Source organism: Balaenoptera borealis (genome assembly GCF_965194805.1).
Source record: "Balaenoptera borealis genome assembly, chromosome: 6".
NCBI lineage: Eukaryota > Metazoa > Chordata > Mammalia > Artiodactyla > Balaenopteridae > Balaenoptera > Balaenoptera borealis.
In genome coordinates, this window is record NC_138863.1 from 74,679,024 (window position 1) to 74,823,202 (window position 144,179).

Below are 144,179 nucleotides of genomic sequence, written 5' to 3' on the forward strand. Positions count from 1 at the left end.
CTAATCAGATTTCCCCACTCCTGATGAAGCAAATTCAGGTGTCTTTCTTCTAAATTCTCATATTTCTTACTTCAATATTTTCCATGTAGTTTTTCTGTCATTACTCTAGCCATGGGATTAAATGGAAAGGCGATTGTTGGTTTTAAACAATACCTGCTTAAACCCCAGATAAATAGGGTTTTCAATGAGAATCACATTCTTTTTAAGATATCTAAGTATATGTACTTTACTTCTGTTGCTATAATAAATATTTAGAAAAACTAATTTAAATTTTGGTATTCTTAATTTCTTCATAAAATCTGAAGATCTCAAAAGTTACACACAACATGAAGAATTACCAGAAATTCTCAGATTCAAGACTACTGATTAAGTACTTTCAGAGAACAGGAGTTTTATAGGGTGAGGGGAATATGTGGGTAAGATAATTGAATATAGTTATCTTAATCTTTATAACACACTGCTTCCAACCTCATTGCCTTTCATTCTTGCAGCTTCCCTGACACCAAAGCACTTACCATTTGTTCAGTCAAAATTTAATAAAAGGAGAAAACTGCTATGTTATTTTCCCAAATGTTTACTGTGTGCATTTCTCATTTGCCAGTGTTTTGATTGGCAGTTTTATATAACCTTGGATTTTAATTTTATATGAAATCTGATGGGAAGTATATTTTAGAAGTCATAATCAAAAATGACTGCAGCTCCCCTGTATGTGTTTTTCTAAGGAAGCTTAGTTTCCCCAAGTTGAATTTCATAGTCCTGAGACCCAATGAGAAGATACGTATTTATAGGCTGCAATCACTTTTGCTACTTGTGGAAATAAATAAATAATTGCAAACCCTTTTAAACTTTACTTTGGTGGAAGTAATTAGGTACTGTTTGTTACATTTTTATAAGTTTCCTAAAAGCTCCTGAGTGGCTTTCTCTTTGGTGTTTTTTTTTCCTTTTGGTGTCTATTGAATACCTTGTGACTAAACAGAGTTTAGAGCCATGGGGCAATGGTCATAAAATAAATGAACTATTTTTATTATTCACCTTTGATTACCATCCTCAAAACTTTTTGTTCTATGTTCTTTAGGTCCTGGCTACTTCAAGCATGGTCCATGGACCAGAGCATCCCCATCACGTGACAACTTGTAACAAATGCAGAATCTCAGGTTCCACCACAGACCTACTGAACAAGAATCTGCATTTTCAATCAAAACTACAATGAGGTACCACCTCACACTAATCAGAATGGCCATCATTAAAAAGTCTACAAATAACAAATGCTGGAGAGGGTGTGCAGAAAAAGGAACCCTCCTACACTGTTGGTAGGAATGTAAATGGGTGCGGCCACCATGGAAAACAGTATGGAGGTTCCTAAAATTAGAGCTGCCATATGATCCAGCAATCCCACTCCTGGGCATATATCTGGAGAAAGCAATACTTTGAAAAGATACATGAACCCCAATGTTCATTACAGCACTATTTACAATAGCCAGGACATAGAAGCAATGTAAATGTCCATCAACAGAGGAATGGATAAAGAAGATGTGGTACATACATACAATGGAATATTACTCAGCCATGAAAAAGAATGAAATAATGCCATTTGCAGCAACATGGATGGACCTAGAGATTACCACACTAAGTGACGTGAGTCAGAAAGAGAAAGACAAATGCCATATGATATCGCATATATGTAGAATCTAAAATATGACACAAATGAATTTATCTATGAATCAGAAAGAGACTCACAGACATAGAGAACAGACTTGTGGTTGCCAGTGAGGGGGTGGGAAGGTAGGAATGAATTGGGAGTTTGGGATTAACAAATACAAACTATTACCTATACGTATAACTGAATCACTTTGCTGTGCACCAAAAACTAACACAACATTGTAAAGCAACTATATTTCAATAAAATAAAATTTTAAAAAAAGAATCTGCATTTTAACAAAAAGCTCAGGTAATTAATATGCCTTTCAAATTCTGAGAAGCACTAATCTAGATAAATTTTGTTATATACATTAAGACCTTTCCCACACTTTTATCAGCTGATTTTAAATGCTTCTCATGCCCCCAACTAAGTTTCCCATGCCATGAAGTTCATGCTCTATTCTCCAATGTCAGAGAAAGGAGTTAGTATTACAGTAGTGAGGAAGAGTGTCCTGAATTTCCAGCTAATGTAAAGGCATCACTTTTGGCAGCATTGCTTCTTTAACTATTTGGATGACAAAATTTCCAAAATGCATCACACATTTCTTAATCTCTGAAAATAGGGTACACTGAACATAATTCACTCTTTCCTTAATAAATGTTGGTTATTATTATGAACATCAATAATAATTTTTGGAAACAAAAATCAGCTTAAAAACTAGTCAGTTATTCAGGCATTAATAAATCTTACTGGGCTTTCCACAGGATATGATGTTGTTTTAATTCATTTCTTTCTTCATTTAATTAATTTTTTCTCCTTCTTTCATAGCAATGTCGCTTTCTCATTATGTTTTGCCACTCCCAGTGACAGTCTTTCCTCTCACTCCCGTTACTACTTAAGCAATGGTGTAATTCTGCTACTCACAGCTCTCTGCCTTATTGAGGCAGATTTCTCTTTGTTGTTTTTGTGTTTATTTTTGCTTTTGTCTAGTATTTTCCCTTCTTTGTTTCTGATTTTCTTTTCCTGCTACATATTATTCCATCTGACAATTGCAGTCTTTTAAATTGCTATATTTAGTCCATTTACATTCACAGTACATAAGGATACGTCTGGTTTTATATTTACTGTCTATTTGCTTTCTATTGAACTTGTTTTATCCTACTATTTCTTTCTTCTCTTACTTTTTTGTATTAATAAAATTGCTTATTATACTATTTCTACTCTGTAACTTTAAATTTTTACTATTATTTTAGTGGTTACCCTAAATTATAACATATATTTTAGATTTATTGAAGCCTTATATAAATTAATAATGGAAAATTTTTAGTTTTAGTTTTACAAAAATTAATGATTTTAACACTTTCACAATAATGCTAAAATTTTAGAACACTTTAATTCCATTTAATTTTCTCAATTTTATTATTGTCACGTACTTTAACTCTACATATATTTAAAATTCTCAGACATACTATTATTGTTTCGCACATTATTATCTTTGTACATTGTTGTTTATACATTGTTTTTTCAATTGTTATTTCCAGTCAATATCCATTTATATTTACCCACATATTTACCCTTTTTGTTGGTCTCCATTTCTTGGTGCGATTTCATATTTTTGCTAGATATACACTTCTAGGTTGGCAGTTATTTTTGCTCAGCACTTTATGATGTCATTCCATTGCCTGTTGTTTTCATCATTTCTGTTGATGAGTCAGCTGCCCATTTTGTTGCAGGGAATATGTCTTTTCTTCTCTGGCTGCTCTTAATATTCTCTCTTTCTATTTGGTTTTCAACTATCTTACTCTATGTCTCTAGGTGAGTTTTCACTTGTATTTGACAGGCTTTAGGCTTATAGAATTTTCTGAATCTGCAGACTGATATACTTTGTCAGTTTGGGAAAATTCTTAGCATTATCTCTCCAACTATTGCTTCTGCCTCTCCTTTCTTTCTGTTATTTCTGAGACTCCAATAACACACATGTAAAATATTTTCATTTTTTCACATCGGTCAAAACATTGCAGAAGGAACATTTGCTCCTGGATGGGTTAAAGTAGTCTGCAACAGAACTGTGCAGCTACAAAGGACAATTAGGAAAACTTGATACAATTCAGAGATCCTTGGTTTAAGAGTATTGATGAGCTGCTGAGGTAATGAAATCCGAGAAACTAATATGAAAAAAATAGGACCTTAGAAAAATGAGATGACATCTGTAGCTACTTTTACCCAGTATTCTCAGATTCTTGATGTGGGCAAATGGCTGAGAATCCAGAGTTAAAAGTTTCCACTTATCACACATCTTACAGGTTGCTAAATCAAAGAAAAGTTAATTTTTTTAGGAGCATGGTCAGATTTCAAGTCTTTTTTTCTTATCTATTTTGGTACGTAATGTAGTACAAATAAACTTGGCTTTAAATTTAAATAAATCTGCATTTGAATCCTAGGTCCACTATTACGTGTATGACCTAGGGTACATTAAATATTCTCTCTGAAAATGTTTATACATATTTTAAAAAGGAATAATAATAGTACTAAACATTTTGGATTGTGGTGATGAATAGCAGTAGCTGAAATAAATGTGGTTGGTACAAAATAGATATTTGAAATGGCAACTGTTCTTAGAGAACACCTAAATTATCCTTTACATAATTGATGAAAAGGTGCTAGGTGCTTTAAAAATAATACAGTTCTTTGTGCTGAATCATAAACCTCTGACTGAAACCCTGTAGTAATGACTCAAATGTGAATTGAAAAGGGGGAGTACTGTAATCTGTTCTCTTCATGACCAAACTTGTCATCTCTCTGAGCTCTTATCCTGAGATGTGAGTGCAATCCTATAGGAATGCAGGTGCTCAAACACATCTTTGCACTCATTTCACTTTTCCTTTCCAACTCTTCTTGGTCTCATATTAACTCATGGAGACTCTAGGACAAAGAACTTTATTGGAAAGAGGGAAAAGTTGTTTTTGTAGGCTCACATACTACACAATAGGCATAATTTGTAATGTTTGAGATGAGTACGTGCTTTAATATTTGTTAAACACTTACTATGTGCCAGACACTAGTGCAATTATTTTACATGTATTAATATTTTTAATCTTTATAACAATGCTATGAGGTGGGTACTGTTGCTATCCTTATTTTGTAGATGAGAAAACCAAGGTAGATATTCTAAATAATTTTTGCAACATTTCACAGCTGTGAAGTGGTAGAGCCAGGAAAACAACACTGGTGGTCTAATTCTTAATCACTATGTAATAATGCCTCTTACAATTACTACTATATTCACTATAAACATTGCCTTAGAGTTTGGAATCCTGGCTGGTTAAAATCATCATTCATTACGGGCAGAAAAAGAAATGCGTGTAGTTCTTGTTATAACTAAACTTTGGAAATTCATTGTCTTGTTATGTATACTGAATTTAATTAAAATTCCTTGGGGGGAACACATCCTATTCTTTAAAAACTATACTGCAACTAGTCTCAATGCCACGTAAGTATATCTACCCCCAAATGTACATAAAAATATCCACTGGAAAATTTTCATCATAATTTGATATTTTTAAGTGCTTACAGAATATCAGCTCTGCATTTGGTAGTCCCCTAGTTCTATTATGAAATGTTTGCCTGGATCTATTCCTTCAGTAGTAAATACAGAAAATGGGTTATTATTATAAGAGAGCAGTTCCTTGAAATTATGCAATTCTAATTCACTCTCTTATTCATACTAAATCATAATATTGGTAGGGAATCTTCTTGCGTTTCTGCTATGTCTATCATTTATTTAATCGAAAAATCTCACAGACATATTGCAAAATGGTTTAATAGTGTAGTTATACTTTTAAAAATATGGCAAAATAAAAATTCTTTTTTTAAATATATATATTTATTTACTTATTTGGCTGCACTGGGTCTTAGTTGCAGCATGTGGGATCTAGTTCCCTGACCAGGGATCGAACCTGGGCCCCCTGCATTGGGAGTGCGGACTCTTAACCACTGGGCCACCAGGGAAGTCCCTTTTTTTTTTTCCCCCACCATTTTCACCTTAACCTCCAATGGAAGAGTCATCAGAGCACAGGTAAAACCAACTTGAAATCAAGACTAACTCATAGTTTGGAAGGTTTCCTAGAAATAAAGTTTCAGAACACAAATATCACTTATCTGATGGCCTTTCCAAAACCTAGCTCTTAGATGTGTTATATGTGAACAGTCAGGTTTTTTGAGAAGTGTACAAATGGAATCCATGAACCATTGATTGCTCTATATTTCTGCATTATATTTGTAGCATTCTATGTTAACTAAACGTGTTCTTTTCACAAACTCTCTCTTCTGTCACTTGCACATTTGGGTAGCAGCCATTACCATAAGCTGGCTTCAGGAAACTCAAATATGTGAAATGTAAAGAATAAGAAATCTGGCCACTTTTTCCGGGCTCAGGTTTTAAGCATGTGAACTTAATCCTGGTGTTCTCTGCATTCTCCTTCTGCCAGTCACAATTTCTAATTAGCTTTCCCAATGGAGGAAGAAGATGAATTATATTTTAATATCTAGAGACTAAAATTAGTTTATATTTTAGCAAGTTAGCACTTCTTAGCAGTTGATTTCTTGAAGCTGCAAAATCTGTGAGCTTGCAATTAATCATATGTTGGTCATTTTCTTTCAAAAATGTTCAGTTTGGCTGTCTGTATCATAATAGGGGAAAACATGTAATTTATGCAGTTTAGAAATTATAGCCCTGTGTTTAACTATGTCATAATATATTTTCTCACCCGCTCATTGTTCTTAACACTATAAAAGAATGTCATTTCACTGGAATTTATTTAAGCAAAACCTTTAAAATGAGATCCCTAGCAAAACAGTAACCTCTTGGAGTTGCGCTTTATTTTTCTTTAAATGGGTGCTTCTAGGATTTGTCTTGACCACTCTTGATCTTGTGGCAACTTTTAAAAATAAATTTTAAACAGAGGGGAGCATTTTTGGCTTTCTTTTTGCAATAAGAATACTTTATCTTTTTAAAATGGTCTTTAATATTCTCATGTGCATAACACATGTAAAAGTATTCTGTTAATATGCAAAGAATACACAAAACAACTCCCCAGTGGCAATGTGATAATTTAAAGACACTATAAATTCAAAGCAATAGATATCTTTTAATTCACTGAATTAAAAAAAAAAGACACTTATTTAAAAATCAAAAACAGTACATATTTTAAGCAGTTTCCCCAACTAACCTCTGCCAGAAAATTAACCCAAAAACTGTTTGACATCCTTGAATAGTATATCACATGCATACTGATCACTCACTGTACTCTGAAACAAATCAATTAGCCTGCCAATTGTGTTCATTAGAATTCATTCATATCTCTATAAAAAGTTAATTAAAAATAAGAGTGAGGAGGAAATCATGTCTAACATTCTTATTAAATCCAAATCACCAAAGTAATTTCAAATCTAAATCAACAATCATTACTAAAACCCTCCCTCCAAAAGGTACAGTCTACCTGAAAATCAGATAAAGCAGATGTGAACATATAACTCTTTGATAAAGGTATTTGTTATATTATTATCATTATTATTATATTTTCTTCTTGATGTGTCTCTTTTCGGCTAATTTATTAGCATAGGTGAATACTGAAACTAGCACTGTACCTCGTTTTTCAAAAAAACTCAGTTAACAGAGCATTTTAAAATGAATGACAGCACAAAATAACCAGTGGAACACGGCATTCTAAGCCAAATGAAATTATCTTGATATAAGGACCATAGCGTGTAGAAACCAGCTGCCAAAACAGAAACAATTCCACAAACAGTAGCTTTCTGGTTCCTAAAAGAGACTCTGTTCCTAACATGCTATCTAAATGCCTCTGGTAGAGCTGTTGAAAGCAAAAAGTGTTTGAATGTGAAATGTTCTGATTATAACATGAAGCTCTCTCCCAGACTCTCTATTTCTTCCATATTGGGTAAGGCATCAGCTCCTTTTGTTTCCAGAGGCCCAAAATGAGAGCCTACGTGAGGGTGGAAGAATCTTCCTGACAAGCCACAGAAAGCTGGAGACTAATTTCACATTCAGTTCTTGGCACTGAGGTCTGGGTGGAGGTGGGCAGGTCCACCCTGCCTTTCAGTCTCATTAATCATTTGGCTTTCCCTGGCTGCTCGCAGCATCTTCTGGAGGAACCCTTCTCTTTATTCATTCAGACAACCCTTTGGATTAAACAGAGCCAGCTAAATGTCAAAGCAAATCTGAGTCTTGATGCAGATAATCATTTCAATAATATTTCTCCATTTGTGCCCAAACACCAGGGGAATAAAGCTTTTCTGCTGTCAGGTACTGTAAGACTGCAGTTGGTATAAATGCTTGACACTGAGCCAGATGGCTTAGCCGTACCTCAAACATATGTTCAACAAGCAGGCTTGCACACATTGGAATTTTATTATTTTGAACTGGTGAGGCTTGCATATTTATTTACTTGACCCCCTTTGGTGTCACTTTGGTATTAAAACAATCAGTTATAAAGCTTCTCCAAGCAATAGGGTAGGGCTAGTTTATAAACTGCTTGTCAGTTTCATATCACCACCTACAGTGAAGTACTCCTCATCTTGTGGCCTCCTCTTGATAATTTAAAGAAAAAAGGTGGCAAGGTGCATGTGGGTGAGGCAGGAAGGAAACAGGAATTGAAGGAGAGAATGCTGGCCTACCTCAAAGATAAAGATGAATGTGCTCTTTTCTAACCAGCTCTTTATATGACCTGGGGACAAGTAATTTTCTCATGTATTACCATATATATTTCACTCAGAAAACCTTGTCTGGGCTTTAAGGAAATCGACCATCAAAAATATACAGCTACACATACCCTTCAAAATATCAGAGGTAAATCTATATACGTGTATACACACACAACTTTGCACCCACCATCATATACGTGTGTCACTGTATGTTTATATGTGTAATAAAAATGAAAACTCATGCTATTGGTTTTGCCAGGGAAGAGTCTGCAATGATTACAAATATTTATCATGCTGCTAATATATTCCTCAAAATAAAATGTAAATGGTTTGCTACTTAGTGGAAAATATATTTATAGAAAAGTTAATTTCATATCACTTAATAGGTTCAAATTCAGCTTTAAAAAAGGCCAGGGAAGAGAAATCAAAAAATAGGAATATTGCAAATGAAATATTCAGGTTTCTGTGTGTAGATTCTACACAGTGAAAATATTTTTACCAATAATAACATGGTGTCTTAGGGATTTTAGAGTTTATCAATTCCAGTGCTTTAACAGAAAGAAAATTCAGGCCCAGAGAAATGTATTGACTCACCCCAAATCAAACAGCAAGTAAGCATGCACCAGAACAACTCAAGGTGCGTGTCTCCACACACACTACCCCACCTATTTTCTGTGTTATGTACATTTGCCCTTCTACCAAAGTGAACTTTTGCTGAACAATTGGCTGTAAAACAAGTGTCCTACTGGGAGATATAAATCAACGTGAGATAAAATGTTCCTAGGACAATGGTTCTCAACACTATCAGACCCAATATATCCCTTTTTATAACAAATATATTGTAATGTCCCCAGTATTATTCTGAATTAAAATCTATAGATAATAAAACTTACTTATAGATAACTTTTAAACATAAACTCAATGCCTTAATTATAATGTAAAGAGTAAGTGAATGGAAAGTAGAAATTGATGGAATATGTATGTATGTGTGTGTGCCTATGTATGTGTTTTCTTGTGTTAAACACTTGGAAACAACTGTACTAGGTAATATAGTGAAGTAATTAGATGTTTGCTCCTTAAGAATTGTCAGAAACATATAGCTACAAAATGTAGGGTATTTCATCAGTGACTTAAATACCACGAAAGATTGTTGCTGATGATTGACAAGATTTTCCAAGATGGTGAGCCAAATCTTGGTAAAATTCCAAACCAAATTACAACCATTAAAAGTTCATTATTTTGATAACTCTTATCTATGTGGTTTTGAATTCTTAAAAAAGGTTACACATATTAAACTATGCAGATTGACTTTGTTTTAATATGTAAATTGAGACTCAGATCATTATCAACAGGGTTTTCAACTTCCTGAATGGCTATCTGGATGGACATTTAAAGATCATGCAGTATTCAGGACAGTTCTTAAGTGCAGGGACTGTCCTGTGAAGTACAAGATGTCTAATGTGGTACCTCCTGTCCAATAAATGACATTAGTTCTCCTTAACAACTGCAACAACCAACAACGTCCCCACAGCTCTCATAATGCCTCAGAGAAGAACCATCATCATAGAATATTGTAGGTGGGATATCTTCAGCATAGGAATCAAGGTAACTGATATCAAAACCTTGAAAAAGTTAGTCATATATGAAGAATACATCATTTTAAATAAATTCTTAATTTTAACCATTATACATGCCTGAATTTACATCCTTTATACATCTGCAGAAAGGAATTTCATTTTAAAGTGGCTTTAAATTGTGTCTTTGCAAACAGGTAACAGAACATAATTTCAAGATCAAATATCCTAAACAAACATTAATATAAAATATAGTTTAATTTAAAATGTAATTCATGTTAAATTTAATATTGGTTTAATTATATTTTATAATAACCCAATACTTAAAAACAACATCAAATTTTTTTGCAATAGCAACACTGTTTTTTATGTAGATGTGGGAATTGAGTAAACACTATTTACTCAATATAGAATTTACAAGAGATTTTTATGTCAGTCTAGGGAAATAGTACAACTACCTTTGGAAATAAAAGATAACACATCTTTGAGTATAACTTGTGTTAGCTATCCTTCACATTTACATCTTTATATTGGCCTATGATCACTGCAATCAGATTCAGTAATTATGCACTTTCTGAACCCTTAATTGACTAGGATGCTGAGAATTCCTCCAGTTTTTCTTAGAGGCTTTTAACTCTCTCAACCCACCTGTACGTCAGCAACATGTTACACAATTCTTAAGAGACTATCTCATTATATATGTTACTCTAATACTTAATGAACTGTTACTTGTATTATTTCTTTTCTTTTCTGAATTGTTTAACTTTCAGTTGCAGCATTCCTCCACAAAAGAACATAAAAACAGCATCTGCCTCTTGATTCTCTTCTCCGTTGTACTTTTACTGTGTGAAAGATCTCCACCATATCCAAGAGAGAAATAGAAACAACTGAAGAACAGGAGCCCATTTCCATGTCATGATGGGTCTATACTGAAATGTACAGTGTATCTTTCTCTTTCTAAAATTACTTCATGTCACTTAGCCATTCCAAGGATTCCAAAACACAATGGAAAACTACAAAATACAAGAGCATTCAGTTCAGCACTATGCTAAAGCTTCAGCAAGCCACTTTCCAACCAAATTAACAATAAAAATCACTGTGACTTGGACTAGGAACAAGGTTGTAGGGATAGCTTTCATCCCCTACAATAGCACAGAATAGATTACTCCTTTTCTGAGGGTATTCTGCCAGTAATGTGCCCAATGCTACCAACGGGGACTTGTTTCTCTCAGTCAAAATAGCTGGCTTAACACAAAAATAACCAATTTGTGGCGGGAGAAGGAAAGAGTAAAATTTAGTAATCCCTGGTGCTGGGGCAGCAATAGTTAAATAAGAGTGGCATTATTAAGCACATGTAATTTGTTCTTCATCTCATAGGTGGGTAGTAGATGATGATTTTGAAAGGTGAAAATGGAAAATGACAGAGATAAGCACCTACTCTATTGTTTCCAAAACACAATCCCCTCCTTCACACTCACAACCAAGTTGGCAGGATGACTACTCAAATACAAGGTGGTGAGAGGAGAGATCAGAAAGGTCATTGAATCTGACCATCCATGTAGACACAAACAGCTGTTAACAAGTGGATGCAGTCCTGGCTTTGGCATTAGAGTAATCAGTAGGGATAATATTTTATGCAACTAAACAACCAGAGAGAACACAGAAATGAGATCTCAGAGGGCATGGAACTGGGGAAGATCCTTTAGAGTAATGATTTCTTACTTATGTATGTGCTATTCTTTCAGAGACCTGATTAAAATACAGATTCTGGTTCAGCAAGTCTGTGGTACAGCTTAAATTTTACTTTTCCAACCAACTCCCAGGTGATGCCCATGTTGCTAATCTGTGGACCACACTATGGGTAGTGATGCTTCAGAGAGCCTTGGAAACATAACCTTTCTTTAGAATTGGGAGGCTGATGGCGAATTGTAACACGGAAATGTACCTGCAAAGAGAAACTCTAGAAGGGAATGCTGATAAAAACAAAGAAACAAAACCTAACAAGGTTAACATCACACATCAGAAACAGAATGCAACAGGTAAAAGAAAAGACATCCTCCTCCTGCCTAGACAGAAAAATAAAAACCACCCAGCATATTGATGCAGTGCATAAATGTGCAAATGCAGTGACAGAGAGCAAGATGGAAGAAGAAATGCCTTTGTCTTGTGCTTCATAAACCTGACCTAAAAATATTCAGAGGACTATAGATAATAGTATTAGAAAAGAAGGCAAGCCACTTGTAGATAATGTGTGAAACAAAGCAAACAAAAAATATAAATGAAAAAACTGCATTTATACTGCAGGTCCTAATGGCTAAAAGGTTTTATAAATCTCTAGAAAGAAATCATTACCAGTGAAAAGAGAATTACTCTGATGCTATCTATAATTGATTAGTTTTATAGATGCCTAAAATAATGTCCTAATAGTCCTGTTGCGTTTAACTAAATATTTGGTTTAACTTCACATGATAGCTTTCAAACTTCTAAGTTTAAGAGACTCTCCAATCAATGTGAGAAAGAGAATATGGAAACAAGAGGGAATCCCACTACCCAATTAAAAAAATTGCATTTGCCTCCTCACCAGTTATACCAAGGTTTTTGAGGGAAAAATTTTCAAACCAAGATATTGGTTACTACAACGTCTGCAATACTACAGAAGATACACCAATTCTGATCAAGATTTTTCTTATCATAAAAGGATATGATGCCAAAAAACACGTGTTAAGAAGATTGAAACCTTGAGCACAACTGGGCACTACAAAATTTTTATCATAGTTTTTACCCTATTAAGAATTGAAGTAATGAGTGTGGAAAGCCACTAAACTTTGAGTTCATCTGTTAAAGAATTAAGGGTAAGAAGTATCCATTAGTGCTTAATTTTATTCCTAAGTCCAGATCTTTTTAAACACTGTTCTGAAGAAAATATTTCTGAATGAAGTAAGAGCATAGACGATGATGTGTAAATAATTTTGATGATAAACCAACACTAATTTTGTATTACTTACTTGTTATTATCATTTTACTATAAAAGGATATCTCTTGGGATATGCTGTTGTCCCAACATGTGATAGGTCATTCTTTTCTTGAAAGAATGAATTAATATATTTTAACATATTTATTGGAGTATAATTGCTTTATAATGGTGTGTTAGTTTCTGCTGTATAACAAACTGAATTAGCTGTATGTATACCTATATCCCCATATACCCTCCCTCTTGCATCTCCCTCCCACCCTCCCTATCTCACTCCTCCAGGTGGACACAAAGCACGGAGCTGATCTCCCTGTGTTATGCGGCGGCTTCCCACTACTATCTATTTTACATTTGGTAGTGTACATATGTCCATGCCACTCTCTCACTTCGTCCCAGCTTATCCTCCCCCCTCCCCGTGTCCTCAAGTCCATTCTCGACATCTGCGTCTTTATTCTTCTCCTGCCCCTAGGTTCTTCAGGACCTTTTTTTTTTTTTTTTTTTTAGATTCCATATATATGTGTTAGCATATGGTATTTGTTTTTCTCTTTTTGACTTACTTCACTCTGTATGACAGACTCTAGGTCCATCCACCTCACTACAAATAACTCAATTTTGTTTCCTTTTATGACTGAGTAATATTTCATTGTACACATGTGCCACATCTTCTTTATCCATTCCTCTGTTGATGGACATTTAGGTTGCTTCCATGTCCTGGCTATTGTAAATAGTGCTGCAATGAACATTGTGGTACATGACTCTTTTTGAATTACGGTTTTCTCAGGGTACATGCCCAGTAGTGGCATGTAGTGCCACTAGTGGGATTGCTGGGTCATATGGTAGTTCTATTTTTAGTTTTTTAAGGAACCTCCATACTGTTCTCCATAGTGGTTCTATCAATTTATATTCCTACTAACAGTGCAAGACGGTTCCCTTTTCTCCACACCCTCTCCAGCATTTATTGTTTGTAGATTTTTTGATGATGGCCATTCTGACAGCTGTGAAGTGATACCTCATTGTAGTTTTGATTTGCATTTCTCTAATGATTAGTGACGTTGAGCATACTTTCATGGGTTTGATGGCAATCTGTATATCTTCTTTGGAGAAATGTCTATTTAGGTCTTCTGCCCATTTTTGGATTGGGTTGTTTGTTTTTTTGATATTGAGCTGCTTGTATATTTTGGAGATTAATCCTTTGTCAGTTGCTTCATTTGCAAATATTTTCTCCCATTCTGAGGGTAGTATTTTCATCTTGTTTATGGTTTCCTTTGCTGTGCAAAAGCATTTAAGTTTCATTAGGTCCCATTTGTTTATTTTTGTTTTTATTTCCATTTTTCTAGGAGGTGGGTCAAAAAGGATCTTGCTGTGATTTATGTCATACAGTGGTCACAGAGTGTTCTGCCTATGTTTTACTCTAAGAGTTTTATAGTGTGGCCTAACATTTAGGTCTTTAATCCATTTTGAGTTTATTTTTGTGTATGGTGTTAGTGACTGTTCTAATTTCATTCTTTTACATGTAGCAGTCCAGTTTTCCCAGCATCACTTATTGAAGAGGTTGTCTTTTCTCCATTGTATATTCTTGCCTCCTTTACCAAAGATAAGGTGACCATATGTGCGTGGGTTTATCTCTGGGTTTTCTATCCTGTTCCATTGATCTCTATTTCTGTTTTTGTGCCAGTACCATACTGTCTTGATCACTGTAACTTTGTAGTATACACTGAAGTCAGGCAGCCTGATTCCTCCTGTTCCGTTTTTCTTTCTCAAGATTGCTTTGGCTAATCGGGGTCTTTTGTGTCTCCATACAAATTTTAAGATATTTTGCTCTAGTTCTGTGGAAAATGCCATTGGTAGTTTGATAGGGATTGCATTGAATCTGTAAATTGCTTTCAGTAGTACAGTCACTTTCACAATGTTGATTCTTCCATCCAAGAACATGGTATATCTCTCCATCTGTTTGTATCATCTTTAATTACTTTCATCAGTGTCTTATAGTTTTCTGCATACAGGTTTTTGTCTCCTTAGGTAGGTTTATTCCTAGGTATTTTATTTTTTTTGTCATAATGGTAAATGGGAGTGTTTCCTTAATTTCACTTTCAGATTTTTCATCATTAGTGTATAGGAATGCAAGAGATTTCTATGCATTAATCTTGTATCCTGCTACATTACCCAATTCAATGATTAGCTCTAGTAGTTTTCTGATAGCATCTTTAGGATTCTCTATGTATAGTATCATGTCATCTGCAAACAGTGACACTTTTACTTCTTTTCCGATTTGGATTCCTTTTATTTATTTTTCTTCTCTGATGGCTGTGGCTAAAACTTCCAAAACTATGTTGAATAATATTGGTGAGAGTGGGCAACCTTGTCTTCTTCCTGATCTTAGTGGAAGTGGTTTCAGTTTTTCACCATTGACAACAATGTTGGCTGTGGGTTTGTCATAGATGGCCTTTATTATGTTGAGGTAGGTTCCTTCTATGCCTATTTTCTGGAGGGTTTTTATCATAAATGGGTGTTGAATTTTGTCAAAGGCTTTTTCTGCATCTATTGAGATGATCATATGGTTTTTCTCTTTCAATTTGTTAATATAGTGTATCACATTGATTGATTTGCGTTTATCGAAGAATCCTTGCGCTCCTGGGATAAACCCCACTTGATCATGGTGTATGGTCCTTTTAATGTGTTGTTGGATTCTGTTTGCTAGTATTTTGTTGAGAACTTTTGCATCTATGTTCATCAGTGATATTGGCCTGTAGTTTTCTTTTCTTGTGACATCTTTGTTTGGTTTTGGTATCAGGGTGATAATGGCCTCGTAGAATGAGTTTGGGAGTGTTCCTCCCTCTGCTATATTTTGGAAAGTTTGAGAAGGATAGGTGTTATCTCTTCTCTAAATGTTTGATAGAGTTCGCCTGTGAAGACATCTGGTCCTGGGCTTTTGTTTGTTGAAAGATTTTTAGTCACACTTTCAATTTCAGTGCTTGTGATTGGTCTGTTTATATTTTCTATTTCTTCCTGGTTCAGTCTCGGAAGGTTGTGCTTTTCTAAGAATTTGTCCATTTCTTCCACACTGTCCATTTTATTGGTATATAGCTGCTTGTAGTAATCTCTCATGATCCTTTTTATTTCTGCAGTGTCAGTTGTTATTTCTCCTTTTTCATTTCTAATTCTATTGATTTGAGTCTTCTCCCTTTTTCTCTTCATGAGTCTGGGTAATTGTTTATCAATTTTGTTTATCTTCTCAAAGAACAAGCTTTTAGTTTTATTGATCTTTGCTATTGTTTCCTTTATTTCTTTTTCATTTATTTCTGATCTGATCTTTATGGTTTCTTTCCTTGTGCTAACTTTGGGGTTTTTTTGTTCTTCTTTGTCTAATTGCTTTAGGTGTAAGTTTAGGTGGTTTATTTGAGATTTTTCTTGTTTCTGTTTTTTTTTTTGAATTTTATTTTATTTATCTTTTTATAGAGCAGGTTCTTATTAGTTATCCAATTTATACATATTAGTGTTTATATGTCAATCCCAAAGTCCCAACTCATCACACCACCACCCCCCAGCCAATTTTCCCCCTTGGTGTCCATACGTTTGCTCTCTACATCTGTGTCTCTATTTCTGCCCTGCATACCAGTTCATCTGTACCATTTTTCTAGGTTCCACATATATGTGTCAATATACGATATCTGTTTTTCTCTTTCTGACTTACTTCACTCTGTATGACAGTTTCTAGATCCATCCACGTCTCTACAAATGACCCAGTTTTGTTCCTTTTTATGACTGAGTAATATCCCATTGTATATATGTACCACATCTTCTTTATCCACTCGTCCGTTGAGGTCATCAGAAAATCTACAAAAACAAATGCTGTAGAGGGTGTGGGTAAAAGGGAACCCTCTTGCATGGTTGATGAGCATGTACCTTGATAAAGCCACTATGGAGAACAGTATGGAGGTTCCTTAAAATACTAAAAATAGAATTACCATATGACCCAGCAGTCCCACTACTGGGCATATACCCTGAGAAAGCCATAATTCAAAAAGACACATGGACCCCAATGTTCACTGCAGCACTATTTACAATAGCCAGGTCATGGAAGCAACCTAAATGCCCATCGACAGACAAATGTATAAAGAAGATGTGGGGGCTTCCCTGGTGGCGCAGTGGTTGAGACTCTGCCTGCCAATGCAGGGGACATGGGTTCGAGCCCTGGTCTGGGAAGATCCCACATGCCGCGGAGCAGCTGGGCCCGTGAGCCACAACTACTGAGCCTGCGCGTCTGGAGCCTGTGCTCCGCAACAAGAGAGGCCGTGATAGTGAGAGGCCCGCGCACCACGATGAAGAGTGGCCCCCACTTGCCGCAACTAGAGAAAGCCCTCGCACAGAGACGAAGACCCAACACAGCCATAAATAAATAAATAAATAAATAAATAAATAAATAAATAAAATTTAAAAAAAAAAGAAGATGTGGTACATATATACAATGGAATATTACTAAGATTTTTCTTGTTTCTTGAGGTAGGATTGTATTGCTATAAACTTCCCTCTTAGAACTGCTTTGCTGCATCCCATAGGTTTTGGGTCATCAAGTTTTCATTGTCATTTGTTTCTATGTATTTTTTGATTTCCTCTCTGATTTCTTTAGTGATCTCCTGGTTATTTAGTAGTGTATTGTTTAGTCTCCATGTGTTTGTATTATTTACAGATTTATTCCTGTAATTGATATCTGGTCTCATAGCATTTTGGTTAGAAAAGATACTTGATATGATTTCAATTTTCTTAAATTTACCAAGGATTGATTTGTGACCCAAGATATGATCTATCCTGGAGAATGTTCCATGAGCACTTGAGAAGAAAGTGTATTCTGTTGTTTTTGGATGGAATGTCCTATAAATATCAATTAAGTCCATCTTGTTTAATGTATCATTTAAAGCTTGTGTTTCCTTATTTACTTTCATTTTGGATAATCTGTCCATTGGTGAAAATGGGGTTTTAAAGTCCCCTACTATTATTGTGTTATTGTCAATTTCCCCTTTTTGGCTGTTAACATTTGCTTTATGTACTGAGGTGCTCCTATGTTGGGTGAATAAATATTTACAGTTGTTATATCTTCTTCTGGATTGATCCCTTGATCATTATGTAGTGTCCTTCCTTGTCTCTTGTAACATTCTTTATTTTAAAGTCTATTTTGTCTGATATGAGAATTGCTACTCCAGCTTTCTTTTGATTTCCATTTGCATGGAATATCTTTTTCCAACCCCTCACTTTCAGTCTGTATGTGTCCCTAGGTCTGAAGTGGGTCTCTTGTAGACAGCATATATATGGGTCTTGTTTTTGTATCCATTCAGCCAGTCTATGTCTGTTGGTTGGAGCATTTAATCCATTTACATTTAAGGTAGCTATCGGTATGTGTTCCTATTACCATTTTCTTAATTGTTTTGGGTTTGTTATTGTAGGCCTTTTCCTTCTCTTGTGTTTCCTGCCTAGAGAAGTTCCTTTAGCATTTGTTGTAGAGCTGGTTTGGTGGTGCTGAATTCTCTTAGCTTCTGTTTGTGTGAAAAGGTTTTAATTTCTCCGTCAAATCTGAATGAGATCCTTGCTGGGTAATCTTGGTTGTAGGTTTTTCCCTTTCATCACTTTAAATATGTCCTGCCACTCCCTTCTGGCTTGCAGAGTTTCTGGTGAAAAGTCAGCTGTTAACCTTATGGGGATTCCCTTGTATGTTATTTGTTGCTTTTCCCTTGCTGCTTTTAATATTTTTTCTTTGTATTTAATTTTTGATAGTTTGATTAATATGTGTCTTGGCATGTTTCTCCTTGGATTTATCCTGTATGGGACTCTCTGTGCTTCCTGGAATTGACTATTTCCTTTCCCATATTAGGGAAGTTTCAACTATAATCTCTTCAAATATTTTCTCACACCCTTTCTTTTTCTCTTCTACTTCTGGGACCCCTATAATTCGAATGTTGGCGTGTTTAATGTTGTCCCAGAGTTCTCTGAGACTGTCCTCAATTCTTTTAATTCTTTTTTCTTTATTCTGCTCTGTGGTAGTTACTTCCACTATTTTATCTTTCAGGTCACTTATCCATTCTTCTGTCACAGTTATTCTGCTATTGATTCCTTCTAGAGAATTTTTAATTTCATTTATTGTGTTGTTTATCAGTGTTTGTTTGCTCTTCAGTTCTTCTAGGTCCTTGTTAAACATTTCTTGTATTTTCTCCATTCTATTTCCAAGATTTTGGATCATCTTTACTATTATTACTCTGAATTCTTTTTCAAGTAGACTGCCTATTTCCTCTTCATTTGTTTGGTCTGGTGGGTTTTTACTTTGCTCCTTCATCTGCTGCGTATTTCTCTGTCTTATCATTTTGCTCACCTTACTGTGTTTGGGGTCTCCTGTTTGCAGGCTGCAGGTTTGTAGTTTCTGTTGTTTTTGGTGTCTATCCCCAGTGGGTAAGGTTGGTTCATTGGGTTGTGTAGGCTTCCTGGTGGAGGTGACTGGTGCCTGTGTTCTGGTGGATGAGGCTGGATTTTGTTTTTCTGGTGGGCAGGACCGCGTCTGGTGGTGTGTTTTGGGTGTCTGTGAACTTATTATGATTTTAGGCAGCCTCTGTGCTAATCGGTGGGGTTGTGTTCCTGTCTTGCTAGCTGTTTGGCACAGGGTGTCCCGAACTGGTCGTTGAGTAGAGCTGAGTCTTAGTGTTGAGAAGGAGATCTCTAGTAGAGCTTTCGCTGCTTGATATTACATAGGGTCAGGAAGTCTCTGGTGGACTAATGTCCTGAACTTGGCTCTCCCACCTCAGAGGCTCAGGCCTGACACCCGACCAGAGCACCAAGACACTGTCAGCCATTTGGCTCAGAAGGAAAGGGAGAAGGAAAAAAGAAAAGAAAGAAAGAAAAATAGAGTTATTAAAAAAAAAAGTAAAAAAAATTATTAAAAATAAAAAAGTGATTAAAAAAAAGAGAGAGCAACCAAACCAGAAAACAAATCCACCAATGATAACAAGTGTTAAAAACTATACTAAAAAAACAAAACAGAACAAAACAAAACAAAAAGGACAGATAGAACCCTAGGGCAAATGGTAAAAGCAAAGCTATACAGACAAAATCACACAAAAAAGCATACACATACACACTCACAAAAAGAGAAGAAGAAAAAAATATATATATATATATATATTTAAAATAAGGAAGAGAGCAACCAAATTAATAAACAAATCTACCAATGATAATAAGCTCTAAATACTAAACTAAGATAAACATAAAACCAGAAACAAATTAGATGCAGAAAGCAAACCCGAAGTCTACAGTTGCTGCCAAAGTCCACCGCCTCAATTTTGGGATGATTGGTTGTCTATTCAGGTATAACACAATTGCAGAGTACATCAAGTTGATTGTGGATATTTAATCCACTGCTCCTGAGGCTGCTGGAAGAGATTTCCCTTTCTCTTCTTTGTTCGCACGGCTCCCAGGGTTCAGCTTTGGGTTTGGCCCCGCGTCTGCATGTTTGTCACCTGAAGGCGTCTGTTCTTCGCCCAGACAGGAGGGGGTTAAAGGAGCAGCTGATTAGGGGGCTCTGGCTCACTCAGGTCGTGGGGAGGGAGGGGTATGGAATGCAGGGCGAGCTGGCGGTGGCAGAGGCCGGCATGACATTGCAACAGCCTGAGGTGCGCCTTGTGTTCTCCCGGGGAAGTTGTCCCTGGATCACGGGACCCTGGGAGTGGCGGGCTGCATGGGCTTCCGGGAGGGGAGGTGTGGATAGTGCCCTGTGCTTGCTCACAGGCTTCTTGGTGGCTGCAGCAGCAGCCTTAGCATTGCATGCCCATCTCTGGTGTCCGCACTGATAGCCATGGCTCACACCCATCTCTGGAGCTCATTTAGGAGGTGCTCGGAATCCCCTCTCCTTGTGCACCCCGAAACAATGGTCTCTTGTTTCTTAGGCAGGTCCAGACTTTTTCCCGGACTCCCTCCTGCTAGCTGTGGTGCACTAGCCCCCTTCAGGCTGTGTTCACCCAGCCAACCCCAGTCCTCCCCGTGGCATCTAACTTCCGAAGCCCAAGCCTCAGCTCCCATCCCCCACCAGTCCCGGCTGGCAGGTGAGCAGACAAGTCTCTCAGGTTGGTGAGTGCTGGTCGGCACTGATCCTCTGCGCAGGAATCTCTCCACTTTGCCCTCTGCACCCCTGTTGCTGCGCTCTCCTCCTTGGCTGCAAAGCTTCCCCCTCGCCCACACCCCTTCTCTGCCAGTGAAGGGGCTTCCTAGTGTGTGGAAACTTTTCCTCCTTCACAGCTCAGCTCCATCCCAGAGATGCAGGTCCTGTCCCTATTCTTTTGTCTCTGTTTTTTCTTTTTTCTTTTGCCCTACCCAGGTATGTGGAGGAGTTTTTTGCCTTTTTGGAAGTCTGAGGTGTTCTGCCAGCGTTCAGTAGGTGTTCTGTAGGAGTTGTTCCACATGTAGATGTATCTTTGATGTATTTGTGGGGAGGAAGGTGATCTCCACGTCTTACTCCTCTGCCATCTTGAAGGTCCCTCCTCATTCTTTCTTATTAATGCTTACTGGCTCTAGGCAAAATTATAGCCTAACTTACGTTACCGTTAGATCACCCTCTTAGCTTAGCTTTCTTACTTCTTTACTGTTGTTTGGAATAAATATTTGCAATGCAAACTAAAGTGCCTCCACCCCTTCCCACCTGGGCTAATCTCTTTTTCTTTTTTCCTGCAATCATATTTCTCCCCCTCCTCATTTTAACATCATTACTTCTACACAAACACACACACACACACACAAACACACACTTTTCTATCTATGCCTATAATTCCTAACCCATAGAGAGAGCAAGGACAACAATTTTAGTCTTATTTTTACTAGTGGTGCCTATGAACTTTGCTCAATATCAATTGCAGTGAAAAGGATTAAATGGTACGATAGCTAGCCACTGCCTTTCAAGGTTTGTTTTTGTTTGTTTTTAATAGGTAATCTGGCTTCACTGATACTAGCAGCACGATCTTACAAATCCAAGCACTCATGGCTTCAGGGAAAACAATTAAAAACCAGAAACCAGTCCATGAAAATATTGCTACCCTATGTAAAGTGTTATGGGGTAACAAAAGCATCCAGATTCACTCCTGAAACTCAGGATGGACCCGATCTCAATGGCATTCCACAGACAGTCTATTTAAGCAGCCAGAATCTTTCACAGTACATTATGGATTTCTGGGACATTAGAGACTATACTGCAGCATGTCACCCAAAAGTATCCAGTTTGTGGGTAAACTGTAGTAAATATTTTTCTACAACTGTTTCTGATATTCAGTTCCTTATTTAGATATTACCAAAGCTTTCAGTTCTAAAATGCTGACTTGAAACACATTTTGGTCATCACCAGGGGTTAACAGGGCAGGAGGATAGGGAGCAATGTGTGTGGAGTTTAGGGAAGGAACTTAAGGGAAGAGATGATGTTGTCCATCAGAGATGATGTCATTTGATTCTAATACTCTTTTGGAGGTATTAACATTTTTCAGTGACTGTAAATGCAATTTTTTCACTGTTTCAGAAAGTAACTATGATTTGCAGTTGAAATAAGAAGTAATGTTTTAAGGAAATTCACAGTTCTGGTAAACTTGATAAAGCTAACCTATTATTCTATTATCTAACTTTTGTGATGGTACACAGTTTGTGTAATACATAACTTTCTAAAATAATTAGCTTCCAGTTTACCTAAAAGGATAATATTAATAAGGAATCTCTCCTCAAGATAATTTTAAAACTTTGATTCCATCGACAAATAACTGGCTTGTAAAATTCCAAATTAGTGGTAAACTCTCCTAACTGAATTATAAACTTTAATGTAAGTTTGTTCAATTTTAAATCCATGTAAATGAAAGTAATATTTCAGAGTATTTCTCTCAAGAGAAAGCCAGCTGCTAATTAGGATAAGAAATCAATATGCTCTGCTATCACAACTTCTCCCAGTCTGTCTTCGCATTTTCTTTGATTTTTTTTCCTCCTCCCTGTTCCCCTGATGAACCTATTCACCTTATTCTATCAGTGCTTCTTTCTCAGTGTACCCGGAATCCACCCACTTTCCTTCACCCTCACTCCTTATCATGCTCGAGGTTTTTTTGACCTCCTCAAAACTACACCACTGCAATAATCTTCTAACAAGTTTCTAATGGTTCACCCCCTCCTAAAGTTCTATAGAGTTGATTTCACCTTATCATTCCCACTCAACAATCCTATCCTTAGGATAAAGCTAATATCTCTTATCCTGATGTTGAAGAATTGACACAGTCCAGATCCAAAACATCCTTCCAATTTACATGCTGGTATTTGTTCTCTTTGTTAATGTCATAGTCTCTATCCCCTACATATAACATGGGCGTTCATACCTTTATAATTTTGTTCATGGTGGGTGGGTGTGTGTGTGTGTGTGTGTGTGTGTGTGTGTGTGTGTTCAGAAATCTGTCCTCCAATCATCTCTAATCCTTTGCCATCATGAAAGATGAACTCATTCTCCAGTTAGTCCACAGAGTCTTACTCCTCTCCCCTATCTACTGAGCTCTCTGAAGTCTACTTCTGAAAAGCTATTTGTTAATTATTTATTGCCTGGAATGATAATTCACTGTTTTCCATTGAAAGTTTTTCTCTGGCTAACAAAAGTAAAAGTTTAAAGACAAATGTGGTATACCTTATTTATCTGCATAGTACCTGGCCATATTATGAGTATAATAGCTACTCAATAACTATATATTTGAATGATCAGGCAATAATGACAGAGCAAAGGACTTTGATACAACTATATCAAGTTATCAAGAAATTTATTCCATAAAACTGACAATACTGAGCATATATTTTCATATCAAATTATATTTTTAAATGTGCTATGAAACATGTGTTAAAGTGAATGTCACTTCAGTAATATGCATAAATGTCTACTAAATTATATATTTTTAAAATTCAGATATTCATATATTATAATTTTTAATATATCTATAATTTAATTTTAAGATAAATTAGTTGAGAGAAGTTTTCTATAAATCAAATTAAATTATGTATCAAATTTACAGCATAATAAATATTCCAAATATCAAGCTGAAATAGAAGTCAAAAAGGATATTTAAACTAGAATATATCAGTAGAAACTAATTAATATTAATAACAGTGTTTATGAAATCAGCATAGTGCTTCACTTCCAGTATTTTTCACAAACATTCCAAGAGAATGTTCTGTATTTCAAGAGGGCCTTTCATATTCTTTTTTTGGGGGGCAACTTTCATAGTCTTCACAGAAAATAACTATTAACAAGTATAATGTGGCTCATGTAAATATCACGTCTTCAATATGATTTACCTTATCTTTATTATTTTATGTAGGGGTTTTCATAGCTCATAAAAAGAAGTTCATGACATTAACTTAGTTATTGATTAACCCCATTATCTAATTAGTGTATAAGTGTTGTCAGTTCACGCAGTAAAGAATTTTGACTGTGTTCTTTTATTTCCAGACTCTTATTTCTAAAAGATATGTATATTATATCTAAAGATCAAATCATAGTTAATTTTTGGAGCGAAGTTACTCCAACAGTAACAATTGGAGTTCAGGATGATTTTACCAAAAGTTTACCTTTTTTAGCTTAACTTTAACTTGAATACAAGTGTAAATATGGAAATGCCAATTGTCTCTAATCCCTGCTCTAAAGTGTAAGATATAAGAAATTGAATTCATGTAACAATAGCTGATGATGATTTAAACAAAGAAGTGGCAACATGAAGTGGTGGGGACTCCCCATCTGGGAATCAAAGGACCCAGGTGCAGGTCTTTCCTAACATTCCAGATGACCTGAGCTACATCTGAGACAGTTCTTTATATGTGAAATTAAATCTGAAGTGCCAGGACATGGTAAGCATGAAATTTCAGAGAAAGGGCTTGACCCTATGAAAAACTATCAAGATTTCAGGTCTTTTAAAATTCCTCACTCACTTGGAAAATATGAAAGGGTTGACAGTGGATTTCCAGATGGTATTTCTTTGGTGAGAGTTGCTGTCAAGCTATGGATTCCATTGAAAATGGACCAGAATTTTTGCCTCTCATTTTTAATCTAGAAAAAAGGGCTTCAATAGGACCGTTCATAGACCTTAATGGGAACTTCAGCAGCTTGCCACACAGTAGACTGGTGTCTGACACATCATGAGGAATCTAAAGACCTGAGGTGGCAGGTGAGAGAGAAAATGGAGGCCGGATGGGGTAGAAATACTCCCCTATCCATAACAAGCACAAAAATGTGTGAGGGTTTCTCATTCATTGGGCCAAAAATGACTAAGAACTGATTGGAGTCACTTCAAATTCTGCCAGGAGTGCCGCCTGGAACTCAGTATGAAGAGGCTCATGGGAAGACCAGGTTCTAGAGAAATGGCTGCTGTTTGGAAGGCCTAGCAAAGGGGACCTCTGAGGAATCTACAGAAATTCCCAGACAAGAAAGTCATCTTCAAATAGTACCAACACTCAGAGAATGTGCAGCAATCTTACATAATACTAGTGTACTTTCTGTACCTTTTTTCATTGTCTTCCTCTCTGCATACTGCCTTCGGAAGACCCAGAAACCACTTTGCAAGCTGAGGGAGGAGGAACAGAAAATGAGAGAAGATACTGGCTGTACCCACTTACCAGGTGTCATTGCCTATCTGAAATCCTCCCCAACTGAGAGAATGGAAAAGATTTCATCCTTAGTCAAGTTTGGAACTGGGTGTTCTAATATCAAACTGAGACTGTTTTATGAGTTAGAGGAAGTATAGATCCTATCATTACCTAAAAATGACTACAAAGTCATGGCATCCCCAGAATTTTCATGCAGCAGCAGGAGAAAATTTGCCCTATAGTGCATATCTTGAATGGAGACGGGGAAAGAAATATAAAGCGAATTTGATTATATTCACCCAGTCGTGCTAGTTCAACATACAAGTCATGCTACTTAATTTGTGTGTCTCTCGGTTTCCTCATGTGAAAGACAAGTGTGGAGAAGGTGTTTTTAGAATTAAATATTTTATATCACTGAAGTCTGTCTTTTCTGGGAGATAGGAAGGGAGGAAGAGAAGTAAAATCATATTTCATGAAAGTAGCTCAACCCTAATAGCAAAACCTGATCGAGATAGCCTGTACCCACCCACAAACACAATTAAACACTACAAATCAAAGTCTCATAATGACATAGACATAAACATCCCAGCAAAATAATGGTAAATTGAATTCAGAAGTGTATTAAAGAATCATAAGCCATGACAAAATAAATTTTTATTCTATAAATGCAAAGATAGATCAATAAAAATAGATCTGCTAATATAATTTATCCTATTATCATCTTAGATACTATGAAAAAGCATTCTATAAAAGTCAACAAAGACATCTGATTTTAAAACAAGTAAATGTTCTGAAATCTAGGTGAAAGAATTTCTCTTTAGAATAATAATGACTATCTAATACTGCAGAGAATATCATGCCTGTTGTTAAGACTCAAAGAACTACTATGTGTCAGAGAGATAAGATTTTCCATTATCAATTCAATGTTCTACATTGCTCCCAGAAGTTTTAGATAATGCAATAAGAAAATAAATATAATTAAATATAAGCAGAAAAAGTATTAATTTCAACTGTTCTTTTTTTCTGTGATATCATAATTAAAATGGCCTCCCTATCTCCATATTATTAAAATAGTCATTTATATGTCTCCTAATATGTTACTGTATTTGAAATTTAGAGGTAGGTAGCGATCTAAATTCTCCAAATATCCAAATAATTACAGCAAGAATATTCATTCAACAATCATTCCCCTCCCTTCACTATACCAAAACACCACTTTATCATATATAAAATGTTGCACACATATTCTTGAACCAGTTTCTGGACTCTGTATTCTCTTCCAGATAATCTGTGTATTTTTGAACCAACATCATGCTGTGTTAGTTATTGTTGCTTTGTAATGCATTTTGAAATCTGATGGGAAAATCTGCCCACCCCTGTGGACACTCTTTCTACTTGACCCAAGAACTATTTTGAACTTATGCACTTTATAATCATCATGGGGGATTACTTATTCTATCCGTTGTTAAACACTGCTCAGATAATGCAGACAGTCCTGTTTATGTTTGGGAGATTTACTGAAGATATGTTAAGTGTTTCATGAACACTTTAAAAGAATTTTGTATAGTATACAAATTTAATCAACATCATTAGCATTCCAATTTCCCATATCTTTATTTATTTTGAAATCTCCCAGTTTTTCATTTGATTTTTAATGTGTCTGTTTTATATGTGTAGTGATTTTTTCACATCTACAACTCAGGAGTATAAGAAATGTAACTTTATTCTTCCCTCACTGAAATTCATTTCTCTCTCAAGTCTGCATTTCCCCTGATGCTGAAAACTTGCCAATTTAAGGGAATGTGTCCTCCTCCAGGTCAGACTTAGGGTCTCTGGAATATGTACTCAGGAAAATTATTTCTTTCTCCACTACCCATATTTTTCCTTCTCCTCTCCTTCCTGGGAGATCTGAGCTTCCAGGAACTCACATATTATTCCCGTTCTAGTGGCAGGGCATCTGGGCTTTCCCACGCTCTCTGCAGCCTCCAACTGGGCCTGGCTTGTTCTTCCTGTCAACACTGGCTCTTCTGTTAATGTCCATCTCTGGCTTGATAGTTATATGTCTCTTGGCATGTAACTTGCAAAACCTTTTCAAGCCTGCTGATCTAAACAATTTCTCTCAATCTTTTGGGAAAACTAGAACATTTCAGAGAAATTTTTAGAGATATGAAATCGCAACATGACCTAACATTCTACATGATCAAACTTCAGATGTGATTTAAACTGCTGTGATTAAAAGCAAGACAAAATCTGCTATTCTACTGACTTATTCTCCCTGTTTTGTCTCTTCCGAAGCTTCTTCCAATATATACATACACTCTTCCCTAAATTTACTAACTTAAATCTTCTTGTTTCTGCTAATTTGATACCTTTTTCTAATACAATTGCTCTACATGATACCTTGTCTTCTAATATAACTGTCTCTTATAAATACAACCAAATGAACAGCCAAGGAAGGGTTATGGGTTTTACAAAGCACACAAAGAAAAAAAACCTTGGTTTAATATGTCCCAATTTAATCCTTCTACATGTATTATATTGCTGTGTTATTACACGCACACACAAATTTTGTCACTATATCCTTTTTCTCAGAATACCTTTTGACAAAATAAGATTAATCTCCTTGTCTCATTTATTGTTTTTAACTAAAAATATGTATTTGCTGTACTATTTCTTTTATTGCCTTTACATTTTTATTTTATTTCATTTTCCTGACACATCTTTGTCCTCTATTTTTCAATCTACATATGTCATTTTCTTTTGCGTGTTCCCCTTAACCATCGGTCTTTGTTTCTAAATAGGATGTATAACTGACTTATTTACAGTGTCATATCCTATATTCTTAATATTCTCATTTGCCAATTTGCTTTTTTTTTCCCTTGTTGTTTTCCTTGATTTCTATCTATTGGTAAATAGATTATGCTTTATTTGCCTCTTTTCTTTGGAGACTTAGAAGATAACATATGTGAATAATTTGGAGAGTATCTTTGTAGTTTTTAACATGCTTGTGTTTGTATATCTGTATGTATATGTGTATACATACATATATATTTGTTTACTATCAAAAATAAAATTGTTTATTGATTCCTCCACTTGCAAAATGAAGAACAAACATAATTTAAATTCTCTTTCTCACTGCTCTAAAAATGTTTTTATTTTGTTGCTAATATCTAAGATTTTGGACCCAGAATATGATTAATAAATAATTATTTTATACCACAGTTCTTTTTTTCAAGAACTGTTTTACATATGTATTGATTTTTAAGCATATTTGCCGTGATTGTTTAAGTATAATTCTGTAATCTATAGTTAAATTATACCATAATTTACCGTTCGCGAGATCTCCCATTTGATTTAACCACTGGTCGGTTGATAAACGTCTGACTAATTTTTTTAGGAAAGGAACATAAGAAGTACACTCCTGACTATTTTTTCTAGGTAAAGTACATGGGAAGTAAAATTGTGTATCTAATTTTGGATAGCACATGAAGGGTAGAAATTCTAGATTCCGGAAGAACTGAGGCTCTTTTGCTATGGTCTGTGTACATGAGGTTTTGTGACACTATTTTTCCCTCTCAAGAATCAGTTGATATTGTTCCCTTGACATCTGTTGATTGCTATTCCAGAGAAATTTAAGATTAAGATGGTTTTGTGCCTTTTAATGTAATCTCTTTTCTGTCTAAATGCTTATAAAATGTTTATTGTGTTTGATTATGAAACAAATTCACCAGGAATGGTCTAAACATTATCCTCTTCTTGGAGACACTTTTCCTGAAGAGTCCTGTTAATATCCAGACTCAAGTCTTTCTCCACTTGAGGAAAGGTTTCTCCTCTAGTATTGTTGTGTATGTATATTGATTCTATTTCACTTATTTTCACCTCTTAATCAAGGTTACCAACTATCTGTATATTGGACCTTTTAAAAATATTTTTTATAGTTATCATCTCACACAGTTTTAATTTTTAATAAGAAGACCCTGTGTTTTCTAGAAAATGTTTTCATGTTTGTCCCCAACATAAACTTTCTACTTCTGTAATATGGATTTTGCTCTTAACTGCTTTGAAAGCAGATTCTAACTGTGCTACTGCATTCTAGGTTTCTTTACAACCTTTCCATGTTTCTAGGTTGAATTTTATCTCTGCTAACATCTAATTTAGTTCCTTTTTATCTCATCCTGTCAATATTATTTTTTATCTCTTCCCTAACAAAAATGTATTGTAAATAAAAATAAATGTTATAAAAATATACTTTGTTTTCATATTGATTGTAAACTTTTCATCTTTCTCTGTATCATAAGGAAAATGCACCTTTCTATTCATATTAAAGAAAATTTCTGAAGTCTCATGTCAAATATATTTCATTGTACACATCCCTCAGAGTACACGACTTTCACTACTTTTTCATACATCTTTCTTCTATAGGCTTCATCAGGATACAATATCTTACCTGTACTCATCTATACCCAGGAAGATTGCACTACTGGGACATATTATATACCTGTATGACTATAGAAGAGTGGCCATGATAGGGATGGCAGGAAAGGAAATGTCCCTAGTCAACATAGTGTCTTTGGTCTCTGGTCCATGAAGATCTGATATCACTGATATAGGATTGTTAATGGTTGGTAGAAATCTGCATATAGTCTAATATTGTTAAGCAGAAATTTCTTAGAAGATTTTGCAGAATTGATGAAAATCCCTAATTTCTAATGCTGCTGGAGTATTCTGCTCTTAATAGCAAAGGAATCTGTGACCATTTCATGGGAAGCTGGGAGAAGAAAAACAGTTGCTGCTAGTTCACCTCTATCATCCCAGAACCAACCTCATCATATATAGTTAAACAGAAATAAGCAACTTTATTCCCCTTTTGACATAACTCTGTTTTGCACCTTTTACCCATGCATTCTTTTCTATCTCAAGATCTTGGCAATGCATATGAAAAGAGAAGACAGTTTATTTAGATTAGATATATTAAGTACATATTCATTCTATGCCGACATTAAGAAAATTAAGGAAAAAACAGACATGGTTGTTTTTTTTCCTGAGTTGCAACTAGATTCTTAAAAGCCAAAGGCAATGCATTTCTAACAACTGAACTGCTAATAGTGACTCCTGTAAAAACATGAATGAAAGAGGGGAGTCTCTGATTATTGCTTTATATACGTTTGCATTTTTAGATTTTTCTTAATAAAATTTATAATTAAAGATGAGCATAAAATTTAAAATACTTTAAGCCCCTGCTACATATACGATAGTACATTGGACTCCCTAAGCTATCAGACACAGCCTTTGCTTATGCTATATAGGTAGAGAAGCCAGAACACATTCAAGAAAAGAAGGCTAACTGTATTGTTTCTGCTAATTGCAGTGTCACCCCTACCTAAAATGAGTGTTTCTGAATTGTAGAAGCTCAAAAGTCCACAGCCCCAAGGATGATCATCATATTCTTACAATGCTTCCTGCTTGTCAGGCTAGACTGAGTTAGACCTTGGGAATCCGTATTTCCACATGAGATGCATTTTGGACTTTTCTAAACAAAAATGAAGTTTCTGAATTAGAGTTTTTAACTAATAAATATGTGGTCTATATGGATCTATTACTATGACCATTTATCAAAATATATATGTTCTTTTGTCCATTTCCCCAAAATTTCTTTCCATCTACCTATGCTGCTGGAACTGAAGCTGCTTTGAGGATGATAACCCAATCCAATGCCAGGAGTGTTTTCCTTTGAAAAGACCTGTCACTTTGTGTCAATTGTAGGAATTTGTGTCAATTTCTGAAGTCATTTCATATTTGCTTTGCATTACATCATTTTGCTCATGTCTCAAGCAACTGAAGATGTACCTGAAAATTTATTGGACAAGACAGTTCCCTTTCTAAGTGCAGATAAGCCTGAAAGGCAAAGGTGAAAAACAGTCAGTGTTTTAGGAGCAACTAAAACATCTAACTAAAATGGCACAAAACTTGAATGTTTGAATTCTATCTTGTGTCATTACAAAAATAATAAATTCAGCTAGAATTAACTTACATTTGATTTTCTATTTTCCTAGCGTTTTGTGAATCTTTGATCTAAACTTTATATATTTTAAAAATACCTATCTTTTAAATAGTTGGCATTTTCTATTCAATGATAAAATAAAGTTGCTGTTTGCACCCCATCACCAACACTCTTGTCACTTTTTCTCCGAGAGAAATGTGGTTGGGAAGTAGACTTGGTCCATGTAAAATGTTGTCTCATCATCTGAAGAGACATTATACTTAGTATCAAAATTTAACCAGCTGGAATGATATTTGGCTTATTTTCTAAGATTGGTTCTCTTTGAAAATAAATAAGCACTTAAAATTGAGGGATGCAAAAGCATCTACCAGTCTTGAAGTTCTTCTGTCCCCAAAATTTAAAATTTTTTTGGCATCTACATTTGTTTTGCTCTAAAGCAGGACCACTTAAAATTTAGCATACCATACTGAGCTAGGAATATAGGGATTAATATTCAATATATAGACAATATATGAAGGAACAGATCTTTTATGACATTTCTTTTCATGAGTGAGAAGGGACCTAATAAATTACTTTATTAAATCTCCTCTCACAAGTGAAGATAAATGTCATCAAGGGCTTAAGCTCTCATGTATCACATATAATGTACAGTTCTTCTGTCTATCTTCCTATGTTTCTATATTTTGTCAAAATCTTCCAGTGGACTTTACTTCATCATCAAATCTTTTTCTCTTTAAGATAAAAAAAAAATGAAATAATACATTTAGAAGAAAATGTTTGATTTCATTTAGGTTCTTGCTCTACTTGGTGTATCTGCTCTTGGATTACTCTGCTTTTATACTTTTGTAATTTTTTTGTAATTTCTCATCTCCAAGGGCAGAATAGATGAGAGTAGCTATAGCATTGACTTTTTAATGTTGAATAAGAATTTAGACATGTTTTATATCCTTTTCTAAGCATCCTTTGTGTCTTTCTGGTTTTTCTTTGTCTCAAATGATGTTGCTTCTACCAAAACTTTTACCTCATCTTAGACAAAGTTTCATCAAACACCCAGTGTTGTAAGTTAGACACAGATGTCATCCTGTACTCTTCTGTTACCCTCAGGCCACATATCTTCCCAAACTCTAAATTCTGAGGGTTCTACAGTTTCATTATTATTCCTATCTCTTTCCATTTGTTAATGCCTTGGCTAAATGCTCATAATCTTTTACCTAGACAATTTTTACAGTAACCTGAAGCAGTGGCTTTCAAGCTTTCTTTCCTATCACCATGAAGAAATATATTTACATTATGACTCATTATATATACACGTAATTAAAAATGAATATATAGGTAAAATAAAAGTTTCCCAAAAAATCATTCCTCTGAACATGTAATGCTTATTAATGTTTTCTAGTCTATGCCATTTTTAGAGGCAAAATTGATTTTACAACCTCACTGATGGTTGCTATCTTCAATTTGAGAAAAACTGCAAAAGAACTGCCCTACTCCTGCCAACACCAATGACTGTCCCACACTGCCAACAAAAAGTTCTGTGTTCCACCTATCTAAACACATAAGTTCTCCCCTTAAAGCCCTTGTTCCAACTACTGGATAAAGTCTAAACATATCACTATATCATGAAATCAAGTCTCTCCTTGCTTACACCTACATATCCTACTCCCCAAACTCACAGACTCAAGCCATTCCATTTTATATCTGTATGTCTTTCCACACAGTACTTCTGCTCAGAAAACTACCTCACTTAACTCTTCGTATTTTTTATCCTTCAAAACTCTGCTCACACATCTTTTTCTCCCTCTATAATGCTCTCTCTAATCCCTCCCCAAATAGAAATAGTTACTCTTCCTTGACACCACCACTGTCCATGTAAATACCCCTTTAAAAACAATTAATGGGAGATACTCAGAGAGCTCACTCCCCAGAGATGCCCTCATCTGACCTGCATAGCCACTGAGCCTGGATTTATCATAATGGGATGATTGCTTCCTGCTGATTCAATTTCTTCCAATTTTTTATTTTTTGCTGAGTTGCCTTTGAATTTTTGCACTTCTGTTCATGAAACATACTGCTGTATAAATAAGATTCTTCAACACTCAGGGAAAGGAGTTATACTTCCACCCATGAAAGAGTAAATGGTATGGACCTGCTTTCCACCAAAAACAGCGAGATAATTAGAAAACTAGACTAAATATATAAAACAACTGTTTTCAATCACTGGATGACAGGAAGCACAGGAATGTGGTCCTAATAGAGAAACAAATGAGATGAAGCCTATGATCACCTCGGCTTTCTGCCAGGGTAGAAGAGCACTCAGGTTCATAGAGTTAAAGGGACAGACTTTAGAGCCCAAGGAGAACAAGGAAGCTAGAATTTGCAGGGCAAGTACCGGAGAAGAGGGGACTACTCAGATAAAGACTTCCAGAAATTTATCCACGGACTCCCAAGATTCTTAGGCTGAATCCTAGGTTAACACTAATCTGCATATGCTCCAGGTAAAACTCTATAAGGCCTGGCAAAGATCAACTATCAGGGAGCTGTAAGCCAAACAATTTCCAAAGCTCACAGGGGCTGGCAGACATACAATTTTTTACCAGCTGTAGTAGACAGATCTTGTTGAACACCTGAGGCATTCAATAGAGATCTTATAAGGACCGCACATTAGAAGAAAGGTTAAACAAACCCTAGCATAAACGCTATTTTAGATCTGCCCTAACAAAGCCTAAAATAAAACAAAACAGAAAAGACCTTGAAGGAAGCATGATGACTTGCAAGTAACTTGACTCTATGCCAAAAAACTTTAGTGCACTTTAAATAAAAATAAAATCCAAAATAATCAGCAATGTATGATTCATAATATCTAGCATCCAATGAGATATAACTATATTACTATATATAATATAAATATCACTACATGAAAAGTAACAAAATTTGAAGAATAACCAAGAGAAAAGGCAATTAATAAAACAGAGCCAGAAATAACAGAGAAGATGGAATAAGGAGACAAAACTTTAAATCAGCTTTCACAAATATGCCCAATGATTTAAAGGAATGCATAAACTTAATGAATAAAGAAATAGAAGACGTTTCAAAAGAACAAATGGAATTTCTAGAGCTGAAAAATACATTTGAAATGAAAAAAAATCACTGAATAGGCTTAACAACATATTAAACCCATCAGAAAAAAAAAATCAATGAACTTGACATAATAGTAAAATATATTCAAACCAAAGTATGAAGAGTAAAAAGACTGAAAAAATATTTTGGATCCCATGTCACCTGTGGGACAATAATAAGTGATTTAATATATGTGTACTACTTGAGGTCAAAGACAGAGAGGAGAATTTTAAAAGGGCAGGAAAAAAAAAAACACAGGAAGAAATAACAACTAAAATATTTCAGATTTGATAAATTAGTAGCACAGATTCAAAGAAAGCCACACCAGGAACCATTATAATTAAATTGTTTACAACCAATGATTTAAAAAAATTTTTTTAAAGCAAGAATAAAACAATGACATTTTATATATAAAAAAATAAACATAAAAATGACTACATACTTCTCATCATGAAAAATACAAGACAAAGTCAATAAACTGACATATTTAAACTGCTAAAAGAAAGAAAAGTCAACAAATAATTCTATATTAAGTGAATATTTGTTTCAAAATTGAAGGTTAATAAACATTTTTTTCAGACAAGCAAAGCCTGGAGAATTCAAACCCAGCAGAGTAACACAAGAAGAAATGTTAAAAATATTAAATGTCAAATGTTAAAAAAAAATTCTTCAAGATGAAAGTATACCAGATGTATACTTGGAAAAAAGTACCTGAAATAATAAATATAGACATAAATATAAAAGATCCTTTTTTTGCTTTTAAATTTTCTTTAAAAGACAATTGACTATTTAAATTTATAACAACAAAGAGTAGGGCTTATATGCAGGAGGAAAAATATGAAAAAAATAGCACCAAGGATGAAAGGGGTGAATAGCACTATATTGCTGTAAGTTCCTTACCTTATGTGTGAAGTGGTGTAATATTTAAAGCTAGAGCAAAGGTTAGTAAACAATGATCCATAGGTCAAATCTGGCCTGTATCCTGTTTTTGTAAGGCCCACAAGTTAAACATTTCTTTTTTATACTTTTAAAGGGTAACAAAAAGAGAATACATGACAGAGAACTTATGGGGCCCATGAAGCTAAAATATTTACTATTTGGTCCTTTACTGAAAAAAAGTTATCAACTACTGAGCTAGATTGTGATAGATTAAAAATGCATATTGAAAATTCTAGAGAATCTATTAAAAATATAAAGCACAAAGATATAGCCAATAAGCCAAAATAATGGAAATAAAATGGAATACTTAAAAAAAAACAAAAAAGAAACCTAAAAAAAAAAAATACTAAATTAATTTTAAAAAAGAAGGAAAAAAACATCTATAGCCATACCACCCTGAACTTGCCTGACCTCTTCTGATCTTGGAAGCTAAGCAGGGTCAGGGCTCGTTAGTACTTGGATGGGAGAAGGAAAAAAGGTCAAAGGGAACAAAAAAATGGAAAAAATAAATAGCAAAAGGATAGATAGATTTCAACTCAAGAGTATCATAACTGCATTAAACATGAGTGATTAAAACACTCCAATTAAAAGGCAGAGATTGTCCTTTTGGATAATATAGCAAGACCCAATTATATTCTGTCTACAAAAAAGCTACTTGAAATATAGAGATACATATATGTTAAAAGTAAAAGCATAGAAAAAGATATACTATGCTAACATTAGTCAGAAGAAAACTGGAATGTCTATACTAACATCTGTGAATAATATTTTTAAAATCTCTATATAGATTTCTTTTTATGAAGTCTACAAAATAAACTTGATGAAAGAGACTATTTTCAGGGATACAGAGAGTTCAGAATGATGAAAAGAGTCAATACATACAGAAGACTTAAATATCCCAAATCCGTATGTACTTAAAAAGAGAGCTTCAAAAATATATAGAGGAAAGCTAAAAAAAAGCAATAAACAAAAAAAAAAAACCCAAAAAAACTGCAAGAAGAAATAGACAAAACCCAATTATTGTTAAAGATTTCAATACTCCTCTCTCAGTAATTCGTAGAACCAGCACACAGAAAATTGGTAAATATATAGAAGATCTGAACTACACTATCAATTTGACCTAAATGACATTTATAGAATATTCCACCTAACTACTAAAGAATACACATTACTTTCAAATGTACATTGAACTTTAACTATACAAAACCATATGTTGGGCTCTAAGCCAAGTTTCAATAAATTTGTAACTACTGAAATTATACAGAGTATATTCTTAACCACAACTGAACTAAACCAGAAAGGAATAACAATAGGATATTTGGGAAATTCTTGAATATTTGAAAATTAAACAACACAATTTTTAATAACCCATGTGTCAAATCTCAAGAGATATTAGAAAAATACTTTGAACTGAATAATAATTAACAGACAACAACATTTACATCTAGGGTAGTGCTTAAGGCAATATTTATAGTTTCACATGTTTAAAAAAAAGAAAAAGTTTTAAAAATAATTATCTAAGCTTCTGCCTTAAGCTAGAAAAAGAAAAATAAATCAAAACAAAGTAAGTAGAGGGAAGGTGTTAGGAAATGATGCTCTACAACTGCTTTCGAATGTATGTACATTCAGGACTTTCTGAGCAAAGAGAACTAACACCAGGGTTAAAAGATGATTGAATAGCAACCCTTAAAGAAAGAGACTTCCTAAAAGATGTAGAGATACCTCCCCTAGAGATGTCTGTTTACATTCCAAAGAACAATAAAATCTTAGAGCCTTTACTCCCCCCACCCTCAGAGAAAATTCCTTTACAGAGTTAAAGTCTCCCTCTCTCTCTCTCTCTCTCTCTCCCTCCCTCCCTCTCCCTCTCTTTCTTGCTCTCCTGGGAAGGAGGAGGAACAGACGTCATCTGCCCTATATAAGCTCCAAAACAGAGTCTTCTCTTGTGCATTGTGTGCAAAAATGACATCTGCCTTCATTGTTTTGCCCCAGGGGAAATGCAGATATGGGGAACCAATACAAGATGCTTTGTCGATAATTAAAAGTCTAGCTTCAGATTCTGACCCAGAGCTTAACTGAACTAAACTAAAAGCTGGTCTTTTAAAAAGGTCAATAAGATTGATAATCCTCTATAAAGACTGATCAAGAAAAGAGAGAACACAAAATATAACTATATCAGGAATGAAAGAGATGGCATTATTATAAATATGGAGTATTTGGTGATAAAGTTAAATATGTACATGAAATTGCTGAGAAAAATTAAAGATGACCTAAATAAATGAAGAAATATATAATGTTCATAAATTAGAAGTATCAATATTGTTAAAGTGAAAATTATCCCCCAGATTAATCTAAAGATTAATGGAATTCAAATCAAATTCCCAAAAGCCTTATTTCTAGAAACTGACAACTTTCTTCTAATACTTAGATGGACATGTAAAAATCTTAGACTAGCCAAAATATTTAGGAAAAGAAAAACAAAATTAGGAGCAACACTACTAAATTTCAAGACAATATAAAACTATAGTAAGGAAGACAATGTGTTAATGGTGGTATAGAGATACAATAATAATATAGATCAATGGAGAAAAATGGAAAGTCCAGAAATAAACACACACATATACAATCAACTGATTTTTTTTGTTGTTGTTGGGGGGGGCTAGATTCTCCTTCAGGCTCTCCCACCACCTGGTGCTAGACCTTGGGTATATCTAAGCTTCCTCATGTGTAACATAAGAGAATTGGATCATAAGTGGTACCTGAGTTTGCTGCTGGCTCCTGCTGTCTACAGGATACTCAAGCAGATGACTGAGATGAAATGAGCTGTCTGTGAAGCTGCACAACCACAAACGTTTGTCCAGTCTTCACATGGCTCCTAGCAACTGGACACATCTGTGTGAACAAACCAAAGGCAACATAGGCCAACACAGGACATCCCACTGCATGATGAAATGTGCTCATCGTCAAACTCTTAGAATGATTCTAAAAGTTTGGCCTAGTGTTGTAGGGGAAACAGCAAGCCTTGCTAACAGGGTGAGAAAGAGCCCAGTGCTGCACTTTGGCTCTTCTGATTTGGGCAGATATTCTCAGACATCAGAAGCACGGTGGTGGGGAGGGGGTGTTAATAGCAACATCTTCATTAACAGCCTCATTACAAGCAGGCTCATTGTTCTTGTCAATGCTATTTGCTAACAGGTTATTTTATTTTATTTTATTTATTTATTTTTTAACATCTTTATTGGAGTATAATTGCTTTACAATGGTTAGTTTCTGCTGTATAACAAACTGAATCAGCTATACATACACATATATCCCCATATCTCCTCCCTCTTGCGTCTCCCTCCCACCCTCCCTATCCCACCCCTCTAGGTGGTCACAAAGCACTGAGCTGATCTCCCTGTGCTATGCAGCTGCTTCCCACTAGCTATCTGTTTTACATTTGGTAGTGTATATATGTCCATGTCACTCTCTCACTTCGTCACAGCTTACCCGTCCCCCTCCCCGTGTCCTCAAGTCCATTCTCTACGTCTGCGTCTTTATTCCTGTCCTGCCCCTAGGTTCTTCAGAACCAATTTTTCTTTTTTTTTTTTTTTTAGATTCCATATATATGTGTTAGCCTACGGTATTTGTTTTTCTCTTTCTGACTTACTTCACTCTGTATGACAGACTCTAGGTCCATCCACCTCACTACAAATAACTCAATTTCATTTCTTTTTATGGCTGAGTAATATTCAACTGTATACATGTGCCACATCTTCTTTATCCATTCATCTGTCGATGGACACTTAGGTTGCTTCCATGTCCTGGTGATTGTAAATAGTGCTGCAATGAACACTGTGGTCTCTTTTCAATCAACTGACTTTTGACAATGGTGTCAACATAATCAAAGGGGAATTATTTCTTTCAACAAGTTTTGCTGAAACTAGATATCCATTTTACAAAAATAACTTTTCCTTGCCTCATCCCATACTAAAAATTTAATTTGAAATTGATCTAAATGTAAATGCTAAAACTATAAAACTTATGGAAGAAAACATAAAACTTCCTGACTTGGGGGCAGGCAAAGGTTTCTTAGAATAGACACCAAAAACATGAACGATAAAAAAATTTTATCAACTGACTTATAAAAATTAAAAACTTCTGACCTTTGAAAGACATCATTAATAAAATGAAAAAGCAAGGCACACACTGGGAGAATTTATTTGTATTATTTGTATTACATGATATGACAAAGAATTTGGGACCAATAGTGTAAGTGTATAGGAACTTCTACAACTCAATATTAAGTAAGAAAAGAACCCTACAAAAATGGCAAAAGATCTAAAGTCATTTATCAGAGAAGATATATGAATGACTAATAAAGAGATGATAAGATGTTCAACATCACTAGTCATTAGGGAAAGGCAAATTAAAATCATAATTAAGTACCACTACATACTGACTAAAATGCTTAAAATGAAAAGGATTGACTATTTCAAGTGTTGGCAAAATATTCAGTGACTGAAACTCTCTTATATTACTGGTGGGAATATAAAATGGTAAGTCCAATCACTTTGGAAGTCATTTTGGCAGTTTCTTTTAAATATACATTCACCATGATGCAGCAGTTTTACACCTAAGAGAAATTAAAACATCCATCTACATAAAGTCTGGTAAACAAATATGCACAGTAGCTTTATTCATTAGAGTCTAAAACTGGAAACAACTCAAGTTCCCATCAAGAGATAAGTTGATAAACAAACTGTGTCATTCCTTACAGTGAAAACACTACTCAGCAATAAAATGGAATAAATTACTGAGACCTGCAACAACATAAATGAATCTCAAAAACATTATTCTGAGCAAAACAGTAAGACGCTAAAGAGTACCCACTGTATGATTAATATACATGAAATACTTTAACAGGCAATATTAATCTACAAACATAGAAAGATCAGTAGTTGCTGGTGGCATGGAATCAGCACTGGGTGGGGGTAAACACGACATTTTTTGAGGTGACGGAAATATTCTATATAATGACTGTAGTGTAGTTACACAAATGTGTAAGTTTGTCAAAATTCATCAAACTATTATATATTTTCAATGGTTACATTTTATTGTATGTAAACTATACCTCAACAAAGCTTTTTAAAAAAGAAAGCATTTAATGGCAGTATCTGTATATTTCAGCCTCTCATTTCTAACCAGAACTTCCTTGAAAAGAGTAGTCAAGTTTTATTCCACTCCCAGATACTAATACAGTGCCCCATAGATGGTATGTAAAACATAAATACTGTATGAATAAAAGATAAATATTGGAATAAATAAATGAATGATACTGAACATATTCAGACAAAATAATAAGCCAAAACTTTACAAACGAATAATTTTGAGAGGCATCATGGAAAGACTCTGTCTGACTGTTCTTCTGTGAACCTACCATGACATGATTCCTGATCAACCACCATTGGAGACCTTGGATAAGAGGCATTACTTCCCTAAGATTCCAGTTTTTTAATGCACATGCATCTGCAAGGGGATAAAACATTGAGCCATTAACAGCAACTAAAATTAACACATCAAATTTGCTAGTCTTTCCAGTAAGCAGCTTGCAGAATGGGTAAAAAGCTCTAATGTTTGATGTGGGAAAGGGAGAAGATGGGAAGTCTGATGGTATTATTGTTAGAGAGCATTGTCCTGGGTGGCAGGTCCTGGGCGACTGAAGCTTCGAGGGGTATTCTGCATTTGAGCAGTCAGTGATGTGCTAAAAGGAAAAGAAGTGGTGCAAACAGGAAGGGGAAAACAAAGAAAACACTTTCTGATCTTCTTATTAACATTTTCCCCCTAGAACAAGCTATAGGGAGGGTCAGTCTGTCTCTAGGAACATTCCGGGGGATGATTCTTTGGGACAGTGGCCAACACAAGGACCCATCTGTGTGAGGAGCCCAGAATGTGATGCTTCTCAAACTATTAACTTTCCTTTCCCCCAAAAGCCCATTTCTGGGCTGAAATACACTGTTGTGACACCTCCACGTGGTTCAGCAAAACAGACAATAAATTGACTCGAACCTAATTGGCACTAACCAAGAAAAACAAGCCCTTGAGTTTTGGAAAATGTTTCTTTTCTTCCAGAATGCCCCTGTCAAATAGAAATCATATCACCTAAAATTTTGGATAGCGTGGCAGAGAAAATGTGTATCAAATCACATTTCATATTCTTCTTCCCAGGACACAAGAAACAAGGTATTTCCCAGCAGCCTTGCAGTTAGGCAGGACCAGGGACTAATTCTGAAAAGTTAACTGAGTCATTTGTGGGTGGAGACAGCGAAAAGCCCTTTCACAATTCTTTTGTCCTCCATGCGAAATCTAATGTGCCTGGGAAAGAATAAATGCACCATAGCAATAGAGAAAAAGATGAGGCTATTTCTGAATCTACAATTATAAAAGGAATCTTGCCTAGCTTCTAACTCCGGCGCATCTCAAGTACTCCATGAGAACTTCAGGAAGGCATTTGACTCAGTATCAGTATCTGGATTCTCTTCTGTGTACCATGAAACACTTATACCTCTTATGGGTGTGGTAGCAGAGCATAAATGAACACCCAACTCTTCTATGAATCTCTAGGGGGCTGTGACATTGGAGAACCCACATCTACCCGTACTTTGTAAGGCCAGAATCCCCCTTGCAGCTTTTATTCTGGAAATGAACTTTCTACATTAGTTCCTTGGAAAGTGGGTCAAAAAGAAAAAAGCACTGGCCTGGTTTCAGACTGACAAAGATTTAAATCTTGGTTCCCCCCTTTATCAGCCAAATGACTTGAGCAAAGGACTTCATCCTTCTGAGCCATGATATTTTTTCCCCTCTGTATGGGTAATAATTCCTATCCTAAGTGTTGTAAAGATTAAATTGAATAATGCACACAAGGAGGCTGGCTATGGCTATGGTTTAAATAGTGGCTATGGTTTTATCCACAGTTCCTTGAAGAACTTGGGATAGTCTAGCATCATCTTGGAGTCTATATAAGGTGAAGACTATATAAGCAGCAAGCCTTCTAATACTATAATATGTCAGTTAAAGCAAGATCACACTGCAAGGTAGAAAGATGTTATTCTGTAACATCTTATGGAAAAACCCAAATGAACTTTTTGGCCAGCCCAATATTTTATAAGAATTTCCTGTTTTGATTAAAATGTATTTTAATCAAATTAAACCAGTTAATCAATGGTTTCCCTCTATCTTTAATCTGGTTTTTTAACTTGGTATTTTAAGGATAGGTAACTGCTTAGTCTCTGTTGTTAGCCTGAACCACTATTTAAAGTTCTTGGATCCTAAACCCTAATAGATTTTACTGTGAGAAGATACTATGCTTCTCCCCTTCAGTTTCATAAACATCATTTTTTCAAAAATGTTGAGGAGATCATGGGGATTCTGACCCTTTATCCATTGGGTTGACTCATGCTGAGAAGAGAAAGGAGGACTTCTCCAAGAAGCATGATTTCCTAGCCAAGTGGCTTGGCTATTCCATCCAGGGCTGTTCCTACCGTTGCCAAATTTACTAGAAGGATTATTTCTTGTTCTTACACATTGGCTCCTGCTAACAGAACAATGAAGATCAAATGCCAGTCCTGCAAAGCGCACAGACATAAGACCATCAGTATCTCCTTGACTATAGTGGTCTCTCATTTTCCCTAAGAGATTTCCTGTAAGCAATGTCTCAACTCAAGTATGTAAGAGCTTCACAATACCTCCAGGTTCTTATATGGGACATCAGAAACAATCCAGAGTATCCCATTGGTGTCCAAGATGGATATGCAAACCACCTTTAATAATATTCCAGGAATACTCTTTGTGTAAGGCTGTGATTAAGATTCTTTTCTCTAACCCACAGAGAAGAGCAATAAATGCTGTGTTTCTGACATGGAAAATGCTAAAATGTCAGATACTACCTGCTTGAAATAAGATGTTTCCACGTGGGATTTTTCTTACATACCTCAAATTAGGAAATGGGAATGCTTTTACAATATTTTTACATTGTGTTTTACCGAGGAAAATTCTATGTTGGTTCCAAACAAAAGCAGAATTTTATCATTTCCTCTTCAATATTACACAAACCATTTTCTATTAAAGTCATAGTTATCTTTAATTTCAGGTACCATTTAATATCTCATGAACACAAATATTTGCTTTGACATTGAGAAAAGAACTGCCTAAGATTCAAACCCTTCTTTCTTTCAGTTGTGCTAAATATATGCTAAGAATGTGACATCATCTCCAATTACTACCTTAAATTATTAGGAATTAGTAGGAAGCAAAACTTTTATTAAAGCCTGGAAATTTAGAATAGAAACAGAATAATGGTAGAGGTACCTGCAGAGTTCCTCAGATCCCTAAACCATCCTGTTCAGAAAGTCTTACAAAGCAGGCAGTTTTAAGTTATTTTAATAACTGCAGATAGAACTTAACTTTCTGACATGCTGTGAAGTTCTTCCCTCTAACTAGCATAAATCCCCCTTGCTGCAGTTTCAGCTCACCTGCAGTTTGATCCTTCGTGATCAGGAAGAACAGCTGGTCTCCATCATCCTTACAATAACCATTCATATTCCCCAAATTATATCACCCTTGGGTTTCCTCTTCTCCAAGTTAAAAAGCCCAGTTCCTTTAACCTTTCCTCAGAGGTCCTATTTTTCAACCACTTCATCATTTTTGTTGATTGCCTCTGGACTCTCTCCATTTTCTGTATCCCTTGTCAGTTGTGCTTCTCTCAAACTAGATAGAGCAGGACTTGATGATCTAAGACCTTATCACTGCCAAATATACTAGAAAGGTTACTTCCTGTTCTTACAGCTCAGCTTCCACTAACAGAACAATCAAGATAAAAAGCCAGACCCACATAAAACCCAGGCTACCTTTCTATTCCCACTGCTACCCTCACCCTCTGCCCTCACACGACATAGAGATGAAATGCATTTCTGCAGCAGCGAAATTATGAAAAGGGGCAAGTCAGGCTGCAGAGACATACCTCCTTTCAATTCAGCATCTTTCCTTTCTCATGCTTCCCATTCCTATCTCTGACCTTGTTGGGACATCTCTCTTGCCAGCCTCTGAATATTTACAAATTTATGTCAACAGCCTTTGGAGCTTCTCCCGGCCTTGTGGCTCACTGTCTAAGATTATAAGAGCTCTCCAGACATCTCTCTTCATCTTCCTCTTTCTTCAAATGCCAAACACATTAGTTAGGGTTCCTTTCGGTACAAGTAAAAGAAATCCAGCTCAAGTCATTGATAATAAGAGAGAGATGCTTATATTGTTCAGTTTTGCATGTTTGTAAAGTTTATATAAATGTTACCGTAATATATACATTTTTCTGTAACTTGCTATTTCCAATCATATTATGCTCATGGGTTTTATCTATGTAAATGCATATACCTCAGGTTCAGTTTTTTTCACTTCTGCTTAGTGTTACAATAAATAAGTTATTGCTGTTGTTGGATTTGTGTCAATGAACAATTAGATTATTTCCAGATTTTTCTGTTATTTTAAGCAAAGCTCTTATGAAATTTTTAACATATTTCCATGTGCCTATGTGCCAGGTTTTCCCTAAGGTATATCCCAAGAATGGAATTGCTGAGTCATTAAGTATGTGCATTTTCAATCTTAATAGATGTTCGATAATTTTCCAAAATGATAGTAATAATTTACATTTCCACCAGCAGTAAGAGTTCCTGTTGCTTTACTTCCTCTTCAATATTTGTTATTGTCTGATTTTTACATTTTACACATCTAATATGTACTAAATGATATTCCAGTGTGGTTTTAATTTCTCTGGTGACTAAGATTGAGAGTCTTTACATATGTTCATTAGAAAATGTGTTTTCTTTTCTATATTTCTTGCTCACTTATTTATTTATCAAGTTGTTTATCTCTTTTATGTTGATTTATATAAAAAAAGGTTATATATATATGTGTGTGTGTGCGTGTGTGTGTGTCTGGGTATGTTCTAGATATTAGTCTTTTATCCGATGTATATGTTGCAAAATATCAAATAGCTTATCTTTTTATTTTATCTGTTTTCTTTGGTTAACAGAAGTTCTTACTGGGGCAGATTTTTTTTCACTTATGCATTATGCTTTTGGAATCTTTAAGAAGTATTTCCCTAACTCAATATTACAAATATATTCAACTACATTTTCTTTTTAAAGTCTTAAAGTTTTGGTTTCACATTCAAAATTTTAATTTATCTGGTATTCATTTATGTATGGTATGAGATAGGAATCCAGCTTAAATTTTTTATACACAGATAAGCAGTGTTCACAATGCCACTTATTAACCCATTTATCTTCAGTGCCAGTCCTGACATATATATGTGGACATTATTTTGGACCTCTATTCTGTCCTATTGATATTCTGTCTATTCAAATACCAATGCCACACTGTCTCAATTGCCTTAGCAAGTTTTTTCACACTGTCTTCTTCTTCTTTGGAAATGTCCCGGCTTTTCTGGCCCTTTGCTCCTCCACATAAACTTTAAATTCCATTTGTCAAACTACACACACACAGACACACACACAGACACACACACACACGCAAATAACCCTGCTGCTATTTTGGCTGGAAATGCATTGCATCTATAGATCAATTTATGGACAACTGATATATCGTTAAGATGTTGAACCATTCAATACATGAAAATGGTAGATTTTTCCAGCCATTTCTTTCACTAAATTTTTATAATGGCCTCCATAATGGTTTGCATATCTTCTTTTGTATTTGTTCCTAGACATTCTACTATTTTGTGAACATAATAAATGTTTTTAATTATGTTACATTTATTAATAGTTTGCTGCTTGTGTATAAAATTACAATTGAGTTTTCATCTTGTATTCATCAAATTTGCTAAGCACTTAATAATCCTAATTATCTCTAAATTCCTTTTGATTTTCTATTTCAAAAACTGTACCATCTACAATAACAGTTTTTACTTACAATTCCCTAAAATTTTATTTCTTATTTTCGTGTTACTACACTGGCTAGGACCTCCAGGAAAATACTGAAAAGAAACAGCGAGAGGATGCATCCTTTTTCTCCAACTGATATTAAAGTTTTATTATTATATTTGTTGTAAGATTTCTTATAAGTACTATAATATTTCCATATATTCCTAGTGTTCTAAGAAAATTTTAATAACAAGAATCAGTATTGACTCCCTCTTGTGAGAGCACTGGAATCAGAACTAACTGCTGAACAATCATCGACAAGAAGACACTAGAACTCATCAAAAAAGATATCCCACATCCAAAGACAAAGGAGAAGCCACAGTGAGATGGTAGGAAGGGCGCAATCACAATAAAATCAAATCCCATAACTGCTGGGTGGGTGACTCAGACTGGAAAACACTTACACCACAGAAGTCCACCCACTGGAGTGAAGGTACTGAGCCCCATGTCAGGCTTCCCAACCTGGGGGTCTGGCAACGGGAGGAGGAATTCCTAGAGAATCAGACTTTGAACGCTAGCGGGATTTGATTGCAGGACTTTGACAGGATTGGGGGAAACAGAGACTCCACATTTGGAGGGCACACACAAAGTAGTGTGTGCATCAGGACCCAGGGGAAGGAGCAGTGATCTCATAGGACACTGAACCAGACCTACCTGCTAGTGTTGGAGGGTCTCCTGCAGAGGCGGGGCATGGCTGTGTCTTACCGTGAGGACAAGGACACTGGCATCAGAAGTTCTGAGAAGTACTCCTTGGCATGAGCCCTCCCAGAGTCCACCATTAGTCCCACCAAAGAGCCTGGGTAGGCTCCAGTGTTGGGTCACCTCAGGCCAAACAACCAACAAGGAGGGAACCCAGCCCCACCCATCAGCAGACAGACAGATTAAAGTGTTACTGAGCTCTGCTCACCAGACCAACACCCAGCTCTACCCACCACCAGTCCCTCCCATCAGGAAACTTGCACAAGCCTCTTAGATAGCCTCATCCACCAGAGGGCAGACAGCAGAAGCAAGAAGAACTACAATCCTGAAGCCTGTGGAACAAAAACCACATTCACAGAAAGAGACAAGATGAAAAGGCAGAGGGCTATGTACCAGATGAAGGAACAAAAGAAAACCCCAGAAAATCAACTAAATGAAGTGGAGATAGGCAACCTTCCAGAAAAATAATTCAGAATAATGATACTGAAGATGATCCAGGACTTTGGAAAAAGAATGGAGGCAAAGATCGAGAAGACGCAAGAAATGTTTAACAAAGAACTAGAAGAATTAACAAACAAACACGTAGGAGAATTAAAGAACAAACAAACAGAGATGAACAATACAATAACTGAAATGAAAATACACTAGAAGGAATCAACAGCAGAATTACTGAGGCAGAAGAATGGATAAGTGACCTGCAAGACAGAATGGAGGAATTCACTGCCACGGAACAGAATAAAGAAAAAAGAATGAAAAGAAATGAACACAGCCTAAGAGACCTCTGGGACAACATTAAACGCAACAACATTCGCATTATAGGGGTTCCAGAAGGAGAAGAGAGAGAGAAAGGACCTGAGAAAATATTTGAAGAGATTATAGTCGAAAACTTCTCTAACATGGGGAAGGAAATATCCACCCAAGTCCAGGAAGCACAGAGAGTCCCAGGCAGGAGAAACCCAAGGAGAAACACATGAAGACACATAGTAATCAAATTGACAAAAATTAAATACAAAGAAAAATTACTGAAAGCAACAAGGGAAAAATGACAAATAACATACACAGGAACTCCCATAAGGTTAATAGCTGATTTCTTGGCAGAAACTCTACAAGCCAGAAAGGAGTGGCATGATATATTTTAAGTGATGAAAGGGAAGAACCTACAACCAATAATACTCTACCCGGCAGGGATATCATTCAGGTTCGATGGAGAAATCAAAAGCTTTATAGACAAGCAAGAGCTAAGAGAATTCAGCACCACCAAAACACCTCTACACAAATGCTAAAGGGACTTCTCTAAGAGGGAAACACAAGAGAAGAAAGGGACCTACAAAAGCAAGCCCATAACAATTAAGAAAATGGTAATAGGAACATACATATGGATAATTACCTTAAACGTGAATGGATTAAATGCTACAACCAAAAGACACAGGCTTGTTGAATGGATACAAAAACAAGACCCATATATATGCTGTCTACAAGAGACCCACTTCAGACTTAGGGACACATACAGACTGAAAGTGAGGGGATGGAAAAAGATATTCTATGCAAATGGAAATCAAAAGAAAGCTGGAGTAGCAATACTCATATCAGATAAAATAGACTTTAAAATAAAGAATGTTACAAGAGACAAGGAAGGACACTACATAATGATCAAGAGATGAATCCAAGAAGAAGATATAACAATTGTAAATATTTATGCACCCAACATAGGAGCACCTCAATACATAAGGCAACTGCTAACAGCTATAAAACAGGAAATCGACAGTAACACAATAATAGTGGGGGAATTTAACACCACATTTACACCAATGGACAGATTATCCAAACAGAAAATTAATAAGGAAACGCAAGCTTTAAATGACACAATAGACCAGAAAGATTTAATTGATATTTATAGGACATTCCATCCAAAATCAGCAGATTACACTTTCTTCTCAAGTACACATGGAACATTCTCCAGGATAGATCACATCTTGGGTCACAAATCAAGCCTCAGTAAATTTAACAAAATTGAAATCATATCAAGCATGTTTTCTGACCACAACACTATGAGTTTAGAAATCAATTACAGGGAAAAAAACGTAAAAAACACAAACACATGGAGGCTAAACAATATGTTACTAAATAACCAAGAAATCACTGAAGAAATCAAAGAGGAAATCAAAAAATACCTAGGGACAAATGACAACGAAAACATGATGATCCAAAACCTTTGGGATGCAGCAAAAGCATTTCTAAGAGGGAAGTTTATAGCAATAAAAGCCTACCTCAAGAAACAAGAAAACTCTCAAATAAATAATCTAACCTTATACCTAAAGGAACCAGAGAAAGAAGAACAAACAAAACCCAAAGTTAGCAGGAGGAAAGAAATCATAAAGATCAGAGCAGAAATAAATGAAATAGAAACAAAGAAAACAATAACAAAGATCAATAAACCTAAAAGCTGGTTCTTTGAGAAGATAAACAAAATTGATAAACCATTAGCCAGACTCATCAAGAAAAAGAGGGAGAGGACTCAAATGACTAAAATTAGAAATGAAAAAGGAGAAGTTACAACAGACACTGCAGAAATACAAAGCATCCTAAGAAATTACTACAAGCAACTCTATGCCAATAAAATGGACAACCTGGAAGAAATGGACAAATTCTTAGAAAGGTATAACCTTCCAAGACTGAACCAGGAAGAAATAGAAAATATGAAGAGATCAATCACAAGTAATGAAATTGAAACTGTGATTAAAAATCTTCCAACAAACAGAGGTCCAGAACCAGATGGCTTCACAGATGAATTCTATCAAACATTTAGAGAAGAGCTAACATCCATTCTTCTCAAACTCTTCCAAAAATTGCAAAGGAAGGATCACTCCCAAACTCATTCTATGAGGCCACCATCACCCTGATACCAAAACCACACGAAGATACTACAAAAAAAGAAAATTACAGACCAATATCGCTGATGAATATAGATGCAAAAATCCTCAACAAAATACTAGGAAACAGAATCCAACTACAAATTAAAAGGATCATACACCATGATCAAGTGGGATTTATCCCAGGGATGCAAGGATTCTTCAATATATGCAAATCAATCAATGTGATACACCATATTAACAAATTGAAGAATAAAAACCATATGATCATCTCAATAGATGCAGAAAAAGCTTTTGACAAAATTCGACACCTATTTATGATAAAAACTCTCCAGAAAGTGGGCATAGAGGGAAACTACCTCAACATAATAAAGGCCATATATGACAAACCCACAGCAAACATCATTCTCAATGGTGAAAAACTGAAAGCATTTCCTCTAAGATCAGGAACAAGACAAGGATGTACGCTCTAGCCACTATTATTCAACATAGTTTTGGAAGTCCTAGCCATGGCAATCAGAGAAGAAAAAGAAATAAAAGGAATACAAATTGGAAAATAAGAAGTAAAACTGTCACTGTTTGCAGAAGACATGACAGTGTACATAGAGAATCCTAAAGATGCCACAAGAAAACTACTAGAGCTAATCAATGAATGTGGTAAAGTTGCAGGATACAAAATTAATGCACAGAAATCTCTTGCATTCCTATACATTAATGATAAAAAATCTGAAAGAGAAATTAAGGAACACTCCCATTTACCACTGCAACAAAAAGAATAAAATACCTAGGAATAAACCTACCTAAGGAGACAAAAGACCTGTATGCAGAAAGTTATAAGACTGATGAAAGAAATTAAAGATGATACAAACAGATGGAGAGATATATACCATGTTGTTGGATGGAAGAATCAACATTGTGAAAATAACTATACTACCCAAAGCAATCTACAGATTCAATGCAACTGCTATCAAATTACCAATGGCATTTTTTACAGAACTAGAACAAAATAACCTTAAAATTTGTATGGAGACAAAAAAGACCCCCAATAGCCAAAACAGTCATGAGGGGAAAAAAAACAGAGCTGGCGGAATCAGACTCTTGACTTCAGACTATACTACAAAGTTACAGTAATCAAGGCAATATGGTACTGGCACAAAAACAAAATATAGATCAATGGAACAGGAGAGAAAGACCAGAGGTAAACCCATGCACCTATGGTCAACTAATCTATGACAAAGGAGGCGAGGATCTACAGTGGAGAAAAGACAGCCTCTTCAATAAGTGGTGCTGGGAGAACTGGACAGCTACATGTAAAAGAATGAAATTAGAACACTCCCTAACACCATACACAAAAATAAACTCAAAATGGATTAGAGACCTTAATGTAAGACTGGACACTATAAAACTCTTAGAGGAAAACATAGGAAGAACACTCTTTGACATAAATCACAGCAAGATCTTTTTTGATCCACCTCCTAGAGTAATGGAAATAAAAACAAAAATAAACAAATGGGACCTAATGAAACTTAAAAGCTTTTTGCAAAGAAAAGGAAACTACAAACACAAAAAGACAACCCTCAGAATGGGAGAAAATATTTGCAAACAAATGAGCGGACAAAGGATTAATCTCCAAAATATATAAACAGCTCATGCAGCTCAATATTAAAAAACAAACAACCCAATCAAAAAATGGGCAGAAGATTTAAATAGACATTTCTATGAAGAAGACATACAGATGGCCAAGAAGCACATGAAAAGCTGCTCAACATCACTAATTATTAGAGAAATGCAAATCAAAACTACAGTGAGGTATCACCTCACACCAGTTAGAATGGGCATCAGAAAATCTACAAAGAACAAATGCTGGAGAGGGTGTGGAGAAAAGGGAACCCTCTTGCACTGTTGGTGGGAATGTAAATTGATACAGCCACTATGGAGAACAGTATGGAGGTTCCTTAAAAAACTAAAAATAGAATTACCATATGACCCAGCAATTCCACTACTGGGCATATACCCAGAGAAAACCATAATTCAAAAACACACATGCACCTCAATGTTCATTGCAGCACTATTTACAATAGCCAGGTCATGGAAGCCACCTAAATGCCCATTGAGAGATGAATGGATAAAGAAGATGTAGTACATATATACGATGGAATATTACTTAGCCATAAAAAAGAACGAAATTGGGTCATTTGTAGAGATGTGGATGGATCTAGAGACTGTCATACAGAGTGAAGTCAGAAAGAGAAAAACAAATATTGGATATTAATGCATATACATGGAACCTAGAAAAATGGTATAGATGAACCGGTTTGCAGGGCAGAAATAGAGACACAGATGTAGAGCACAGACGTATGAACACCAAGGGGGAGGGAAGTGGCGAGGGGGTGGTGGTAGTTGGATGAATTGGGAGATTGGGATTGACATATATACACTAATATGTATAAAATGGATAACATAAGAACCTGCTGTATAAAAAAATAAATAAAATAAAATTGAAAAATTAAAAAAAAAAAAGATTTTACCAGATCCATATATGAAGGATGTCAGATTGCCGTCTTTTAAGTAGAAATGCACATACATACCTAGGTGCGTCTTTCTGGGTATGAAAGCACAAGTGGGATATTTTTAAATCTAACTGACTTGAGAAGACTTTTAGGATGCCATTCAACCTTTAATAAAACTCAACAATATTTAGTACAAATTAAATAATTAGTGGAATATAAAAAAATTAATCTACTGATAAAAATAAGAGTTATAAAAGGTCTTTGAATCATGTAGTGACTTTTTAGCAATCTTTTTTTAAAGATTTTTATGGATTAGACTACCACATATTGGGTGTTCAGGACAAAAGTAAAAAGTGAGCAAGCTCTGTGGTGACCTAAGTGGGAAGAAAATCTAAAAAAAAATAGTGGATACATGTATACATATAACTGATTCACTTTGCTGCACAGTAGAAACTAACACAACATTGTAAAACAAATATACTCCAATAAAAGTTTTTTTAAAAAAGTGAAAAAAAGAAGAATCAGTATTGAATTTTATTAAATAGTTTCTGCATCTGAGATAATAATTTTTCTCTTTTATTTACTTATATAATCTGGTTAATTACATTAATAGTTTTTCTAACATTAAACAAGTCAAGCATTCCTGAGAAAACCCATTTGGCCATAATGTATTATGTTTTTCATGGACTGCTGAATTTGTTTTACTAATATTTTGTTAACATAATTTAATCTATGTTCATAAATTATATTGGTCAACAATTTTTCTTTTATTTTTCTTGTCTGGTTTTTGTGTCAATGTTATACTAGCCTCATAAAAGGCTAGTATTCAGAGTGGTTCTCCCACTTTATCTATTCTCTGGAAGATGTTTGTTAGACTGAAACCTGTTTCCTGAGTATGTGTAGAACCTCAGTTATAAACTGTCTGGGATTTTTCTTATTCTTTTGGGGACAGATGACTGACTATTGATTTTAATTATTTACAGTTGTAGAACTCTTATTGTATATTGTATGAGTTTTGTTTATACTTTTTGGGAACTTGCCCATTTCACCTAAATTTTAAAATTATTTGCATAAAATTGATAATATTATCATTATATTTTAATGTCTGCCACATCTGTGACTTTGTCAACATTCTTCCTTAATGTTTTTGATGTGACTTCTTTCTTTAATCTTGATCAGTGTTTATCAATTTTATAATTTTTTCCAAAAATTTAGTTTTGACTGTACTGAACCTCTCTATTTTATCTGTTCCAGTGTATCCAATTATTGCTATTATTTCCTTCTTTTACTTCTTTTTTTTTAAGTTTCCTTTAACTAGTTACTAAAGTTAGACAGTTAAACTCCTTGATTTTCAACCTTTTTTTTTTTGTCCTTATATAAGCATTTAAATCAATATAAGGCCCCTTAATCCTCCTTAACTGCACAAGAGAAATGATAATACAAAGGTTGTCTTTCATCATTCAGTTCTAAGTATTTTCTAATTCCCTTTATGGTTTCTTTTTTGACCATAAATTATTTAGTAGTGGGTGTTAAAATTTTCAAATATTTAGTTTTTATATGTTAGTTTTGTCATTATTCATAACTTACTTGCCCTGTGGTCATGAACCTTGCATGATAGTAGTGTTTTTTAATTTACTGAGACTTGCTTTATGGCAGAGTAGATGGTCAGTCACCACTACTGTTCAGGGTGAGCTTGAAAAGCATGTGTGTGCTCCAATTACTGAGACTTCGTGTTCTATACAGATTGAGGCTGTTTACTATGTTGTTCAAATTTTCTCCATCCTCACTCATTGCTGTCTGCCTAATCTATCAACAACTCAGAGAAGAATCAAAATCTTGCATTATGTCACTTTTTCTTATAGTTCATCATTTATTTGCTGGATATAGTTTGAGACTATTATTAAATGCGTATAAGTAATTTCTTTCCAATGAGTTAATAAAGTGTTTATCATTACAGAGTGATGTTATTTATCTCTGGTAATATTTTCTGCTTTAAATTTTAATTTGTCTGATACAACTACAACATTAGTAGCTTATGTTATTTGTTAATATTTTTGTGTTGTATCCTTTTCTAGCTATTTCTATGAACTCTATATTCCTTCTTTCAGTTTGTAATTTATAATAACATATATGTTTTTTATATATAATTTTATTATAGACAATTAAATCCAATCTGATGATAATCTCTTCTTTTAGCTAAAAAATAAGCCAATTTAAAATTGTTGTGTAAGCTAGTATGTTTGAATTTATTTCTGATATCTTATTTTTGCTTTCTAATTTTTCCTGGTTTTTTGTTCATCGTTTTTTCTCCTTTGTTTCTTTCACAGAATTTTTGCTTAGATCACATTTATCTTGGCATCTGTGTATTAAGATTTTTAAAATTATACCATAAACAGTGGGTAAAGATTCATATCTTTTCATGTGCTTATTGGCTATTTATATATCTTCTTCGGATAAATGTTTATTCAAGTCCTTTGCCCATTTTTGAATTGGGTTCTTTGTTTTAATGTTGTTGAGTGATAAGAGCTCTTTATATATTCTGGATATTAATCCCTTATCACATATATGATTGGCAAATATTTAATTCCATTCTGTGGGTTGTTTTTTGACTTAGTTTATAGTGTTCTTTGATACACAAAAGTTTTTAATTTTGATGAAGTCCAAGTTATCTTATTTTTTTTTTCTTCCATTGCCTGTGCTTTTGGTGTCACAGCTAAGAAATCATTGCCAAATACAATGTCATAAAGATTTTCCCCTAGTTTTCTTCTAAGTATTTTAGTTTTAGCTCTTACATGGGGTCTTTGATCCATTTTTAGTGAATATTTATATATGGTGTAAGGTGAAGGCCCAACTTCACTCTTTTCATGTAAATATCCAGTTTACCTGGCACTACTTGTGGAAAGACTGTCTTTTTCCCATTGTGCCAATCTTTAAAAAACTTTTTTTCATCCTACTGAGTCTGTACTGGTAACACTTTATGGTGTTTATTTTCATTTCCCTGACTAATAATGTTGAACACTTTTAAGTGTTTCTATTGGCCATTCTTATGTCTTCCTTTGTAAATTTCCAGTTCAAGTCTTTGGTCCATTATTTTACTGGGTTCTCTGCTATTTCAGTATTGTGTTGTAGGACTTCTATATGTTTTGGATAGAAGTCCTTTTTCAGATACAAGTATTATGAATATTTTCCTCCAGTTTGATGTCTGTTATTCATTTCCTCAATAGTGTCTTTTAATGGGCACTTTTAACTTTGTTTACATTCATTTTATCTACTTTATCTATTTCTCAGGATTTCTATATCTAATTCTTAGTAGTCTGTTTGCCATGTGGTCATGAAGATTTTCTCCTACGTCTTCTACCAGAAGCAGTATATTTTACGTCTTATGTTTAGGTCTATGATTTATTTTGAATTAATTTTTCTATAAGGTATGAGACATGAGTGGAGGTTCATTTTGTTCCACATAGATGGTCAGTTTTTCAAGCCTTTCTCCATTAAATTGTTCAGATTCCTTGGTCAAAATTAATTGACCACAGAAGAGTGGGGTACTTTTCAGGACCCTCTATTCTTATGATTGATTTTCTTTCATTCTTTATCTTGATAACTATTGCTTGATTACAGTAAGTCTTGAAATTAGGCAGTTTAAATGCTCAAACTTAGTTCTTCTTTTCCAACACTGTTTGACTATTCCAGGTTCTTTGAAAGTCTGTATAGATTTTTAAAATCAGCATGTCAATTTCTACCAAAAATCTTCCTAGATTTTGATTGGTATTGCACTGAACTTATAGATCAATTTTAAAAAATATTTCTAACATTATTACAATCCACAATCATGATATATGTCTATATTTATTTAAAAACTTTAATTTCTCTTAGCAATGTTTTATTTTCAGTGTATGGGTCTTACATATATTTGTTAAATTTATCCCTAAGTATATCATGCAGTTTTTGATGCTACTGTAAATAGTATTTTTAAAATATCCTTTTCAATTGTAATTATAAGTATATGAAAATACAACTAATTTTTGGCCATTGACCTTTACACAGAGCAAGTATCAGACATAGGTAGTTATTCATAGAAACAGTTCCAAATATTCTTCAGAGTTCCACTGCTTCTATTGCTAAACACTAAGCTGTACATGCCTCGGGTAAAACTCGACCAGGCCAGTCGGTGACCTAGCAAATCACAGTAAGCTGAATTAACTTAAAAATATCTAGTTTTTGTTTTGTTTTCTGCAAGATTTAACTGCCTGCCAAAAATACTTCAACATTATTTAAAGAGAAACAACAAAATCCAGACACTCAACATTTTAACACTGACAACCAGAAATTTCTAAAAAGAGGAAGAAGCAGAAAAATGTGATCTATAAAGAGGAAGAAAAAAAATCAGAAAATAGAACAAGACAAAAATTAGAAATCTAATGAAATTAGCAAAAAAATTTTGAAAGATGCAAAAAGATTTAAAGAAAAAGATTAAGACAAATCATGATAGAAAAGCAAGATATTTTAAAAACAAAAAAATGGAAATTCTAGAATAAAGACAGGATCAAACTGAATACACAGCAATAGAAATTTTCATGTTTAACTTTGCATTATCCATTTCTAGAATTTCCCATTGTTTTGTTTCAATAGTTTCCATTTTTCTGTTGAGATTTCCCTATTTATATCCTCATTATATTTGTATGTTTTCTTTGAAATTTTGACCACATTAATACTAGCTCTTTTAAGTATTTGACTGCTATCTTCATCATCTCTATTTTTCTAGTGTGTTTTTATGGCTTATGGGTCACATTTTCCTACTTCTTCCCATGTCTAGTACTATTTTATTGAGTGATGAATATTATGAACAGTACACTGTTGAGCAGTTAATTTACTTCTAGATCAGCTTAATTCTTTCAATGAATGTTTGTAAGATTTGTTAGGGTAGGTCTAGAATAGCTTTTTCTCTAGATCTGGCGTAGCCCTGTTACTAACGAGTAGCCATTCTGGGCTCTCTACTGAATGCCTCAGGTGTTCAAGAACATCTCTGCTCTCTGGCTACGAAACTTAAACATTGCTCAGCTCAGTTTTGTTAGTTATCTTCCTGGCAGTTGTTCTTTGCCTGGCAGTTGTTCTTTGACCAATCTTACGGAGTCTGGCCCTGTGTATGATCATCATAGTATTATGCCAAAGACTCAATCAACTGCTGTACGAGTTTTTTGGGATTCCTTTCCTGCACAGCTTTTTTCTCTCTGGTATTCTGCCCCACAGTTGTAGCTGCTTCAATAGCCCTGAACAATGATCTCTTTCCACTCAATTCAGTGAGACTGCCATGTTCTAATTGAGTTCTTCTTCCCTGCATTGCAAGCTAGAAAATGCCCCCAGGCAGAAAATGTGAGCAGTCATGGTATTCATCTTGCTTATTTCCCTTTCCTCATGAATTACAGTCCTGCATTTTGTTTCCAACATCTAAAAATGGTTATTTCATATATATTTGCCAAGTTTTATAGCTGTTTACACTGGGAAGGTTAGTCTGTTACCAATTATATGATTAGATGAAGAAGTGTCTATATCTAATTTTCAAGTTATTCTGACTTCTTTTCTGCCTTTTATTTACAATTTGCTAAATTTGAAAAGTATTTTGTCCTGAATAGGTGGTTTTCCTTCCAGTTCTGGATATAATTCCTCTCTTTGGGATGAGCCATGTTGTTGAGAAAACAGATTACAGAAAACCCAATGTGCTTTCCTATTTGATGAAAGTGCAATGATTTACCTCTGTGTACCTTTATTTGCTACTACTGACCCACAGCTGTAAAAATGGGGCCAAGTAGAATAGTGGCCATCTATCCATGGTTCTCACTTGCCACTCCAAATTAGGGGAATTTTCTCTACTTTGGAGAAAAACTGCAATGCAATTAAGAAGCTAGAAGAGGAATGGGAGGGAGATAAACCCATACATACTTTCTCTTTTAGTCTTGCCTATATATTCTTGGATTGGAATTCATTTGCCAACTAAACTCGTGCAGCCTTTGTCTCTTTTATGACATTCCCACAGCTCCAGCTCTAGTCCCTTGAAATTAGGGGAACTTGGTTGGTTCCTGTAAGAATCCTCTGTCTCGTCCTGAAGGGAAGTTTTGTTTCACGCATAAGTCTCTTTCTTCATTTTAAACTATATCAGTTAGAAATTTTTTGAAGTTTGTTAGAGCCTTCCTCTATTTCCAAACTGACTTCTATACTGTAGTAGTCATGACAACTGCTCACCAAGTATTTTCAGCTTCCTTCTTTCCAGTACCACAGTGCTATTGTACTTTCTTTAAACTGCTTCTTTGCAATTTAGGCTTATCTGTTACTTGCTTACTTATCCATGTTACAAATGAATTGAACGAGGAAGCGATGGGTATCATTTCCAGGCAGAGGCTTTAAGATCAGTGCACCATTCACCACGCACTTTTCCTTTACATGGTCTTTGTTGAAGCATAGATTGAGATGAAGAGTGTATCTGTCTCAGTCATTGAGCAGAATCACCCCCCCACCACTGTCCCCCATACACTGTGTGTGTGTTATACACACAAAGCTCTGTTAGACATATGGTGTGACTGAGAAATAAACCATTGTTGTGTTAAGCCACTAAAAAATTGAGGTTGTTTTTTACAGAACATAACCTAACTTTTCTTGGCTAATATACCAACCCTCATTTTTCTTCTCAGTGATCACTCTGGCTGATTCTTATAAGTGGCAGATTTTGAAAGTTTGTTCTTATACATGTAGTCAAAAGACAATCAATCCCAACCACAAATCTGAAGAGAGGAAAAAAGTAGTACTTTCTATTAAAAAAAGTGTGAATCATTAATTTTGAGAAGTGATGATTATCCACTTGGACATCCCAGATGACCAGATTTGCATTTTAAAGTATTAAACCTTCTATCAGGATGACCCTAGGCATCCCAGAGGTTAATCATAAGAAGGCCATATTCAGAGGGCCTGATGGCTGTCATTAGGATAAGATACTGCAGGTCATCTAAGGAAAAAAAATCCTGCAAATTGAAATAACGTAAATTTGACCCAAATGGGGAACAAAAACTTCATACCCGGAAAAAAAGACCCTACAGCAAAGGTAATTTAGGGTTGAATGCTAATTTCTACTCACATTTGATGTGGCCAATGCTTTTTTTTAAAAATAAATACAGTACATCAAATAGATATTTCATCATGAAATTGAAATAAATTCTTAAACATTTGTAATTCAGCAGTATGAAATGACTTGAGAGAAAAATCAGTAAGCATTTTTTGGCAATCAGAAGGAAAAGAAGCCTTACACTCAATAGGAGACAGAATAGCATGTTGGTTACTAGCATGGGCTCTGGTGGCAGACTGCCTACTTTCAAATTAGGCACTTCCACTTGCTGACTCTGTGACCCTGGATACATTATTTAACTTCTCTGAGACTCAGTTTCCTCATCTCTAAAATGGAGATACCACATATTCACTTGACAGTGTTGTTGTACAGGTTCAATAAAATAATGCATCTAAAGTGCTTAGACGGATGACTAGTATGTAGTCTTATTTCATGTCCACAAAAATTAGTTATCACTATTAGCATTTTGAATCTAGTTCTTCCACTCCTTTAAGAATATATATTTTTAAATTCTATGAAAATTTTTTACTGATTTTTCCAAATCTTCAACTTGGCCAATTTCATATATTATACCCCCATGCCTATGTACCCTTATTCATAAATTCCTAAGATACTATTAACTCATGTATATCATCTATTCCAACCACCTCATTATAGCAATAAGAAAAGTGGGGCCCCTCAAAATAAATTTATCCATCTATATTTGCTTTACAAATTATTAATGTATTTGAATATCTCTATCATACATGTAATTGCTTAACAAATATATATTTGTTTTACAATACTTGGATCAATCATATGTACCAATATTCTATTAACACAAAGAAGATGACTTTAACCTAAGAGGCCAGGAGTCTTTATTTGGTTGATTTTTTATTTTAATAACTTATTTTGCATGAGCATGTATCTGTGGCATATTCTTAGGTAGGTTTTACTATGGGTTCACTTGCTTTTTTTTCATATTGTTTCTAGATTTCTATGTCTAGACTAAATGTATGATTCAGTACAGTCGTCTCTCAAAATCCACAGAGAATTCTTTCTATGAGCCCCCGTGTGTACCAAAATCTGCAGATGCTTAAGTCCTGTAGTTGGCCCTCTGTATCTGTGGTTCTGCATTGACAGATTCAACCAACCATGGATCGTTTAGTAGTGCATCTATTTATTAAAAATAATCTGCATATAAGTGGACACGTGCAGTTCAAACCCATGTTGTTCAAGGGTCAACTGTAGTTCATAAAGTACTTTTTGAACCAGCAATTTGCCTGTAGTGAAGAGCTCAGAAATTCTTTTTTAAAGCACGCTACAATGAAGACACTACGCAGCCCATATACTTTCAAACGGAAGAGCTGAACTCATATTCTTATGCTGTACCTCTCCCAAGACTAGATTTCGATTAACTACAAAGAAAGAAGAATCAAATTAGCTAACAGTCATCTATTATGCATAAATTAGTGGGAAAGTCAACTCTCTAACCTAAACCGTACAAATTCTATTGTGCCTGTTATTGTTTTTAGCATCTCCAAATATTAGATACAATATTCAGATTCCAAATAAGGTAGTAAGATCCAAATAACAGTTTAACTCAACAAATATTTATAAAAGTCAACTGCGTGCAAAGCACTGCACTGAGTGCTGGGGAGACAAAGGTGAACAGCACATGTATCTGCCTTTGAGGAATTTATCATCCAGGGTTTGAAGTTTGACAGCTGTACGTCAAAAATAGAATTTTTTGTACATTACAAAATAATTTGATGTAATGATGTGATAAGTGCCAAGAGCTCTGGGATACCGAGGACGATGCATGGTCCAATCTGAGCTTTGACGATGCCTTCTAGAGAAGATGAGGCCCAAACTCTATCCTGAGGATTGTTGCAAGCCAGTTAGGTGCAGAAGGGGGAAGAGCATGCCAGAACAATTCCCAACTGTGTGAGCCACGTCACTGGGTGGCGGTGGAGGGGTGAAAAAGAGCATGATGCAAAGAACTGTGGACAATAAATTGCATCCTGTAGATAATGGGAGGTGTTGTAAGCAGGCCAAAAAATATAATATTTTTCGAAGGTTTAGACATGTTTAGAAGGTTGGGTAGATATGCTCACCTGCCCTTTAGGGCACATGTGAATCTGTAGCTTTCGGGTTCCTTGCTGTGGGGCTGCGGTGTTGTGCCATGTAATTAGTTCTGGTCCATAGGCTATGGATAGGAAAGACATATATCACTTCTGGGCCAAAAAGTGGAAAAGCCTCTGTGTGACCTGCCACTGTTTAGTCGTCTGCCATGGTGTTTGTGGAAGCACACATACGGATGGAGCTCTCATAAGAGGAAAAATGGGTGGAAAGCTGAATTTTCACAAGAATGGCTTACACAGAAGACTTTTGAAGAATGAGAAATAAACTTTTGTAGTGTGAAGCCACTGAGGTTTTGGGGTCATTCATTACTACAGCATAATCCATTCTATGCTGAATAAAAGTATTAGAAAGGGTTTAGTATTGTTTGTGTATGAAGGTGGGGAAGGGAGAGGTGATGAGTATGGCTCGCATGTTTCTGGTTTCTTGATAGTTTGGATGGTTTAAAGACTATTGAATGAGAGGAAATTCAAAGGTAAAAACCAGCCATACTGGTTTGGAAAAATAGAGAAGTGGCAATGTGCCAACACGTAGACTTTGAAGTTCCTGGTGAATGTGGTTCAGGCAACATTTAGGTACACGAGCCAGAAGCTCAGAGGATTCTCAGGGCTAGATACAGAGATCTGGATGTTCTCATGAATGGTAGTTAAAATTATGAGAATAAATAAGATCAAAGAAGTTTCGAAGTAATTATCTAATTAATTTAGGCTAAGCAAATCATCCAAACCTCCAATACCAATTTCATCATTCGATTTACCAATTTGGCAAAACATACTTTTAATAAAAAAAACAGCTTTCACTGAAAGTTACCATTTTTATAATTAGCAGTATATTATTTTTCCTTAGCTTAAAATGAAGACTACATAGCATTGTAAATCAACTATACTTCAATAAAAAAAATAAAATTAAAAAAGAAAGTTAAAAAAATGAAGACTAAAACAAAATTTAATGGGTCTTTTTGTACTAGGTACAGTGCAGGTATGGTTTTTGTTTTCTGTCTTTTCTTAGATTCGGGGTATTTTCTTTGCATATACAATTGCTATTTCATATTACTTTGTAACTCTGGTATTCTTCCATTTTTCTGTATGTCTGGAATCCTGACTTTATTATTATGTCCAATGTCACATAGTCAGTAAAAAAAATGTTCATGTGTGGGTAAAAATTTTGGAAACAGTATCCTTTTTACAGATTATTATCGAAAAAGTGAACCTAAAAGATTAATCATGATTGTGGATGTTTCTATTAAACACGGCAATATTGCTAGTTATTTCAAAAGAAATACTACGATTTTCTTTATTGTTTTAACTTTTTTTATTGTCCTCTCCTCCTCTTCCACTAAAATATGAGCTCAGAGACATAAGGGAGCTTGCCTGTCTCACTCAGGGTTATACCCCTGCACTGCACCTGGTATGTAGCAGGTATTCATTCAGCATCTGTTGAGCTTGTTGAATGAATGATTGTGGACACTTTGAAGGACAATGTACAATACCATAACAAAGTAATTATTTTGTCTCCTATATTGTATAAGAATACGATCACTATTTGTTATAAAATAGACATTTTAAAGGGTAATCTTTCCTTTTCTCATTCCTGCCTTTCACTCACATGCACATCCAATCCTTTGGCAAACTCTATATACTGTGCCTTCAAAACATATCCAAAATCTGACCATTTCCTCAAGCTGTACCAGCCTGGTCCCAGCCCCCTACTCCTCTCCCCTAGATTACTACAGCAGCTTCCTTACCGGTCTCCCTGCTTCTACCCTGCCTGACCACCGCCCCTTTCCTTCCACCCCAGATGAATTTTGATATAAAGGCCAGAGTGATAGTCTAAAAGCATAAATCAGATCCTGTCACTCTTCTGTTCAGAGGCTTCCCATCTCACTCAAAATAAAAGTCAGCATCCTTACACAGGCTCACCAGGCCCTACACCAGCTGGCCAGCTGCCACCTTTTTGACCTTATCTCCCACTGCTGTCTTCTTTGTTCCCTTCTCCCCAGCCATACTAACCTTCTGGCTTTTCATTAAAGACACCATGCCTGTCCCCACCTCAGGACACGTGCACTTGCTGTTTCCTCTATTTGGAATGCTCTGCTTCCAAGTATCCACCCGACTGGCTCCCTCATCTTTTTCGGGTCTTTGCTCCAAGGTCATTTTTCAGTGAGGCATTGCCCAACTGTCCCATGTAATATGTCAGTGCTCTCCTCTGCAACCCCCAGTTCCTATCCCCCTGACACTGTTAATCTGCATTCCTAGCATTTATCACCATCCAACTTATGATGAATTTACCTGTATATTTATTGTCTTTCTCCCTGAAGTAGAACATAAGCTCCATGAAGACAGGTTTTTTTCCTGTTTTGTACAATGCTGTATAGTGTTGATACAGAATAGGCATAAAATAAATATTCACTGAGTGAATAAACTGTTATGTTAAACACCTAAACCTTAAGATAAATTCTGAGTCAATGAGAACTAAGCTGATCAGTGTTTCGGAAGCCCCACGAAGACAGGAATGTGAGAGAATGGGAGTCAACAGGACATCTCAGTTCACAAAAACCTTCAGCCTCCCTCTCCTTCGACAAATCTCACTTTTAAAGAGAACATTCCTGACACCACAGCTGGCTTTGAACCCTAAGAACTTGACTGGAGCCCAGGAAACATACCTGAAGTTTGAAAATTATTAGTGTTAAACAGTGCTTTCTCTTCCTATGTAAACTAAAGACTGTAGTGGTATGACAAATCCAATAATGTGATTACCTTTCCCTTTTTGTTATTAACTTTTTCTTTCTTTCTTTTTTTTTTTTTTTTTTAGTGGTGGCTTCAGCATAGAATTCAGTGTACAGGCTGCTTTTACCAGGATTATTTGAGTATCACTGAGGTGAGAAGAAACAAAAAGATGAATGTTTTACTAAAATTATGATAAACAGTCTTATTCAGAAAGTTATTGTTAGGCTCTATTAAAACCTATTTCTTAACTCTTTTAATTTATAGTTTTAGCTTCATAAAACCCACAAAATTTGAATACTATAGGCTTTGAAATGTTTTATTTTCATTCTATTGTTGTCCTTATAATGTTTACAGGTAATTATACACACTTTCTATAAAACATTATGAGGACACCCTCCCAATTTTCAATACTAAGTGATACTAACTGCATTTTGGTAGCCAAGACCAACAAATAAAATGAGTTCAGCAAAGTTTATATAAGCCCAACTGGCAATAACAAATAATGAAAATAATTTTTCATACAAACTCAGCCCCACTGGAAGGTAACAATACAAAGTAGAAGTTTATACATAAATTTAAAATAAATAAATGTACACACAAAACTGTTACTTACTATCAGTTTAATCGTAAACTCAGACTAGAAGCCTTTGCAGCTAAAACCATTCACCAAATGTCTATCAGAGACGGTGTGATCTATCGCATAGAATAGAGAATGATAGAGAACAGTATTTATCCCAATCAATTAGGTAATATAGCCAATTTTACATCCCATGATGGAGATTTGTATGTTACTCACTTTTTATGCACAGAGGGAAGTGGCCTTGGTTGTTCCTGCCACCCTGGATTAGAAAATGTTTGAGGGGCTTCCCTGGTGGCGCAGTGGTTGAGAATCTGCCTGCTAATGCAGGGAACACGGGTTCGAGCCCTGGTCTGGGAAGATCCCACATGCCGCGGAGCAACTGGGCCCGTGAGCCACAACTACTGAGCCTGCGCGTCTGGAGCCTGTGCTCCGCAACAAGAGAGGCGGCGATAGTGAGAGGCCCGCGCACCGCGATGAAGAGTGGTCCCCGCTTGCCGCAACTAGAGGAAGCCCTGGCACAGAAACGAAGACCCAACACAGCCAAAAAAATAAATAAATAAATAAATAATAATTAAAGGTGCTAATAATTAAAAAAAAAAAAAAAAAGAAAATGTTTGAGGTCAGAGTCCCAGACTTTGGCTGTTAAGAAACTGCTAATAGAACCCTGTAGGGCCCACCTTGCTGAGGGACAGTTCAGCTGTGGTGCCTCTGCTCTTCATTCATCACTCAGGAATGAAAAATACTTTAACAAATGCAAAAGTCAGACAATATTTGCAAGTAGTTAAACTAGGAGCAGGACCAGGACTCTTTGATACAGAACTTACATTTCATAAGAGCATATGACAACTCACCCCCAGCATCATTGGGCTTTTCCTCTTGCATAAAACAAAGATTGAGCAAAAGGAATACTGGATTGCACATCCCCTTTTCATGGTATTTTCCTAATTTTATTCCTTTGAAATGAAATAATGCATTTCATAAGTAATAATATTCACAGCTATTTTTTAAATTATCCACACACATATCTCAACCCTTACAACATCCCTTAGTTATTGTTTTCCCTGTTTTAACTAAGGATTTTCTTCTCAGAAAAGTTAAGAAACTTGTCATACCTGTGGTAGACAGCTAAAGAGGAGGTCCACCTGACACTATCGCCCTGGTTTCTCTCCACCGCTTTTCCACCCCACAGTGCCTAGAAATCTCATTCCCAAGCCCCGCCAAGCACAAAGGTGACCTCCCACCCCAGTTACCCACCTCACCTCTTCCCAAGGACCTGTGGCATCCTGGCTTATCAAAGGAATGGCTTCACTTCCCTGCACTGAAAGGGCCTGTTTGAAGAAATCTGCTCCACTCCTGACTGGAAGAGCCTCGGGAAAGACTAATCTTCAGGGACCTTTAGGCAAATCCCAATCTTCAAACCAAAAGGCCCGGAACCAGAAGTCAACTTGCCAAGTACACCTCCTGACACTCTCCTGACCCACAGCCATCAGTTTTACACGCAGCCCCACTCTCTTTTCATATCTTCCCTGGGCACCACCTGACTCTCAAGCTCCTGGTGCAGAGAGACTGGGACTGTCCAGGCCATAGGGAAGCGGGCAGAGGGATTAAAAAGTACCCTGCTCATGGCTTGAAAGTTTGTAAAGAAAGTACTGAACACGGACTTCCTGTAGTATCAAAAGGAAAATTTATGCATCGCCTTTGAGTTCAACTTCTCCATTAAAGCTTTTTCCCTATAATCTAGGGAGTTCTTATCTTGGTGACTTATGATGTTATGGAGGGGCTCATGCATGGAAAATGTCAATAGAAATAGTAACTCTGGAAGGGAAGGGCCTCCTAATTAGTCCCCATTTAGATTTTATGATGGCTTTGAGATCTGCTCATCCTGACAGCGCGCACTGTGGTTACATATTGTTCTAGCCTGAGGGAACCATAGGAAAATCCAGATTTATTGTACCTATCATACCAGCATATTTCATTTGCCATTATGAGCAGCCATCTCGCAATGATGCAGGAGTATTTATTACAGATTAAATTGTAGGACCTGGATGGTTTAGTGAGGTTCTTGAGGTATCATTTATGTCATTAACTGGCTCATTATCAGATCTGCAAATCTCCATTCTTTTCTGAGCCTTCCGTTTGAGCACGGAGGCTTCCGGGCTCGGGTAGCTTCTCGGCCCGTGTTTTGTGGTGTCGTGAGCATGAAGTTTAAACACAGACAAAGCAACTCAGGAAAATGGCTTGCATCACCCTCCGGGCTGTCGTTTTACCTGATTTCCTGGGAAAATGGTGGCAAATGCCTCTTTAGTGCTATTTGCTGGGGGTCAGGCGGGAAGGTTATTTTCTACCAGGCTGTTCAACCCTGCCCAGGTGCTGGTGTGTTTGGAGGTGCGCGGGGGTCGGGGAGGGACCTTTGAGCTGCAGGATTCAGGGCATTTATTTTCAGAGGTGGTTAAGGCTAATGAGGTAGGGGGGGCCTGGCTGCCTTCAAAAGACGCAGCGTCCAATTTTTCTTCTCTGATAAATAACCCCGCGTTTGAAAACCAGGAAAGGAGAAGAGAGTGTGTGAAATTTAATTGTGGTTATTTAGGAAGTTTGCTGCTCTTCTATGCTGAGTATCTGCGGCGAGAAGGATGAGTTTTCATGTCTTGGTGCCTCTGGGCCTGCGTTTTAATTCTACCTCGGAAACTAAGCGAAGAGGATTCACTGATGGTCTATTATGATTTTTTTTTTTTTTTTTTATGATAGCAGAATATTCTTGCCTCAAACAGAATTGTCAGGAAGGAATACTCAGACCACAGTGTTCACCTCTTACCTCTTCCCTGGTTTAGCTCTTCTATTTGCATTTATTGTTTGACTCAAAGTAGGGGTTCTTTGTTGTTGATATTTGCCCTATTTACTCTCCTATATTGCTTTTTCATAAAACCCAAGGAATGGCATTTAAGTTGCTGTGTTCTTTGGTATTAAAATACTCTCCCTACAGAGGCACAGAAGTACCTATAGAAATGCTGAACTCAAATTCATAGATTATCTGGGAGAGAAATGCCTTGTGATTTAATTGTTGAGTATAATTAATTCACTGCATAGACAATAGTTGCTGGTAAAAGCGCATTTTCACAAAGGAAAATTACAGGTAGAAGCTATTATGAAAATTTTAAAAGGGATTTGATATTATATTATAGAACTGAAGTTGAGACAACAGAAATGGTGGACCATTAACATTTGCACAGATTAATCCTTATAAAATATTGCTTCCTGTTTTTTATTTATAGAGCCACAAAAAATCATTTCGCTATTGACTAATAATTCAGGAGAAGCCAAACAAACTGTTTTACATCTGCAATGATCTCTGCAGATCTAAGAAGAAACAAATTTGAAATGCCCTGGTCGAATGGAAATAAATATTAGTGAATGTATAGCAAGCATTTCTTGCCACACACTCAATTTACCCTCATTTAGCACATGAACAGTACCCAGAGTCTCCTGAACAGATGCGGAGCTGCTACTTCTTTTAATCAGTTTTATGAGAAGGGGCTGCAGAAAGCTTCTCATTTTTACTTGTTGCTTGCGAGTTAAAGTTAATGAAGCAGTGTAGAAAGGTCAGAAGGAATCATTTTTACTTTTTGCCACTGAGCAGGATAATTTAGAGGCTCCGTAACGATGCCATTGCCTCTGTGTTGTAGCAAGAACGAACTGCCCAGCTCTGAAGAGATCCTGTCGCTTTTACGAAGCACCATTTGATAACGAGGGTTATATAACTTCTAATTTGCCTTTCTTTATATTCAGTTTCTCTCACACATATTGTATTGAGACATAAAGAAATGTTACGACAAATAATGTGCGGCAATGATTTCCCACCTATCCACAACGTGCAATGCAAAATTAGTTTGATTCCAGGAGCTTGGGGTTTTTTCTTTTCTTTTTTTTTTTGGTTACATCTAATTTTTTTTTAAGTTTAAATAATTTTTAATTATTTTGAACTTGTCTCTCATAGGCATTATAAAGTTATATAACTTTTTGTAGAGAAATGTATTTAGGCCTCAGTTCCTTATTCCTACCTCCCCCACCTAAATCTTTAAATTAAGAACTGTCACTTTTAAGCAGAATTTAGAGGAATATGTAAAATTTCTGTTAACTGTTTCTTTTTGATCTGGTACCCTTAGCAATGCTTTTGTTATTTATTTTCAACCCTTTCATAAGAGTTGAATATTGCAACTAGAATAAAGAGCGGATCAGAGAATTATCTTTAAAATAACGTAAGCACTTAGATTTAAGAATCATTTTTCACTAAACACTTAATGACAACATCTTATGTCAAAGCTAATTTTAAAGACTCCATAATTTTAAACAAGTGCAGTATTTAAGGGAGACATCCGTAAGCACAACTGCTTGTAATATTGTTTATATAGTCCATTGATAAGTGTGTTAAGCAGATTATAATTATATACATGTATGTATATATATGTGTAACACCGTACCTGAGTAGATAGCCAATTAAGCAGAACTTAGCACTAAATGAGTCATCTCTCATACTCCCTGTATACTATAGGCAGTCTTGAATAAATAACTCTATGCTGCTATAAATAGGCTCCTTGAAATAAGAGATTCTGATTTGAAACTTCTTTGTAATGCTCCCCTAGCCAACCTTATTGCTTGGTCTTTTGCATTATAGTCTTAATATTGAGCTTGCTCATTAATCTCCATCCTTTTTTAGGTTAGTCTAGGCTCTTCTTGTAGCTGTAATACTCACTGGGTTGCCGTAGGAACAAGAGATCCGAGTAAATATGCTTACGGAGAAGAAATGACTACTAATTAAATGTGAATAGCATTTATAAATTGCCTAGTTCTCACAAAATGCAGAACATAATATGCTTTGATGTACTTCATTAGTAAAAGGCACCTATATTTTTAAAATACATACTAGTAGAGAAAACCAAATTTTAATGCAAAAATGATCTTTACGTGGTTTCGTTTTTTCTGCCGACTATAAATCCTGTCATTTAATGCAGATATCCTTTTACTGCATTTACATGGCAGAGGAAGACATTTGGCTGGCCTGTGAAAGTGCTGGAAACCTTTACTATTCCCTCACCAAAATGTAATTCCTTTTTTATTGTTGGAAGTATAGCTTTTCTATTATATTTTTGACAAAAAGAAACTGGGTTATAACATCCCCTCCGAATCTTGGTAGGTAATATTTTTCACATCACACAGAGGGCTGTAGTCTTTCCTGCATATTGCCTAGAAAATTGGGACTTTAGTATGAAACTAACAAAGCAATCTTGCAGTCATGCTTAGCTTTAGTTGTGCTTTGTTTAATGCTGAAAAGCACCTCTCACCCTTTCCAAGATGTTAAGTCCCCAACTTAATTATCATTCTGTGTGTCACAGCAGATGACCTAATCAGGTTTCCCTTTATGATTCTGCAATTCAGGAGTACAGTCCTCTTCTCCAACATTTTGTCTTTTCATATGGGGAGCTGAGAGTTTGGGGCTGACTTATTTCCAAACAATTGATAAATAACTGGTCCACACACTGGCATAAGATGATGATTGCGAGCCCCATCTACGATTCCAAGACAGGCGAGCCATTAAGTTAAATGGGCCGTGGGCATAGTTACGTTAACTTCCAAGTTAACTGAGGGAACTATTGCAGTTTGATTATTGTTTTCTGAAGATCTCTCTTCTCAGAAAGACTACCCAAATCACTGGCTGGCCAAATATCAAAGAAAACTAAACTTCAGAGTTTTTTTGAAAAAAATGTCTTGAGTGACCTACTTTATATTTCCCTTTGTTTTAATAATACATATACATACATACACACACACACACACACACACACACACACACACACACACACACACACATTTTTAACAAAAGAAAATGCTCAGGCTCACCTGCCCTCTTTAAGCTGAGCAAGAGCTGCTGTGTCACAATGACTAGCCTGGGGGACAGTTAAAGAGTTTTCTTTTCATTTGACTGCAGGAAATCAATCCTGTGGCTCGCGTTATCTGAGTACGAGCAGCTGACTCAAGGAAAAGCAGTCATCTGGCCGCTTGCTCTGTGGGTGCAATTAGGAACACTTTTTCTTTTTACTGATTTTCAGCAAAGCATTTGTTGCCAAGCTATGTGCCAGGCCGAGGATGGTAACAGACATGTGTTGTTTATTTTCTGGTCTGGTCTTATTTCTTGAGGTAGCTAAACTCTAACTTTTCATATCTGTTCTAGAGGAACAAGAGTGAGTAGGATAATGCTTAACATTTAATAGACACTATATCTATGCTATTTCTAGTGAATGCTATTTTTGTATGGTGTTTTGCATGGATTTAATTTACAGCATCATGAATTTAATAATGTCTGTTAAATAGATTATAGGCATTTTGTAGATCTTTAATTAATATTCAATAAATGTTGAATTTAATTAAATAGCATATTTTAAAAGTGACAGTCTTTGAGTAAAATCTGAATCTCCACTTTCTGAATCAAATTTTCCCTTGTAAGTGCCACAGGAAAAGCACTTCTAAATTAAAATTACATTATTAGGTTTTAATGAATTATCAGGATTCTCTAAAAGGTGATTCTGCTCAATCCGTAAACTATAGTTTTGTTGTTGCTAGTTTGGGATTTGTTTGTTTGTTTTTTAACTTAAAAGACAGGGCACTGCATAAGTGTACCAGCTGGGTTCTCAACAGTAATGGTAAACCATCTATTTAGGGAATATCACTCTCTTCTGGGTCTGATGTTCAAAATCTTTGCAATTCTATGTGATTGTGCTTAAATGATAATAGATAATTTTCATTGAGCATTTGCTATATACCAGGAACCGTGCAAAACACTTTATATGCATTATCCTTTGGTTCCTCATAAACCCCATGAGAGAGTATAATTACTGCCTCATTTTTAGATGAAGAAAATGAAGGTCAGAGAGATTGAGTAATTTGCTCAAGATATAAGAGGTAGAGCCAAGATTCAAACCTTAGACAGCCAAATTCCAGAATCTCAGTGCTTAACCCTTTTATCACACTTCTTATTTATTTTCATCTTAACTTCTTTTTCTTTTATAATGTTTTACTGCAGTAACCCATTCTTTGCAATATCATATATGCTTTATGTCTACTTTATACTTCTATCTTTAGCTACTCTCTCTATATAGCATGCATAATTCTCTTTTTCTTTAACTGGATGAATATAGACCTTGGAAAATTGTGTCACCCTTGCAAACCCTTACAAAGTATCATGTGATTATCTAGTCCAGTTCTACTTTATAACCATTTTCCATTTGCATGTTTTGAGCATCCTGGATGCCTTTTGATTTTAGTGTCAGTTTGCCATTCTCCTAGAATTCACATCTTCTTTTAAAGATTATAAAGATATAGTCTTGACAGTATTTCAGGAGATAAAAATATTCATATCAAGCTTGTGGTTGTCCCCAAAGATTGATTTTTATATTAAAAATAAAATAAAACATTGATTCTTAAACCTATATGGGGATTAAATCATTGATTTTGATTAAGAACAAACACCAACACTTCCATAATTTTATTGCATCTGAGGTTTCATTTCTCACTTAGAAAATCAAGTTAATCTCTTAGAAATGCCTTATGCAGGGTCCCTTCGCATTTACAGAAGTCAAAGCCTATGATACTCTGGGAGTTGTAGTGACTCTTATCTCCAAGCACCACAAAGCACCATAAGTAGACTGTGCTGTTGCTCACCTTCATTGCCTGATTATCCCAGCCTCTGCTCAGAAGAATAACATTTCAAGATTGGATTGTAGCCAACTCAACTGTAACCAACTCAAGACACTAAACTGGGGAATTAATTTTAGAGAAGATTTATGTTCCAAAATAGTTTAGAGATTTTTTTTTTTACTGAGTTTGGTAACCTGTAATTTTAAAATTTCTTCCATAAAAAATAAATAAAATACTTGAATTTCTCTCCTCAGTAGAAGAAATGCTTGTGGACAGAGGACCCACTGAAGGGACAAAGACTAGGTCATCACCCAAGCTCCACCTCATTCTATCCATGTGACATTAAATAGGTCACACCCTCTGTGAGTATCAGTTTCCCACACGTTCAAAGGTAGATTTTAAACCTATTCTGATTACTATACAATGTTCTTATGAGGATCATGTGACATAATATGTGAAAGTTTTTAGAGACCTGTGAAGCAATATACCATTAAATATATTATCTTATTGACTGAGTTTTTATCTTCCTCACACTAGCTAGACTCTGCTAGTTCTTTCTGCAGTTCTCAAAGCATGTCCCTTTTAATGAAGGATACGTTTATCAGGTTGCAGTGCTATAACTTTCCGGGGCACAACCATACCATTGAGTTCTGCACAGCTTCAATTTTTCACCTTTCAGTCTATACTGGTTCAAAAACCCACTTACAAACATTTAAAGACAAATTAGTAAATTACGATCTATAACAGACTGTAGCAACTTAGCATTATATTATTTGTTTATGTGATAATTACAAGTAATATACAAATAATAATTAATAGGAAACATTTATTGAAGGCAAACTATGATCTAGGCATCATGTTATATAATGAATACACATTGTTTAATCCTCACAATAAGCCTATGACTATTATAATTTCCTTTTTTACAGATCTCAGATTTGAACTCAAATCTGACTTCAAAGTCTTTGTTTTTAATCATAATTCATAATGCCTAAATCTCAGGAACTGAGATAATTTCTTTTCTTTTTTTTACAAACCAGAAATAATACATGTATTTCTTGCCCTTAGCAGCAAAAATTTTTGGAGGCTATCTGCTTGCCTAAATTATACTCAAACTCTTGAAATTCTATGCCCTTTGAGACATTTTCCAAAATATAGCATCTTTAAAAAGTCTAATTATATTCTCACCTTCGTTTTGTCTCCAAACCATAGTAAACACTTTATTAAATTTGAATAAGAGTAATAAGAGTAATTTTTCATGGGTTCCAAAACCCAAAAATATATGAAATAATATTTTTAAGTATATTCAAATTTTATGTTCTAATCTCTAAAGAAAGTTACAGAAATGTTCTGAAATACATTTAATGCTGTCAGTTTCATTAAAATATATCTTTAATCATGTAAGATGACAGTTTTGGAGGGAAAAAAAATCACCCAAAGTTCTAAGTTTTAGTAAGTTGGTTCAAACAAAACTGATTGGCTTTTATTTCAATGCTTTCATTTTATACATTGGGACAGTGAGGCCCAAGGGGCAGACCAAATATCCCAGTTATTATCCAAATCCTATTTCCCTGGTATGTGACCTCATTATGCCTCTTGCTACTGGTATGCTGTATTACTTGCAAAGACCACAGATAGGCAACTGACAATTCAAAAGTGAGATTATATGTTATCCTCAATCCAAATCAATAGTATTTCCCAAACTATCTGGAAACTGCTTACTAAAATGGTGCTTCTATTATTCAATTGTTTTTTCTTTTTGCCTGACTAGTAAGCAGCTAGATGTTCAACAAATTCAATAATGCACTAATCTTAGAAATAATTTCTCCTATAACATTTACCTCAACAAAATAGCTTCCCAATATGTGAGACTTTTGAATAAACATTTAATGTAACAGTAAAATGTGAAAACAATCATGTTTCCTTCTAAAAATCTAATCAAATGTATGTGTGTCTACACTGATTTGTACCAAGCAAGTAATTTGAATTATGGTCCTTGACGTTTAAAAAATCTTTTCTTTAAGGTAGTGTTTCCAGTTATATTTGAGTACCTTGAAATTTAATTCATTGTACATATTTATGTCTTAAGTTCTTACTGCACAAAGCTGAATAAAGCATTTTCACAATCTTCAGTGAGTTCACAGTAAAATAGGATGCAACCAGTGATAATACTGTGAATGTGATAAGTAATGCTGTGAATGGTGGCACAGAAGGAGAAAAGAGGCTCCAGCCTGATAGGATGAGAAACATGAGTGTAAGTAGGAGTGAAAGAGAGAGAGCAAGGTTCCAGGTGAAAAATGTAAGTGAGTAAAGGGAGGGGGGGACTTACAAAAGTGTGTGGTAGGTCTGAGAAGAAGAAAGGTGCAGAGTTCACAAAGGCAAGAACATGAGGTATGGGGGAGAGTGAAAGAAGCTGAAGCTTGAAATATTAGTGGCAGAGTTGGCAGAACTCCTTTACTAAAGAGTTTAGACTTTACCTTATAAGCAATGAGTCATCACAAAATATTCTAATCAGAGAAAAATCTGATTGTCTCTTTGTTCCAGAAAGATAATAGTACTCACAATATAGAGAATGGACTAAAACAATGGATTAAAACATAAGTAAAGAGTAATTATATAATTAAATTTATTTTTTAAACCCAAAATCTTTTCCAAATAGGTCAGGGTGCTTCCCTTTTTTCTGAGCCACCAAAGATTTCAGAATCTCTCTCTCTTTCTCAGCTGAAATCTTGCCTCCAGGATGGTTTTACTTTTTCTCTTACGATATCTTTATGCACCCACCACCAGACAAAATTTCACCTGTTTATTTTCCTCTCACTCCCTTAGGGGAGCTTGGTGGTTGCTTTCCCAACATGCATTTCTCCTTTTAGCATCACCAAGAAACCTAATTTCCTAGAGACACAGGTGTAGAGAACAAACGTATGGACACCAAGGGGGGAAGGCGGGTGGTGGTGGGATGAATTGGGAGATTGGGATTGACATATATACACTAATACGTATAAAATAGATAATTAATGAGAACCTGCTGTATAGCACAGGGAACTCTACTTCACTTCGCTGTATAGTAGAAACTAACACAACATTTTAAAACAACTATACCCCAACAACAACAACAAAAAAGAAACTTTATTTCCAATAAGGTATGTATGTGTTTCTAAGTTCACTCCATCCACAGATCCAGTGTGGAGACCCAACCAGGACTAAGTTAATCAGGGTATTCCATTCTCCTGAACAAGTCATCACTGGTTTAGCAGTTATCATGGGCCCTAAGTTTGTTCAGTCAGGCTGAATTTCAGAATTTTGCTGGAAATACTGGGACAAAAGCATTTATTTTTCTTTGCTGAAATAAATCAAGAAAGTACCTAGATCTGAAGGATAGTGGCAGCCAATCTGGATGACATGGAGGGAGCTTGCTGAGGATGGTGTCCAGTGGAGAGGAGGAGATGGATGGAAAGGAAGAAATCAAGTCCCAATCAAATGGCTTAAGCCACCGCTCTGAGATTTACCTAAAGCCAGACTACCTCTGGGCTTTTAAGTCGTTTGAGACAATAAAATGTTCTTTATTGTTAGATTACATGGAGTTAAGTTGCATGTGTTTACAACTAAAACAGCATAACTGTTACATGTCAGTGCTCCTTGGATTGCACTACCATGTTCCATTTCCTTCTGGGTATTTTTTTGAACCTCGAATTCAATGTATCGCCAGAATAAAATACTTTATATATTTAATAACACACATACTATGGTATTTTAATCATTTTCATATTCCCCTATGATTAACAATGATCTTGAAATTGTACAAAAATAAATATATAATTTAAATTTGATATCAGCTTTACTTAATTTCAGCCAAATAAAATAAAATTATACTTCTGAATGAGGAAAAAGACAATTTTGACTATAAGAACATGGATAGACGTATATAACTATGTTTTTTAAATTTCCTTTACAGGTTTTAGTCTAAGCCAAGGTACAGTTATTTGATTTCTAGGCAATTGGTTTTTAATGATCTTTAAGCAACTGTGTAGATTTCTGATAACTTCAGCAAGTCTTTTTCAAAATGATGCTTCAAGAGACTTGAAGCAGGCAAGCAAACTTTGTGGCAAACTCAAGAGTGGCACAACTGAGGGAATCAAGGATATGTAACTAAATGATATTATAAGTTTAAATTAAATTTCAACATATATGTAGAAGTGCTGAGAAGGCATTTTTCCTTTTTTTTTTAAACCAAATGGGAAATAACAATCCTAAGTTTCATTAGACAGAGTTTTCTTTAACTAGTCACATCATAGCTATCTGTAGTAAAGAGAATCCTCAACAGTTGTCAAGGAGAGCTGCTGCCCATTTATCATTGCCTTAGGTGTGACCCATTATTGTTGAAATTCAAGGCATCTTGTGGTTTTTATCTCTAAAAGCTTGCTACTCAAAAATTGGTCTCTATTGGGCCTTTAATATTCATATGACATGTGGATCTTATTAAAATGAAATTCTGCTTCACCTTGGGTAAGGCCTGAAGATTCTGTGTTTCTAACAAGTTCCCACACGACGCTGATCTTACTGACCCCACCAACACCACATCTCAAGAAGCAAATATATGCCAATCCTTACAAAATTCAGGAAAACCTCTCTGACTTTTATATTATTTTCAAAATCCTGTCTTTATTAACACAGCCGTGGACTCATGGAATTTTAGGCTGAGAAGTATCTGAAAATTTCACAATAACTGCTTCATTTTATATATGTGAGAAAATTAAGGTCTTTGGGGAGGTGGGGGGCTCTGACCACTTTTCCTTAGCTCTTTACTAGCAAGCTCTTCAGGGAGGAAGAATTATTAATCTGATTGTTCAGAGCTCAGGACGTTAACTGGGCCACTTGTTCCTTGTGCGCTAATGTGCCTTAAAGGCCAGCATCCTTACAGCGCCCTCACTCTTCTTCCTGCCACGAACGCTCACTCTCCCACTTCCTCCATTTGTGCAGTCAAGTGGGCAAGTTAGACAAGTCTGTTCCCCAGACCCGTACACTCTCTCCCTCTGCTATCAGGGCAGTCCTCTGCTTTGCATGTGAGACAGGAGAGAAAAAGTGAAAACCCTTTTGCAGCTCCAGTCTCTAGGAATCAGCCCTATATTCCAGTTCGTCCCAGGGACAGGAGAGCACTGTGAATGTCATGCTGCAGTCTGGTTTAGACAGATAATGTTCCTTGACTTATGAGACTAAATTTAATAAAAACTCTGATTATAAACCCTCTGAGAGCATATATTCTCTGTGCCAGCAAAGTGTCTAGAACATAGTAGATTCCTATAAAAATACTTACCAAGGGAATAATTTTATGAAATTTGTATTGTGTTATATGTAATGCACTTGATACATAAAAACACTAATTTTGCACTGTTGATCAAAATGAGTTTTTGAAACTACGCCGAAAAATAACACTGCTTTCTCTGAGGAAGAACCTAAAATTCTTACCAGTTATTTTTGCTTCCAGTCACTAAACTATGCTTCATGTAAATTATTTTGTGCTTAAGTAAAGCAATATGAAAATAGAATATAAGACCTCACAAACATTTCTATCCACCCCTGAATTTGTTTTCCCATGAAGATAGCCTTGAGATCCAGCAGAGTGGGCTCTGTCCCCAGAGAACCCTGGATGTGTTTCCCACCACACACCTCCCCTACAGCATGGCTCAGAAGGCAGATCTTAAGGTACAGCTCATTCTTCTGATTGAAATACTCCACACCATAGCGTGCTTCTGTGGTACCTCCCACACATGTGACAATTCCTCTTTGGGCCTTTTCATTCCCTCAGATGGTATCATGTCAAATTGCTTACAGAAAACTGTGAACCTTCAGATTGTCTTTATATCATGGCCCTGTGTGGAGGGCTCTCTTTTTGTCTTTACTGTGCGGGTGAAAACTTTCCCCAGGTTCACAGCCGTCACCCTGATCCTTATGTCCTGGATGGAAAGGAAAGTTGGCTTAACACGGTTGGAATTGCCTTTGCTCCGATACGACATCAGATAAAACTGATTCTTCTGCTATAGTCTATGATTCCAAACGCATCCATAAGTGCTCAGTCCAATGGTTAATTTTCAGTCCTTGCTTGGTGTATCTACAGTATGTGACATGCTTCTTTACTCATTTATCCTGAAAACACGTGCCTTGCTAACCTCCCTCAACACCCCATTCTCTTGGTTTTATTCTTATCTCACTAGTCATTACTTCTCAGTTTCTTCTGCTCATTTTTTCTCATCTCCCACGCAGCTTCTATGCATTGGAAGCCCCCATAGATCAGTCCTTGGACCTATTTTTGGACCTGGTTTTGATCCATTCTCATTTCAAGGCTGAACCCATCTACTCTCTTAGTTTTAATTGCAGTTGTGGGCTCACTACTTCCAAATATATGTCTCTAGTCCACATTTCTCTTTCCTGAATTCCAATTTCATACATCTAACCACCTCCTTAACATCTCAAAATATCTTAAACTTAAATATGTTCAAATCCTTTTGAACTTCACCAATTTGACTTCTCTTGCAATCTCTCCCCATGTAGGCAAATAGTTTACTCAGGATCCAAACCTTAAAGTCAGCTTTGGCACCTTTCTTTCTCTTATACACCACATGCAGTTGGTCAGTACGTGGTGCCAGCTCTACCTTTGAAGTAGATCAACATCCAAACACTTTTTATTCCTTTTACCACTACCATCAAGCCACCATCGCCTCTAGCTTCGATTCTGTAAATAGTCTTCTAATAGCAATGACCCTGCTTTTGCTCTTGTCTCCTTGTCACTTCTCTGCTCACAACCTCCAATGGCATTTCTGTGTCAACTCAAAAATCCAAAAAAAAACCCCGAAAAAGCCACAAACAAACAAACAAAGCAACAAAAAATGCACCTTACAATGGTCTACAAGGCCTTATACAATTGCCTCTGACTGCTCAAGCCACGTTTCTATTATACTTTCCTCCTTTCTCACTTTCCTGCAGGCATGCTGGCTTCCTCCTTTTCCTTGAACTGGTAAGTACACTGGCACCTCAGCTAGAATACTCCACCTCCCCGTAAGGCCTGCTCTCCACCTTCCTTTTGTATTTGCTCCTAAGTCACCTTCTTAATGAGGTTTTCTGTTTAATTCCTATTTAAAATTGCATTGCCCCCTTCTAGAGCACTCCCTAACCTACTTTCCTGCCTTATTTTTCTCCATGGCACTAATCACCATCATACTTACTACATATTTATTTGTTTGTCTGTCTCCTCCCACTAGAATGTAAACTCCATGACAGTAGGGCTGTGTCTGTCTTCTTTACTGCTGTGTCTACCCTGTATTAAACACTCAATAAATATCTTTAATGAATAAATAAATGAATAAAATCATACATAGTATTAAATAAAATGCATCATAATAAAAATGCGTTTTTTTTTTTTATTTAAAAGGATCCTATCTCAACCTGCCCCTTCCACTTACAAAGCTTAAGCTCAGCACCACAGTCAACAAACAGGTTCTTACCTGTCTCTGTGTCATTTTCCAAAATGCAGAGTTTAGGCAAATGGCTTGAGTCTGCTGATGAGTGGTCATTTCTCCACCTTAAATTTCATACAGTTTCAATTTCTGAATAATGATTGATGCCCCTAATAATAAGTACATTATCTGTGTTTCTACATTATGTTTTCAAATGTCTTAGACTAAGAGAATGAAGCACAACTGTGGGGTTTCTTACCACTGTGTTTGGCACAAGGGTTTACTGTTTCATCTTGATTTTCTCATTAAGGTAAAATAAAAATATAAAACATATATATACATACATTTATACAATATTTACATAAAGTAAAAATATTTCCATCTAAATATCTCATCAAATGCATCAAATGCCTTATTAGGTCTGTGCCAGTCCTAGATAGGAACCTAAATTGTATTAACTACCAGAAGTACTGAGGGATAGGTATATGTTGCTACTGACCTGGCAGTTTTGAAAAGGATTGCATCTTCCTTACTAGAAGATGTTGTGGATCACTGAAAATAGACAAGGGCTGATTTGACCTTCAGTTAAATATTCATACATAAATTTATGCAAAAAGTGGCTATAGGCTTACCCCAATCTCATGACTTAAGTGTACAATTAATAGGCATGTACAATTAAAAGAATGAAACAAAACAAAAAAACAACAAAAAGCAGACAAAAAAAAAAGAAAGCAGTGGTAATGAGCTGAGTGCACCCTATGATACTAACAGTACTCTGACCCACTTCTTATTGGGGCATAGATCTAATATTTACATTTCCATTATTTACTAAAGGGTTTATGTAATTCACTGGTTAATAACTTAGAAACATGTCTTCAAAATTGTTCTCTCTGACTGTAGATCATGAAAGGAAAAAATGGCATTTGAAGGGCCAATTGAGAGATCAAATTAAAATACTTATTAAAGTTATATAATATAAATTCCATAGCAAATAATTAGAATAAGAAATTTTTCCTTGTGATGAAGGGAAAACATACTTTCCTAACTCTCTTCTAAGGTCATTACTGAAACATGGTATCAGTATGTTTAATTACAGTATCATGAATACTTAAATTTCTCTCACGCTGAGAAAGCCATAAGATTACAGCTAGCACGCTGATTTTGCTACACGACCTTTCAACTGGAAAACTCAAACCATCTTACCTTAGAATGATCTGTTACCTTCCACTCTACCTGAAAAAAAGAAAAATCAGAGAAATACCTGAGATCCAAGAATTTGTGGTTTACACAAAAACTGTCACAAGGATATTTGAAGCCTGTAGGTAATATACTCATGATCCAATAGTCAAAGCTATGGTCTGGTATGGACTCAATGTACTCTTCCTGTTTTGCATTTTTCTAGATTACAGTTCTTTAAGTTTTTTAAAAATGTAGGTTCAATCTACAAGGAGAAAATGTAGACAAACGTGTGTAGTAAGTAACAGATAAAGTAATTCCAGTGAAATTCAATTTCCTTCAGTTCAGAAGATTGCATAAACTCAGTTCTGCAGGATTGTGTAGAGTAAAACTTTGTAGGTTTGTGTACCTACATTCTAATTCACAACTCCTTTGCCTAACAGAAATGCATATTGCCAAATTATGTGCCCTTTAAACATGAGAAAATGGAACTAAAAGTTTACATTGAGCATCCTTGTATATGCCATCTTATTATTTAATTGTCTGTACCGCCATACTTTTAAGACCTTATTATACACTGTCTTTTGAATTTATTTCATCGTATGCCCCACCATAGCAACTAACTTAAAGCATGTGGTGGGTACAATGAAGAGGAACCTTAATGTCCCTTGTGAGCACTTCCTCCTACCTGTCATATCATCTAGCACACTCCTTAGCTTGCTTCTTTTCTTGCTAGACAGTCCTTCTGTGGGTAAGGGTGACAATAAAGTAACTTAACACTGGAAAGTAACGGCTAGGGCACCAACCAATCAGAACAGGTAGAGACACCGCACTGTAGCAGGGTCCTGGAGACCTTATGCTGGCTAGATGTGAACTTTCTGATTGCCATTATGCAGTGTGGTCCCCAGGGTCTCTACAAAGAAGTCAGGATAGCTAGGGCAGAGAGCATAGTGGGAAGCTTGAGACAGCTATATTTACCCCCAATGCTGAAAGTAATTCAATATTTTAATAATCATCATGATAGATCAGTGTGGTCTGTCAGCTGACCAGCATCTTTTCCATTTCTATGATTTCAACTAACACATTCCTCAGGTGACCAGCAAATCCATCAGTCTAAGTCTTTAACTCATTCCTTATTGCAGACCTGTATTTTCAATGATCGAATTAGAATAAAAATGATACATTGTCAATCCTTCACACTCAATAAATCTGAAGTTCAGTGGACTCTTTTTCTCTATAAACAATCTGTCAATTGTCTTCTCTTGGTCTGTAAGGACCTTGCCACCCATTCTGGCTCCCAGCCTAGAAATTTGAGACCATTTCTGACTTCACACTCTCCAACATCCTGATTGCCATCCTCTTACCAATTCTGCTTCAGAAATAGCTCTGTCGTTCATCCTCTTCTTCATTTCTACCACCACTACTGTTCAGGCTCCCATACCTCTTGCTTCCATCATTGAAATAGTCCCTGTAAAGACTCCCTTCCTACTGCCAGACTCCCACTTCTTATTCATTGTTAAATGCAGATACAACTAGGATTCCTTCCTTGCCCAAGATATTGGAAGATTCTGCATTGATCCAAAACTTGCTTCAAATTTCTTCACTTCAGAGTTATCAATTGACCTTTTCAGCCTCATTTTGTACCCACATCCACACACCCATACATCCTTATCATCCTTTCCATCAATTTCTACTCCCTGAACTAAATTACTATTTTTCCACCTTTATACCTTTGCTCTTGCAATTTCTTCTTCCTGGAAAGCCCCCTTCTTCTCTCCCTTCCCTGTCAAAATCCTAGCTTATTCCTTAAGGCTCATCTTCCCCAGGAATTCTTTCCCATTCCTTCCAGACAAAAATCAATCACCTTCTAGTAAGTATCCTACTGAGGTCTTTTTAGTCTGTATTTGGTAGTGATCATATTACACATTAATTTTCTATTATTATGGTTCATAGGCTAAAAGCTTCCTGATATTTGAACTATATCTAATGTCCAGTAATGTCTAACACAGTACCTTAAATCAAGTGTGGGCTTAAATATGTGTGGAGTTATTTGCAGCCCCTTCATCAAGACATGATGATTCACTGTTCAGTATTTCCGAGTTGGGGCCCTACATAGCCTCCCATCTGAGTCCTATCTCTACAGTGAGTCAGTACATCAGCTACTAGTTAGACACAAATTCCCCAATCAGCTGAGAAGGAATACAAGTCAAGCACTTCCAAATAACTCAGAGCAACACATATATTACATAAAAGTGCTTTGTTCTATGGATAAAATATTTACCCCAAAGAAAATCTGTAGTCTATGTGATTATATAAAACACTTAGTATAAAACCAAGAAGTATTATTTCTGCCATTCTATCTTGTCTGTAACTATCCCATTTATAATTCTTTTGGCTTACACTCACCTCATATGTGAACTGAAATGCTGCATAGTTGAGATCTGGCTTCATAATATGGAAGGTTTATCAATGAAATTGAGTTGTTTCTATAAAGTACAGGAGCAATTCAAGAAGCACGTTGAATTCAATTCAGTACATATTTACTGAGCAGATACACTAGTACTGGGGGATAGAAAAAAGACGAAGGGTGCATCATGCCTCCCATAAAGGGTCAAATGATTTCTTGGACAAGACCAATTCAAGGCTAGGACACATGAGAAACCCATTTCTGAAAAATTCTCCAAGATCCTTCATTTGAATGGAGGTGGACATGGAAAGCCTTACAGGAAGTAAATTGAGTTTTTCCTACTTGTTGGGGAAATTAGTATAATATTCAAAACTTTCTCGAGTGTTTACTATGTGCCAGATTTTGTTCTTGGTGCTGAGGGCAAAGCTTAACAAACAGAGTCACTGACCACAGAGACTTTATGTCTAATCACTTTCAAATTTTATTTCATAAAAAATTAACAATTATGTATTTGCTTCAGTAAATAGTATAGTAAAAATAACTCACAGAGGGCCACCTGTAAACTTGAGGTCTGATCTTAGAGTCTAATAGAGACACATCAATGCCCAGTGTGTAAGTCCTATAATGTATCCTGTTCAAAAAATCCAGAATCCAAAATTCTATATATTTTACACAAAGGTAATTTTACATAATGCCTCCTCACTTCTTATTTATTTAATATAAGTAAGACTTACAGCTGAGTGCCCCAAATTATTTTTACTATCAATCATGCAATATTCACCTTAAAATTTTTCCCACTACACATATATTTTTAAAAAAATTTTTGGCAACTGCTATCAACAGTTATTGAAAATAACAAACTGTCATAAAACCATATATCATTATCACATTTGGCTTATTTAAGGATCAATGGTCCTTGGTTAACAATTTCCTGCAGAATTTCCAATCCAGATGACTCATGCATATTTGAAGCAAATGGTAAATATCTCACTATAAAATAAAGAGTTATATCAAATTACATTTTTTAATTAAGTTCCTTGCTGTATGTTTTATCCAGCTGTGTACACAGTGTAACTTGTATAGAATGCTAAGTAAAAAGTAACAGTTAATTTGGGGAGTTATTGCTGTAAAAGTATGTTATCTTTTATATATATCACAGCATTACTTATTATCAGCTCCACACATAGCACTTTGCCTTTGATTTACGCAAACAACTGTAAATGTTTTATATATTTGTGAGGAAGTGAATGATATTAGACCATCAATCCATGGGGACTGCAAATCAGGGGAAAAAAAAAAGGCTATTACATTTCAGAAGCTGTTAAATCAGTTGTGCCCCCTGGCTGATTTTGTCAGCTATATTTGCTGTGGGTAAACCGTTGATGCCCAGAATTCTGGCGCGGCCCTGAGAGTGCTGGAGAGTAAATAGCAGCAGAGTTGTAAGCTACACCACACATCTCACACTTAGCGCGTAAGCCCGGCTTACACTTTCCTCTGAATAAGTCCAGCAGCTTTAAAAAAGAGCAAGAGAGAGAAATAAAGAAAAAGGGAGACGAAAAAGGAGGAAAACCTGGGCCCAGGCCTTCTGTCACTGCCTCTAGCTTTAGCCCCTCAGCAGCCTGCCAACAGGACACTGTTCCTGCCAGTTGTAAATTTTAATTGGCCATCTGGGGAAAGCACAAACCACTGACTAGAGATTAATCAGCAAATTAACCCAGGCATAATACACATTTCCCAATGGACCGGGAGCAGCTCTAGGCTGGGGCAGAGCAGCCTGGGATGCAGGAGAACCTGTGTAGAATGCTGTTATTGCTTACTGCCATGCAGGAGAACATCATCTCAGAGTCCTGAAATCCCTTCTGTGTGACCTTGTTAGTGCCCCTGATTTGTATGGCAGTCGCAAAGAGTTTTTTTTTTTTTTTTTTGTAAAGTGCTAAACACAGATGGCACAGGTACTGTGATTGCTGGGAAAAGTGTTGATGAATCAGTGAAAGTGACAACTTTTCTCTGGTGGGCTATTCACTTGGTTTGCTAAAGTTACTACAGGAAGAAACAATAGTGTACCTTGATTTTTTACCAGCTCAGTGAATCACCAAGAGAATCACGTCTATTTAGCCAGTTTCTTGCTTGACACAAAGTGCCTTTTCACAGCCTCTATATTATAAAAGCAAACTTGTAAATAATTAAACCTTCCTAAAGTCTAGGTTACAAAAATTAATTTAAGCCAAACGTGTGCTTATATAGGATGGTGTGGCCTCAGCTCTTTCAACAAAAGTCTTCTAGTTAGCTCATGGCCGTGCCCTGAGCCAAGACAGGCAAAGAGGATAACCATTAAAGGAAGGACATATTAAAGTGATAGACACAGGAAAGGTAAAGTGAGAGACTGGTGGGAAACTGGGAGTGGTTTTGATAGAGCGTGAATGAAGAGACTTTGTGGAAGAAGTAGTCTTTACACGGCTTCTGGAATAATGGAAAGGGAAGAGCTCTGTGCATTATATCCAAGGATCATTAGGATATAGAATATCAAGAAGACTCAGAGGTAATACTATAAAGCCCAAATAAAGGACACACTGAATAAACTTGCTTGAAGGGGCCTAAGGGAAGTTATAAGGTGATATGACCAGGGAAGATCAAAGAGAACAGAGATTTTTCATTTTGTTGACAGCTGCATCTCCAGAATTTAGCATAGTACTTAGTATAGTGGCATATGGTAGGCTCTCAACATTTTTTAATGAAAGAAGACATATCCAGCTTTAACAAAATTAAAAGCCATTGTTATATCAGACATGCCTACTATTGCCTTTTCTTTCTAGTCTAGGCTGAATGAGCAGTAGACCACGTGACGAGGGTCCCTACTCTTGAAGCACCAATTCATACGCTGACAAGAGACCTATGTTATCACCTAGTGTGAAGACCTTGACCTTTATTCAGTTAGTCAGCAATGGACTTGTAGCATTAAGATTGTTATACAGTAAAGGAGAAAGTGGGAGATGCAGCAATCTGGGGTTACGAGCAAGCAGAGGAAGCCAATGTACTGAAAGAGAATGAAGTCAACTTGCTGGGAGAAGCGGCAAGGAACAAGCAGGCAACCCATAGAGCTTGGGAGCTGCTTCTGTGTCTCAGTTCCGTCTTATTAGAAGACTACCTCTACTTCTTTCCCTGGCCTCTGATTTTATTTGATTTGAGTGAGTTTACATGGCATTCTGATCATTGTAACCAAAAGAACCTTGACCAGAAAAACCATAAATGGTAATAGCACCATCATAAACCAATGGCCTCAGAAGACAAATAAAACTAGTAACCATCCCCACATCCCTTTCAGTACTGCAAGAATTTAAGAACTCTGAAGCATGCTGGTCATTTTCAGAAATACAAGTCATGGTGGATTATTTTATATGGCTCTGCTGTGACCCACCGCTAAATCACACAGACTCATTTTACCTGCCTCTGGCAAAGTACATAGATTCTTTTCTTTCACAACCAGGTATGGATTTCTTTCTGTTTTATTACATTATTGCAAGCAACGCTGCATGCCAAACCACATGCCCTTAAACTGAAATGGCTTCTGGCCGAGCACTGGATTATCTGTGACACTAAATCAGTCAATATGCCCGGCCTAGCGACCACAGCAGGTAAACAGATGTCTGCGGCTTCAGGTGGGGAAACCTTCCCTCAAATACACAACTCAGTTCCTAATAAGGCCTTCTAAAAAGCTTTTATTTAAAAGACTATTTTAAATCACACAGCAGTTTATTGGGAGTTTTTTTTTTTTTACTGTGAGGTTTTTATATGGAATATAAAGGCATAAAAAGAGCGTAGGCAACACTTCTGCAATAAGGCAGTAACTGTAAAAAGAAAATATTAGTCATTTAGAATTTGTAATATTCCAAAAAACTTTTAAGAGTTCAAATGTCTGGCCTCTGCTCACTCTGTCTGGCTTGAATGCTCTGGCTGTGTATTCTGCATACAGGAAATAATTCCTAACACAACAGTTATTGGAGAGTGTAGTCAGTATTTTCAGTGTGCACTGGCGGACGGATTTCTTTATCTCCTCTGGGAAGGATATGATCCAAAGGTTAGAAGAGGCTCAAATAAATTCTGTAGAGTTTGTGTGGTCTCTTCTGAATTATTCCAAAGCCTTCCTGTCTAGCTTCAACTCTGTTTCCCCTACTTTATGTTATCTCAATTACGTACACAAAAAGCTAGAGGAAATAGTGTTTACTCGTTTGTAAGGGCATTAGAGATTCTTCAAAAGGAGATACCTGGAGTACTAAAGTACAGAATAGTAAAATGATGATAATGATAATATAGATCACGTATTGTTATGTTTGGATATAATTTTCCACGTACTTTATATTTTAGTGGAATAAGGAGGAAAGAGATATGTGGTAATATTTTATGTATTTCTTTTTTCTAAATGTCTTAAAAAAAACTCGCAATCTTATATTATTTTACCTTTACATCTAAAAATAAAATCGTTTCCTGCAGAGATTTCATACAATGTTGCTAAGATGTAGAAATAGAGTCAACGAAGCTGGGATACATAATAATTAGGTAAAAAACGGAAGATTAATTCACAACAGTGTCTATTACGTAGCAAAAATGTGAAGTATATTTATATATTTGATTGGCTTAAAACAGGGATCCCTAAGGTCCTTTGAAGCTGGTTTCACCTTCCTTCTTCCCATTTCCCACCAACTCCTTTTATATCCCATGCCCCAACCCCTGGAACTTTTCTGTTTCTGAAACATATCTTGGCTTTCTATGGTCAAATATCTTGCACACACTCTAGCCCTTAACAGGTCCCAACCTGTTTCATTCCTTTTTACCTAGAAAATTTCCACTCATCTTCAAGATCTCAGCTTTAAGAAGCTTTGTATGTCTTCTTCACGTAAAGTTAGTTGCTTTGGTCCTATAGGCTCCACCAGAACTTTGGCCATACCATTTCTTTAACTCTTGTAATAATTTATATTGAAAATTATCTGTCTACCTATGTCTTCCCAACTAGGATTTGAACTCTTTGAGGACTAAACTCAACACCCAGCATAATGCCCCATATAAAGTAGACAATCCATAAAATATTTGGTGAATAGAACACTAATGAACTATTCACAGCAGTGAATAAAGATTAAGGATATAGTCAAAGTGCCTCCATTCTCTGAATGAATTTCAGGACTATCTTATTTACCTTGATGACAGAGACTCGGGTATTTCAGGTATAATTGAAGATGGCCTTGAATTTCATAGCTTCTATGATTTTATCAACTTTTTTGTGAAATAATATTCATACAATTAAATGTATTTAGATGGCCTTGATTTTCATAGCTTCGATTTTTTACCAACTTGAGAATAATGTATATGTAATTAAATATACTGAATTTAAGTGCAATTCGTTGAACTTTGCCAAACGTATATACCTTACAACTTGTGTAACTTATAACCTTATCACAATATAGAACATTTCTATCACCCAAAAAGTTCCCTCACTCCCCTTTGCACTCAGTCCACTCCACGCCGCTCACCTGGGCAACCACTACTCTTACAGTTATTGATATAGATTAGTTTTGAGTCTTCGAGGACTTGATATAAACAAAATCATAAATACACACTTTTTTTGTGTCTGGCTTTTTTGCTCAGGTGGTTATCAGAGTATTGCTCATTTTTATTACTGAATAATATTCCACTATATGAATATATAACATTTTGCTTATCCACTCACCAGTCAATGGGCATTTGGGTTGTTCCTAGGTTTTAGTATTATGAAGAAAGCTGTTACGAATATTTGTTCATGTCTTTTTGTTATTTTTTAAATTTCTTCTGGATAAATACCTAGGAGTCAAATTGTTAGGTCATGTGATAAACGTATATTTAGCTTTATAAGAAATTACCAAAATATTTTCTTAAGTTTTTATACCATTTTATGCTCCCACCAGCAATGTTTGAGAGTTCTAGTTGCTCTGTGGCCTGGGCCAGTTGTGTGAAAAATGCCACTGGTATTTTGAAGGAACTGCATTGAATCTGTAGAGATTGCTTTGAGTAGTATGGACATTTTAACAATACTGATTCTTCCAATCTATGAGCACTGTATATATTTTCATTGATTTATGCTGTCTTCAATTTCTTTCCTCAGTGTTCTATAGTTTTCAGAGTACAGGTCTTTCACCTCTGTGGTTAAATTTATTCCTAGGTATTTTGTTCTTTTTAATGCAGTTGTAATGGGATTGTTTTCTTCGTTTCTCTGATAGCTTGTTATTAGTGTGTAGAAATGTCACTGATTTCTATACATTGATTTTGTATCCTGCAACTATACTAAATTCATTTATTAGTTCTAACAGTTTCTGGTGAGGTCTTTAGTGTTTTCTATATATAGTACCATCTCATTTGCAAAGAGTGACACTTCACTACTTTTTTAGTTTGAATGACCTTTATTTCTTTTTCTTGCCTAATTTTTGTGTTTAGGACTCCAATACTATGTTGAATAAAAGTGGCAAAAGTGGGCATCCCTGTCTTGTTCCTGATCTTAGAGAAAAAGTTTTGTTTTGTTTTGTTTTAATTTTATTTATTTATTTATTTATTTATGGCTGTGTTGGGTCTTCGTTTCTGTGCAAGGGCTTTCTCTAGTTGTGGCAAGCGGGGGCCACTCTTCATCATGGTGCATGGACCTCTCACTATCGCGAGCTCTCTTGTTGCAGAACACAGGCTCCAGACGCGCAGGCTCAGTAATTGCAGCTCACGGGCCCAGTTGCTCCGCGGCATGTGGGATCTTCCCAGACCAGGGCTCGAACCCGTGTCCCCTGCATTGGCAGGCAGATTCTCAACCACTGCGCCACCAGGGAAGCCCCAGAGAAAAAGTTTTTATAGCTTTTCATCATTGAGTATTATGTTAGCTGTGCGTTATCATACGTAGCCTTTATTATGTTGGGATATGTTTCTTCTATTCCCACTTCGTTGAGTGTTTTTACTATAAATGTTGAATTTTGTCAAGTGCTTTTTCTGCATCTATCGAGATGATCATATGACGTTTTATTCTTCATTTTGTTAATGCAGTGTATTATACTGATTGATTTGCAAATGTTAAACCATCCTTGAAGCCCTGGAATGAATTCCACTTGATGGTGGTGTATGATCCTTTTAATGTATTATTGAATTTGGTTTGCTAATATTTTGTTGAGGATTTTTGCATCTGCGTCATCTATTACCAAGGCTATTGGCCTGTAATTTTCTTTTTCTGTGAATGTGTGTAAGTTATATGCAAATACCATACCATTTTATACAGGAACTTAAGCATCTGTGGATTTTGGTTCATGGGGGTCCTGAAACCAATTCCCCACCTTCATTGTAATGAGAGTCATCAAGGATGCAGAGTTCCAGAAAATAATTTTATTCTTAACCTAGCTGGATATTCTGCAACATGGCTCCACTGATGACTCCTTGACTCTCTCTCAACTGTTACTATACTAGTTCACTTCTTACCTCTCTGATTATCCTCACAGGCAAATTGTCCTCTGTCCCCTCCGATTTGTCTCTTAGCCCCCATCTCTTCTTTAATTCAGGTAGCTTGAGTGATGCCATACATTTTATTATCTTCAACTACCATTGTATAGGTCAGGGTTTTTTAAGGAGACAGAAACTACATCAATTATTTTAATAGAAAAAAAATGAGACAATTGTTAAGTGGTTCTTAGAAAGCTAAAAAGACAAAAGGGGGACACTTTCTGTGGTTACACCTAGGCTGGGGACCAAAGGGAATCATTAAAGCTCAGGTGCTAGGAGGACAGCCTGTGGAGATGACTTGGACCTTTGAGGACAGACCACTTCTCAGCTAGTACTGGTGTTTAAGAGCTTGAAGGAGAAGTCCCACTGGACTGAGACTCAGTCTTCTAAAGACAAAGCATGGTCTGGTTGATGCTGAGTTTTCTGAGAGGAGTATAATGAGGCTGATTTTAATAGCTTAGAAAAATTGCAAACTGCAATCAACCGCTACTCAAGGAATCAGCTGTCACTACCAGGTTGAAGAGCTATCACCTAACTGAACTCAGAAGCAAACAGGAAAGAGTAAGTCTTTTTTACCCATCCAGACTTACAGATAGTCTCCAGTGCTTCTTTTTGGCAAAATACAACGGGGACCAACTGGCAAACAATAAATGAGTTCAACCTCAGTATCAGAAAGCAGAATATTGAAGTGCGGGTTTGACGCTAAAAGATAGTAGTATAATAATCACTATGGTCCAGACGTTGGCTACCCAACATCTGTACACACTTTTCTACATCAACTTGACTTCAATATAATAATAGAAACCACTTTATTCTTTGACTCAACAAAATTCTTCGTATGTTCAAAGACACTTCCAACCCATTTCAAAACAAGTAGGTGCCACGTCCCAAAAGTCTTTCTATTTGTCTCTGAGGGATAACTATGCATCCACGTCAGCTGAGTAGGATCTAGGAGCCATCTACAGCCTAGTTCCCATGGTCCAGCAATCATCATGTAATCACAAAAATCTCTGAAGGTTCTTAACCCAGAATAGTCTCTGTCACTGATATGCTACCCCAGGATTACAAAGTGCATGGTTACTGAAAAGAAGATTCTGGTACCTGGAATAAGGTACAATGATTACTTGATGGACTATTATGCAAAATTTAAAAATATGTAGAAAAAGCAACCCACACATGTAAACAAGATCTGGGGAAATGTTTCAGAAAGTTAACTGAAAATAAGAGAACATTATATATAGAGAGGTGAAGGAAGAGGAAAAGAGGGAGTAGGGGAGAGTGGGGAGGAGAAGAGGGAAGAATAAAGAGGAATGAAAAAAGAATGAAGAAAAAAAAAAGCATCTCTTAAAACGGTAGTAGTAGTTACCTCTGAGAGGGACTATTATGAGTAAAATTTTATAAATTTTCCATAGAGGGCATATACTATTTTTACAATCAGAAGAAACTGCATATAAGAAAAAAAATCAAAGGTGCTCCACTTGGGTGAGGTGATTTCTTTCAGACAGGAAGCCTCGCTAAGCTCTTGGGAAGCAATAGGTTCCTCTAAAATGGGAGCAAGTCCTATGTTTTTAGTCTAACTTCTGTAAAGCCTTTAGAACAGTGTCATGCTCAGATAAGCACTCAACAAATAGATAGAATTGGAGTTATTATTCCTTCTTTATAAAATTCTGGTGTCAATAATTTTGACAGATTAATATTTGTTAGAATCAGCAGCAGAAATTATATCTTTATGTAGATTTTCCCTAAACTTAAATAACAGAAAAGAAATATTATCATTATGTTGCCAAAAAATTTCAGTAATCACATTTATTGAAATTTTAAGTGGAATTATTGTTGAATGAACCATTATACCAAAGAATGACCATGTCTTAGGCTACCTGTGATTTTGCATTTTTTTCTACCTATATATATCTCCTTCCTATGAAAATAAAGAACCTGTATGTTGAGTGAGAAAAAAAGCAATTTTCTGCAGAGGTTAATTTCTGTGGGCTCACTACTAGAAGTGGTGTAGGTAGATATAAATTCTTATTTGTATTTAAGTGGAGGATATTTTGTTTGTTTTTGGTGTAACTAATTTAGTAGTATATTGGCTGGCTTGAGCTATCATTCCGGTGGTCACTGTATTTGAGATAAAATAATTTATAAGAGGAAAAGGCAATGCAAGCTCTCCTTGAACTTCCCTCGAAGTTTGGAAGATAAGATTGTGAAAGGCTTCTCCCTGCTACATAAAGAAAGAGAAGGTAGCCTCATAGCTCCAAATATTCAAAACAGCTCTATAGGTAGCATGCTTATTATACCAGTGTTCATGTAGAAAAAAGTTAGTGATGATTATATCCAACACTAATCCTTTGCCATAAAAATTAATTTTAACATCTAAAGAGAAACATGGTAAGAATGTCATCTAGGACTCAAGCTTGTTGACCTCTGTAAATTCTTTCTACTGAATGTTATCGTATTTTGCCATTGCCTTGGGAGATTTGATAGTAATGGGAAAAGTCTGAATTAATGTATAGGTGGTATATGATGTTTAAGTTAAACTAGAATATTTCAAGCCAGTATGTTTTGCTACTTGGATGGAGGAAGGATGTAAATTCTATGATGTTGTCATTGTGAGGACTCGTGAATAGGCCATTGTGATAATGTACCACCCTGTCATTGAAGAAACGCAAGATTTAACATGTACCTTTAAATGTATATATGTGTATATATGTATACATATACATACATATTTTATAAAATAAAAATGAATATATAGTTTTTCTTCTTCTGGTTATTTCCCTTTTAAACAATCTAGCAAATAATTTAGTTGAGATTATTGCTCTAATTTGAAAAGAACTTTGAATTTGGGCACAAAAAATACTTAATCAGACAGACATTTTGTTTGGATTATGTTATTTGTCTTTTATTTACTTTTATTAAGTAATAATAAACCAAAATAAACCACACACAAAGTGCTTGTGCTCTTAAATATCTTCAGTGAATTTAAAGGATTATAGAAGTCAAGAATCGTTTAGGAAGACTTTACTTGAGCAACAGGACGAGGAACAATATGCCTATCTGTCAGAATTAAGCAGTTTTATATTTTGCTCCACTAAATCTGTCCTTGGTTAAATAAGAAGGAACAAAAGTATCCAAAGCAATAAATTTGGATATGTAAAACTTTCATAAATAGACTCCATAGTTGAAAAATGTTAGAAAGGGTTAAATATCTTGTTCCATTTTGTATTTAAAAAATTTTTTAATCCTTTAAGTGAGAATTGTTTTTTTTAAAAATCACTGACACCAAACATCTGCTTCTTCAGCTCATCTGCAACTGAGTAAAATGGAAAGACAGGAAAAAAAAAGAATACCAACTTTGCACAGTAATGCCATTAAAAAAAAAAAAAGACAAAACCTTAATATCGCTCTTAAAACTTTGCATGTATATACTGAAAAATTAAGCAAATGAAAAAATCCCAAATTGTAAGAAGTGAATAAAAAGAGAAATTAAGAAGATGAAATGCTAACAAGAGCAGTCTGGTCAATTCCAATGAATGGGGTAGAATAAAACTGTAAATCAGAAACTAAACCACACTGCAAAAATTGTTGCTCCAACGAAGCAAAATGAACCCAACTATTTTTTTTGTGCACTTTAAACCAAATAACTTAGAGAACTTCTTCAAATTATACTACTATGTATGCTCCTCATCAACATACTCTAAACCCAAACTGAACTGAGCTAACACTTCTTTCTATTTATACTTTCACTCAATCTCAGGAAGAAAGTAATTAATCAACCAATATAACCAGTTATTTGGAATCACCTAATAAAACAGCTGAGAGTAGGGGTATTTCCACTTTTCAACCAGCCGTTTTGTCATCTAAGAGAAGCTGTGTTAAATGGAATAGTTTCAAAGGGAAGTTCTATTGATCTAACCCATTTTAGCTCTTATTAAGAATAAATGCAGTAGAAACCAGTAAAGAGATCTAGAAGAATGTGCACTAGTAAAGACGACATCTAACTGTGTGCCAATATAAAGTTATCTCTAAAAAGCTTCTATCAACCAGCCAAAAGCCAATCAACCATCATCATCCCTAAAGAAACTGAGGATGTTAGTCAAAATGCTTATGTCACTAAAAGATAAAAGGGTGGATTCTTGTAGTCATGGTAGTCATGTTGGCCCTGTTTACATGACTATTGTCTCTAGGCATCTCCACGCTTTTGCCCAAAGATAGGTATGTAGCAGATATTTTACAAGGTGATACCACTATTCTTTATGTAACTTTGAAAAATATTAATCAATATTTCCTATTCCTGATTATGATATTTTCTAATTGCTTCATAATAAAATGAGTTGTTTGAGTTTAAGAACATAACTAACTATAAGAAAGGGACTTTTACTTTCTTTGCCTCATTATTTCTATTTTACAGAAACAAAAGTGAATACTGCTAGTTATACCGAGCAGGGATATTTTAAGGATCAATGGCATGGGTTACAGAGCTCTCAAAGAATGGTGCTATGGAAATACTACATCCTATTGCTACATTTTTAAGCAAAAGGGATCTCAGGCCCTTCAGAGAGTTGGATAATCCCTTCAAATCCTTAAAGATTTGAATAATAGCTATAAGTAATACTGGTGTTTAGTAAATATAACTTGATAACTGTATAAAGATATAATCCCTTGTGACTATGCTTTCAAAAAGAAAAGTGAAGGAAACAAAAAGTTATAATAGTTAGATTTCATCAAATCATGTGAAAAAGTGAAAAGGCAGCTTGCATGCTAAAGAGACTTTGGGGAAATGTTGAGGATGGAAGGAATATAAAAAAATAGTACAGTGGAGGGGGTCAAATAGACATGTGGGCTGTGTCAAAGCAAAGCAAAGAATTAAAAGGCATCACGAACAGTGATCCACACAGTTATGAGAGCAGGCATTAGCGATGCTAATAGATACTTAGGAGACACATTGTCAAGATGGATGTTAATCCTGACGTTTGGCCACAACACGTGTGTATCTGGGCTGCTTTGTCACCATGCTATAGTGGTTAGAAATGTGGTCTCTGGTTCCAGACGCTCCAGATTCAAATCCCAACTTAGCCATATACTGGCTGTGTGACATAGACATGACACCCACTTTCCCTCAGCCTTCATATCTTCATCTGTAAAATGGAAATAATATTACTGTCTACTTCTGAAGAATTTCGTGTGGGTGAATGAGTTATCATATGCTAATGTACACTGAGTGCTTAAAACAGTAGTGTCTGTGTGTGTGTATTATTAGACATTTTGAGACAGAGACACTAATATTTGTGAACAATGTTATATCATTAGTCAGCGAGCCAACAATTAATCAAGTATTTACAGATCACTCACAATGGGTTCAAAATTTACAGAGATATCAAGATGGGCAAAGGACCACCGAAGAATCTGAAAGTGGGATTTTTGGCTAACTAGTACAGCAAATATGAATTAAAGGAAACGCTAGTATTGAAGTAATATGACAATTAAAGAGGCTCTACCAAAAAAACATATTCTGGTCATGTAAAGGTCATTTAAAGAACTAGTTTACCATTTATAATCTAGTTCCCATTGACTCTAATATAACAAATGTTTAGTTATAATCGTGATGTTCAGATTGCACAGACCTATGCCAGCCTCTTGAGTAGCCCCTATAGCCACTTTTTCCCCCTCTAAAAAAACCAGTTTTGAGTACATAATGCCCTATTTAAGGTTCAGTTGCTGTTTCCGTTATAAACTTTGCTATCCCAGATTATAAATTGCTACTTTTAATTTGCATCAAGATAAAATTTTAGAGTATATTTGTCAGCTTTAATGTAAACTATTATTTTAGGGAAAGAATTGTCTGCAACGAGTAAAAGGAGGAGTCCGTATTCCTGGATATCCTTTGAAGAATTACAAGTAATAACCACTCCTCTTTCCTGACCTTCAGTTTAACAATGTGGTAGATGCATTCAACTGTCTACAAATCTTTAATATGAGCAGAAGCCATTTTAATATGGATTCCCAAATGTCTCAATTTGAAGCATTGTAAGAGCCTTGAGAATGGGAAAATTAATTTTCTTTGGAAATATATATTTAAATAAGTATAATAATAATTTACAAAGCTTTGAGTACATACTCTGTCTGGGACTGCACTAAGAACATTTATTTATATTCTTACTTAACCCTTGCCTGTGAGGGAATTGTTATTATTCTCATTCCTTAGGTAAGGAAATTGAAGTACAGGGAAGTTAAGTAATTTGTTAAGGTCACATTGCTAAGAAGAGGAGGAACCAGGATATGAAGCTGGTTCTACTTACCTCTTAAATCCTGTTTTAGTTACTGGAAAACACTGACTGTTTAGACATAGACCATCTCCATACATACATACCAGGTGGCAGTACGGTATAAAAATTCAGCGTGTCCAAGCTCTGGGCTCAGTCTGCCTGAGGTGAAATCTTACCTCCACCACTTGCTATCTCTATGATATTGGGAAAGTACTCAGAATGTGTCCAGCACATAGTAGGATCTAAATAAATATTAGCTCTTATTGCTTTCAGAATACACAGAAATTGAGTGGGAGGTCAGGACACCACAAGGAGGGAGAGTGATAGGAATCATATCAGAGAGATGAAGAGACGAGTACAAAAATCTTGTAGAACCTTGAAGGCCATTGCAAGGACTCTGGTCTTCACTCTGAGTGTAACGTAAAGACGCTGGAGAATTCTAACATGAAAAGTGTCATGATTTACTTTTCATGATTGCTCTGGCTGCTGGGTGGAAATAAACTGAAGGAAGGCAAAAGTGGAAAGTAGGGAAATCAGCTAAGTGTCTCTTGCAGTAATCCAAGGGAGAATCACCAGTGCCTTAGACCAAGAGGACAACAGTGAAGAGAGTTAAGAAAAAAAGTGGTTGGAATATAAAATAAAAGGATTTATTGATATATCGAACATGAAGATGACAGAAGGAAAAAACATTAAAAATGACTCTAATATTTTAGCCTGAGCAACTTGAAGAGCAAGATTAATGGCTTTAATAATTAATAGCTAATAATATTAATTAATAATTAATGACTTTGATCATTTCATTTGTTATAGCTAAAATTAATTATACTTCAGGATCTTCTGGACACTAGTAAATGTACAAAGGATTTAATAAAGATCACCAATTGAATTTTATAAACAAAGGATACCAGACAAATCTTTTAATAAACTGTCTGATGTTCTGATTTCAAAATCTAACTACATATTCTGTTAATACAATAACTGATGACCTTAAGAGTTACAGAGTGATAGGCGTCCAGGACACATAGAGAGGCCATCAGGAGGCATGCTGGGATCTATTACATGAGTAACCAATCTATTGCACTATGGTAACTCAGAAGTATAAGCATGAAATATTGTTGAATTTCTCTCGCACACTAGTTAAGTATCCTGGAAAGATCCAGTTAGTTTCTTGCCTTTCAACGTATTCAAAGTCCAGTCTAGGCCAGTCTAAAATTCTCAGCTCATATCTGAGTCAAAGCTTTCACTAATCCCACTGCCAGCTGGCTCCAGGCAAGTGTGTGGATGTGTGTGCCGCCAGTCGCCAGCAGATCTCCCCACAGTGGCAGGGAAACTCCCCTGTGGCCTGGACACTACCCAGACAGCTCAGCCGATCTCCTTCATAGCACCCCTGAAGTGTCCCTTAAAGAAAAACTCCTGCCTTCTTACCACAGCTCACTCACTTCTCTCTCTGCACTGCCACTTCTCTCCAGTTCCCTTTTCTGTTGCTCAGGTAGGCTCAGGGTAGATCAGCAAGTCCACTGGCCACACAGATGTCTGACTAGGGAATGAGATGCCAGCCTTGCAGGAATTTTCAATCCCAGGGTGGTGAATCTCCTGGACTCTCTTTCCCTGGCTTGGTGTTGTGGGGATCACAGCACTCCTGACGACCCAGACCACTCCCCGCCTCTTCCTCTACCCTGCCTTTTAGTTATATTTTAATAGCCTAGTGGGTGTGGAGTTGGGGTGCGGAGTGTTGAACAGAGATATCAAAATTAGCCAATAGGCTTCTTAATAATAAACCCTGAGGGGTTGGGCTGGCCCCTACCGTAGTCAGCTCTCCTTGGAGCAGGGGATACCTAACATCTCTATTTCCTCAGTTTTAGGCTCAAGTCAGCAATTTACGGCAACAAGAAAAATCCCACTCACATCCAACTACACAATTAAAATTCTGAAACCCTCCCACATGGTGTTATTGAAACACAGATATTCCAAAAGCGAGTGGGCAACTAACTGACTCAGAGCCACTGCAGAAGATGATTTGTTGAGAGCAACGCTGAAAGCCACTGTCAATATTCCTTCTTTGATCATACGCTCACACACACACGTACACATATCACCACCACCACCATCACCACCCTCAGACAATTAGTGTTCAAGGATATGGCAGAATGAACATGACTATTTCTTGAAAAATGGGTACACCATGGTCCTGAGAAAAGACCTAGAAATAGAAGACTTAGAATATAAGTCTGCAAATTGCTGAGCTCTTGACACTGCTTGTCCGGTAACATGTGGTCATTAATGATCAGAATTTAAGAGGGGCCCCTTTGGTTGGCAGGCAGCCAGGGTCAGAGCTATAGGGAATACAAGCAGATGTGTATTTAAGATCTGTTGCTAGTGAATTTTCTTCCCTTTCTACATTGGGAAGCATATTTGGATTCAAAAAATGATTCCCTATTGGGATTCTTTCCAATTGTTCTTTGATTCTGATTGGCTACTCTCACTATTTGATCATTCTCCACCTGTCCTTGTTTTGTCTGGTATCTTCAGATTCTTATGCAAATGAAGCATCCTTGTAAGTTGATTTGAGACCTTGCTTAGGAAATAGGGTTCCAAAATGCTGAGACGGAAGTTGCTGGTCTTTTCCCCTATTTCACATAGGCTAACTGTATGCTCATCCTAAGTAAGAAAGGAGTCCTTTCTTTCATTCTGTTTACTTTGAATAAGTAGTTCCTGATAACCAATAACCATGCTCCCTAGCAATGATGGACCCCCAAGTAACCAACTGTTTAACAAGACACATTTAAACTGACAATCACACATGCCAAATACTTCTTTCCTACAATATGCATCTCCAGAAAAGTCTGATCATGTATCTAAAACAATTAGATTTTGTTCAGTAATCAAACTCAATCAAATGAATTCTGTGTGAACTACTTTTATTCCCACGATGAGAAATGTGTGTCATATCCTCTGTTAATTTGCATATTTTTCCATAAACCTAAAACCAATCAATTTTGAAGAGTTATGATAATATAAAGAATCTGAGGCAATTACATGTCTTTTTAACAGGGATTCTAAATGCATTTCACTGCTGGTATTCATGTAGTAAAGTAGTCAAAACTTCTTTAACCCTTTTCATGACATCTCAATTAAGCTGTAATGATTGAGGCTCAGGACATTTCTTAGGATTAATGACTGGCTGGGAAAGTGGATGGCCTGAGGTGAAGCCAAGGGCCATTAATTCCCTCTGGTCATTAATCCCCCAGGAAATGCCTTAGGCCTGGTTTGATATTAGCATTGCAGGCTGCAAATATACTGTTGGATTTCCTGATTGGTTTGAAAATAATTTATTAAGATGTCATATTTTAATTTCTGCTCTGTGTACCCAACATTTCCAAATTTCCATTCCTGGTTCTCAATCGTGCGATGTTGACTGCAGTGACATAACAGAAATGATGTCTTTGGTCATACTGCACATTTTCTTTGAAACAGTCAAAACAAATTAAAGTTATTTTCAAAACTGAAGTTCCAAATGGCCATTTGTCCTTATGATGTTATTTGCTAGTGACAATCTTGGCCATGACAGTGAGGGGTTTTTTATTCAGGTATGTGTGTGTTATGTTCTAGCTGGTATCACCTAAGTTCAGAAAAGGTATTTATGAGAATTGTCTAAAACTTGCATGTTCATCCATACCTCTAGGCACTCAACTTTATCTTTAAATAATGGGCCACTAAAGTTTGGAATAGAATTGTTTTTGCTGAACTTGAGGCTATATCTGTATTAAATTTGAGAAAGTTTATTTTTTAGAAAATCTAAGAGAAGTTTTTACTACAAGCATGTTGTTAGATACTACTGCTTCTTACACGCCAGTGTCCTTTTTATGAGGGCCAGGAGAAAAACTTCTTTGAGACTTCATATCAGAAATAGCTGGAATTAACCTAAGAAACTAGCATCTTTTTACCTGTTGGACACTATGGAACTTGCAACTGGTCTTATTTCTCTTGTCTGACTGCTAGAAAGCATAACGTCAAATTTCCAAGCCAGCTCTGGCAAAATTCTTGGAGCAGATATTTTAAGTACCATTTTTACATCTGACTTGTTTTCCTCTGCCCTACCTTCATTTATCTTCCTCCCTTATTCACCATCAAGTTCAGAATATGTATCTTTGTCAGCTCCTGCTAATTCTGTCTGGAGTGAGTTGGGATGTAATTAAGTAGTTAATTAATTAATTAGCTGCATTGAGCAACATGCTTTTTTCCCCTCCTTAGTCCAACGCTCCTTTTATTCACTCCTCACATCTAGTCACGTCTCCTAATGTGGCTGCAGCTTGCCCACCTCTGAAGTACGTCTGTCAGGACAAATCCTATGGGAGTCACCAGTGCCATAATACCTGGAACTAGAAGTCCCAGGGCTCTTTCCCCACGTGGTCACCAACTCAGTTATAAATTATTCTTGTTCCCTACCTGAAATTGCCGTTAACCTCTGAAAGGCAGGTTTTGCAACAAATTGTTGCTTCTATTTTTTCAAACAAATCTCTGTTAACTAACTAGTTTTCTATCTTGGAATATCTATTTCAGATTGTAAATTTCTAAGAACGATAATCTACCTGATAACACACAAAATGTCAAATGTAAATAGTTGCTCATTAAGTTTTACTTTTATTAAAATGTCAATGGAAAGTGACTCAATGGAAAAAAGGAATGAGGTAAATTAAATTAGGTGAAAGACTATTAGACCCCTCACCCAACACAATGACCCCCTTCAGGGGCAATGTGCAGAATCAGGCTTGGCAAAGGGTCATTACCATGCAAGAGGTAAGAAGGATCATCTGTCCATCTATCTACCTGTCTACTTATCTTTCTCTATCTATAATTTTTATGATTGACATGAAATCCTTGAGTCACTGAAGGCCAGTGCAGTGCAGGAGATACACTGCACTGGGCTTACACAACTGGGCTTATTGATCTGAGCTGTAAAATGACAACACAAGGTCTGTATTCTGTCCTCAGATCAATGACACATGTGTGTGTGTTCCTGAAGCACATGGTATACGCTGTGTCTGTCTGGCAGAAACATTTGTGCTTAAAATACAGCCTGACAGTTCCCTGCCATCTTGCAAAACAGTGTGGCTTATTTAGAACAAATCTGTTATGACTGACCACAGAAAGTTGCATGTGTGTTTCTGAGCCTCTCCCTATGAATAGGCAAAAGGACCATCTGGGCACGTGGCATTTACACATCTTTGAGCAAAGTTAGCATTCTGCCTCCCAGTAAAATCCATCTCTCAGGGACTCTGTGGGTTTGTAATGCTTCCTGTAGAATGAAGGAGGAAAACAAATGCACTTCAGTAAAACAGAAGTATCTTTTTTTTTCATCTGTCATAGCCACAGTTTGATAGTATCTGTATTTCATTTTCACTTCGGAATATCATGAGAGAAATGGCAGGAAGCAAGTTGCTTCCACATGGTTGTGAAAGGGAGCTGTTATATTTGGTTGCTCTCTGTGGCACATCTCTGTGAAATTTTTAAAAAAATCTAGCTACCATCCTTGTGGTGGGGGAAAAAAAGGAATGTCCTTAAAATAATACAGTGATCATACTGACATTCCCTCTTTGTCTATCTTTATTAAAATTCAATCTGACTTATAATTCAGACAAATATTTATATTTATGTATTTATCTTAAAACATGTATTTTATTGGGCAATGCAGAATACTCAGAGAAAAGATGAATTAAGATAGACTTAGTTATTTTGTAATTGAAAGTTATTAAACTCAAAAAACTTTCTAATATTAAGGAATTCAAGGCATTTTGCTTAATCATAGAGTAAGATGACTTTTTTTAAAGAAAAGTCACTGGAATTTATACAGCCAAACAAATTACTGACCATTGCTAGAAATGATCATTTTTTCCACTCAGAACATTTTTATCTCCTCTTTTAAAATGACTTTCACAACATATGGTTTATTCTTTTCACTATCCTTGACAGTAACGTGTCTTTCATCCTGAAATAATGAATTAATTTAGAAAAGAGTCAAACGGAGGCAAGTATTACTAACAAGACGGATGGTCAACTGGGAACTAACCTTTTTGGTTGAAGAAGGTGTGTAACTACTATAAGACAATGAGGCTAATCTCAAATGTCCTTTCAACTCTAAAATTCGACAAGACATTCCCTGAGATAATCTTTTGCAACTTGTAAATTCAGAGAGCAATTCCAATGGAAAAGTGCCAAAATGTTTTACAGCAATGGCAACATTGTTAAATTTCATGAAGAGCGTCCAGAGGGCGCCATTTTGAAAGACAATCACATTTTGTCACACACGATCATGGAGAAATACTGTCAGTCCCACTGCTTTCTAGTTACATATTTTACTTAAGCTTCAGTTTTCCTTTCATCGAGTGAAATACTAAATGAGCTAAATTGTTGCCAAATCTCAACTTCCCCATACTTTCCCTCTTTCTCTTTGTATCTGTAGTCCCTGTCGTGATCTAGGTCAGGGGTCAGCAATTTGGAGGCTGGGGGAGCAGATATTAAATATATTAGGCTTTGCAGGCCAAGAGGCAAAATCAAGAGTATAATGCAGGTATCTATATAACAAGAGAGAATACCCCTGTCCCACTTGCCCGGGGTGGGTATTCCAGGTAATGAGGACACTTTGTGACCAGCTGCTGCCTGAAGAAGACCATCTCAGGTTGATGATGGACTCGACTAAGGGGGCAGGACCTAGCAGGCAGTGGGATAGGTGGCTGCCACGGTCGCTGTCACTGTCTAGTGAAATCCAGATCCAGTGTACCATCTCAACTTGGACAGCTGCTCAGAGGTGAGGCCATTCACCAGACAGAGATTTTACCACTTGGTGCATACCAGTTGCCAAAGCAGAGTCCCCGACATGTAGGTGGCAATTGGCACAGGACGTGGGCAGTGGCAAGGTGTGACTGGGGAGGTAGTCGCTGGGTGCGAAAGGGGCTTGGGGAAGGATCCTTCCATGCCTCCTACCTGGCCCTGGGTCTCCACGGCTCTTAGTGCTAGCTTGCTGGGGTAGTGCTCACAGGCAGGACAAAAACACGCAGCAGGCTAGATTTGGCCCACACATGGTTTGTCAACTTGTGGTTAAGATTACCGCTTGTCTGCAATCCTTGTTTTACTAAATCCCAAGAAAGGGCCATCTCCTTGAGAAATAGTCTTTCCTGAGGAAAATAGTAATAGGCATAAGAAGATCTTACAGTCATCCTCAGGAACTTGTTTTGGGGTTTAGTAGCTACTACATCCAATAAATTATTTTTAGGTCTATCCCAAACTCATCACTTAGCAGTTTCTCCTATTCTTCACTTTAGCAGAAAAATTAAATGTCCCAAATCCCTTCATGAATAATGGAGCCTAGGTAGATTTTTAAGTAGTTCTGCATTCTTTTTCTAGAGTCTAAATAGCACTGTGGTTGACAGCAGGGGTCAGCAAACTATAGCCTGTGGGACAAAACCAGTCACCCCCTCCCATTTTTATATGGCTCACAGCTAAGAAAGATTTTTACATTTTTAAATGGTTGGAAAAAAATCAAAAGAAATATACTATTTTGTGACACATAAAAATTTATGAAATTCAAATTTTAGTGTCCATAAATAAAGTTTTATTGGAACACAGCCATGCTTATTCATTTACATATTATCTATGCCTGCTTTGCACTAAACGGCAGAGTTGAGTAGTTGCGACAGAGACCATATGGCCTGCAAAGCCTAAAATATTTACTATCTGGCCCTTTACAGAAAAAAAAAAAAATGCCAACTGCTGGTTTAGAGTACGACTCTAAAATCAGACTGTCTGCGTTCAAATCCCTCCTCACCATTTTTAGTACTGTGTCCTCTTGGACAATTTACTTAACCTCTTTTTGTATCAGTTCCTTCATCTATGAAACAGGGATATGGCAGCACCTACTTCATATATTGATGTGAACAGTAAATGTATTTATCTATGTAAACAACTGGCACATAGTAAGCATTCAATAAATGTTAGTTATTTTTACTGTGTTTTTCTGAAATTGGATTTTACTTGTACAAATATGCATAATAATGAAACAAATATCATCTTTCCACCTAAAAAAGCAATCAGGTCACTGGTCAGAATGGCCATCATCAAAAAATCTAGAAACAATAAATGCTGGAGAGGGTGTGGAGAAAAGGGAACACTCTTGCACTGTTGGTGGGAATGTAAATTGATACAGCCACTATGGAGAACAGTATGGAGCTTCCTTAAAAAACTAAAAATAGAACTACCATACGACCCAGCAATCCCACTGCTGGGCATATACCCTGAGAACACCATAATTCAAAAAGAGTCATGTACCAAAATGTTCATTGCAGCTCTATTTACAATAGCCAGGACATGGAAGCAACCTAAGTGTCCATCATCAGATGAATAGATAAAGAAGATGTAGCACATACATACAATGGAATATTACTCAGCCATAAAAAGAAACGAAATGGAGTTGTTTGTAGTGAGGTGGATGGAGTTAGAGTCTGTCATACAGGGTGAAGTAAGTCAGAAAGAGAAAAACAAATACAGTATGCTAACACATATATATGGAATCTAAGGGGGAAAAAAAAAAGGTCATGAAGAACCTAAGATGGGAATAAAGACACAGACCTACTAGAGAATGGACTTGAGGATATGGGGAGGGGGAAGGGTAAACTGTGACAAAGTGAGAGAGTGGCATGGACATGTATACACTACCAAACGTAAAATAGATAGCTACTGGGAAGCAGCCACATAGGACAGGGAGATCAGCTCGGTGCTTTGTGAGCACCTAGAGGGGTGGGATAGGGAGGGTGGGAGGGAGGGAGATGCAAGAGGGAAGAGACATGGGAATATATGTATATGTATAACTGATTCACTTTGCTATAAAGCAGAAACTAACACACCATTGTAAAGCAATTATACTCCAATAAAGATGTTAAAAAAAAAAAGCAATCAGGTGGCAAAAGTATTTGAATTTTTCACATGGAGTGTGTTGGTATTGTATACATTAATAAGAAACACTTAGTTGGGACTACAGATTTTGTACAGGGATGTGGAAGACACCATAACTTCTTCCAGAAGTTATTACTCTACTGAAGGAACAAAGTTCAAACACATGAAACAGAAGTATATTAAAAAGATTACTTTCTCTATCAAAAGATTTTAAAAACATACAGTTATTTCTACTGCTTTAATAGCAACAGAATATTTAATTACCTTGACTCCATTTATTGAGACTAAAAATAAAATCAACATACAGAAATCAGTTACATGGAAGAATCAATATTGTGAAAATGATTATATTACCCAAAGCAATCTACAGATTCAATGCAATCCCTATCAAATTACCAATAGCATCTTTTACAGAACTAGAACAAAAAATATTAAAATTTGTATAGAGACACAAAAGACCCCGAATAGCCAAAGCAGTCTTGAGGGAAAAAAACGGAACTGGAGGAATCAGACTCCATGACCTCAGACTATACTACAAAGCTACAGTAATCAAGACAATATGGTACTGGCACAAAAACAGAAATATAAATCAATGGAACAGGATAGAAAGCCCAGAGATAAACCCATGCACCTATGGTCAACTAATCTATGACAAAGGAGGCAAGGATATACAATGGAGAAAAGACAGTCTCTTCAGTAAGTGGTGCTGGGAAAACTGGACAGCTACATGTAAAAGAATGAAATTACAACACTCCCTAACACCATACACAAAAATAAACTCAAAATGGATTAGAGACCTAAATGTAAGACTGGACACTATAAAACTCTTAGAGGAAAACATAGGAAGAACACTCTTTGACATAAGTCACAGCAAGATCTTTTTTGATCCACCTCCTAGAGTAATGGAAATAAAAACAAAAATAAGCAAATGGGACCTAATGAAACTTAAAAGCTTTTGCAAGGCAAGGAAACTACAAACAAGACAAAAAGACAACCCTCAGAATGGAAGAAAATATTTGCAAACGAATCAATGGACAAAGGATTAATCTCCAAGATATATAAACAGCTCATGCAGCTCGATATTTAAAAAACAAACAACCCATTCAAAAAATGGGCAGAAGACTTAAATAGACATTTCTCCAAAGAAGACATACAGATGGCCAACAAGCACATGAAAAGCTGCTCAACGTCACTAATTATTAGAGAAATGCAAATCAAAACTACAATGAAGTATCACCTCACACCAGTTAGAATGGGCATCATCAGAAAATCTACAAACAACAAAATGCTGGAGAGGGTGTGGAGAAAAGGGAACCCTCTTGCACTGTTGGTGGGAATGTAAATTGATACAGCCACTATGGAGAACAGTATGGAGGTTCCTTAAAAAACTAAAAATAGAATTACCATATGACTCTGCAATCCCACTACTGGGCATATACCCAGAGAAAACCATAATTCAAAATGACACATGCACCCCAATGTTCATTGCAGCACTATTTACAACAGCCAGGTCATGGAAGCAACCTAAATGCCCATCGACAGATGAATGGATAAAGAAGATGTGGTACATATATACAATGGAATATTACTCAGCCATAAAAAGGAATGAAATTGGGTCATTTGTAGAGATGTGGATGGATCTAGAGACTGTCATACAGAGTGAAGTAAGTCAGAAAGAGAAAAACAAATATTGTATATTAATGCATATATGTGGAACCTAGAAAAATGGTACAGATGAACCAGTTTGCAGGGCAGAAATAGAGACACAGATGTAGGGAACAAACGTATGGACACCAAGGGGGGGAAGTGGTGGGGGGGGGGTGGTATGATAAATTGGGAGATTGGGAAAAATTAAAAGGAAAAAATAAAGAAATCAGTTACATTTCTATACATTAACAACAAACTATCTGAACAAGAAATTAAGAAAGCAATGCCACTTACAATTGCATCAAAACAATAAAATAGTTAGAAATAAATTTAACCAAGGAAGTGAAAGACATGTACACTAAAAACTATAAGACACTGATGAAAGAGATTGAAGAAGACACAAATAAATGGAAAGATAGCCTATGTTCTTAACTTGGAACTTAATTGGACTATGAAATGTCCATACTACCCAAAGCAACCTACAAATTCAATGCAATCACTATCCAACTTCCAATGTCATTTTTTCAGAGAAATAGAAGAAACTATCCTAAAATTTGTATGGAACCACAAAAGATCCTGTATACCCAAAGAAATCCTGAGAAAGAACAAAGCTGGAGGCATCACACTTTCTGATTTCAAAGTATATCACAAAGCTATAGTAATCAAAACAGTACAGTACTGGTATAAAAACAGACACATAGGTTAGTGGGACAGAATACAAAGACCAAACATAAACCCACTCATATACAGTCAACTAATTTTTGACAAAGGAGCCAAGAACACACAATGGAGAAAAGACAGTCTCTTCAATAAATGCTTTTGAGAAAACTGGATAGCCACATGCAAAAGAATGAAACTGGACCCCTATCTTATACTACTCACAAAGATTGACTCGAGATGGATTAAAGACTTACATGTAAGACCTAAAATTGTAAGCCTCCTGGAAGAAAACATAGGAAAAATATTCTTAACATTGATGTTGGTGAAAATTTCTTAGAGAAATTACTGATTAAGAAATTATTAATAAGACAAAAAATATAGGTAATGAAACCTACAATAAATAAGTGGGACTACATTAAACTAAAGAGCCTCTGCACAGCTAAGGAACAACAAAAAGTGAAAAGGCAACTTACAGAATGGGATAAAATATTTGCAAACTATTCATCTGAAAAGGGGTTGATATCCAAAATATCAAGAACTCATGCAACTCAATAGCAAAAGAGTAAATAAACTAATTAAAAAATGGGCAAAGGACCTGAATAGACATTTTTCCAAAGAAGACACACAAATGACCAATAAGTATACAAAAAGGTGCTCAATATCACTAATCATGATTAGCATATCAAGGAAACGCAAAACAAAACCATGATGAGATATCACCTCACACCTGTTAAAATGACTATCAAGAAGACAAGAGATAACAAGTATCGGTGAGAATGTGGAGAAAAAGGAATCTCATACACTGTTGGTAGGAATGTATATTGGTGCAGCCACTATTGAAAACAGTGTGGCAGTTCCTCAAAAAATTAAAAATTTAACTCTCATATGATCCAGCAATCCTATTCCTGGGTATATATCCAAAGAAATTGAAATCAGTATCTTGAATAGAAATCTGCACACCCATGTTTACTGCAGCATTATTCACAATATCCAATATATGGAAACAACCTAAATGTCCTTTGACAGATGAATGGATAAGGAAAAAAGTATATATATCACAACAGAATATTATTCAGCCATATAAAAGAAGGAAATCCTGCCACTTGCAACAATATGGATGAACCTGGAGGGTATTATGCTAAGCAAAATCAGTCAGACAAAGACAAATACCGTATGGTATCACTTACATGTGGAATCTTTATAAAAAATGCAGATTTCATAGAAACAGAGGATAGAAAGGTGGATGCCAGGGGCTGGGGGGATAAGGAAATGAGGTTGATATAAGTGAAAGGGCACATATTTTCAGTTACAAGAAGAATAAGTTCTGGGGATCTAACATACAGCATGGTGACTATAGTTAATAATATGGTATTGTATACTTGAAAGTTACTGCAAGTGGATCTTAAGCATTCTCACCACCCACAAACAAAAAATAGTTAACTATGTGAGGTGATGGATGTGTTAATTATCTTAATCCTGGTAATCATTACACAATGTATGTGTATATCAAATCATCACAGTATACAATTTAAATACATACAATTACATTTGTCAATTATTCCTTAATAAAGTTAAAAAAATTACTTTTTCTGCAAAAAAAATTTAAGAACATCCAATTTTTTTCTACTGTTTTATAGCAACTCAGAATTCCGAATTATCTCAAAATACTTTATTTATTGAGACTAATAACAGTGTTGAGCCACAATTCATCTGCTATTCTTTCCCTTATCAACATGCTTGCCACCTATAACCTAATGTTTATTAGTCCCACGCATGGGGTAGAATAATGGCTGAAAAATGAATTGTAAATTAGTGTTTTTTTCTTCTCACTGACATCAGGGATTATAAGTAGACTTCAAATTTCCCAAGGCATTCTAAATGGAAAATACTGTTAGTACATAAATTCCAAAACTCCTAATCGAAAAGTCCTATTTTGAACTTGAAGTTGATAACTACAGACTTTCCCAATAAGGGAAACATGACCTTTCATTAAGTCAACAACTATTTATTGCATACCACAGAGTACAGAGTTGTAAACAAACCAGATAGCCAATATTCCCGTGGAACCTGGCACTGTCGTGGTTCTGGAATGGTACAAAATGATCCTGACTTACTTCTCTCAAAGTTCCTTCCAGTCTATCCGGTCAAGAATTGCACACTAATATTCCCCAAACCCTATTTTTGTCAGTACATTTTCTTGTTAAAAAAGCTAAGAACAACAAAAACTGAAAAAGGCAACCTACAGAATGGGATAAAATATTTGCAAACTCTACATCTGATCAGATCAAGTGTATACTCCTTAGCATGGCATTTACGGCTTTTTGTGATCTGACCCAAGACTATCTGTTGTGAATTTTCTCTTGTTACTGCATTTCCACCCTTTCACTCTTAACTCTACGTTTCAGACAAACTTACTTACTTTGCTTCCTATAGTCACATCTTTTGCTCCTCCATCTCTAAATCCTCAAAAAAGACTACTTTAATAGGAAATGAAAATTGGCTAGTGTCCACGGAAAACTTTAAAATTTAAACCACGTGAACAAAGCACAAATGGGGTTTTATTCTTTCTCTCAGATGTCTTTTTGTCCCCTTTCTAGCATAAAGCTTGACTCTTTAACTATGGTATTACAAGACTCAATCTTAATCAATGCTTCCTGGAACTGTTTCTGCCATGCCTAAACTGCCTCTTATTTTTTAAATATTTTTTTTTCCTTTGCTCAATTTAATACTCAAGGTCATGGTGGGTCATTCAACATTAAATTTCAAACTTTCATTGTATTGCAGTGACTAAAATTTTATTTAAAGCCTTCAACATTCAAATTTTGCCAGACTAGAAGCTACATGAGGACAAGAGTTGTGACTATATGACCATCTTATCAAGTGCTATATCTCCAGTAGAAAGGAATCCATAAATAGTGTGATTAAATCCATGAATCTTATTTTCTCTCTAAAAGCGTTTAGCATTCCTCCCTCAATTTTTACTTAATCAAATATCATTTAATGCCTCAGTTGCATCAGGCAGATACTATACTAATCTATAATAATGCAAAGATAAAAAACATTGAAAAAATTAACACTACATTTTATTAAAGTTAATGGGAGTATAAATTTTTCTTCTCCCATGTTTCAATAAAATTTTATTTGGACCTTCGTAATAATTCTGAACAGAGCCTTCAGTCTATGATTAATTTCAAAAAAAAAAAAAAAAAAAAAAAGATACTTGTATTATTCCACCCAGAACACTCTAAGCATTTGGAAATCAGGGACCGGTCTCTTCCATCTTTGAATTTCCTTAGAATTTTTAGGCAAAACTTTATATGTAGTCAATGCTAAACAAATGTTTCACTGAACTGAACAATTTAGGCAATAAAAATCATTAACATACACACAGCCCTTACATTATGAATGTATAATGCCATGCAGCAAACTTCACACGTAACAGTCACACATACAACTTCGGCTTACATTTGTAATCTGTTTTCCATTTTGTGTTGCTATTTTACATAAAGAGTAAGAACTTTGCCTTAGAAACCCAGGATCCAAGATGCGTAGGTCAGCCTTGTCAGTAGATGTGTCACACCCCACAGTCCACAACATATAATTCTCCATTACTGCAGACCCAAGCTGAACTTGACTAGAAGCTAATTCCAGGGAGGAGTGTTCTTGTCTCACTCTGCACCATTTTGGTTACAGCTTATCTTTTTCCTAATTCATTCACCACACAATGATTTATAGAACAGACCTTAACTCAGTCATATTGATCTGCCTCTTGTGGTTATTATGATGGAGTCAAATTTTACTGCATTTTCAAGTTTGAAATTCTATGTAACCCTATCAAGTTTCCAACTAATACTTTCAATGGCTTTTGATTCAGTGTAATTTCCTTTTTTTACAGCAATGGTCTTACATGTTTAAAAGAGAAATAAAATACCTAGGGAGCGACATTTTAAGTAAATGAAGGCCTTTATTAGAAATAAAAACAATTGTGTCAGTCCAAGTTGATACATGGGTTGCACTTCTGGATGGGATCATAATTCATTTTTTAAAAAGAATGATTTTATATTAGCGTGTCCTGGCATTTACAAGGAGGTTAGGTGGTAGCTATGAATTTGCATATAAACAAAAAACTAACACAAAGCTAAGCTTGTTTCACTGTTATTTTATTTAATGAACTACATTAAACTTTTAATTTGGGAAAAAAATATCTCTGCAAATCATCAGTCTCTGAATTAGGTCCCCAAGCTGCTTGCCATCTCAACAAAAACTCTCCTAATACTTTACGAATGTAGTGGGGGTTATTAGAGGGAATCTTTCTCATTTTTCAACTGCTTCACTTTAAAATATCTTTCTATGCCTCCTCTCTCTAGTCTCAAAGACTTCTCCCTTCTCCTTTCAAAGGTTATCCCCTCTACTTGCGCTCTTAATTGCTTTCCCTTTTGTTCAGTTTCTCCTCTGTCAATTTTCCCATCTCTGCCTTGTCTTCAAGCTCTCCTTGTCCAGAGGAAACTCCTTATTTTTGCTTACAAATTTATGTATAGATCTCATTATCCAACAAATTCACTTTGATACTTTGTTGTCTCTCATGGACAGGTCACGTTTCTGAACTTCTTTTCACTGCCAGATTCTAAAACCGCCTTCATTTTTAAGCATCTATTACCCTCTTATTCCTATGGACAATCTCCTAACTTTTATTACACTCCTGAAATTGCACTCTTGAAGATTTCATAGTCTTGGTGCTCTCTTTGAGATCAAATTCAAGTAAATTGTCAGATTTTGTAACCCTCCATCTTTCTGGAATTTCTGGCAGATTTGATTATAACCAATGTCTGCAGCTTCCTGGAATATTATCCCATCTCTCTAATTAAAATTTTCTACCTTTTCATTGGCTTCCTCTTTCTATTTAAAACACTCACTAGAAGTAAGGTATCTTCAACTTTTTGCTGTGTGCTTTCTAATTTTTCTTGCTTATAGTTTCCCACTACTTTCCCATATCTTTTGTTATTAGGTGTGTCCTGTAATGTAAAAAGCAAGTTATCAAGAAAGAAACTGATAATTGTGATTCTCATTTTTTTCACTTCCAAATCAAGGGAAGTGCTTTATTGTCCTTCTAAATATCTTCTTTGACCTCAAGAGAAATGGGGAATAGTAGCTTTGGTGTTTCCTGCTCACAAAGAAGAGATTTTTTGAGAGAAAAGGCAGATGGAACAGGACTGACCAGAAGGAAGTTGAAGCACCTCCAAGCAAGTGGGGGTGTCTAGACTCAGTCCCTGATTCCAGATGGCACCCCTCCAAGGCCCACAATGGGTAGAGAGGATGAAGGCTGAGAGAGCATCTCTGAGTGCATTTGTGTTCTGGGTACCAAGGCTCAAGAGCAGCATCACATAATAGAGAAAGCAAAAGAAGCAACACCGAAGACACAGACCCTCTCAAATTAAGAGCCTAGTTTCTCCCATTTTCCAGCCTCAAACATGCTCAAGATTCTTTTATGACCACATTGAACGTGGGCTTGGGAAGCCTCAATAATAACTGAGGTTGAGTTTTCTGCCAACCAGATAGGTAAGAAATCAGAGCAGATTAAAGTTCATTTAGAGATACAGATATGTTGAATCTTAGGGCAACATTAATTCTCCAAATTTATATTACCTGCTTCGATCTCTCTCCTGAATTTTAGTTCTGATAGCAGAATCTACAGTTTCTCTTGCATGCTACATTATGACCTCTAAATCAATTTATCTTTCAGTAGGGTTAGATTTTAGGTTATAAATAACACTGCAAAGAACATGCCTATGACCATGTCTTTCTTTTGGATTATTTCCATAAGATAAATTCCCAGAAGTGGACTCACTAGGTCAAGATCAGAGTCAGGTGGTGGGCAAGAATTCAATGAGAGACTTATTGAGGCAAGATGAATTGTTTATCATGTATGGAAAACTAAAATAAGTATAAAAGAAGCCTTTGGCAGAAAATCTATCTATGTTGTTCTCTCTTCTGTTTTCACACTTATACTCTCTCATCAGCCAATCTCCTAGTTCTCTCACCTTTATCAGTCTAATTCTGTGTTTCCTCACCTATTGACACTCTGTTGTGGTACAGGACAGGGGACGGATCTTTCCTCTGCATGGGAGGGTGTTTAACAGCATCCCCAGTCTCTACCTACTAGACACCAGTAGCAAACAAAGTCCTTCCAAGCTGTAACAATCTAAAATGTCTCCAGACTGTGCCAAATGTCCCCTGAGGGTGAACCACTCTACTACACCAGGTTACAAGTTTCTTTAAGTCAACCATTTTGACACAAAAGATACTTTGGCACATCTATTTTATTTAGTCTTTTTTGATGTATGAAATTTTGATGCATCCTGAAAAGCTCAGTTATAAAAGTTATTTTTTTAAAAATGAAGTACTGTTGATATGAGATCATTTCCCCATATCTTTGAACCTCACTAGAACCCTTATCTGATCTCTAATCTCATCCTTCACTGACTCTCACCTCATCAAAGATGAAGTAACTCCCAGGTATGGGATGAATGGTTAAAATATTTGTTGCTCATATCTACACACACACACACACACACACACACACACAAATTGCATCATGCAATCTCATCAAAATAGCAGTTTCAGGCTTCCCTGGTGGCACAGTGGTTAAGAATCTGCCTGCCAATGCAGGGGACACGGGTTCGAGCCCTGGTCTGGGAAGATCCCACATGCCGCGGAGCAACTGGGCCCGTGAGCCACAATTACTGAGCCTGCACGTCTGGAGCCTGTGCTCTGCAACAAGAGAGGCGGCGATAGTGAGAGGCCCGCGCACTGCTATGAAGAGTGGCCCCCACTTGCCACAACTGGAGAAAGCCCTCGCACAGAAACGAAGACCCAACACAGCCAAAAATAAATAAATAAATAAATAAAATTAAAAAAAAAAAATAGCAGTTTCAAAATACCCTGCTTTGCTGTTAACTATACGTGTCTCTCCTACTTCTCTCTTCTTTTTTTGTGGCATAACCCTCCATCTCATGCTATCAGATTATTTGGGATGCCCATTTTTGTTAGGTACGCTGAGTAGCAAGGGCAAGATGTGTACTTTAATGTGTACTTTAAAGGAACTTGAAATGTTCCTTTAACATGATAGTTCGTAAGACTGACCCATGGAGTAGTGTGAGAAAAGGCACAGTCGAGGATCGCTTAGGAGAGCAGAGATAGATGGCTAGAAAATTTCTCCAAAAGTTTGTAAAATTGATATGTTAGGAAGCAGTATATTGACTTTATAGATTCAAAGATCATACAGACTTAAAGAGTTCAGAGAATTAAGACCTTCTGAACCTGGAATAAAACCCAGAACAGGAATTATATGTAAGCGGTGCCAATGATTTAAATTCTGACTCCATGATGGCCAAACAGTTTCTCTGTTTCAATTTCCCTAAGGATAAAACTCTAAGTTTTCTGGGTAAGATAGAAAAAAGATCAAATGGATTGGGTATTAGGGATCCTGGACTCTCCTCAGGTACTGCTGCAGATTTTTCTCAATGCTACAACATTTGAGCCCTGGTTTCACTACCTCTTCTTCCTCCCTCCAATGGGCAGTATGAAAATCACCATCATTATCATTAAAGGAAGGGAAGCACCTAGAAAGAAGTCAACCCACAAACATAACAGCTTAAATGTTAACCAGCATTGTGGTTGTTTGTGATGAATAACTATTTTCAGATTGCATCTCAGCCATTTATATTAAAATGCTATATCAGTGCAAAATAACAGAGTTGCTGTAGGCTGCCACCCAGCTGCTCATTTCCCTGTCAGAAGCTGTTTCTTTTCAGATGTAATCTGGTAAGAGGCAACTTGCCACCTTAAAGAATATTGGTGGATGTCAAAAGGAAAGACACTTCAAACACACACACACACACACACACAAACACACACACAAATGCATTATTGCTGAAAAAACAGTGCAAGTTGATGTAAAGGCAGGTGTAAAGTTATTGGATCAAACTAGAAGATTAAAAATTTTTAAGGTTTTTAAAACGAATTTTAAAGTTTTTAAAACGAATTTTACTGAATTTTTAGCAACAAGAGTGATTTAATTCCAAGGAAGTGTGATACTATCAACAAACTTTTGAATAAGAGCTTCTCAAGTACAGGGACATGATTTTGCTCATCTTTGAATCTCCAGTATCTATAACATGGCCACGAATAGGAGAGGTATTCAATACACACTTACTAGGTCAAATGCCATCTAGTCATTCCCAAATAGATGACTGACAAGATTTTTTTCATTTGAATACTTACTCTTACAGCTCTCTCTGCCTGCTGGGCAGTGTGTCTATCCCTCTGCCCTCTTAACCTCAATGTGAACTCATAATTTTATCCCAGGATAGTCCTTCTTCAGACACCTGTATTTTATGGCAAATCAGTTCACCCAATTAACCAAGAATAAAACTGCCGTTGACTTTGATTTTTCCCAGTTTGTCTTGTTTATTTCTCCTCTAAAATTACTCTCAGGTCTATTTCTACAACAGTCCCATCCTAACCTTAGTGTGGTACAATGGACGTTCATGGACCTGGTCTCTAATTACAAGCAGTGGGACCAGAGCAAGTCTCTTAGTTTCTTTCTATCTTAGTTTCTCTTCTGAAAAGTAAAGGGGCTACACCTGATCCATGTTTTGCAAACAGCAAGTCACAACCTGTTAGAAAATCTTAAAATAAATATAATGTGTCCCCATCAGCATTTCTAAAATGTAAAAAGAACAGAGCAAAAAAATGTCAAATGTCATCATAAGTATTAAGGATAAATATTGTTCTGTTGAACATTTTTTTTTATAAGTATGTGTGTATGTAAAACATTTCTGAACTATGGCTCATGGTTAAAAAAAAAAAAAACTTGAAAGCCACTGCACTAGATAATTTGAAGGTCCTACAATTTATAAATTATAGGATTTTATTCTGGGCCTTTACCATTTCATGCACAGATTATTTCAATAGCCTTCTAACTATTGTGCCTGCCTAGAGTCTCTTCTCCTTCCAATCCATCATGTACACTACTGCTAGGCTGCACTTATGTAGCTCTTTCCAAGTGTAACTCCCTGGCTCAAAATCCTTCAATCATTTCCCTTTAGAAGAAATTCCCATACTTAGCTCAGAATCAAAAGTTCTTCCCCATCCACGTCCACTCTGTCTTTACAATCTAATCCTCCTCTGTTCTATATGAACTCTGGGTTTCATCAAATCTATCTACTTATCAAAAGCAGAAACTAGGGCTTCCCTGGTGGCGCAGTGGTTGAGAATCTGCCTGCCAATGCAGGGCACATGGGTTCGAGCCCTGGTCTGGGAAGATCCCACATGCCGCGGAGCAACTAGGCCCGTGAGCCATAACTACTGAGCCTGCGCGTCTGGAGCCTGTGCTCCACAAGAGAGGCCGCGATAGTGAGAGGCCCGCGCACCGCGATGAAGAGCGGCCCCCAAGTGCCGCAACTAGAGAAAGCCCTTGCACAGAAACGAAGACCCAACACAGTCAAAAATAAAAAATAAAATAAATAAAAATAAAAAAAATAAAGGAATTCCTTTAAAAAAAAAAAAGCAGAAACTAACACACCATTGTAAAGCAATTATATTCCAATAAAGATGTTAAAGAGAGATTGGTTCAAGATGGTGGAGTAGAAGGACGTGCTCTCACTCCCTCTTGCAAGAGCACTGGAATCACAAATAACTGCTGAACAATCATTGACAGAAAGACACTGGAACTCACCAGAAAAGATACCCCACATCCAAAGAAAAAGGAGAAGCCACAATAGGATGTTAGGAGGGGCACAATCACAATAAAATCAAATCCCATAACTGCTGGGTGGGTGACACACAAACTGGAGAACACTTATACCACGGAAGTCCACCCACTGGAGTGAAGGTTCTGAGCCCCATGTCAGGCTTCCCAACCTGGGGGTCCGGCAACGGGAGGAGGAATTCCTAGAGAATCAGACTTTGAAGGCTAGCGGGATTTGACTGCAGGACTTCGACAGGACTGGGGGAAACAGAGGCTCCACGCTCGAAGAGCACACACAAAGTAGTATGCACATCGGGGCCCAGGGGAAGCAGCAGTGACCCCATAGGACACTGAACCAGACCTACCTGCTAGTGTTGGAGGGTCTCCTGCAGAGGCGGGGGTGGCTGTGTATCACCATGAGGACAGGGACACTGGCATCAGAAGTTCTGGGAAGTACTCCTTGGCGTGAGCCCTCCCAGAGTCTGCCATTAGTCCCACCAAAGAGCCCAGGTAGGCTCCAGTGTTGGGTCACCTCAGGCCAAACAGCCAACACGGAGGGAACCCAGCCCCACCCATTAGCAGACAAGAGGATTAAAGTTTTACTGAGCTCTGCCCACCAAAGCAACAGCCAGCTCTATCCACCACCAGTCCCTCCCATCAGGAAACTTGCACAAGCCTCTTAGATAGCCTCATCTACCAGAGGGCAGACAGCAGAAGCAAGAAGAACTACAATCCTGCAGCCTGTGGAACAAAAACCACATTCACAGAAAGATAGATAATATGAAAAGGCAGAGGGCTATGTACCAGATGAAGGAACAAGATAAAACGACTAAATGAAGTTGAAATAGGCAACCTTCCAGAAAAATAATTCAGAATAATGATAGTGAAGATGATCCAGGACCTCGGAAAATGAATGCAGGCAAAGACTGAGAAGATGCAAGAAATGTTTAACAAAGACCTAGAAGAATTACAGAACAAACACCAAGAAGAATTAAAGAACAAACAAACAGAGACGAACAATACTATAATTGATATGAAAAATACACTAGGAATCAGTAGCAGAATAACTGAGGAAGAAGAACGGATAAGCGACCTGGAACACAGAATGGTGGAATTCACTGCCGCGGAACAGAATAAAGAAAAAAGAATGAAAAGAAATGAAGACAGACTAAGAGACCCTTGGGACAACATTAAACACAACAACATTCACATTATAGGGGTCACAGAAGGAGAAGAGAGAGAGAAAGGACCCAAGAAAGTATCTGAAGAGATTATAGTCGAAAACTTCCCTAACATGGGAAAGGAAATAGTCACCCAAGCCCAGGAAGCACAGAGAGTCCCAGGCAGGATAAACCCAAGGAGAAACATGCCGAGACACACAGTAATCAAGTTGACAAAAATTAAAGACAAAGAAAAATCATTGAAAGCAACCAGAGAAAAACGACAAATAACATACAAGGGAACTCCCATAAGGTTAACAGCTGATTTCTCAGCAGAAACTCTACAAGCCAGAAGGCAGTGACATGACATATGTAAAGTGATGAAAGGGACGAACCTACAACCAAGATTACTCTACCCAGCAAGGACCTCATTCAGATTTGATAGAGAAATCAAAAGCTTTACACACAAGCAAAAGCTAAGAGAATTCAGCACCACCAAACCAGCTCTACAACACATGCAAAAGGACTTCTCTAAGTAGGAAACGCAAAAGAAGGAAAGGACCTACAAAAACAAAACCGTAACAATTAAGAAAATGGTAATAGAAACATACATATCGATAATTACCTTAAATGTGAATGGATTAAATGCTCCAACCAAAAAACACAGGCTCACTGAATGGATACAAAAAGAAGACACATATATGTGCTGTCTACAAGAGACCCACTTCAGACCTAGGGACACATACAGACTGAAAGTGAGGGGATGGAAAAAGATATTCCATGCAAATGGAAATCAAAAGAAAGCTGCAGTAGCAATACTAATATCAGATAAAATAGACTTTAAAATAAAGAATGTTACAAGAGACAAGAAAGGACACTACATAATGATCAAGGGATCAATCCAAGAAGAAGATATAACAATTATAAATATATATGCACCCAACACAGGAGCACCTCAATACATAAGGCAACTGCTAACAGCTATAAAAGATGAAATCGACAGTAACACAATAATAGTCGGGGATTTTAACACCTCACTTACACCAATGGACAGATCATCCAAACAGAAAATTAATAAGGAAACACAAGCTTTAAATGACACAATAGACCAGAAAGATTTAACTGATATTTATAGGACATTCCATCCAAAAACAGCAGATTACACTTTCTTCTCAAGTACACACGGAACATTCTCCAGGATAGATCACATCTTGGGTCACAAATCAATCCTCAGTAAATTTAAGAAAACTGAAATCATATCAAGCATCTTTTCTGACCACAACGCTATGAGATTACAAATCAATTACAGAGAAAAACACATAAAAAACACAAACACATGGAGGCTAAATGATACGTTACTAAACAACCAAGAGATCACTGAAGAAATCAAAGAGGAAATCAAAAAATACCTAGAGACAAATGACAACGAAAATACGATGATCCAAAACCTGTGGGATGCAACAAAAGCATTTCTAAGAAGGAAGTTTATAGCAATACAAGCCTACCTCAAGAAACAAGAAAAATCTCGAATAAATAATCTAACCTTATACCTAAAGGAACTAGAGGAAGAAAAACAAACAAAACCCAAAGTGAGCAGAAGGAAAGAAATCATAAAGATCAGAGCAGAAATAAATGAAATAGAAACATAGAAAACCATAGTAAAGATCAATAAAACTAAAAGATGGTTCTTTGAGAAGATAAACAAAATTGATAAACCATTAGCCATACTCATCAAGAAAAAGGAGAGGACTCAAATCAATAAAATTAGAAATGAAAAAGGAGCAGTTACAACAGACAGCGCAGAAATACAAAGCATCCTAAGAAATTACTACAAGCAACTCTATGCCAATAAAATGGACAACCTGGAAGAAATGGACAAATTCTTAGAAAGGTGTAACCTTCCAAGACTGAACCAGGAAGAAACAGAAAATATGAACAGACCAATCACAAGTAATGAAATTGAAACTGTGATTAAAAATCTTCCAACAAACAAAAGTCCAGTACCAGATGGCTTCACAGGTGAATTATATCAAACATTTAGAGAAGAGCTAACACCCAACCTTCTCAAACTCTACCAAAAAATTGCAGAGGAAGGAACACTCCCAAACTCATTCTATGAGGTCACCATCACCCTGATACCAAAACCACACGAAGATACTACAAACAAAGAAAATTACAGACCAATATCGCTGATGAATATAGATGCAAAAATCCTCAACAAAATACTAGGAAACAGAATCCAACAACACATTAAAAGGGTCATACACCATGATCAAGTGGGATTTATCCCAGGGATGCAAGGATTCTTCAATATACGCAAATCAATCAATGTGATACACCATACTAACAAATTGAAGAATAAAAACCATATGATCATCTCAATAGATGCAGAAAAAGCTTTTGAAAAAAGTCAACACCCATTTATGATAAAAACTCTCCAGAAAGTGGGCATAGAGGGAACCTACCTCAACATAATAAAGGCCATATACGACAAACCCACAGCAAACATCATTCTCAATGGTGAAAAAATGAAAGCATCTTCTCTAAGATCAAGAACAAAACAAGGATGTCCACTCTCATCACTATTATTCAACATAGTTTTGGAAGTCTTAGCCACGGCAATCAGAGAGGAAAAAGAAATAAAAGGAAGACAAATTGGAAAAGAAGTAAATCTGTCACTGCTTGCAGATGACATGATACTATACATAGAGAATCCTAAAGATGCTACCAGAAAACTACTAGAGCTAATCAATGAATGTGGTAAAGTTGCAGGATACAAAATTGATGCACAGAAATTTCTTGCATTCCTATACACTAATGATGAAAAATCTGAAAGAGAAATTAAGGAAACACTCCCATTTACCATTGCAAGAAAAAGAATAAAATACCTAGGAATAAACCTACCTAGGGAGACAAAAGACTTGTATGCAGAAAACTATAAGACACTGATGAAAGAAATTAAAGATGATACAAACAGATGGAGAGATATACCATGTTCTTGGATGGAAGAATCAACATTGTGAAAATGACTATACTACCCAAAGCAATCTACAGATTCAATGCAATCCCTATCAAACTACCAATGGCATTTTCTACAGAACTAGAACAAAACATCTTAAAATTTGTATGGAGACACAAAAGACCCCAAATAGCCAAAGCAATCTTGAGAAAGAAAAACGGAGTTGGAGGAATCAGGCTGCCTGACTTCAGTCTATACTACAAAGCTACAGTAATCAAGACAGTATGGTACTGGCACAAAAACAGACATATAGATCAATGGAACAGGATAGAAAGCCCAGAGATAAACCCATGCACCTATGGTCAACCAATCTATGACAAAGGGGGCAAGGATATACAATGGAGAAAAGACAGTCTCTTCAATAAGCGGTGCTGGGAAAACTGGACAGCTACATGTAAAAGAATGAAATTAGAACACTCCCTAACACCATACACAAAAATAAACTCAAGATGGATTAGAGACCTAAATGTAAGACTGGACACTATGAAACTCTTAGAGAAAAACATAGGAAGAACATTCTTTGACATAAATCACAGCAAGATCTTTTTTGATCCACCTCCTAGAGTAATGGAAATAAAAACAAAAATAAACAAATGGGACCTAATGAAACTTAAAAGCTTTTGCAAGGCAAAGGAAACTACAAACAAGACAAAAAGACAACCCTCAGAATGGGAGAAAATATTTGCAAACGAATCAATGGACGAAGGATTAATCTCCCAAGATATATAAACTGCTCATGCAGCTCAATATTTAAAAAACAAACAACCCAATCAAAAAATGGGCAGAAGACTTAAGTAGACATTTCTCCAAAAAAGACATACAGATGGCCAAGAAGCATATGAAAAGCTGCTCAACATCACTAATTATTAGAGAAATGCAAATCAAAACTACAATGAGGTATCACCTCACACCAGTTAGAATGGGCATCATCAGAAAATCTACAACAACAAATACTGGAGAGGGTGTGGAGAAAAGGGAACCCTCTCGCACTGTTGGTGGGAACGTAAATTGATACAGCCACTATGGAGAACAGTCTGGAAGTTCCTTAAAAAACTAAAAATAGAATTACCATATGACCCAGCAATCCCACTACTGGGCATACACCCAGAGAAAACCATAGTTCAAAAAGACATATGCACCCCAATGTTCACTGTAGCACTATTTACAATAGCCAGGTCATGGAAGCAACCTAAATGCCCATCGACAGACGAATGGATAAAGAAGATGTGGTACATATGTACAATGGAATATTACTCAGCCATAAAAAGGAACAAAATTGGGTCATTTGTAGAGACGTGGATGGATCTAGAGACTGTCATACAGAATGAAGTAAGTCAGAAAGAGAAAAACAAATATCGTATATTAACGCATATATTTGGAACCTAGAAAAATGGTACAGATGAACCGGTTTGCAGGGCAAAAATTGAGACACAGATGTAGAGAATAAATGTATGGAAACCAAGGGGCGAAAGTGGTGGGGCGGGGGTGGTGGTGGTGGTGTGATGAATTGGGAGATTGGGATTGACATATGTACACTAATATGTATAAAATGGGTATCTAATAAGAACCTGCTGTATAAAAAAATAAATTAAATAAAATTTTTAAAAAATCATTTACTTATCATCTCCTGAACCTCCTTTCCAAATCCCTGCCCATAAATCTGGCCCCACCCATTTTCCCAGCTTGGAATACTTACTCCAGTTATCCTAAGCTTATTTTTCCAGGTAAGCTCCTTTTGCAAGTTGATGAAAAGGCTTGGTAATATTTTGATCAGGATTATTGTGAAAAGAACAAAATTAATTTAAATAGAACAGAAAGCTTTAAAATATTGAATCTTTTTACCTTCAAAGAATACATGTCTCTCCAGGTTTTCAAGCCTTCTTTTATGTCTCCTACGTAGTGTTTTAAATTTTTCTTCATATATGTTCTAGGAAATTACCTTGTGTTTGGTAAGCACTTAATAAATATTTGTTAATGACAAGTTTATTAACTTTCAACGATGAATTCATACCTATTTTGGTTGGTATGCTGTTCATTTTAATTCATTCAACCTAATAGTAAGATTAAAAGTTTAAAAAAATATACTTTAAAATGAAAATGATTGGTTGAAACAATTTATAAATACATTAAAAACAGGAAAGAGCCTTGGATGTCGAATTCTGAGAATTGGGGTTCATTTTTGCTACTCCTTGCTACTGCTTTAAAAACAAACAGAGTCAGAAAACTTGGTAAAAACAAGCAGGAAATCCAAAAACACTAGGCTTTCCTGGTACTACCAGTGACTTGCTCTTCATCAGAAGGTTTGTTACTTGTCATTCTGATTTCCTTTTCTTTCTATAACATTTCTAATATTTATAAGACCTGTTTGTCTCCTCTTCAATGCCCCTGAATACTCACTGTTAAACTGAAAATAGACTTCTCTGATATTAGGAGTAGGCTTTATACTCTCAAAGACAGATTAGATGACCATGGGAAGACCACGATGATGAAGATTTGGGGGGAAGGTCTTGGGATGGTTCCTCAATAAGTAGCATAACTCTTCCCCACCAGGGACAAGAGAAGTTTGAAAATGAAGTAAAGACTAAAGATGGGAGCAAGATATTACACTTGTTATGGATAGAGACTAGTTGAATGACTTTTGGAGTCTTGATTCAATTCTAGTGAGACAGAGCATTTTTCTTTTTCCAGCTTTCCCTAGAACTATGATTCACCTCCTCTTATTATTAAAAAGAAAAAAGAAAAAAAGACTATGGCATTATCACAGAGGTCCACACACAGCAAGAGCATCTTGGAGAACTTTTCAACTTTTCAATCTTGTGGCTGTAAAATCCATTATCGTCCGATTGCATAAAAATAACATATAAATGTTATAGGCCATAAAGCTTGAAGTGTGGTTGTAAATTATATAAGCATATCTGTACTATACATATTCATGTTGTGATGCATTCAAATGATGAAAAATATTCTTTGCTCCATTGCTGCAGTAAGTTTCTGTTCTAAAATACGTTCTGGAGTCATCGGCAGTGTCTCCTCTTTTTGCAAATGACTAATGTGAGAAGGTAACTTCGGAAATTGCATTGCGATGTAATCATCCATATTGTGTATTGTAGATAAAATTGATTAGAATAATATTGAAAGTCCCCCAAGGGACTCTACAATTATAAGTCAAGTCCCAACTGGAAAAGGTTTTTTGAAAAGTTGGCAGATGTCTTAATGAAAATGAAGCATTGCAGTAATATATTAGGGCAATTTGTTCATTATTGACAAGCAAATCGCTAAACTATATAAATTACTGGATTAGACAGGCAGAATTACTTTTCTTTCAACGAATGGTTAATCAAATATTACTTTTAAATGCTCATTTGTTTAAGTTTTTGATATGCATATTAGTAGACAAATGATTGCCCTTTACTTAGAGCTCCAAGTTGGCTTTAGATGCTGAAAATACAAATATTTGAATTTACATCTATTAGGAACCAAATTCAATCACAAGATTGAAGTCTACCTTTCATAGTCCACAGTAGAATATATAAAACCACCAAGATTTTGTATTTCTTCTTAGTAAATCCATTTACTTGGCATTTCTGTTCCCTTTTTTTCATGAAAGAACAACATTGAAATAAATCCTTGAGGAACAGATAGAGCCAGTTAACAAGTGAGGTAATTATATGTCATTATTCCACATGCTGGGGGGTTGTAAATGATTTAAAAGTTTGTTTCCATATTTGTTTCCAAGGACTTGACCAAGCACAGAAGCTCTATATATTTATATCAGCAACTAGGGAGAATTTATTCTAATATATATTTATTCCACGAACAGGAATCTTTCTGTTTCATATTGCACATGAATATTAAATAAACTACCTGCTGGCAACTACACAATATTTTAGTCTCTAATTTTTAAAAGTACACTGTATTTTAATACCTATTTTTAAACAGATATCAATTTTTATGGAGCTGTACATGAGTTGTTGATGGATAAATCACCCAAGCATGGTTAAAGAGAGCCTAATCTCCAGCTGGTACCAGATCCATTTAATTGTATCTTCTGACCTCACCTCACCTGAGCCTACATTAAAATCATAATACAGTTCAAGTGTAAAAATGATATACTGTTTGTTCGCCCTGTTTATAGAGGAGCAAACATACAGTTAAATTCATATGTTTAAAATTAGTGTAGTCATTTGAAAAGGTTGAGTTAGATCAAACTGCCTCTCAGCGTTTTCTCTGCCCTTTTTTTTATTTAAATGACTAGGCCTCCATCACCAGATGTGAGGCTGTTAAAAAAGTTGTAACAGCTTTTCCTGGACACCCAGAAGATTGCTCCCCTCCATCAAACACAGAGAGCTTTCAAGCATCATTTAATAATGGAACAGTCCATTTTTTTAATGTGTTCAGCAGGCAATAGGACAGAAACTTCAGGACGTTCTAAATCCTTTACAAACGTAATATTTCAAAATGGCCTAAACAGCAGCTCTTAAGTTTATCTCCATTTTCATTAGGGTGAAGTGTTGTCTTTAGGTTCTGTGGTAGTTTTATTTTCATAAATTACAGTCCCCAGGTTTTTTCTGTTTTAAGAGTCAGGGTGTCTTCTGGTCTGTTTTGTTTTTTTAAATGCTGCTCCAGCCAGACATATATTGATCTCAACGATGTTTGGAAAAGCTGAATTGAGTAAACTGAAAATGGCATTGCTTTTGAATTCCAATTCAAAGGAACAATTAGCTAATACTCATCACAAATAACATTTACTGAGAAATTTTGGTGCACTAGATAAACAAGATGCTGCATCGTCACAACATGTAACGCATTGGAATGTGTATCTCCCTTGTCTCCCAGGTAAAGACTTTGTCTCTTTTATTCACCATGAAACCTCCAGTGACTGAGAGAGTGCCTGGGAGGACACATATGCCTAATGAGTAAGTACAGAATCAATGAATGAATGAGTCAATGAATGCATCATCTCGTTGGGTCCCTACAACTACCCTATGCAGTAGGAAATACGTTTATTCCCATTTTAAAAATGAGGAAACTAAAGTTTAGAGAAGTTAAATAAATTGCCCAAGATCACATCTATTTAGTGGCAGAGCCAGAATTTAGAGATCTGTCTCATTCTGGAGTCCACGCTCTTAATCACAATGGTAATAGCTCAATCATGGTGGTTTTCAAACTTTTTTGTGCATCAGAACCTCCTCTCAGGCTTGCTAAAACCCAGATTACTACCTCTCCTGCCCCACAGAGTTTCTGTTTCAGTAAGTCTGAGATGGAATTTCAGAATTTGCTTTTCTAACAGGTTCCCAAGTGAGGTCGAAGCTACTGATCCTGGCACCACAATCTGAGAAACACCGGCTCTGTGATTCAACTGAGTATTTCAAGTAAAATAAATATAATAAAAGTATGTTCAGATCCACCTTTGTGTGTGATAGTCATAGCCATTGGTTTTAACAAAACAATCTCTTTCTCTTTCTATAATTTTTAACACAGGTCCTTTCTCACATCCATATCTACTCCCCTATAGCTCACCGCAGAATGTGTAGCTGGTTCTAAACAGTAAATATATTGACCATTTCAATTAATCTGATGGATGTGAGTCTCCTTCCTGAACTAAATTTTATCCTTTTCCAGGGAGTTTTTGCAAAACTGAATTTAGATAGTATTAAAATGACTCCAGAATGATAAAAACATACCCAACGTCTAGAGAGAGGTCAAAGCATCACAATCACTCTGCTCTCTGTCCAAGAAACAAACAAACCAACCAAACAGAATACTATATTTAACTCTCCTGGAAACATTTGCTGAATTTAATGTCACAGAAATTGTGGGAATATTTGTTAGGTGTAGAAATGCAGAATTAGGATTTTGATCTTTACTGTCAAGTGTAGCCAGGTCCCTGGGAGGACCAAAATAATCTATTTCTTACCATGTATTTTTCTTAAACCCTTCAGGTAAAGTCAAGGTTAATTGTTAACTGATTAGTCATAGATTTATTTCCTGATGTCAATTCTCCCTAGTATGCGCTACGGCCCTCATTTCGTTCTCCTGGATTACTGGAAGCACATCCTTAATGGTTCTGCCATCTCAGGACTGGCCTCTGCCAGCCTCTCCACACAGTCCTGCCAGTTATTTTCTAGGATCCAGGCCTGAGGATGGCATCCCCCTGATCAACAGCTGTCTGTTGCATTATAACATTTTAGGGCAAAATTCATACTTGTAAACTTTCTCTAGAAGATCTTTTATGATGTTTCTGGCTTTCTACAGCTCTCATCTCCCAACACTCCTTTCTGACATACATCCCTCCATCCACCCTTACTGAAATTCTTGCAGATTCTCCAATGCATCACCTGTTTTGGGCATCTGTGTCTTTTTTCTTCTACTAGAATACTTCCTCCACAGCTCACATACCCCCCCCCCACACACACACAGGCCCATACACACCTTTTGTCTACTTAATTTCTATTAATTTATTAATTCTTCAAGACACACACTCCAACTGCTGCTTCCTCCATGACCATCCTTAACTGTTTCTCCAATTTAAAAGTCTTGCATCTTGCTTCAACAGCACCCTTGAATATTTCTCCATAGGACTTAACACTCCATACTCATGTAAGCAGTTTACTTGTCTATTTCCTCTTCCAAGCTGTACATTTTATGAGACAAGTACCAGATCTTTTTGTATAACTGCAAATTCCCAGTGCTGGTAGAGTGCTGGGCTCCCTTGTAGTGTTTCAAAAAATTGCTTAGCAAATGAATGAGAGAGAGAGAGAGAGAAGAAGGAAAGAAAGAGAAAGAAGGGAAGAAGGAGGAAAGAGAAGGAAGGAAGGAAGAGAGAAAGAAAGAGAGAGAGAGACAGGCACAGAGAGAAAGGAACAAAAATTGTGATTAAGAATCTCCAGTTGGTTGCTTCAGATAGCTGGTATATTTACTCTTTGGCAAAACCATATGGTACAGTGGAAAGAACCCGGGACATAGAATACCTCCTCAAGCAACTCTGAATAACCCTCTGGTCACTCATCTGTAAAATGACAGGTTTCTTAAGGTATTTTCCAGTATAAAGTTCTGTTATTAACCACCTTGGATGGAAAAAGGGAATTAAAGGAATGATCCCTTAAAACTATAGGAGTTAATATTTTTCCTTTGTTACCCTGTAGCATTTAAAGTATTGAAATGATCTCAACCCTACTGAATAGTCACCTTCTATTCTTTGTATTACATCAAAGTTTTATACAGTAATCTATGCTTTAAGCAATTATGAGTCAAAGTAATCTAAGTAGTATGAGATAATTTTATTGATAAAATGAAGTATCACATCCTAAACTAGTGATGGGAAAGGTGTAAAGAAGAGTCTCCAATCTTTAAGGCTGAACTAGTTTAATGGTTTTCAACTTTTAACCAGTGATCCTTTTTCAAAAAAAAATGCATATAGCCAACATGGAAAACTTGTAAATATTTAATCTGTAAGATCAGTTGAAGTGGTACTGTCTTGATTGGTCGAAGTGGTGGTCAGGGCAGGGTAGCCTGGATCCCTGAGTGCTGATATTGCCACCTTCAATGCCATCCCTGGAACCCTACACAGGTCCTCTGTTTTTCACACCAGTGTCTGTACCATGGCATCCACATATATTCCTAGGGCTAATTTGGATTTAGTGCAACAGTGCAGGATTTTAAAAACCGCATAGAAGAACTCTGCTCACTTTTTCTTCTTCCCATCCTCTAATCAAGCATCACTCCATGAATGAGTGAACAGTTGCACACTTTACAGAGGTGATTTATGGTTCTGGATTTAGTCCTTGTACAGCAGGTTTTCAAGAAGTTGCATAAATGATTAACTAATCATCATAAATGCCTGCATTATATCTCAGAAATTACAGAATTATATCTCAGAAATGATTCCAGCTCCTGTCATATCTGTGGCCATGAACAAGGCCTTTTTTTTTTTTCAAGATAAGGACTTTTTTTAAATTAATTAATTAATTAATTTTTGGTTTTTGGTTGTGTTGGGTCTTTGTTGCTGCGCGCGGGCTTTCTTTAGTTGCAGCGAGCGGGGGCTACTCATCATTGTGCTGAGCGGGCTTCTCATGGTGGTGTTGTGTAGCACGGCCTCTAGGCGTGCAGGCTTCAGTAGTTGTGGCACGTGGGCTCAGTACTTGTGGCTCATGGGCGTTAGAGCGCAGGCTCAGTAGTTGTGGCGCTCGGGCTTAGTTGCTCCGTAGCATGAGGGATCTTCCCAGACCAGGGCTCGAACCCGTGTCCCTTGCATTGGCAGGCAGATTCTTAACCACTGCGCCACCAGGGAAGTCCTGAGCAGGGTCTTACAATGGGATTCCTGGAAGACTAGAAGTAGGGCTGTAAGCGAGGTAATAAGCAAATCTGTGTTCAAAGGTTGCTTTTTTTCTATTGCTTTTGAACAAAGAGTACATAGGAACTGACAGGTGTGAATAATTCCACGGCCAGTGAGAGGAAGGAAAAGTCTTATGTCTATTTTTAAGTGTTTATATCCTTCCAAAAACATTTCAAATTTATCTTTCTTTAGAACCCCGTTTTATGAGGCCAACTTCACTGTATTTTCAGATCTGTGATTTCCTTATCATTGATTAGGTAAATCTAACAGTATAAGAGAAATCATATCTACTGTATCTGTTCATAATATTAGTAAAAGACGAAGACAGTATCACAAATATTCAGGGTTAATTGTAGAGAAATTGGGTAAATGTCCAAAATTCTATGGTTAATCTTCGTATCTGTCAAGCTTAAAGTTAGCAATGACTTCTGGGAGTTCTTAAAAGTGTTTGGAATGACAGGATCAGGTCATGCCTAACCCATTTTGGGGAAGCTGCCAGTCCTTGTGAATATGTGTTAATAAAGACAATAACTAACACCAAAGTATGCATGATACGGCAGGCAGGCCCTGAGCGCTTTCACATCTTTAATTAATTTAATCTCAAAAAAAACTCTATGCGTTAAGTACTATTACTATTCCAATTTTAAGAAAGAGGAATCTGAATCACACAGACTTTATGTAACTTTCGCAGTATTGCATAATAATAAAGTATTTAAACCAAGGCACCCAGAGGCCTACGCCAACATTCTTCTTTTTTTTATAATGTTTTAAAAACTTTTTATTTTGCTATGATTTCAAACTTACAGAAAAGTTGCAAAATTAGTAAGAGCTCCTATGAACTGTTACCCAGATTTACCAGTTGATTACATTTTTTTGTCCTATTTATTTGCCATTCTCTCTCTCTGTACAGTTGTCCCTCTGTATCTGTGGGGGATTGGTTCCAGGATCCTCTATGGACACCAAAATCTGCAGATGCTCAAGTCCCTTATATAAAATGGTGTAGTATTTGCATGTAACCTACACGCATCCTCCCATGTACTTTATTTATTTTTTAAAACATCTTTATTGGAGTATAATTGCTCTACAATGTTGTGTTAGTTTCTGCTGTATGAAAAAGTGAATCAGCTATATGTACACATATATCCCTATATCCCCTCCCTCTTGCATCTCCCTCCCACCCTCCCTATCCCACCCCTCTAGGTGGTCACAAAGCACCGAGCTGATCTCCCTGTGCTATGTGGTTGCTTCCCACTAGCTATCTATTTTACATTTGGTAGTGTATATATATCCATGCCACTCTCTCACTTCGTCCTAGCTTACCCTTTCCCCTCCCTGTGTCCTCAAGTCCATTCTCCATATCTGTGTCTTTATTCCTGTCCTGCCCCTACATTCTTCAGAAGGATCGTTTATTTTTAGATTTCATATATATGTGTTAGCATACGGTATTTGTTTTTCTCTTTCTGACTTACTTCACTCTGTATGACAGACTCTAGGTCCATCCACCTCACTACAAATAACTCAATTTTGTTTCTTTTTGTGGCTGAGTAATATTCCATTGTATATATATGCCACATCTTCTTTATCCATTCATCTGTCGATGGACACTTAGGTTGCTTCCATGTCCTGGCTATTGTAAATAGTGCTGCAATGCAAATTGTGGTACATGACTCTTTTTGAAATATGGTTTTCTCAGGGTATAAGCCCAGTAGTGGGATTGCTGGGTCATATGGTAGTTCCATTTTTAGTTTTTTAAGGAACCTCCATACTGTTCTCCATAGTGGCTGTACCAATTTACATTCCCACCAACACTGCAAGAGGGTTCCCTTTTCTCCACACCCTCTCCAGCATTTATTGTTTGTAGATTTTTTGATGATGGCCATTCTGACCAGTGTGAGGTGATACCTCATTGTAGTTTTGATCTGCATTTCTCTAATGATTAGTGATGTTGAGCATCCTTTCATGTGTTTGTTATGCCAACATTCTTAAACACTGTGTTACATTGTCTATTTCTACTGCTGACACCGGGTAGAATCCCCACAGAAGGAAGGCAGGTTGATAAACTCTGAGAAACTTCATACCCTGAAACAACACCACTTTTGCCTGAGTGACCCACAGACTTTACATGACAGTAATTGTGGGGCCCTGATGACTCAACAATCCATGGACCAAAGTCCTTCTAGCCCTCCTCTCTTCCCTTGAACTTTTTAAACTGATTTAATCTTGAGATACAGTGATTGATGACTTGTCTTATCCTTCCTGTTGTAATTTCTAAGAAGGCAGGGATAGTGTCTTACTCATAGTTCTAATCTCTGCTTTATCAGGGACCTTACCTTACCAACATTGGGTAAAAAAAAAAAAACAAAATACTATCCTGTCTCATTATCCTCCACTAAATTTTCCAGTAGAATCAAGGAATTCTGCATTCCCTTGGCAGGTGGTATGTTGATAAATGTTTAACAACCTACTCTTTGGAGGAATTTATTTTAAACCTTGCTTTGTAGCATTTGCCAATTCCCATGGTATAAATACTGTTACCATCACCAAATTCAAGTGACTAACCAACATGATGTCACTGAAAACAGAGTTGGAAGAGATGCTAACAATGGACTCTCCACCAGCTGCCAGCCAGTATGAAGACTCCAGAATATCACTGCTTTAGCCACTCAATAAAATATTAAGTCCCACTGCAGAGGGCGGACAAAAGATAAACAAGGAAAGATATGAGTAAATATTGACTTTAGGGTTTCTTCTTAACATCCCTTGGCCCCATGAACCTTCACAAGTAGCTCGGCTAGCAACTTTTTCTGTTACCCTTCCAAAATACCTGTAACGATCACTCATCAAAGTGTTAATCTCCCTCTCTTTTCACTTGACTAGTTTCACTAGCCAATTGTAAACTTTCTGAGGGCAGAGACTATTTTAGCACTATTTTATCCCCTGAGTCTAGCTCAAAGAAAGTATTAAAAAAAAAGAATTGTTGAATGAAAGAATAAATACTTGAAAAATAGTGTTCTAGCACAAGAGATTGGACCTATTTCTTTATTAGCAACCAGAGGTCATGAGTATCCACTTGGATTTTGGCCTTAATGCAGAATTTGCCTGCTTTGTTGATTTATGGTTAATCCATAGCGTTACCCTTTAACATAGTTATTTGTAGTTGGTGATTAAGTTCTGTGGACTTGTGATTAAGAAGTAATTAATTTTCCATACTTAACACTAATGAAATTTCGTGTGAAATGAAAACTACAGAATTAGCATTTGCATCTACTTAGCAGCTTGTCTTCATTATATAACAAACAGAAACAAAGTACTTCAAGTCCATCCTAGCCAAGGCTTGAGAATGGAGTACAAAGAGCTAGATAAAGACAGACAGGCAGTTGGACAAATACGAAGAGAAGACTAACTTAAATTATTATAAGTGTATTTACTGAGCTAGATTATCAGTTTTATCACAGATATACTGGATAATAGAAAAAAAACTGAATAATTTATCCAGCAATTTTCTCATCGGCAATATTATTAAAATGAAGACATGAAGAAAGAGGTTATAGAGGAGAATATATATATAGGCCATGAATAAATGCATTAGGCAGCAGGGATGGTGAATGTTTTAGTAGGTTTGGACTAGGTTTTAAAAAGAAGAAAAAATACTCAGGTTCTGTGAAGTCTTAAAATATCTGCTGGGGGAAGGCGGTGGGGAAGAATTGCCTAGAGTGGGAAAGTTTATCCTCATCTTCTTACTGCTAGTAGTTTTTTCAGAGACTGAAGGTAAGTCTCTGTTCTACTACTGTTTACTGAAAAAAGTAAGAAAGAGTGAAAAATGAGGAGGTGATAATAAGGAATAAGTAGAGAAAGAAGCAGTTCAAGCAAGCTGAATAAACCTGTGCTTGAGGAAGACTGTTCAGAGTCCCAAACTTCCCTGTGATATTTTGCACATTTAGGGAAAAAAACAATTCCTCATCCTCATTTTTTAAAAAATTAACCCATTTCCTCCTTAACATGTATAATTAAATGCCATAATAATTATTTTTATATAATATATATTTATTTTATTATTTTATATAATATATATTTCCATAAATATTATTTTTTAAAACATACTGACCTTTAACTACAGATTTTAAAAACCCAACATACTATTGCCATTTCTCAAGGAATAACCCAGATGCTGGCTAAGCAGACTTGGTTTCTGCAGGATAGTCACAGCACATTCAGGCAGAACACCCTGGTAAACAAATGTTTGTTTTTTATTGAAAAGTAAAATGGGATGGAGCTTCTGACTTAACCACAGACAGGTTTCAGAACTTTAGAAAAAGACGATTCCTGCACTTATGAATATTTTGGACAAGAAGGGATTTTTTGAGAATGAAATCGTCAACTTCAGTGCAATATTCTCTAATAGCTGCTTTTAAAAGAGAGCAGGCGGCAGTGTGAAATGACAAACACTGAGATGCAATGAGCACTCCTGAAACCAAATTCAGAAGAAAATATACATTTTCTTCCTGCGTTAGTGTTGCTATGTTTGTGGGGCTGGGTGGCTGGGTGCATGTGTGCGTCTTGCTAATTATATTATCTGTACTATCAGATAAATGCAGAGAAATGGACAGTGCATAGGTATGTCTTTAACTTTAGTATTGATTTCTGGACAATACTGCCTCTGCTAATGAGATCTCTTGGGTATTGTATCTTTTTGTTTTACTGAGTTTTCCAGATACTAATATTTGTGTTTTGAGCACCAAATTGCTTTTCCTTAAGAACTTTAGAGTTTTCTAAAATCTTTAAAAATTCCTGCCTTCTTGAGCAGAGTAGATATAATTAAGTCTTTGACTCTCTCCATCAGTATCATCAATAACACTTACTGTTTGATTGTGTCATACAAAGATGCCCTCAAGGCCCACTCTACACTACAGGGCCCTAAAATGCTATGTGTTTTGAGTTGCTTACTGATAGTTTTGTTGTTAATCATTAAGTCTGCCAGTAGTAATACTCCCTTCATCATTATCTGTTTGTTCTTTCGCTAAGGCCTGAAACCAAATCATCTTATTTATCAAAATGGTGTGTATAAAAAATTGCAAAGTGGAAGGTTTTTAGTTTAAGAATTCTAATAACATCTCTTTGCACCTAGGTATGGGTTCACTTTTAGTTTCTTGTTTACCAGAGGGGAGGGAAGGGGCAAGATAGGTGAAGAGGATTAAGAGGTACAAACTACTAGGTATAAAATAAACAAGTTACAAGGATGTAATGTACAGCATAGGGAACATAGCCAATATTTTATAAATACTTTATATGGAGTATAACCCATAAAAATATTCAATCACTACATTGTACCCCTGAAACTAACATAATATTGTAAGTCAACTATACTTCAATATAAATAAATAATAAAAATAAAATCAACAAGGGATTTACAATACCTACATTTGAAAAAATGAGGTGCTTGATGTTGTAGGAAATCATGGGGGCCCCCCCAACAATATAAAATAAAAATAAAGTTCTAAATGAAATTCTGAGTCAAAGATAAAAAGTTGTTCGAAGTTCACTGGGTACATTTTCGGTCTCTTTTTGTCAACCGACATGATGGGGACTGGTGGAAACATCTCCGAGACTGTGCTTTTGTCTCTGTCTCTCTGCATACAACCATAACACCCACCCACATATACACCTCTTGGGCCTTCTCTGGTAAGGAAGAAGGTCCTTTCCCTGTTTTTTTTTTTAATAGTGACTTTTCTTGATGGTCTGCCCAGGATTCCTTCTGCATATCAGGCCACACATACACTGTGAAGCAACGGAGATAAAATCATGACAGATATTCTGAATAAACTGAATCTGCTGACCCTTTTACCACTTTCTCCTCCAGCTAGGGTTTCATGACAGAGAAGGATGAAAATTCACCAAGCAGAAAATCTCATTTAGGCCATGGAAATTTGAATGCAATTGTAAATTTTTGCTTCATTTCTTTGGTTGAAATCCAACTTACATCAGAAACATTAGTACAAAATTATTTAAAATAGACTGACTCTATCTCCTTTTTAGAGTGAAAGAGGGAACTATTCATAATAATGAAGAATCCTGGACAGACAGTATATGCGGTCACCCTACTCAAGTAACACATGACACTGGGTCAAGGCACAGACCCTCACTGACCACTATGAAGACATGTTTAGTAAGACTATCCAAAATGTCAGAGTTAAATGTGGCAGTGATACTGGAGAAGATTCAAAATCGAAAATGTGATATTTTATGTTTAACCATGCATTATCATTTGGTACATTTTAAAAATTCTATTTATTTACCTTGTATGTATGTTATCTGATGAGATTATTTTAAAATTAGTGTAATAAAAAAAGTTGCCTATTTTAATATATTCTCAAAGAGATAGTCCTCAAAAAGAAATATCTGTCCCTAATGGTAGATATATATTCAGTACTTAGATGCATTCTTTTGTTCTTTGTGCCTCTAATTTCCACCTCAGGGTAGCATTAAAGTTTGTAAATCAAATGATTATTGGATAAATACTCTTGACTAACCAACATGCCTCAAGTCTTAATGAGTAAGGAGTCCTTTTTAGAAATTAGAATGATATTAAGTTGCTCCTAAAAATGTACTGATGGGATGGGTGCAGGCTTTGTAACACATGATTCGGACTGATTCTCAGCCTAGAGAAGGATTCTCCAATCAGACTGGAATTCTGTGGGGAAGAGAGCGGTCATTGATTGGGATGTCCACTCCAGACGTGCAATGGAGAAGCTGCTGTGAGCTCACGTGCCACGTGTTTACTGATTCTGGTCTGTTAAAGTCCCAACACTACAACCTGGCATTCAAGGACCTCCCTGTAAACCTTCTTTTCAAGCATTACGTCCCAAACAACCACCCCTCACTAAACTTCCACTCTAGCCAAGCTGATTAATTCACGATCTAAAAATCTTATTTGTCACTTTTCTTAGATGGGCTTCCCACAGAACTGACTGTGATACAGAGATTTACACACAGGAATTTTAATGGAGGTGGTCTGTGGAACACCTGTAAGGAAGCGATGGGAGCAGGACTGGGCAGAGGGAGGAGCTGAACTGTGATGTTACAACAGAGCCCACAGTCAAACCCACGAGGAGCTTCAGAGCTGGGCTGGTCTGCAGAGGTGTCACACGCACTGGCCTTTGTACTTTCACGTTAACCAGTCATTGGGTGTGGCTGCCCCTTGAAAGGGGCTATGACCTTGGGTGATACAGGGCCCTTAGTCTGAGGGCAATTCCTGGACAAGGAGTCGGCTGCGAATTTCAGCAGTCAACACTCCTGGCAGCTGAGGAAATGAGGGCCTGGGTCTGAAGCAGGGAGATGCAGGGCACACCAGCATTCACCACACCACTCTTCTACTTGGAAAGCCACCTCCCATAGGATTCTAATTATCCTTACAGCAAAGGTTAAGTGCCACCTGTTATTCCTTTCCTGTTCTGACCACCCTAGGCCAGAGGAAAGTTCCCACACCCCTGAATTCCTTTATTGTATCACGACAGCTCAGGGCATAGCTGATCCCAAGCACAGCAGAGGCAGAGTAGATGCTGAGGCACAGCCCTACCCCACTTAGTCAATATTTATTTTTGCACGACACAATACACACGGAGGTTTCATTTTTAATCAAGAAAGTTACGGAGGGTACCTGGCATCTGGGACACAAAAGTATGTGAAAAACAATGATTCAGAAAGGCAATGGCATTGAGTCTGTTCTCAGGTGGTCCCAGAAATCCCCTCACCGTTATAGCAGTTAGAACAAGAAGTTTAAGGCAGTATTTTCAAGAATGGTTCTGTGATACTTACAATTCAAGTAGTGCTGCTTCTGGGGCTGATGTAACTCTTAGCGACACAAATTAGGGAATGTGTCTTCTTCCCAGCTATCCCACAAAACACTGTGCAGCCCTGGCACTCCAAGAAGAGGCGATGCTGGCCTCCAAAGTTTGAGTAATCTCATGAAGGGCACTGGCAGCCACTGAAGAGGTGAGACCGTTTTTCAAGAGTCTTTCAGGCATCAGTGAGGAAGCTGGAGAGAAAACATGAATGAGCAACTCATGAGCACACTGAGCAACTCTCTGGGGGCTTTCATGTGTGGAAGAGGCGACTGAGTTGATGCCCTGAGTCATGAGGTAGAGGTGGAAAGGAGTGGAGCTGCTGAATTAATGAAATTCATCATGGATTTTTGGTATGAGCTAATATGAAAAACTCAGTTTCCCCTAGAAGTTATCACATAATGCCTTTAACTATTCACGTGTCTATCTCTTCTAACTAGAGGTCTTATCCTTGCAGGTAAGGACCATGCCTTTCCTTCACAAATATTTGATGATTAATTCATAGATTGATGGCTGAAGTTCTCCTAGGGTACTGAAGGATGTTATTTGTTATTTACCCCATTGTCATCTGCAGACCTGGGCTTAATAAGCAAATAATCATAATCATAAAGGAATGTTTTCTCAATAGTCACCATCCAGTGATCAATGTCTTTTCTATCAGCTTTTTTATTCTTTTATTAAGATCAGAGCCCCTATATCCTTATCTGTCTTCTTCCAAAGGTCTCATATTCCTGTTTTCACTTCTCCCCATCACAGGCGATTACTTCATGATGGCACTGTCCCATTCCCCCCTCAAAACTTACACATTTAGGATCACTGAGTTCTTAGATGCTGGTGACATTAACCCAATTTAAAGGTGTTTAATAGATCTGAACCACAGATAAGAAAGTGAGTTAAACATAGACCCTAGCCTGGGCTACTTATTAGTCTTCTTTCCTTATGCTCTTTCATTTCTGTTCTTTTCCCTACATGTTTTGGCAATAAAGCTGAATACTGATAAGGCATTAGTTGGAGCATTCCTAAATATTTTCAAACACTGAGTATGAGGGTCAGGTAAACCAATCAGTCTGAGAGGATTTTATAGATTACTCATGGGATTGTAGGTTGGTTGGTTATTTCACTGTATTTTCTTGTTCTCTGTCCCAAACATAGAAAATTCTCACTATGCAAAGTCTGCTCAATGCTAAACTTCAAAAATGACCTCCAACATACATACTTTGTTCAAGATGTGGGAATCATTTCCTGAATTTTAACTGGGCCAAAGAGACATATGTGTATGCATATCCATGATATTCTCATAAATACATAATATGTTACATATACAAGTGTTTTATACTTTTTTATAATGAAAATATGTAGACAAACACAGAAACTAAGACAAGTACAAACATAAATACGATAGGATTCTACATCGTATCTGTGGAGTAAGAAATGCTCAGGGCTTTTAGGGGTCAGTAACTTTGCTTGATAACAAGGCCCTCTATGTTATCAAGAGGGAACTTTTCCTGTATACTTAAAGGAGGAAGGTTTTGATTGGATGAGTCAGATTATTGTACTACCTTTTTCATGTTTTATGAAGACAGAGGCTTAGAAATGCAAAAGAGCAAGAAATCTCCTTTTTCAAATTAACAGTGTTGTCCTATATAGGCTTAAACTGCTTCCTGAACTGCCAAGTGATAGTGAGCATTATAAAACCATCTCAGAAGGAATATCCTATTCCCTGATACCCAGAAAGCGTCTTGATAGTTGGTTATCCTCTAGCTGAACTCCTTGTCTGACCCAAGTCTTTTTTCTGCAAAGCTTTTGTTCAGGCATTTCCTTCCTACTACTACTTACAAAAATTGAGAAGGTCAAAGTGCAAGTGGTAATTGTTTTTGGCACTTTAGAAAATGGTTTTCTTTCAGTACTTATCATTTTCTCTAAAGCCTTCTTCTGCTGAGTCTTTATCAATTGTGCTTCACACTGTAGATCAACACATTTGGGGCCCCTCTGCCTGCCAAGTCCCTTTCTACTATTAGGAAGTTTAAAACCCAGTGAAGCAGCCTAGTGTAAATATATTTTCTATGCTAGATTCCTGTGAGAAAGGAGTAGAAAATATCATTATTTTTTTGCGTTTATGGTGCAGTCATAAAGTAGCTGAGATTTAGAGAATGAGTTTATATAGCAGAGACAAGACATTTTGGGGAAAACTTAAAAGGAGAAAAAACTTTAATACTCTTTTATTCTATTTAAGATTGTTATGAAATAATAAGAAAGACCATATAAATGGCCCATCTTTTCAAAGAGTATGCATCGTTCTATTTAGATTTGTTATTGCCATCTTACTAATACTTCCATGTGCCAGAACTATCGCCTGATTTCTTCCTTCAGTGTTTCCTAATGACTTGATTTCTCTTCCTGCCTTTGTTATTAATCCAGAGTTTGAACTGGATCTATCTCTGCTCACCTTTATTTCTTCAGTGATTTAGTTGAGCTGTTTTCTCCTACCTACCACATGGTTACTTCATAGAAAACCAAGAGAGAAGTTTTCTGACTTAATATCAGTTAGACTTGTCCCCTAATTTTGATCAGTCATCATTACTTTGAGTCCTTATCTATATGAACAATGAGAATTTTTATTACTGGATCAAGAATCATTCTCCATTTCCATCTCCATATCCACTGTTATATTCCATGAGCATCAAATTCTATAGTAAAAATAAGCCATACTTTACAAAACTGACCCAAGTTTTTAGAATTAATGGAGAGGAAAGAGATTCTGAAGGTATTCATGATTTATCAATCTTTGGGTAAAAAATATATTTCAATTTGGATTCATTAATTTGCCAAAGTGACTCATGTTTCCCAGTAGCAATAGGAAGAAATATAGTAATACTTTCACTCCTATAGCCCTTTTATCCCAAGATCATAAATATGCTGCAACCATTAATTAATTAAGTGTTACAGCCTTACCACTGAAGTAGGTGAGTTTCCTGTCTCCAACTGAGGCCAGCACTCAGAGAAAGTCAGTCTTCCGTAATGCAGCTAATTAGGCAGTGCTACACCACTAGTGAAAATTTCTGATCCCAGCTGGAGATCAACTTATGCCCTGAAGAAATGGGACTTGATAGCCCTTCAAGTCTTCATCCTAACCTCTGTCCCTGCTGTTGATATTCTTAATCATATCAATATCTAGTTCTTTTTGGTCTATTACAGAGCTGTTGGTCCACAGGGCATCCGGAGTCTTAAAGAAATCACAGATGAAAAGTACACTGTATTAAAACAAACAAACAAATAAACAGATCCTCCTCCTCCGTGTTCAGCATTTAACTTCTGTCTGTGGCAAAGACACATACTGAACGGGTGCTGTGATCACCCGTCAGAGGTAGGATGGGCTCACATGCCCAAGATTTGGTTCGGATGTTGAGACTGATGATACACACAAGAGAGTATACAAAGGTTTATTATTCACATAATGAACACCCCTGGGGAGAGAAGGGCTGGCTCCCAAGCTAGTCCAAAAATGGATTAAGACAGTGGGGTAAGGTGTCTGCCGTGGGGTTTTATTAAAGGTGGTTAAGGAGTAGGGCTGCGGTGAGGGTCCCACAGGCATTGATGGGGGCTGGCATGGTTTGAACTTCCTGCCAGGGCCAAAGGAGTGAGGGCTTTCTTAATGCAGAGGGAAAGAGGTAGAGGTGGGGCATGAAAGCTGTCAGCAGTCAAACACCAAAATTTCACTTACTCTTACAAAAAAAAAATTCAGTCACTTTTTATTACAATCAACACCCTGCATAAAATTCCCAGATCATACAAAGATGTTGTCTGTATGATACTCTATGAAAGAATTACATGTTAAGGCAGCAGTTTGGGAGATATAATAGGACTAAATAATTCAACGTCCTTAAGATTTTCGACTGGGATGTTATAAGCACAGACTGTAACAGCTGGTAAGGTCTGTGGTACCAGGAAATAAAAGGCACCTCTTCTGATAAGTGATAGTGAAATGTGGTTAGGCTCCTATACGGATTCCTTGTGTTCCTGGCCTTCTTATTTGGCCTTAATTCTAAGAACACCTTTGCTATTTAAAATATCATGGTATTACTCTTTCTGACCATCTAACAATAGTGGAAGTGGTCGCAAATAAGGGACTTAACCCAGGGTCACATAGACAATATGACTTCTGATTTAGCATTAATCCACCAAAGCAAAATGCCCCTTCCCACTATTTGCCATAATTTCAAGAATCACATATGCATGATTTTTCTTTCCCTCCAACTTTCTAAAAATCATGATGTCTGGACTTAATTTGGTCTTAATAATTTAACTTACGGTGGGAATGGAGGTTAGCCATGTCATCTTAAAAGATTAAATTTATATTAAAGAAAATTTTGAAGATAATGTTTGAATGAATTAAACATTCCCAACAGCATTCCATGAACAAGACAAATTTCTCAATATTCTAAATTTCCTGTTTTCTCATGTTATAACAGGAGCTCTGATGCTGTTCTTAGGCTCAAGTTAGACAATATTATGTAGCAAGCAGCATTTCTCTCCTGGCTTATGAATCCACTCTTGGTATCCTTTTTTGATTCACCCATTGCTGCAGAACAATACTTCCCACTGTTTGAGTGCCTGTGTTTCTCCTCTTTCCTCCTGTATCACAAACGGCTCTCAAGAAATGATCTGATAGCTGCTAAATATAAAACTTCATTTTACTTTTATCACTATATAAGTAAGGTGATGTGATTTACTCTTTTATTTATAACAAAAATGTACTGAGCAATATGATATTTTGGGCTCAGGCAAAGCTAGACATACCTAGTCTCCTGCCTTCATGGAATACAGCTTAGGGGATGGGACCAGCATTCATTCTTCATGTAAGGTAGATACAGTTTTCATGATCTCCCAAATGTCTCAAACCAGGACATGGAAGAGCAATATGCAAATATATGCCTCTGTTATTCTGAATGCCATACCCTTCATCATGAGGTCGCAAGGAGATGTTTCTAAGTTTAAATTCATTCAATTCATGGAGGAGCTATTAATTTTACAAATGGTATTGAATATTGGACAGCAGGCCTTACCTAAATCAAAACCATTGCATACTATATAGCCTGTCCCTCTTCAGTACATTTAGAAGGCTTGGGGTTATTAATTTATTTTTCTGAATGTTTATGTAACCTTTTACTATATTCCTTTAGGCTGTA